Source organism: Mus caroli, unplaced genomic scaffold (assembly GCF_978045245.1).
Source record: "Mus caroli unplaced genomic scaffold, Mus_caroli_1 scaffold_7, whole genome shotgun sequence".
In the NCBI taxonomy this organism is placed as follows: Eukaryota; Metazoa; Chordata; class Mammalia; order Rodentia; family Muridae; genus Mus; species Mus caroli.
In genome coordinates this window covers 112,856,473-113,000,651 of record NW_028227262.1, presented here as the reverse complement: position 1 = coordinate 113,000,651, position 144,179 = coordinate 112,856,473, and the positions used below count along the sequence as shown (strand labels likewise).

Sequence of the window (144,179 nt, the reverse complement as noted above, 5' to 3'; positions counted from 1 at the left end):
AAGCTCTCTTCATTCAAGTTTCAGAGACTTTGCAGACAAGGAGGTGGAAAGGATATTTCTTAGCAGATATGGGGAAGAGCTGTTAAATACCAACTTCTGAACACAGTATGTCTTCTGTGGTTTTCTGAACAACATCAAAGTAGTAAAAATTCCATCATAGATGGAATTAAAGCCCCAGTGCCCCAATTTGGTAGGTCAGTTATTTGCAGTTGATGGTTATTAAAGAAGGAAGAGTCACTCTTCATTCATGAGGGACATGACCACTAGAATATTGCTCATACCCCAGTGGATGTCCACATACCATACCTTGTGGACAGACACTAATTAGACTCAGGAAGTTTTATTATTTATTTATAAATATATAAATATAAATATAATAATTAAAATATAAATACATAAAACTAAATGTAGAGATAGATAGATAGAAAGAGACAAAGTTGTGAATGAGAAAAGGTAGGAGCATTAGGGAGAGCTGGAGGGAAGTAGTAGTAGATGTATATAATCCTTATACATTATATAAATACGTGGAATTTTCAAAACATAAAATACTACTATATAAATTTTTAATCTTTAAGTGCTTCTCAGCCATTGAGATATCTGAGTTGACAATTCTCGATTTAGCTCTGTACCTCATTTTTTAATTGAGTTACTTGGTTTTCTGAAGTCTAACTTCTTGAGTTCTTTGTATATTTTGGATATTAGCTCTCTACCAGATGTAGTTTTAGTGAAGTTCTTTTCCCAATCTGTAGGTTGCTGTCCTTTGCCTAACAGAAGCTTTTCAGTTTTATGAGATCCCATTTGTCAATTGTTAATCTTAGAGCCATTGGTTATTTGTTCAGGAAATTTTCCACTGCGCCAATACGTTCGAGGCTATTTCCCACTATCTCTTCTATTTGATTCAGTATAACAGCATACTTAGTTGTCAGCAAAAAATGCAAATCAAAGTGACTGAGATTCTACCTTACACCAATCAGAATAGCTAAGATCAAAATCTCAGGAAACAGCAGATGCTGGTGAGGATGTGAAGAAAGAGGAAAATTCTTCTATTGATGGTGGGATTGCAACCAGGAACAACCACTTCAGAAATCAATCCTGTGGCTCCTCAAAAAAAACTGGAAATACTTCTACTTGAAGACTCAAGATATACCACTCTTGGGCATATACCCAAAAGATGCTCCACAGTATTGGAAGAACAGGTGCTCCACTATGTTCATAGCAGCCTTATTTGTAATACCCAGAAACTGGAAATAACACAGATGTCCCTCAACTGAAGAATGGATACAGAAAATGTAGTTCACTTACACAATGGGATACTACTCAGCTATTAAAAATGAGGATATCATTAATTTTTCAAGAAAATGAATGGAACTAGAAAATATCATCCTGAGTGAGGTAACTCAGACCCAAAAGGACATACACGGTATGCACTCAATGATAGAGAGTATTAGCCCAAATGCTCAGAACACCCATGATACAACTCACAGACCATTTGAAGTTTAACAAGGGGAGGAGGAGGGCCAAAAGGGGGCAGGATCAGGTATGGTAAGAGAGAAGTTCAGAGAGCCAGTGAAGGATAGGGAATAGGAGGAACCATTAGAAAGTATTGGATACTAGGGATTCCAGGGGCTCCTAGGACCCAAAGTGGATAACTTTAGCCAAAATGCCTAACAGTGGGAAGATAGAACCTGAAGAAACTGCTCCCAGTAGATAGACATGGCCCACCTTGGGATCTATCCCATCTATAGACACCAAACCCCAACACTATTGCTGATACCAAGATGTGCTTGCAGACAGGAGCCTGGTATGGCTCTCCTCTGAGAGACTCTGCCAGCACCAGACTAAGACAGATGCAGATACTCACATCCAACTACTGTACTGAACTTGGAGACCCCAATGGAAGAGTCAGGGGAAGGACGGAAAGAGCCGAAGGGGATTACAAACCTATAGGAAGATCAACAATATCAACTAACTGGAACCCTCAGACCTCCCAAGGTGTAAACCACCAACCAAAGAGTAAGCGTGAACCCGTCCATGGCTTCCACTACATATGTAAGAGAGAATTGCCTTATCTGGCCTTAGTGGGAGGGGAGGCACTTGGTCCTGTGCAGTCTTGATGCCCCAGAGATGGGGAATAATAGAGGAGTGAAGTGGGAGTGGGTGGGTGGGTGAGGGAGTGCCCTCTCAGAGGAAATGGGGAGTAGGGAGCTCATGGAGGGGAGACTGGGAAGGGGTACAATATTTGAAATGTAAATAAATAAAATAATCAATAGAAAGGGGGGAAAGAATACAGGTATCCATCTAAAAGACACAAAGGCTTTAATCCTATTTTCTTCTGTGAGATCTGGTCAATAGTCATCATATTTGATTATTTTATACGTGTTTCTCAATTTTATAAATTTTTATACATCAATATTATTATGACAACGTATTTCTACACTTATTCCATAACTTTTATCCTAATTTCTTCCACCTGATAAATATCCCTGGCTGCTTACATTGGTAATCTCCTGGATAGTTTCACTCCCTCTGTTTTACTCTGACCAGCAAGAATGTTCATTGCTATTACATGATTCTGTTGCCAGGTAAACTAGAAGTCTTACTGAAATTTTCATCCAATTCTAGGTGACATAATGTGGAGATGTTAGTGGAGAGAGCAGATTAGCTGTACCTTTTAATGCAACATAGACTAAAACAGCCAAAAATATCACCACAAAATATGTAAACAAGGTTCTAGCATGTGATACAAAAGCCAGAAGACCACTAAAGTGAGAAGTGGAGAGGATTAGAAACACAAACCAAGAAAGAGGGGGTGGAAACAGGATTAACAAGATTATGACTTTATGATTAATACGTCAGTTACTGAAACCTTCATGATCATGGACAAAAATGGAGAAGTATCCATTTTAAAGGGGTGAATTTTGACAACATTGCTTATATTAAAGAGCAGCATGTGGGTAACTGCCCCTAGTGTACTGTACCTATGTTTGATGGAATATTCTTTCTTTCTTGAGTGAACCTACATAAGTCCTGTTATTTTGAACCTGGAAACCTTTATGTGAATACAAAGTGCTGGAATGGAGGGCAGAGTGTTGGGATATTTGAATTAAACACTTGAATATCTGAATTAGCCAACCATCAATGTTCAAGCCAAATCCTTTTTCCATTTCAGTCTTGGTTTCTACCTTATGCCATAGCTTCTCTTATGACCTTGAATTATTCTTGGTAGTACTTTAAAAGTCCCACTATTTGTTCTTATTTACCTGGTTTTTTCTGACTCAGCTCTGTGCATATTTAAGAAGGTACTTGTAGTGTGCCTGTCTCTGGTCTCTTGCTCTGCCAAGATCCTGTCTTAGCAGCAGCAGCAGCAGCAAATGCTTGCCGGTGAGATAGGTTATTTGGAAGACTTTGAGAATGGGTTTGATAGCGGTATGCCTTGGTTGCTAATATTATTATAAATGAAGCGTGATGTTTACGCCTTTTCCAGGATCCATATGCTTACATCTTAGGGAACAGAGTTGAGAGCCCTTGCTGAATCTAGCTTAGACACTCTTAAAATCAAGAGCTACTCATGGCCACTTCGCTTTTAACAAACATATCACTTGAATGAAATGAAACCTAAAGCAAAGCAGGATCGTTTGAATTAGGACAGAGGAAGAAAATCTGCTTTGTGGGAATGGCATAGAGTCTATAAAAGATGAGGAAATATTTTACTGAGTTTATTGCACAAAGCCCAACCAGACTCTACAGCATAACTGAAAATAGCTTGAAATTCCTTCCCTTACCTTTCTGATAACATTGTAAGTTTTGTGATTTTGCCATTCTGTGGACTGTGTTTATACTTTATCATATTCTAGAATCTATTGGCTATAAGGTTGTACTTTAGGACACTCCTTTGTGGGTGAGTTCTTTGTTGATACTTCAATTCCTAACTGAGTTTCAGCTGTCCTGACCCATGAGGGCATTCCCTTGGTCTTTAAACAGAAACAGATACATCTGATCTGTTTGCTTGATTGGCGCTCCCTCAGTAGTTGCAGCCATTATGACTGAGAAATGTACCTTTTCATTTAAGGAGAGGTATTTGCCTTTGTTACAGTTACTATGGCTGTGATGAAACACTGTGGCCAAAGTAACTTGGGAAGGAAAAGGTTTATTCAGCTGATGCTGAAGTCAGGACAGGAACTCAAGCAGGGCAGGAACCTGGAGGTGGAAGCTGATCCAGAGGCCATGGAGGGGTGCTGCTTACAGGCTTGCTCTTCATGGCTTGCTCTTCATGGCTTGCTCTTCATGGCTTGCTCAACCTGTTTTTGTTTGTTTGTTTGATTGATCCATTGATTGATTGTTTTAGAGAACCAAGGACTACCAGCCCAGGGATAGATAGCACTACCAACAATGGGCTGGGTCCTCCCCTACTAATCACTAAGAAAATGCCCTACAGCTGGATCTTATGCAAGTATTTTCTTAGTTGAAGTTCCCTCCTTTCAAATGACTCTAGCCTGTGTCAAATTGACATAGAACTAGCCAGCACACTATGGTTCTTCTTCTTCTCCTCCTCTACAGCCTTAATTATGCTCAGCATTCCTAACGACACTAGGACAGGCCAAGAATCTGTATCCAGAAAGCACAGATGCATCAGGACACAGGGGTCATGGCTAACATTCAGTGTGATTAATGGAATGTTAGTCATAAGAGGTCTTGCCTCCATTATGGTGAATTTATACACAGTCTTATTGAGTCATATAGATTTGTTTTGATGGGGTGTGTATATGTACGCATGATGAGTATGGAACACTTATGCTCGTGTGGTGGGGAGGTCAGAGGGAAACCTTGTGGAGTCAATTGTCTTCCAGTTCTGCCTGGGTTCTGAAGAAGCAAAAAATCATGTAGTCAGCCTTGTGTGGCAATGACTGTTATCTCAGCAGCCCTTGTTTGAGTCTGAAAATTAATAACTATATACAATGGTATAGTGAAGGAAATATACTTGGAAACAATCAGTTTTTTCTCTATCTCAAAGGGGGAAAAATTTAAAGAAAGGAAGAGAAAACACCTACCCAGGGAGCCATAAAATTGTTCCTCCCTCTTAATTCCCAACATGGAATATGAGGCTGTCCTGGAGTGACTTTATTTAAAGTGAATGTTCTGAAGAAAGAGGGTGGGAAGACACATGCAGAAGGGGGGCATTTTGCCCTTAAGAAAGCAAAAGAAACTACTGCAAAATCTAAAATCATTTTTCCATTTGTATCTAAAACAGACATCAACAGCTCAGTGTGGACAGATAGGCAGAACTGGGACTCCTACAAACCTCCCTGCTGCCCTCTCCATTCTCTTGCTCCTTTGCTAGAAGCCATTGTGTTCCAAAGCCACAGCACTAACAGATGGTCCCAGACTGAGGGCTGTGGAAGATATTTGAATCTAAGGTCTGCTTTCCTTCCATCCCCCTGAGGGTAGCTGCAGAATAGAGCCTGTGATTAGAGGATAGGATTCACTGACCACTATTTTAGCTTATGTTATTAATTAGGAGCACTTTACACACAAATAAGATGTGCAGAGAAGCCTCTTATTAACATAACAAAGACATCTTTTCAGTATCTGCCTTTTTCACACACATCGGGTCCCAGTCATTCCCGGAAACTGTTAGCAAAATCAAATTGTTGAGCACACATGATCAGATCTTTCTCATTTCCCGTCTTCGTTATAGAGCATCCTGGAATGAGTTACTGAAGGGGAGTTTAAGAATAGGAATATTACTGGTTTGTACACTCGGGTGGAGTGCTTAACAGCTTGCAAAACACATGCATCCGTTGCCTCATTAATCTTTGCAGCCATATGAGACATATTACTAATATTATTGCTACTTTGCAAACATGAAGAAAGAAAGCCTAGCAAGCTTGAGCAACTTGCCAAGACTTCATGCTTATTACACAGTGGGGCCATGAGTACACATGGCATTTTTCATTGTTTGAAGGATTATCTACAGCAAACTAAAACACAGCCGGCAAATTCCAAAATAGAAAATACCTATCTATCTATGAATAAGCACAGCCCTTCCTGAACATAACAGTCTATCTTTGCTGGGTGCCATACATTCTTTGCAGGCCTGGAAGCAACAAATGGTGTTCCTTACATTGTTGCTGTTCAGGTCCTGCTCACCTTCATCTGACACGCTCTGTGTGACCTGTTTCCAGTAAGAGGAGAGACCAAATGGAGAATAAGCATTTGGCAGAGTGACTTAGGTTCTGTTGACTATGTTTTAGCAGTGACTTACTATTTTTTTTTTTATTTCATGCTTAAAAGTTAATTGTCTCCTCATTAGGGTCTATAGAATTTTGAATGAAGACGATGACAACAGATCTGGGTGGGAGATGGCCCTGTTCTCAGTTTTGCATGGGAGGCCTGATGTGATGAGAGAGGCTTTCTCTGCTCCTTTCTCCAGGAAAGCTCTTTCAGCAGATTCCGATCCCTACCATGCTGATTTAACATGGAATCACTCAGAAGGAATTTTTTTTTGCATAGTTTTCTGAAGGAAATTTTGGTATGAATAAACATGCCCTTTGAGTCTGTAAAGCCAACTTCTAAAATAAGGCTTCGATTACTTCAAATGGCACCTATTGTTTTTGGTTTGGTTTTTTTTTTCCTCTCTCTTTTTTCTGCCCCCTCCCTGCCCCCTCCAGTGTTCTCAGAGGGCAGAAGGCAGGCAACCACTCCATAATTCCCTGTTTATGGTCTCTCAAGTCTAACAGCCTAAATACCTTTTGTAGATATTCTCCCGTGTTCTTCCTAGTTAGTGGCAGGATCCAGCTTGCTGTGACATAGTACAGAAGTACCTGGATTCTGTCTTGCAGTGGATCCATTCAGTCCCTACAGGCTGCCCTCAGGTGGCAGGCATGCAGCCACCTCCCAAGGGCATTTGCTGCATGCTGTCTTGCTTTCTCCAAAACTGCTAATTGGAGGGTTCTACAGTTTAATCTTCCTTTAAAGAAGTTGTCTGATTAGGTCATTCCTCCTGAAGTGACTCTCCGTTTAGATAGACTCAAATTCAACTGATTTATACCCTTGTCTCTGGATTACGTTTTTTTTTTTGTTTTGTTTTGTTTTTTTGTTTTGTTTTGTTTTGTTTTTTGTTTTTTGTATCCATTACTTCCATCATTTCAAAATGGATAGTATTTAGGCCATACTTTAGAATTCTGACGTGCATCATGGTTAACCCATGGCACAAGGATACATAGAAAAATGCATTGGTCTATGGAGTTGTCTTTGTGTCCCCTTTAAATATTTCCTTAGGAATATTACTAATTAATTCTATAGCATGCTCTTTATGAAAAGCGATGGTCCTGAGCACACTCTGCTCTCATTTCCACAGCAGGAAGAGACAACTATGTTCAGACATCTCTAACGTTAGCCTTTATGTAGCAAGTGCAGAGCCCTAGATGAAGCCTGCTGTGACTCGTCCACACTGCTGGGATTGTATATATTACAGAGAGGAGTTCTGAGTGTGGATTGTATATATGACAGAGAAGACTTCTGAGTGTGGACCAGTGACTGGAACGTGGGATCTGAGAGCAACGTCAAGTCAGTCAGGGACTGCAGACTCCGAGTCCAGTACACAAAAGCAATTCTGAGTGTCTCCTTAGAACAATTTCTAAGATACTTTTGGAGATACTTCCTCCAAAATCAAGACTCAAGAACCAGAATCCATACAAACATAAAACGAGTATTGTTGGCTGAGGGATATCAGTTTTGTCACCAGGCAATGAAACAGGAACAGATGCCTTGAACATTGAAAACAGTGTCGAAGAAGCTGAAAGTCATAGTTATGCACTCTACCTGCTTTGTTAAGCTAATGACCATGAAATCTTAAACCATTGCCTTAAAATAAAAATCAATATTGACTGTGGTTCTATCTAGAGTAGAAAAGTAGATCATTGGAAGTGAATGACTTTTGTCTTAATACCATTCTGTTCCATGCATTAAAAGTCACCAACATTTATAAAGTGCTTTAAAAAAGAATGTTTCAATATTTCATTGATATCCTTTTGCTTTTCAAAACCTAATCTTAGCCAGGCACATGCCTTTAATCCCGGCACTTGGGAGGCAGAGGCAGGTGGATTTTTGAGTAGAGACCAGCTTGGTCTACAAAGTGAGTTCCAGGACAGCCATGGCTACACAGAGAAACCATGTCTTGAAAAAACAAAACAAACAAACAACAACAACAAAACCCTAATCTTAAGAGTCTCAATGTTCTCACTGTGCTTTGTTTCATCAACTGGATTATTCTGTCGAGGAGAAGGGAAGACAGAACAGTGCTTGGTGTAAGCTGCAGAAACTCCTAAGATAAAAGGAGAAGCCATCTTCACAAATGAGGAAAAGGGAAACCATATAAACCCCACTGAGACAGATTAAAATAATGTCAACAACTTGATTAGTTTGTTGACAAATGAGGTGAATCCTGGATGTCAGAACAGCTTCAAATTGATATTGAAAGTGTCACATGTTTGTAGTCCTATGAAGAATGCTGAGGCACATCTTTAAATGAATTTGAAACCAATGAGATGACTTAAAAACTAGTATTCACACACAGCTTGACGCCACTCCACTGCAAACATCAAACTGTTTGTATTTAGTTGTTGCCTTTGCTGTTGTAGTTTTTATTGTTATGTCGGGGGATGGGATGACAAACAAGCCCTCTACTACTGAACCATATCCTATATTCCCAGTTCACATGTATACGAGCAGGAATTATTAATATCACTCTTGATTTTCTACAAACTTACTCATACGTAAACTGTAAACTTAGCTTTAAAAAGATGTAAGACAAAGTTATACATCCTTCCAGGAGCAAGCATCCTTGGGAATATCATTATTCTATTGAAATAATCTGTGGCCTATCTAAGACTCCTGCATGAGTATTCAGAAGCCCTCCTAAACACCAAGTCAGGGGTGCAAAAAGACCGTCCATTTCCATAAGCCTGGAGCAGCATACATTATTAACCTCAGCAGAGCTGTGGTCTGAACCACTCGGGTACACAATCTTGCTAAGAAAGCGCTGAATAGATACTGACTTTCTCAACCTCAAGTCCAAACACCAGTAGGTATTGGTGGTGAGCAACTGACCACTTCTAAATTTAATTATTAAACGTTCAAAAGGCCAGACAGATTAAAGACACGTCTCAGTTTCAAGTTAAAACAATATAATCTACTTCCTGGGGCACAATAACTTTAAAAATTGGATAATTCAGTTTTGAGCTGAGTAATAAAACCTGTATTCCTCTGTGCTCTACTAATAAAAGTGTTACTAGTTAATGAGATGTATCTTTAACATTAATGGTGACCATCACATGATCAAATCAGTCACAGCAGTAGGCTGGGAGTATAAAAATTGATCTATTCCTAGGTTAGTATTTTTATGTACAATGGATTGCAATTGCCTATTTTTAGAATGGACGCCATATCTGTTAGTCTGGTTTAACTTGAATTTATTATATCCTGGCCCAAATTACTGTGACATGTAACTCAACCTTCCTTTCTCAAAGCCAGCTTTCCTATTCCAGGTTTGCTAACAGAAGGGGACACTGTAGGGGAACATCTTGATAATTGAAACATTGTTAGTCTAATTACTTATATCACACCCCTGCTTCACCTTGGCCCTCCCCCACTTCTTGCAGAAGCGTCTGCTAAATGTCAGCCATTAAGATGTGTCAGACGGAATCCAGAGCTGCATAGATGAATTCCTTGGGAGGCAGCCAGGCAAGAGTAGAGGAAGAAAAATATTTCCTACAAATTCCCTTTTCTGTTGTCTTGTTGATTGCCTTACAAAGACAGGAAAGAACCCAACAAAGACAAGATATTTATGAGTAAGAGTGTGTGTGTGTGTGTGTGTGTGTGAGAGAGAGAGAGAGAGAGAGAGAGAGAGAGAGAGAGAGAGAGAGAGAGAGAGAGAGAGATTGGATGGGGGACTGGGTGGGTGTGGGTGAGATTTACCAGCCAAGCCAAGCAAGGGTAAAAGTGTACACATGCGGGAAAAAGCATGACATCATTGACATGATTCATGTGTCTGTTGATAAATTAGTGGCTCCTTGAATAGGGCAGAGAAGGGAGCACATAAAACCCAGTGCAGTGCTTATACTCTGATGGATCAGACCTTAAAATGTGGCTATTGAACTAGATGCCTGTTCCCTATATATCTATTTGGGGATGATATTGATCACTGCCTGGTCATGGTAAAAATTATAAATCGTGTGGATAAATTTGAAGGAGGGAAGTGCAACCATAGATCTTATTTCTAATAAGTCTCTTAACAAGCCCATTACACGTAGGATGGAATCCTCACCAATAGCAACCCAGCTACTCTAGCCTCACTTCCTCATTCAAGGAGCTGCTTAACAGGGGACAATCTATACATCAGGATCCATGAAGTTTTAAGCCACTTGAGGAAAAAAAATGTGTCTGCTCCGACACCACCACCCCACTTTGCAAAGAACTACACCATTTAGAATCTCTCAAATGAGTGTTCCATTTCTTGGAGTGTTCATTCTCCATGTGAAGGGTCCCTGGGTGACATGATTCCACTTTAGATCTACTATGTTAGAATAGTCAAAGAAGACACGTTGTTGTTGTTGCTGTTGTTGTTGTTGTTGTTGAAGCCAATAGCTGATTTTCAAACCTCTATCACTTTAAGAAACACTCAAGATCAGTCTTCCCTAGGGAATTGGCATGTATGCCCAGGAACAAGTAGATAAATTATGGAGGAAATCAGCAACAATGACAATAAAAGCTATGTAATGGCACTTCCTCATTATCATATAGAGAGACCAAGGAAAGACATATAAACAATAAGCCCTCCATTACACTTGCTGAAACATGGGGCATTTAGCTTACCATGTATCTTTCCTCCCAGACTAAGCAGTGAGGGCAGATACTGCTATGGTCTTTCAGTGTCCTTTGAGCCTGTGACCATGTGAGGCACTCGATATGAGCCTCAATATTTGCTACGTGAGGAACTCATAGCCTGTGACCTCTCAGACTTTGACATAACCCTTGGCCTCTTTATCTATGAATGATTTTGTTTTCACTGAGTGCTTCGCTATTCTACTAATGGCTGCAAGAATAAATGCCTCTTAGTTTTCCATCTTTGTCACAAAGGTCTCATGGGTGTTTGCTCTACTCCACATAACCCATCCCATGGTTTCTAAAGCCCCTTTGCCTCTGTGTTCCTTAGTGGGAGAAGCATTCCACAAATTAATAATTCTCTACTCCAAAATTTGAAGTTTGTTTCCAGGAGTCAGTAATTAAACAAACAAAAAAGTGTAAAATAAAATAGAAAAAACACACCTGCTCTCACGTCTCTCCCCTTAGTAGTAGATTTAAAAAAAAAAAAACTGTATATATATATATATATATATATATATATATATATATATATAGCCCTTGGAATAATTCATTCACTCTTCCAACTGTAGCAGACTTTAACCAAAAGAGCAAGTAAAATGGGAGTTATTCTCACTGTTCTGACTCCTGTAATTTACCATTTGGCCTAGGCTTTGGCTGAAACTGCTCTGAATTATTAAAGTGAACACTATGTTTCCCGTTCTATGAACATTTTACAACATTTAATAAAAGAAGCATACTTGTTCTCTTCAAGGTATTTTACTGGGCAACTATCCACAGGGATTGGGGATCTAGGCTGTATAAGACATGGTGTCTGGATGGAGACACCATGCAGAGGAGTGGATGTAAATATAAGGATAACTCATAGAGATTCATTTTTGTGCTAACTGTAATATTATGGAGGCTACAAAGATTTTGAATGTCCACCACTGTGGGACAGATCCAGTATAACCCAGACATTTACTATGGTTTTCCTAGGACAGTCCTAGTTCATGTTTTTTTTTTCTATCATAATTATAGGCAGTCCCTAACTCTTTGCACTGTTGAATTATCTCATCTTGAAAATTAAATTATAATCAGCCTAAGCAATATAGTTTTAACCAATACATTTTTGTAGCCACTGTAATAATGACAGAAATCTATCTTACCTGACATTAGGTATCATATATGATATATTATGCATAAACAGGAAGTGTAAACAGGCTATAGTATGTAACTCATAAATTTATTAAAATATATGCAAACGTATACTCAAATCTATGCCAGCATTTACTAATATAATAATTAAATAACTTTACATGGCAGAAGTTGGGTAAATTTTAGTTTATTATTTACATTTCTATGGCTCAGCTTTCACCATAAGTCTGTCTTATGAAAGCAATGAGGTAGTTTTCATTTGGAAAGGAAATCAGGCCATGAGCATGAAGGTTTGAAGGAAGTCAGATACTGTTTTAAAAGGCTGGTAAAACTTTTTCTCTGCTAGATATTAAAACATATTTGTTTTCAATGTCAAAATTCATATTTTATGAAAAGATCCTAAGGCTTATAGGATACAATAAATTTCAACTTGATTACTGATATTTAGTTAGTAGATGCTGGACGGAAGGAAGGAAGGAAAGAAGGAAGGAAGGAAGGAAGGAAGGAAGGAAGGAAGGAAGGAAGGAAGGAAAGAAGGAAGAATGGATGGATGAACAAACTTAGGTAGAGAGAGATAATAATGTTCCTGAATGAGTGAACCAACTATTTTATCAAGAAACAATGTGATGATTATTTCAGAGTTTTTATTGTGCTATTTCATAGCTCATTATTAAGCCAATCACTAAATGGCAAGTATTACTAGATTAACACTGGGACAAACTACACGTAAGCTTCTATAGTTTAGCCACAGAATAAGAGTGCCCTGGTAGGAAGAGCATGAAACAAGCAACCATTGGTTGTGTCTGAACTGTTTGCTGCTCTGCTCTGTGCTGTCAGCATTTGGAAATGCCAACAAGAAAGGTTCCTTTAACTAGTTTTATGTCATGCACAACTTCTTTGTTTGTCTAATTTTCCCTGGCTCATCTACTAGATTTAATATTTTTATTTTATAGAATACTTATTTTATAAATGTTAAAATAGAATGGGTACAGAAACCAAGCCAAAGCCGGGGTCCTGATTAGCTTGGCTTTGACAATATGTTTTGTTTGTTTTATTTGCTGCTGTCAAGCTTTATTTGGAATAAGCCTCAGTGCTCAAGGACAGCTGCAAAGTCGCGAGGTCGTGTGCAGAATCAAGAAGATTTGGGCTCCTTATTAAGTAGCTGTATGCAACTTGTTTCTGCTTGAAGACCTGATATTCATTTGCGTTAATTATAGCATGAAGCAATAACATGTTCAAGTAACTTGATGGCCACTAGTCAATTTTAAAATTTAAATCAGGAAAATCATAGTTTAAAAAAATTAAAATTATCATGCTCAGTGCATACATATTAAAATTACTTTCAAATTAAATTAAATATAATAACTTAGCTTAGTTGTGATAATATGTGATTTTTTTTTTGCAATTCCAGTTTTTCTATTATTGGTTATTTTATTTATTTATAACATTTCAAATGTTATCCCTCTACCTGGTTTGCCTCTGCAAATCCTCTATCTCAACCCCTCCCCCGCCTCCTGCTGCTTTGAGGGTGCTTCTCCACCCACCCACTCACTCCTGCCTCACTGTCTTAGCATTCACCTATGGTGGGGCATCAAGTCTCCACAGGACCAAGGGCCTCCCACTGATGCCAGATAAGGCAACCCTCTGCTACATATGTAGTTTATGTGGTTCTACATATGTGGTTTAGTCCCTGGGAGCTCTGGGGTGTCTGGTTGGTTGATATTGTTGTTCTTCCTCCAGGGTTACAAACCCCTTCAGCTTCTACAGTCCTTCCCCTAACTCCTCCACTGGGATTCCTGTGCTCAGTTCAACAGTTGGCTCTGAGTATCCACATCTGGCAATGCCAGTTCTTCACCCCATTCTCTCTCCCCTTTGCTTCTGAAAGGGTGCTCCTGCAATGCCAGTTTTTAATGCTCTGTTTTCTCTAATTTTAGAAGAAGAGACATTAGTGAACCAATCCTATTTGCTCTGTTATATCCATTCCTGCCCTAAAACTTTACAATTCTATGGTTCCTTTTAAATCAGTTGCACTTCTGAATATAGTTATTCACTTGGTGAGAGGGAAAAGCAAACTTGCATCAAAATTAATTTTTTGAGATGTATTCATTTTGTTGTTGGACAGAATATATGTATGTGCATAAACTGTCTGCCTGGTGTCCACAGAGGTCAAAAGAGGGCAACAAATTTCCTGGAACTGGAGTCATGGATGATTTAAGCCACCATATTGAACAGTTGTAAACTACCGTGCTTTTGCTGGGAACAAAACCTGAGTCCTTTGCAGGAACAGTAAATGCTCTTAACCACTGAGCCATGTCTCCAGCCTCTTGCTTTAACCCTCTTGAATACCTGGCTAATAAAAACATAGTGGATGTGCATGTGTTTCTAGTTCCAGGATCAATGGAGAGGAAATAGGATGTTCTTAACTCGAGTTACCCAGTGGAAGGCTAACACCCAGCCTCTATAATAAAAGATCATGATCAATTAGTCAATATCTGTCAGCTTTTCAATGTTCACTCTACTTTCTAGTTAAATATTCACATTTGTACTAAACTGGTGCTCAGAATTTAGAGCTTGAGATGATAAACAAAGGTTCTAAAATGATCCTATTGACCACAGAGCTCAGGATCCATAGATTTTACCTGTTCCTGCAAGCATGGATTGCTTCTAATTCTACTATGCACAGGAAATCACAAGAAAAGGCATAGGCCTGAGGAGCACCAGAGTACATAGCATAGTGAATCCAAGAGCACAGATGGCACTCATAATTCCTAAATACAGTGGAAAATACCATTTGTGACTAACTGCCACTGAACTACTGAGAGGAATAAAAGATTATCTGAGTACTTCTGCAGAATCCTTAATACTCTGCCATTGTGTTTATTTCATTGAACCAGTAAACCCAGGAAAGCTGGCCATTCATGCCCTGCTCTTACAAGGGCTTGATGCTTCAAGTATATGAACATTTTGCCATATCTTATCCAAACAAAATCTCTTCATCATCTAGTGATATACAGTGACTGTAAGACAATCATTCAGGATGTATGGGTAAGGTGGATGGCACCATTTACAAAATAAAAACCAGCTTGTATAATATCATAGGCAACCTTGACATTGCAGAGATTCAGACCAAATTACTTGATCTGTTAGAGCAAGGATCAGGGTCCTACAGTGCTCAGAGGCCCATTGGAAAATGATTGTGTTGGGTAATGTGCTAAGGTTTAGCTACATATTATTTACTGAGTGTCATTGTTGTATGTTTGCTTGTTGTATTCTTTTTTTATTTTAATTTATTTACTTATTGATTTATTTTAAAATCCAGATTTTAATCCCCTCTAGCTCTATCCCCCAACTGTTCCACATCCCATACCTCTTTCCCATCTTCCTGTCTCCACAATGATGTATTCACCCCCAAACCTCACCCCACCAGACCTCTAAACTCCCTGGAGCCTCCAGTCTCTTGAGGACTAGGTGCATCTTCTTGGACTAAACCCAAACCCTGCAGTCCTCTGCTGTATATGTGTTGGGGCCTCATATCAGCTTGTGTATGCTGCCTGTTTGGTGGTCCAGTATCAGAGATCTCATGGGTCCAGGTTAATTGAGACTGCTGATCCTCCTATAGGGTCGCCATCCTCCTCAGCTTTTTCCAGCTTTCCCCTAATTCAACCACAGGGGTCAGCTGCTTCTGTCCATTGGTTGGGTGCAAATATCTGCATCTGAATCTTTCAGTTGTTTGTTGAGTCTTTCAGAGGGCAGTCCTGATAGGTGCCTTTTTGTGAGCGCTCCATAGCCTCTGTAATAGTGTCAGGTCTTGGACCCTCCCCTTGAGCTGGATCCCACGTTGGGCCTGTCACTGAACCTTCTTATTCTCATGCTCCTCCTCTCCATCTCCATCCCTGCAGTTCTTTCAGACAGGAACAATTATGGGTCAGAGTTTTGACTGTGGGTTGGCAACCCCATCCCTCACTTGATGTCCTGTCTTTCTGCTAGAGGTGGGCTCTACAAGTTCCCTCTCCTCAATGTAGGGCATTTCATCTAAGGTCCCTCTCTTTGAGTCCTGAGAATCTCTCACCTCCCAGGTCTCTGGTACATTCTAGAAGGTCCCCCCAACCTCCTACCTCCCCAGGTTGCATTCTTTTTGCTGGCCCTCAGGGATTTCAGTCCTTTTTCCCCCACCCAATTTCTCCTACTACTCCTCCCAGCTCCCCAAGACCCCCCCCCAGATCCACTCCTCAGTTTTCCTTCAGTAAAGAGCAAGCCTCCCAGAGACATCAACAGAACACAGTATAACAAGTTACAATAAGTCTAGGCACAAACCCTCATATCAAGGCTGGGCAAGGCAACCCAATAGGAGGAAAAGTGTCCCAAGTACAGGCAAAAGAGTCAAAGACATCCATACTCCCACTGTTAGGAGCCCTACAAGAACATCAAGCTACACAACCACAGCACATGTGCAGAGGACCTAGTTCTTACCCATACATGCTCTGTTTCTTAGTTTTGTTTTCTTGAGACGATTGGGATCCAAGACTCAAGCATCCCAAGTTAGGTCTGGCACTTCCACTATTTACTTATTGATTTATTTTAAAATCCAGATTTTAATCCCCTCTAGCTCTATCCCCCAACTGTTCCACATCCCATACCTCTTTCCCATCTTCCTGTCTCCACAATGATGTATTCACCCCCAAACCTCACCCCACCAGACCTCTAAACTCCCTGGAGCCTCCAGTCTCTTGAGGACTAGGTGCATCTTCTTGGACTAAACCCAAACCCTGCAGTCCTCTGCTGTATATGTGTTGGGGCCTCATATCAGCTTGTGTATGCTGCCTGTTTGGTGGTCCAGTATCAGAGATCTCATGGGTCCAGGTCTCAGAACATTTTTCAACCTCCTTGCTCTTAGATGTTCTGATAAGGGGAGGAAATAGAAGCATATGACTCAAAGGGTTTTGCAGATTAACTAAATGAAAATATAGAAAGTGCTTGGAAAAATGCCTGGGATATAGTAAATGCTGTTCTCATGACAGACAATATTCCTGCAAGACTCCTCAAGGTGCTCAGAACAGAAGGTTTTAACTCTTTGCTCCCAGAATTCTATGAACAAAAATGTGAATTTCTTTTCTTTTTCTTTTTCTTTTTCTTTTCTTTTTTTCAGGTGTGATAGAAATGAAGCAAAACAAATTGTGTTGAGAAAATAATTCCATTTCTATATAAAGTAAAGACAGATTTGAAAAACATTTCCTACTACACACTATAAAAACATTGAATTTTAACCAAGACACATAGGAGAACAACCTCCAACAATTTGTGCAACCTCCTCCCCCCACCCCTAAAAAGGAAAAAAGGCTTGTTTTAATTTTCTGAAATTCAAAAGAAAATTTCTGCTGTTAGATAAGCAAATCAAACAAACAAACCCACAGAAGTTACAGATTCAGTTAGAGACCTAACAAGTACAAGGGCTGAGGGACAAGGGATGAGAAGGATTAGGGACCTCTTCATAGATACTGTCAAAAAAACTAAAGTGGAAAATACAAATGCTCTTTGGTTGTGATAAGGAAAAAGGAATCCACGGCATTCCAGGTAAACCTGAGGAAGTCTCCATAAGGCAAAGAAAAAAACACAGAGTCAAATAAAAAATGAGAAGAAATAAACAGGATGTGGGGTAAGAGCAACAGTCACGTGTTATTAGGCAAAGGATAATATAATGCAAACCAACACTGAGCTAGGAAATGATGCTCCTTAGTTAGGAACTGAGCAGGAGAACTTGAATGAAAGTAGACGTAGACTAACATATGTCAGTGATAATCCTAGGAAAATAAATCACCACGTAAAGCTGTAAAGATTTCCTTATAGTTACGACCATAAAAGAGAAATGCTTATATACACTCAAAGAAGCCCAATCCACCAAAAATAAAAGGTAAAAGTGAAAAATCTGGCTGTGTCCAAAAGAGCAAACTGTCTATGATCACTGTAGTCTCCTCCTGAAACAGAGCTGTAAAAACAATCAAGAAAACAAAGTCAGTGGTTATTTGGTAATGTAAAGTTGGTCAAGTAGAAAGATGGGGCTAAATATGAAAAAAAGAAAAGAGATCCTCTTCCGGTCAGAAAAGCACCGGGGTAGCTAGGGCGCAGGGTCGGCTGACACTCGCCAGCTACCCACAACACCCACCACAGGATCTTAAGACTTCTGGTGAGTGGAACACAGCTTCTGCTCCAATCCAATTGCGCGTGGGACCTGAGACTGCATTAGTTAGGGAAACAGAAAACCGGCCTGAGTAGGACCACAGGCCTCTTCCGGCTGGACCAGCTCCGGGGTACCACCAGCTACCCACGACCCCCGCCACAGGATTTTGAGACTGCTGGTGAGTGGAACACAGCTTCTGCTCCAATCTTTAAACAGTGACAACGACAACAACTAACCCCAGAGATTACCAGATGGCGAAAGGTAAACGTAATAATCTTACTAACAGAAACCAAGACCACTCACCATCATCAGAACCCAGCACTCCCACTTCGCCCAGTCTAGGGCACCCCAACACACCGGAAAAGCTAGACACGGATCTAAAGGCATATCTCCTGATGATGGTAGAGGACTTCAAGAAGGACTTTAATAACACACTTAAAGAAATACAAAGGAACACTGATAAACAGGTAGAAGACAGTAAAGAGGAAGCACAAAAATCCCTTAAAGAATTGCAGGAGAACACTGCTAAAGAGTTACAAATCCTTAAAGAAAAACAGGATAACATAATCAAACAGGTAGAAGTCCTTAATGAAAAACAGGAAAACACATCCAAACAGGTGATGGAAATGAACAAAACCATACTAGACCTAAAAAGGGAAGTAGACACAATAAAGAAAACCCAAAATGAGGCAACACTGGAGATAGAAACCCTAGGAAAGAAATCTGGAACCATAGATACCAGCATCAGCAACAGAATACAAGAGATGGAAGAGAGAATCTCAGGTGCAGAAGATTCCATAGAGAACATCGGCACAACAATCAAGGAAAATGTAAAATGCAAAAAGATCCTAACTCAAAACATCCAAGAAATACAGGACACAATGAGAAGACCAAACCTACAGATAATAGGAGTGGATGAGAATGAAGATTTTCAACTCAAAGGACCAGGAAACATCTTCAACAAAATTATAGAAGAAAACTTCCCAAATCTAAAGAAAGAGATGCCCATGAACATACAAGAAGCCTACAGAACTCCAAATAGACTGGACCAGAAAAGAAATGCCTCCCGACACATAATAATCAGAACAACAAATGCTCTAAATAAAGATAGAATACTAAAAGCAGTAAGAGAAAAAGGCCAAGTAACATATAAAGGCAAGCCTATCAGAATTACACCAGATTTTTCACCAGAGACTATGAAAGCCAGAAGATCCTGGACAGATGTTATACAGACACTAAAAGAACACAAATTCCAGCCCAGGCTACTATACCCAGCCAAACTCTCAATTAACATAGATGGAGAAACCAAAGTATTCCATGACAAAACCAAATTCACACATTATCTCTCCACGAATCCAGCCCTTCACAGGATAATAACAGAAAAAAACCAATACAAGGACAGGAACCACGCCCTAGAAACAACAAGAAGGTAATCCCTCAACAAACCTAAAAGAAGACAGCCACAAGAACAGAATGCCAACTTTAACAACAAAAATAACAGGAAACAACAATTACTTTTCCTTAATATCTCTTAATATCAATGGACTCAACTCCCCGATAAAATGACATAGACTAACAAACTGGGTACACAAACAAGACCCAACATTTTGCTGCTTACAGGAAACTCATCTCAGAGAAAAAGATAGACACTACCTCAGAATGAAAGGCTGGAAAACAATTTTCCAAGCAAATGGTATAAAGAAACAAGCTGGAGTAGCCATTCTAATATCTGATAAGATTGACTTCCAACCCAAAGTCATTAAAAAGACAGGGAGGGACACTTCATACTCATCAAAGGTAAAATCCTCCAAGAGGAACTATCAATCCTGAATATCTATGCTCCAAATACAAAGGCAGCCACATTCATTAAAGAAACTTTAGTAAATCTCAAAGCACACATTGCACCTCATACAATAATAGTGGGAGACTTCAACACACCACTTTCACCAATGGACAGATCATGGAAACAGAAACTAAACAGGGACACAGAGAAACTAAGAGAAATTATGAATCAAATGGATCTGGCAGATATCTACAGAACATTCTATCCTAAAACAAAAGGATATACCTTCTTCTCAGCACCTCATGGTACCTTCTCCAAAATTGACCACATAATTGGTCACAAAACAGGCCTCAACAGATACAAAAATATTGAAATTGTCCCATGCATCCTATCAGATCACCATGGACTAAGGCTGATCTTCAATAACAAAATGAATAATAGAAAGCCAACCTTCACGTGGAAACTGAACAACACTCTTCTCAATGATACCTTGGTCAAGGAAGGAATAAAGAAAGAAATTAAGGACTTTTTAGAGTTCAATGAAAATGAAGCCACAACATACCCAAACTTATGGGATGCAATGAAAGCATTTCTAAGAGGAAAACTCATAGCTCTGAGTGCCTCCAAAAGGAAACTAGAGAGAGCACACATTAGCAGCTTGACAACACACCTAAAAGCACTAGAACAAAAGGAAGCAAATTCACCCAAGAGGAGTAGACTGCAGGAAATAATCAAACTCAGGGGCGAAATCAACCAAGTGGAAACAAGAAGAACTATTCAAAGAATCAACCAATCAAGGAGCTGGTTCTTTGAGAAAATCAACAAGATAGATAAACCCTTAGCCAGACTCACTAGAGGGCACAGGGAAAGCATCCTAATTAACAAAATCAGAAATGAAAAAGGAGACATAACAACAGATCCTGAAGACATCCAAAACACCATCAGATCCTTCTACCAAAGGCTATACTCAACAAAACTGGAGAACCTGGATGAACTAGAGAAGTTCCTAGACAGATACCAGGTACCAAAGTTGAATCAAGATCAGGTTAATGATCTAAACAGCCCTATATCCCCCAAAGAAATAGAAGCAGTCATTAATAGTCTCCCAACTAAAAAAAGCCCAGGACCAGATGGGTTTAGTGCAGAGTTCTATCAGACCTTCAAAGAAGATCTAATCCCAGTTCTTCACAAACTATTCCACAAAATAGAAACAGAAGGTACTCTACCCAACTCATTCTATGAAGCCACAATTACTCTGATACCTAAACCACAAAAAGACCCAACAAAGATAGAAAACTTCAGACCAATATCCCTTATGAATATTGATGCAAAAATCCTCCATAAAGTTCTTGCTAACCGAATCCAAGAACACATCAAAACAATCATCCATCCTGACCAAGTAGGTTTCATCCCAGGAATGCAGGGATGGTTCAATATATGGAAATCCATCAACGTAATCCAGTATATAAACAAACTCAAAGACAAAAACCACATGGTCATCTCGTTAGATGCGGAAAAAGCATTTGACAAGATCCAACACCCATTCATGATAAAAGTCTTGGAAAGATCAGGAATTCAAGGCCCATACCTAAACATGATAAAAGCAATCTACAGCAAACCAGTAGCCAACATCAAAGCAAATGGTGAGAAGCTTGAAGCAATCCCTCTAAAATCAGGGACTAGACAAGGCTGTCCACTTTCTCCATACCTATTCAACATTGTACTTGAAGTCCTAGCCAGAGCAATTCGACAACAAAAGGAGATCAAAGGGATACAAATTGGAAAAGATGAAGTCAAAATATCACTTTTTGCAGATGATATGATAGTATATCTAAGTGACCCTAAAAATTCCACCAGAGAACTCCTAAGCCTGATAAACAGCTTCGGCGAAGTAGCTGGATATAAAATTAACTCAAACAAATCAATGGCCTTTCTCTACACAAAGAATAAACAGGCCGAGAAAGAAATTAGGGAAACAACACCCTTCTCAATAGTCACAAATAATATAAAATATCTTGGCGTGACTCTAACTAAGGAAGTGAAAGATCTGTATAATAAAAACTTCAAGTCTCTGAAGAAAGAAATTATAGAAGATCTCAGAAGATGGAAAGATCTCCCATGCTCATGGATTGGCAGGATCAACATTGTAAAAATGGCTATCTTGCCAAAAGCAATCTACAGATTCAATGCAATCCCCATCAAAATTCCAACTCAATTCTTCAACGAATTAGAAATTGCAATCTGCAAATTCATCTGGAATAACAAAAAACTTAGGATAGCAAAAACTCTTCTCAAGGATAAAAGAACCTCTGGTGGAATCACCATGCCGGACCTAAAGCTTTACTACAGAGCAATTGTGATAAAAACTGCATGGTACTGGTATAGTGACAGACAAATAGACCAATGGAATAGAATTGAAGACCCAGAAATGAACCCACACACCTACGGTCACTTGATCTTCGACAAGGGAGCTAAAAACATCCAGTGGAAGAAAGACAGCATTTTCAACAAATGGTGCTGGCACAACTGGTTGTTAACATGTAGAAGAATGCGAATCGATCCATTCCTATCTCCTTGTACTAAGGTCAAGTCTAAGTGGATCAAGGAACTTCACATAAAACCAGAGACACTGAAACTTATAGAGGAGAAAGTGGGGAAAAGCCTTGAAGATATGGGCACAGGGGAAAAATTCCTGAATAGAACATTAATGGCTTGTGCTGTAAGATCGAGAATTGACAAGTGGGACCTCATGAAACTGCAAAGCTTCTGCAAGGCTAAAGACACCATCAATAAGACAAAAAAACCACCAACAGATTGGGAAAGGATCTTCACCTATCCTAAATCAGATAAGGGACTAATATCCAATATATATAAAGAACTCAAGAAGGTGGACTCCAGAAAGTCAAATAACCCCATTAAAAAATGGGGCTCAGAACTGAACAAAGAATTCTCACCTGAGGAATACCGAATGGCAGAGAAGCACCTGAAAAAATGTTCAACATCCTTAATCATCAGGGAAATGCAAATCAAAGCAACCCTGAGATTCCACCTCACACCAGTCAGAAAGGCTAAGATCAAAAATTCAGGTGACAGCAGATGCTGGCGAGGATGTGGAGAAAGAGGAACACTCCTCCATTGTTGGTGGGATTGCAAGCTTGTACAACCACTCTGGAAATCAGTCTGGCGGTTCCTCAGAAAATTGGACATAGTACTACCGGAGGATCCAGCAATACCTCTCACGGGCATATATCCAGAAGATGTCCCAACCGGTAAAAAGGACACATGCTCCACTATGTTCATAGCAGCCCTATTTATAATAGCCAGAAGCTGGAAAGAACCCAGATGTCCCTCAACAGAGGAATGGATACAGAAATTATGGTACATTTACACAATGGAGTACTACTCAGCTATTAAAAAGAATGAATTTATGAAATTCCTAGCCAAATGGATGGACCTGGAGGGCATCATCTTGAGTGAAGTAACACAATCACAAAAGAATTCACACAATATGTATTCACTGATAAGTGGATATTAGCCCAAAACTTAGGATACCCAAGATATAAGATACAATTTGCTAAACGCATGAAACTCAAGAAGAATGAAGACCAAAGTGTGGACACTGTGCCCCTTCTTAGAATTGGGAACAAAACACCCAGGGAAGGAGTTACAGAGACAAAGTTCGTAGCTGTGATGAAAGGATGGACCATTTAGAGACTGCCATATCCAGGGATCCATCCCATAAGCAGCTTCTAAACGCTGACACCATTGCATACACTAGCAAGATTTTGCTGAAAGGACCCAAATATAGCTGTCTCTTGTGAGACGATGCTGGGGCCTAGCAAACACAGGAGTGAATGTTCACAGTCAGCTATTGGATGTATCACAGGGTTCCCAGTGGAGAAGCTAGAGAAAGTACCCAAGGAGCTAAAGGGATCTGCAACCCTATTGTTGGAACAACATGATGTACTAACCAGAACCCCGGAGCTCTTGTCTCTAGCTGCATATGTATCGAAAGATGGCCTAGTGGCCATCAATGGAAAGAGAGGCCCATTGGACTTGCAAACTTTATATGCCCCAATATAGGGGAATGCCAGGGCCATAAGAATGGAAATGGGTGGGTAGGGAAGTGGGGGGCACTATGGGGGTAGCATTGGAAATGTAATTGAGGAAAATATGTAATAAAAATATTAAAAAAAACAAGAAAAAAGAAAAGAAAGGAACATTGAAAATTCAGCCAGAAGATGAGCACTGCAGTTATGGGTACTCTGGCTGTTTCATGTTCTGTAGATAAGTTGAAACTATTCAAGACTGAATGGTTTATAAAGGAGAGAACTTTATTGATGGTTTCCAGTTGTAGACACTGAGAAACATAAGAACATGGTCAACACAATATCAGGGGGATATCTGATGCACCCAGAAAACCAAAATGGAGTGAGACAGCTGAAAGACATTAATACTGTTTACTGGCCTCTATTTAAACTTATAATTGGCATAAAAATTAGCACACGAGGAATTAGGCATAACTGTCACATTTTAAACAAATCATGGTTTAGTAGATTTCCCCCAGCCACCTCCCTTATCTCCAGCTCCCTAGGTCCCCTGTGACCTCTCCCCTGTCTCTTGTTCATGTTCCTTGTGTCCTTTTGCTCTCTCCCTGCCCTTCCTCAGCAACTATTGTCACCCTATCTTGGCCACTTATCTAGTTTTAGGCTTTACTCACATAAAGCCATGTGTGTATTACAGCTTGGAAGCCATGTATGAGAACAAATTGTGGTATTTGATTGACTAGGCTTGGACGATCTTGTTCAATATAATTTTCTACTTCCATCAATATTTTATGATTTTATCATTCAAATTAAATTCCACTGCAAATAGTACAACATTTGTATTGTCCATTCATCTCTCGACAGACATTTATACTGATTCAATTCCCTAGTTACTGCGAATAGAACAGCAATGAACATGGTTATACAAATGTCTTTGTAGTAGGCTGCAGAGTCCGTTGGGTATTTGCCCAGGAGCAGTATAGCCAGATCATCTCGTAGTTCTATTTCTTTGTTTTTGAGAAATTTCCAGACTTTTTTCAATGTGATTATTACTTTCCCCTCCCACCAGTAGTCTGCATAGTCCCCTGCCCCACATTTTCTTTAGTGCATGCTCTCCTTGCTATTCTTGATTATGGCCACTCTGAGAGAGATGAGATTGTAAAGTAGTTTTAATATTCATTTCCTAGCTGTTAAGGATGTTGAAGACTATTTAAAAATATTTACTGGTGAGTTGTGTCTCCTCTTTTGAGAATTATCTGATCATTGATGATTGACAGTTTATCTTCCAATGCCAATACCCGTGTTTCAAAGAAAAATTTCAGTACCAAGATATGCATCCTGGGTTTAACAGATAAGTAGCGGGAGACAAGCAATGTTTCCTTGTTCAGATGTGCTATGGATAGATGGTCTTCAAAACACTCAGAGACCCACAGAGAATATGGCTTTTTCTTTTTTTTTAAACTTAAGGCCTTTTTGACATTAAACTATGTCATTTCCTGACAGCCCCTCATTCCACTTGAAAGATGATGAGCCTCAAGAACCTCCACATGGAGTTGATTCAATTGTGGCAAGCTAGCCATCAGACAAAGGAAATGCCCTAACTTCATCTGCAGACAGAATGCTGTCCAAAAGAGACAAATAGAATCAGGGAAGTCAGCTGCCAAACTCTGCCCAGGAAGGGTAAGCAAGTCCTTAATCCCTGCTTTACAAAGGTCTTTCGGATATTCTGGGCCAAAAGGATGAAGATGCTGCTGCAATATTTTAGAGACTATTGGGGACTGTCCAGGCAGTCAGCTGTCTCTGTCCTTTCTATAATTTTTTGGAATCTGCATCCCTGAGCTTCCTGCATATTCAGGTAATATTCATTTCTTCTCAGGTCTTTGATGGAGTTGAAAAAAAGATAGTCATAATTTTACTATAAGCTTAGGTTGTTCCGGATATAAGAAGATGTTCTAGGTATAAGAAAATATTTTTAGGATGTTAATACAATACAAGTTAGGATTGAAAATTATTTAGATACAGAACTGCGAACTCACCAAGATAGTAGATAATAAAATACCTTCTCCTGAGTTTCCAAATACAGACTAGACTTTTTGAATGTAACTCTTACCTAATAATTGTCATAATTGTTTCATAATTGTTACTGCTATATGTTATTTATTATTATAAGAGCAAGAGTCTTTTTATTTAGACAAAAGTGGGAAATTGTTGAGGTTGTGTCTATTGCTATGTATTGTAATGCTAAATATTGGCCCTGGTTGCCTCAGGGTCAAGGAGATCCTCACAATTCAACAAGTGAAGCTGTGTAACCTTGCACCTTAAAAAACAAACAAAAAACAAAACCAGCCGGGCAGTGGTGGTGCACGCCTTTAATCCCAGCACTCAGGAGGTAAGCGGATTTCTGAGTTCGAGGCCAGCTTGGTCTACAAAGTGAGTTCCAGGACAGCCAGAGCTACACAGAGAAACCCTGTCTCGGAAAAACAAACAAACAAACAACTATGGTTGAATAAAGATGCCTATAGCCTGTAGCTGGCCAGAAGAGAGGTAGGTAATGCTTATGTTCCCAACCTTGAGAGATGAAGACAGAGGAGAAGATTCTGTGGGATACAAGAATCATGACGACATGGCCATGAAGACTGGCCAGTTGGAATAAGAGCAGGCCAGGCAAAATGAGACAAGTTTTATCATGGAATTATTAACAGGGATGTAGACAAAATAACTTAGAGGGTTGATATCTGCCCAGCTTCTAACGCTTAAAAGCTTGTTGTAAGTATAAAGGTGTTGTGTCTTCTGCTTGGGAACCGAATAATCAACGGTGGGGTAGAAACCCCCAAATAATTTTACTACACTCATACACAAGTAGTGAGAATTATATGGGATAGTTTGGAAGGAAGAAAAAGAATGGGGAAATGATATAATTATTTTATAATATTGAAAAATAAAAGTGCAAGAGTCCTTGGTGATATGGGCATAATGGAGGACAACAACCCACTCATTCTATGGTAAGCCTGCTTAGCTGTTCAGAGGGTGTGCATGTTCATGTTTGTGTGTGTGTTGTGTGTGTCTTCTTTCACGCTGAAAAGAAAATGCCCTTAAATGTCAGGAATATTCTTTGCAGAGAGAAATAAGCAACCAAGACACTTTCGTCACTGATATCCTCTACAAATATAAATAGTTTTATAAACATTTAAATATTTTCTCTGTTTCTTGGAAGATTACAAATGAGCAAATGAGAGAGAGAGAGAGAGAGAGAGAGAGAGAGAGAGAGAGAGAGAGAGAGAGAAGCAGAGAGGGAAAGAGGGAGAGAGAGTCAGATCACAGGTCCAGTCAACATGGATGCATAAGCCTCACACCTGAAACAGATTATTTTATTATCACAGAACTAGAAGAGACTGCTGGTTTATAAAATGAAAGGCTTCTGTCCTCCCATCCTCCTCCCTAGCAATATTAACATAGGGAAAGGGAAAGCAAAGAAGTTCAGAATGAGTGGATGGAAAAGAGAGATGTATAGAAAGCCAGAATAAAATCTGGGAGATGGAAATTACCACAGGTCAATAAATGCCTTTGTTGTTCTGGGATGTTCATTTCAAAAAGCAGGAAAATGAAAGATAAACTATAAAAGTCTCATCAGATTGGCAGCCCCTGGCTCATTGAGGCCCTCTTCTCATCTGCTCTATTTTGGTGTCCACATTTCTTTCCCTCAGAGATCATCTGCCACCAAATTTCATTGGGGGATCCAAACTTCTATTTAAGTAAAGTATACCTCTGTGTGGGAGAATTTTCTTTACAGTAAACTAGAGTTCCAGAGTACTTTTATGCAAACTCTTTCAAAGAACAGTCTTCCCAATCCCGTTGTAAATGTCATTATTTTGCCTATATTACAAGAAAGCTTAGCTTCATTAAGTGTCATTATTTTGGATTAGGTTCATCACAATCATTTTAAAACTTCATTCTGAAATTTGTCATGTAAGCTACTCTTCAATTTTTTATCATGTACTAATTCAGTAACCATGTTTTCTAAGTACTTAGTCATGTCATTGATTAGAATATAAAAAGAGCAAGAAGAATAGAATCAACAATATTGTGTTAGAAATACCCCAACATACAGAAAGAGCAACTTAACTCTAGAGTGGTTGTTTGATAACACTCAGAACAATCCAGACTATTTTTCAGTCAATCACTAACCATGAAGTAAGAGGAGCCTTTGTCTAGATGGCATGTAGAAGCCATTACACCCTAACATTTCAGCCCTATCTTTTAAGGGCAATATATTTTTATGTATCATTAATCGATAAATCTATATTGCCCACAACCAATAACCACATTAGCTTGGCTACAGGATCTAAAACCTGGTTAATAACTCATCTTTGATGTCATCCATCTGACACCATAGCAGTGTACTTGGGCAATTATCTCTTTTTTCTAAAATAAAAAAGCCTTGAAGACGTATTTTTGAATATTGTATGTTCTTCTCGGCAGACATATTCTTACCATTTTATTAGCTTCACAATTCCAAGCACCAACATTGTGCATTTCTAATATTTTGGAATGCTGTCATTATGTTGTAAACAACGTAACAGTGTTTGGGTGCCAGAGGGTAGATAAGTGTGGGATTTCCATAGAAACAGGCTGAGATTCTTAATATTGCCAAAACAATTTGGCATTTTGAAGACAATTTGTCACTTCCAAACTTCCTGATAATTGGCCTTACAGGCATGACTACTCAAAAACATTAACTCAGCATCTTACACCACACAGTTTATTTAAAAGCTAAATGTGTGAAAAGGTTTAAAGGTACTTCCTGGTAAAAACCGTGGGTTTGGATATCATACTTGAGACTTCAACCTTAGCTTTAGCAAATCTAGACATGGACAAGTCCTCATCTTACATTTTATGATTTCGTTGATTCTAATCACACACATTTTTGTAGCTTCAGTCTGCCTTTTACTAGGAATCACCCTTCTCGGACCCTTCCCTGGATCTTTTCCAGGTTTGTTGCACACTGCTTAGGTGGGTTGATCACATGTTCCACAGCTTTCTCCCAGGGTGGGTGCATTGAGGACTCTGCCCTCTACATCTTAACCACACAAGGGGAATGCTTCACTGCAGTTCCTTGAGATTCCACAGGATGGTGGCCTTGTCTCCACAAACCAGACTTCAAGTTCTGTGCTAGGACTTTATTAGCCGCAGTTTCAAGCTTGGGTCTCAAAAGCAGCTGTCAATCTGTTAAAGCCCCTAGTAACAGCTGAGCTTCTGAACTCCAACCAGCACCTGTGGCTGTGATACAGACACAACCTGTGAGTTGCCAGGTGCCTGCACTGAGCAGCAGAATACCCCAATTCTCTCTCTCTCTCTCTCTCTCTCTCTCTCTCTCTCTCTCTCTCTCTCTCTCTCTCTCTCTCTCTCTCTCTCTCTCTCTCTCTCTCTCTCTCTCCTCTCTCTCCTCTCTCTCTCTCTCTCTCTCTCTTTCTCTCCCACCCTCTCTCTCTCCTCTCTCTCTCTCTCCTCTCTCTCTCTCTCATAGATAAAAATTTACAGCAAGTACTTAAGTAATAAATAATATCTTATTCTGCTTCTTGTCCTCTAATCTTAATAATGTACCCCCTTAACAGCATCATTTTTCCATATCCAGCGCCAGTTCCAGCATGCTCTCTATGTCAAGTGTACACTACGTGAGATTTCAAAAGTCCAACACCAAAAGATAATGTAAAAAAAAAAACAGATTTATGCTTTGATGTGTATAAAATGTTTCTATTATATTAAGTTAATATATATTATTAAATATGATTTCACTTGTTATTTCTTAACAGTATTTAACAGAAATTTTGAAATTGCATGTAACTTGCTTTTCTGGTTCATATAAGAGTTCTATCGTACTGAGCTTTTGTGGAAGAAAACTAGATGGTGTTTATTAAGCACTGAGGCTTCAGTATTTCAATACAACATTTCCTCAGAAACTCAGTTTTAACAGGCTAGTTGTTAATCAAGCCTTCTTTGGAACTGAATGCTAGGGAAGTGGTTGAGACTTTGGTGTGACTGTGACACGGATGGACCCTGAACAGTGCTAAAGAAGAGCTGAGCTATTTTGGCTGACCATCAGACTAACAGGTGATTAAATGATGTATGATTCCCCTACTTCAGCTGGGTTGATTTTAAAAGAATATGATAGATTGATATTTTGTACTTTTTATTTTTTTTTAGATATTTTCTTTATTTACATTTCAAATGCTATCCCGAAAGTCCCCTATACCCTCCCCCAGCCCTGCTCCCCTACCCACCCACTCCCACTTCTTGGCCCTGGTGTTTCCTCTGTACTGGGGAATATAAAGTTTGCAAGATCAAGGGGTCTCTCTTCTCAATGATGGCCGACTAGGCCATCTTCTGCTACATATGCAGCTAGAGACACGAGCTCTGGGGGTACTGGTTAGTGCATATTGTTGTTCCACCTATAGGGTTGCAGACCCCTTCATGTCCTTGGGTACTTTCTATAGCTCCTCCATTGGGGGTCCTGTGTTCCATCCAATAGATGACTGTGAGCATCAACTTCTGTATTTGCTAGCACTGGGATAGCCTCACACGAGAGAGCTATACCAGGGTCCTTTCAGCAAAATCTTGCTGGCATATGCAATAGTGTCTGTGTTTGGTGGCTGATTATGGGATGGATCCCCGGGTGGGGTAGTCTCGAGATGATCCATCCTTTCGTCTTAGCTCCAAACTTTGTCTCTGTAACTCCTTTCATGGGTATTTTGTTCCCTATTCTAAGAAGGAATGAAGTATCCACACATTGGTCTTCCTTGTTCATTTTCTTGTGTTTTGCAAATTGTATTTTGGGTATTCTAAATTCCTGGGCTAATATCCACTTATCAGTGAGTACATATCATGTGAGTTCTTTTGTGATTGGGTTACCTCACTCAGGATGATACCCTCCAGGTCCATCCATTTGCCTAGGAATTTCATAAACTCATTCTTTTTAATAGCTGAGTAGTACTCCATTGTGTAAATGTACTACATTTTCTGTATCCATTCCTCTGTTGAGAGACATCTGGGTTCTTTCCAGCTTCTGGCTATTATAAATAAGGCTGCTATGAACAGGGTAGAGCATGTGTCCTTATTTCCAGTTGGAACATCTTCTGGGTATATGCCCAGGAGAGGTATTGCTGGATCTTCAAGAAGTACTATGTCCAATTTTCTGAGGAACCGCCAGACTGACTTCCAGAGTGGTTGTACAAGCTTGCAATCCCACCAGCAATGGAGGAGTATTCCTCTTTCTCCACATCTTCACCAGCATCTGCTGTCAAATGACTTTTTGATCTTAGCCATTCTGACTGGTGTGAGGTGGAATCTCAGGGTTGTTTTGATTTGCATTTCCCTGATGATTAAGGATGTTGAACATTTCTTTCAGGTGCTTCTCAGCCATTGGATATTCTTCAGTTGAGAATTCTTTGTTTAGCTCTGTGCCCCATTTTTTAATGGGGTTATTTGATTTTCTGGAATCCAGCTTCTTGAGCTCTTTGTATATATTGGATATTAGTCCCCTATCTGATTTAGGATTGGTAAAGATCCTTTCCCAGTCTGTTGCTGGTCTTTTTGTCTTATTGACAGTGTCTTTTGCCTTACAGAAGCTTTGCAGTTTTATGAGGCCCCACTTGTCAATTCTCAATCTTATAGCACAAGCCATTGCTGTTCTATTCAGGAATTTCCCCCCCTGTGCCCATATCTTTGAGGCTTTTCCCCACTTTCTCCTCTATAAATTTAAGTGTCTCTAGTTTTATGTAGAGGTCTTTGATCCACTTAGACTTGAGCTTTATACAATGAGATAAGAATGGAATAATTCACATTTTTCTACATGATAACCGCCAGTTGTGCCAGCACCATTTGTTGAAAATGCTGTCTTTTTTCCACTAGATGGTTTTAGATCCCTTGTCAAAGATCAAGTGACCATAGGTATGTGGATTCATTTCTGGATCTTCAATTCTATTCCATTGATCTACCTGTCTGTCGCTATTTTTTCTTTCTATTTCTCTTCCTACCCAATTTCATTATGTTTGAGAAGCAAATAGCGTGTGGATGGAAAAGAGATGTTGCCATTAGAAGGGGGATGAACAGGAGTGGACTGAGGACCACCACCCTCAGTCACTGAACTGTTCTGATGAACCAGAGTGCGGCACACACACAGTGCTACAACTAGCACATGAAAGCCAGCCAACCTAATGTAAGGTATAAGGCAGGGATACACAATTCTCTAAAGGATATAGAATTTCTATGCATTATTTGACTCTTCTGGAGGCATTTGTTGTGCAAGCAATTACAAAATCACAAATATGCGAGGCACTTCAGACTGAGCGCGGGCAGGTTCTTCCTTTCATTGCTTAAATGCATTTTATTATCTTTTTGTAGTAATGAGTCTTTGTTCGAATTCAACATACTGATTTAGAGGTGAAAACAGGCTGTCAGAATGCAGGAATTTGAAGTAACCAACAGACTTTGGTGAGATGGTTGAAGTACATGTGGTAGATACCTAGAGAAGATTGGTTCTGCAATTCATGAAAAAATAACAGCTTAACAGAGTTGTTATCCAGTCATCACCTCACTTAAATACTCACAGATAAAGACACCCACCTCGTATGTGCTTAACCTTTGTTGTATGGTAGGGATAAAGTAACAGAGAAAAGAGTCCTTTCCTCTGATGTTGAGTTAGACATGCCTAGTGTTCTTTAGCCAATGATTTCCACTTTACTATTGCTAATAAGAAATTAATTTCCATATAAAAGGCTGTGACATGTTTAACTTCTTTTTAAAACAGATTTATTTTGATGTGTGAATATCTTCTATGTATAAGTGTTTGCACGAGCCACAAGATGGCTTTGGATCTCCTGGAGCTGAAAATACAAGAGGTCTCCTTTTGTATCCATCTATCCAGCCACTTCAGTCAAACTTTTGTTCACCTTGCTTTGTGACCAGGCATCCTGCCCTCTTTTGTGAATCTGGCATCACTGTGACTCCACCTGCCTCTGCCTCCCAATTTCTGGAATTAAAGGTGTGCGCCACCACACCCGGACTACAGTATAAATTTCATGTGTCTCTTGAAACATAAGTTCTTCAAGGACACTTTGTCTCCTTTCTTTACTGTTTTTCCCCAAGACTTAGAAGAGTGCCTGTCACATAGCATGTAAACTAAATTAAATAAGTAAATTATAGTTATTCGATTAAATGGGTCTTTAAGACTTGACTCTAAGAATTGGACTTCATAGTTACTATACATGTTTGGACTAGGTCATTACATAGACCTTTAAGGATGCATGGATGTAGTCAGAAGAGAAGCCTGAACTCCTATCCATTTTCTCTATAGACAGGTTATGCATCTGGAATTGCTTCCATTAACATGGATGGCTTGATTTCAGTGGGTGCTGAGGGTCACTCGGTAACACTGAAGTATCGAACATGAGTAAAGCATGAACATCCTTGTGAGAGTCAAAACAAAATCAGTGGTGTGGTGCGAATGTTCTCCTGGCAGAAACTTGGAGTATTGATTATTTCCTTCCTAGACCTCTAAGAGGTGGACTGCCTGACGAAGTCCTACTTCATTTGTATAGGTTAGGAAGATCTCCGTTTGGTGAACACATGGTTGACTTAAATGACTCAGTTACCAAATGGAGTGTTGAGTGAACTGAGCTAGGATTGCTAGTGGCACAGTGCCCAGCTGTGTGAGGTTAAGGGGTTAAGTCTCATAATAACAGGGTCATGGAGTGCAACCAGTCAGCAATAGGAATTAAAGAACAGTTGCAGGAAAGAATAACAGCATAGCAGGACTCCCTGGAACCTTGATGGCAGACTACTCAACTTCCCAAACTGCCAGGAATGAAGATCTGTTGTTTAAGCCAGCAAGACTATGGTAATTTATTGCAGCTGCCCGAGCAACATAGGTTACCATTTGTTCTTTGAGACAGCTAAAAGTGGGTGGGGTAGAGGGGGCACAGCACTTGGCAATATATCAGAATGCTCTTCAAACAGAAAGTAAGTACAGCTCAATTTTATTTCTTGCATAGGAACACATGTCAGGAGTTTGCCTAGAAAATCCAGAGGATAAATTCACTTTATGTGAGTTCTATCCAACTCGTCAAAATATTGAGAGAGTGTCATTGTGTCTACATTGCTCAGATATTTCCTCCCTTAGTAATAGTAACTGCAGCTAATATGTATCAGAGGATCATATAAAATGTTTCTACTCTATGATAAGATGAAAGAAAAAATAAATCTTTCCTTTTACATGTTCCCTATCTCTGTCCTCTTACATTTATCTTCTCAAGTATGGCCTTGTAGTCAGCAAGAACACAGTCAGGTATTTCAAAATGACACTTGCTTCATGTACATGTATCTGTGGACTCTGTCACTCCCAGCAGTACTGAGAGACCTGCCATTCCAGGCTTGAAGGTATGTCTCCCTTCCTTACTTATCACCTTGATGTCATTCTTTTCTCACCAAGCTCATAAAATAGAAGTTGCTACATTCGGGAGATTATTAGACTTCCTTGTGCAGTCCACTGGCTGCAAATGTGCTTTCCCAGTGATTTAATTTTGCTGAACTTCCTAGCTCAGGTTTAATTCTATTCATCCCAATGGGTATCAGGGTGAAGAACTACAGATTACTATGAAAATGAGCAGTGTTACTATAAAGTGGATCATACTTTAAATAATTCAATTCAGAACATTTCCTACTCTGAGAGTTTTTAATGACTCAAGATCAACTGTAGGAATTTTTGAAAACTGTTGCAAAATAGAAAAGTATCACTTGGGAAGATCAGCCTGCACACTAAAAACTATCTAACCAGGCAGCATGACACGGCTCACAGACCCCTGGTTGGCACAAAAAATGAACTATCAGCATAATAGTTTCAGTCAACTATGACAAAGTGGACTCACATTAAGTAAGCATGCTATAGTGCTGAAATATAAAAATCACAATACCCATGAATTGATTTGTGGAGAAGAAAGTAACTGTATTTTGGTCTCATTTGATGCATACCCCTGATTTTCTTCCTATACAGAAACCTAACCCTGACACTAGTAGCCTTGAGGCCAGTCAGGTTAAGCAAGATGGTGTGAATATGCTTTTCTGAATATACTCACACTTGAACTGCCATGTGGGTGGCTGTAGTCTTCTTCCCCTGTTCCAGCCACCCTTTCTCATGTCTTAGCTCCTAGCTCTGATGTTAGCTCTCTGTGACTGCAACCAAATGCCTGGAATTTTTGGAAGAAAGGGATAGTTCTGGTTTACAGTTTAATAAGGGGTAGAGTCTCACCAGAGTGGAAGACTAAGGCAGCTCGTCACATTAGCTCTACGATTGGGGAGCAGATGGTTCTCGGTTCTCAGATCTTTAATTTTGTTTCCCAGTCTTTTCTGATCTTTTCTTTTGTTTTCAGCCCATTGGGTGGTATTGCCCTTATTCAGGGTGAGTCTTTCCTCTACAGTTAAATTGTTCTAGAAGCCTGAAGAGATAGTCCTTGACATAAGTGTCTTTAATTCTTGTAAAAGGATGATGAAGACTAACCATCACACCATCTTTTTGTCTCCCAACTTGTAGTCTCTACTGGCTCATTCACATTTGAACTTGGTGAAAAGAGTCTTATCCACTCAGTTGTTTTAATCTAAGAGCCATTTTTCTTTTTAAATGGTCCTTCCAGGGGCAGTTATTTTATGATCTTAGGAAGCATTCTCTTCTTAAAATGTGTTTATTAATATATCTTTAAATGTTTATATTTTAATATGATGTATTAATTATATATAAAAATATATGTATCATATATGATATGTGCTATATGTAATTCTGCATTATATATAGTATATATTGTATGTAAATGTATAGTATTGGTATATACATAGTATGTGATTATATTTATGTGTGTATATGTGTATATATGTGTACATATATGATGTATATATGTAATGTGACTAATGAGCTAAAATACAAAAATAACCCATAGATATAAACTGTAGGGTATTTTTCTTATTGAATAAAAAAATACATTGGCCAAGTCAATAGCTGTCTACAATATACCATAGGCATCATTAGCCCTGCATTAATGGTGCTAGGACTGGCACAGCTTCTTCATCTGGATCCTCTTGCAATCTTCTTTAGCTTTACAGTGGTGTTGATGATCTCCATCATCAAGTCAACTCCAAGGAGTGCTTCTCTTTTTAATTAAATATGTAGATTTCACTGGAACATCAGCTTCAGGGGTTCCTTTTACTTTCCACCAACAGCCCAGCCTGGCAGATAATCAAATTGCTAAGCATATCCATTCCAAGTAAACATTCTGGAACTGAGACTATTTGGGGATGACAGGGTCTGCAGATGGAATTGGCCATCTGTGACCTGAATGTTATCTAGGGCACATTTCTTACATGTGCCTGTAGCCCTCCACTTAAACAGATGACCATACAGTGGTTTAGATCTCCAGGTCGTAATGATCAGACAGACATTTGGTTAGGTATTTTCTCCAAGCATTATATGCTTCCCCTTCTCTATGAAAAATAACCATGAAATGTCCAGAGATCACTTGGGGAAGGGCTACAGGAACCACTGTCATATTTCATTGCCATCTTGTGATAAAGACTTCCTTTTAGTGACCTCAACCCGTTTTCAGTTATTTAATTATAAATACAAAAATATAGTTCAGAATTAAAACCTGAGCAGTGAATTATAACTATTTTAGGGAACAAACACCAGGCTCTTCTGTTTCTGCTTTTCCTAATTATAAATATTTAGTGTCATAGTTACTGGCTGCCTTGTCTATAGTTCAGTTTTTATACCTAGCAAGGATATCCAATCTAAGGGCTCCATTACCATCTCCTAAATTCTCTGGCATTCTAGTCTATTTGGCCATTCCTCAAACCTTATGGTTATAAAGGTAATTGAAGTTCCTGGGTGTTGACTTTGAAATATCAATACACACTGAATTCCTTTGTGAGGCTGGTATTCCTTCAAGCAGTGTGTTCCTGGTGGCCTGATGGCTTTAGCCACTAGAGTGCTCCTGGGCTCATAGTACAGCAAAGTTGTCTGAGGAGTTTTTAGTCTCCATATTCTCTGCCCCCTTAACATTGATTCTTTTCCTTCACCCTCTGATTTGAACTCTCCAGCCTTTTTATTTCACTGTTCTACAAATCTTTGCTTTCTCTGGTCTTCTCATACTCTTCCAACAGGGACCTTCCATCCCAGATTGTTTACAAGGTGTTAAATCATGTGTCACATTATCATCATCATCAACAACAACAACAACAAAAGCATAACCTCACCTATCAGGTGTTAACTTTTATGTCCTCTCTAGCAGAAAACCTTATCATTGAATTCTTTCAACCACCATCGAAGCACACCATCATAAAAAGAGTTCCATCCATATAACGTACCCTAAGACTGGCACACAGAATGCAAGATGCAGACAACTTAACTTTCAGCTTCTCTACAAATAATGTGTTTGTATCAGAATGCCCCATACTTCAATTGGGACACACTTATACTAAAATGTTAACTCATTACTTGGAATTGAAATTTACCTGGGAATCCTGTACTTTTTATTGATAATTCTAGTTCCACACATTATAGAATATAGTGCTGACACTATACAACTGTATTCTCCAAGGTCTCATATTTTAGATTTGCTCTTTAAAAAGGCTTTGCCACCTTCAGCTGAACTAACCAGCTCCAGGCAGTATTGCAGATGTTGGGTGGAGTAAGTAAGTTGTCCAATAAAATGCAGTGTGTTTTATTGTTTGTTTGTTTTGCTGTGAAATGTATCCTAATTTTGAGGGAATGGTCTGCAGCTTATTAATAAATCTAACACTGTGAGCCCTTATACAAAAGAGGAGCATAGAAAGTAAATGCATATCTAGAGTGTGAAACTATTTGTATAATAATGGCTTGGCAATATTCACTAGAATATTCCACTCAGTTCCAGTCAAAGACTATACTTCAGCATTGTTCTATCTATGTATTCATGGAGAAGAATACATGGATGAAAGCATAAACTATTATTGCAAATATTTCAAGAAATTTTTAAAGTTTAAAGTTTTTCCTAACATGCTTTTATATTGTTAAATTCATACAAAGAGATATCTCACTATAACACCAAGTCACGTTTGTAGCTCTGGACGTAGCTTATTTTGTCCTTCTGCTAAAATTATCTCACTAACCTAAGAAAACACTAGAAATTGATACTTAATGTAACAAAAAAATCCAAGGCTCTTGTTTCTTCGTTGATATAGGAATCTATGACCTAGCTAGGGGAAAGCCCACTTTCAATTTTCATATTTTTGTGTTTTCTCCAATTGTAAGAAAGAGTGGGTGATAAAACCACAGTAGCATGCACAATATTTGTGGACTTGCCTGTGGCTGAACATACAGTCTCCTACCACATTACAGTGGCTGCAGATGTGCACCAGGGCCATTACCATGCATTGCTACTCCTCACTAGAAAGTCTTATTGAATTGGTTAATAATGAGACTGAGTATTTTGAAACAAAAATCATGCTTTCTCAATATAATAACCATAGAATTTAAATATAATTGGAGCCATTTATAATCAAATAAATTTTGAGTTTAATAGACAGTATTCTGTTAAAGACACAGGTTTCCCGAGATAGAAGGTTTATGGAACACAAAAATGCTAAGACTATTTTTCTGTGTTAGATTTTGTTTTTAGCATCCTCCATTCTTTCATCTATTCCAATAGCCTCTAATTGCTCCATCTAGTATTCTTCTCTAGGATACTCATGACCTTGGTACCTAAAGAAGTTGCTAGTACTGTGAGTGAATAAGATTTTTACACTTTGTATCCTTCCCACCACCCCTGTTCCTTCACTCTCTCTTGTGTCCATTTTGATTCTTTAAAACTGAACTCCCATTTCTTAAGGCCCACTTGAAAATAAAGGATGCTGATTTTAGAAGATTGCAACTAGAAACAAGGATTATACGTGCATGAGAGATGCCTAAAGGAAGGAAGATATTTGAAGAGGAAACAGCTGCAGAGGGTAAGCCAAGCACAGTAGGAAGAACCAGTAACTGCATGGAGAAGACATGAATATGAACCGTGGAGGTCAAGGAAAGCACAGTTCTGAAGCTGAGAAGAATGGGGAATCCCGGCCTGGAGAATGGATTATTTCTGTGCAATTATCATAAGGTATTCAGATCAAGACTGGACTTATGGTGCTGATGGTGTACTGATGAAGGCGGTCAGAAAGAGGAAAACAGACCTTGTCTTAAAGAGGTTATAATTATGAGATGACTACAAACTAATTAGTAGAGAATAGGGGAAATTTTGAGGTAAATTAATACTTAATGTCTGGATCAAAGCCTAGGTCTGGCTCCTGGTCGTGGGTTTAATGTGTACATGAGTGAGACAGCATAAATTTGTTGCCAACGTTATTATTTTACCAGGTCATATTGAATAGCTAAGTGGAGAAAGGTTTACGAAGCCTCTGATGACACTTGATACGTTCAGGGGAATGTGAGGATGCGAAGGCAGAGAACCTAAAATATGATAACCAGTTATCTCAGAACCTCCATTTCCCTGTTTAGGAAGTAGTTACTATATGTGACAGCAGGAACCTGATGCATGTGGTAGTAAGCTATTGTGACGTTAGATCTCTTGGGATCATGAGAAAACAGTATTTCAGTAATAATAGAAAAGTGGGAAAATCAAGAGAGAGAATAATTGGGCAAACAGACATAAATATAAGGCAGGTTCAAATGACCATTTTTTTCTCAGTTGGAAAATTTTCATGATTTGCCAAATTATTTCCCCACCTTAACTACTCCACTGGTCAAGCTGATGGCATTAGCCATTTATAGGTGAAAGACTAAAATTTTCTGTGTGTAAATACTGTCATTGACTTTGGAGTCTACTGAAACTAGAAATGACTCTTCCTTGCTCACCAACCCCCTTTCTTTGCATTCAATTTGTATATAGTTGGAACTTGGGCAAAGATTTCTAGAATTTATTTATTTCAATTTTGATTGTAATTTTGATATTTCAATTAATTAATTAAAATGGGTATTATTTTACTTCGTTATCACATCCCCTTTATGTCTGAGAAGTGAGCCCTTCTTTGAAGAATTCTTCCACTTCATTTCCCTGTGATTCTGGTAGGCTGTCAATCAGAAGACACTGAGCTTTGGCAATAAGAGAACCATCTGACCCTGGCGAGGCCATCAAAAGTCCCTTTCCCAAAGGGAACATTTCACGCTGAGACTTAAATTGATTGGAACTTTATTGTGTGAAGAGCTGTTAAGATGCCCAGAGTCCTGTTTCTTTCAACTCTCTCATTCCTCAATCTTTCTCGGGGCTTTTATAACTCAATTCCCTGAGCTGATAAATGTACTTATGAGAAAAATTTTTACACACACACACACACACACACACACACACACACACACACACACACACACACACATCACTTTAAAACAATAGTTTTCATTGCCTGTGACTAATGAATGCTACTTTCTGCAGAAACTGATGTTTACAAACCTTCAGGGAACCACTGCAGTATGGGAATTTATTATTGCACTAAGGTCTTAAAAAATAATGAGATCAACATTACTATTAGACTAATAATATATATTGGAGAGTCAGGAGGTAAAATTATTGACTAGGTTGCCTGGAATAGTGAGACTGAAATTCATAAGAATATGGGAGAATGATATGTTTAATGCTAATGATTTTTCCTCCAGAGCCTTCCTATGACTGTACCCTAAAGATCTCTTTTGACTAACTGCCATACCACATTGATTAATGAATCAAATTGAGAGTTGTGTTATGGAGCTTATTAAACTAGAATAGGTCAACTGAGGGTCTTGCCACCTATCTTATATGAACATTGAGGGAAAATATAGAGCATGAGACACCAGTTATATAATCAAGCTCTGAAACCCTTGAACAAATTCTAACCACAATGTCCCTTGTCCATGTTCATCTTCTGTCCCCCTTGCTTGAGGAAGTAGTGTCCCTCACAAGAGAAACCTAATGATCCTTCCAGCCCTTGGTCCTCATTGGTACAAGGCTCATTATTACTAGTTCTGCCCATCTCTGAAGCTTTCTCCTCTGGTTTACATTGCTTTATCTACTTGTTCCTCAATGCTTCTGGAATCTTCTAGAAACTGTCATCTAAGAGTTTTTGTAATGACTGCCCTTACTCTGTATTTGTTCAATTCTTTCCCGAGGTTGTGGTGAGATTTTATCACCTCTTCTCATCTCTAGGAGTCATCATAGATCATATGTGTGTGTGTGTGTGTGTGTGTGTGTGTTTCCACTTCCTCCCCAAACATGTCCCCAGTAGAAGATGACTCTTTATTAACTTCCTTGTCTAGTTATGTCATTAAAATATTGGCATCCCTTTTGAGACTTTCTCTCATTCAACCATTAGATTTCAATTTTAAAAGTGGCCAGATCCACTCCTTTGAAGGCTTGGTGGCTTTTGGTTTTGAATTTTGGAGTGCCCCATGAGACCATGTATAAAGACTAGTTATGCTGATGGCTATCCTGAGGGGAATGATGTATGGGAAAATATGAAGTATTGAGAGCAGCTACACAGCCAGTACTTCACTCAGAGTCTTCATCTGTTTCTCTGAGCAATGATGGCATTCAGTCCCTCAAGTTAGCATCCCATGGGACAAAAGTCTCATCAATGGGGACAATCATGACATTATACAATGGCCATTCTTTAATATATCAATGTTACGTTGTGCAGCAATTGCTCAGTGTGTCTTCCCCCACCCCCTTAGGAGTATCGATTTCCTGAACATCTACATGCTTGTCATTTTGTTTCTTGCTGAACTTCCAACATCTGCAAGAGTGCTTAGTATTTAATACACCTGCAGAATAGATGAATGCATGGATTACATAATGAAATTGAGTTAAAATAGCCTACTTATGGTAAGAAATGTATGATTCATGCTTAGAAGAAGAAATACACCCAAGGAGATTTTCAGAAATTAATCTGTATTGTAATTAAAGACCCTTATTTGTTCAAAAAGACTTTGGAATTACACTTCTAAAAAGAAAACAATCTCATTTTGTATATGGTTAGATGTCTTGTTTGGGATATACTTACTTGAAAGTGTGGATTCAACTTTCTATTTTAGGTTAAGTTTCTTTATTAAGTGATTGGTAAACACGTAATATAAACTAGTAAGAAATTCAATTGTAGGCTGTCCTCTCTTTAACTAAAAGACTTGAAATGTAGACTGCAATTGAAGCTTTGGCTGAAGTAATCATCTCCAGCTCAGCAGGAGAAGAACATCCATTTCTCAGGCCAAAGGGCAGGCAAGCTGTTCACTGAGTTATCTGGCCTGCTAACTCTAAAAAGAGACGATTACAAGGAAAGTTTCTTTTTACTTGTTAAATATAGCACTTTATTTCACAGGGCATAGGAAATGTCAACACTGGGACTGTGTCACAGTATCATTCATAAGGTCACCAATGCCCACAACCACTACATTACTATGGTTCTCTAAAACATTTATAAAACCAAGTTGATATGAGTTCACAGTTTGGAAAGAAAACATACTACTGGCATATAGTACATCATGGAAAATAAATGTGCAAATCTAATGCAGTATGTGAGAAAAGACTGTAGCCTGACAATGGTTATTAGAACTTATCTGTCACATGTGCCCAAGAGTTAAGGGATCTAAAGGGTTTTCAAATAGTTTTCTCTTTAAAAAGAGGCACCTCATCTGGTATAAGCAGATTTCATACTTGTCATGACTAGGCAGTAAGACAAATTAGATAATTCTATTTTTGATTCTTCTTATTATTATTAATATTATTATCATTATTTTACTTATTCACTTTACATCCTGCTCATTGACCCCTCCCATCACCCCTTCACCACAATCCCTTCCACCATCTCCTCTCTCCTTCTCCACTGAGTAGGTGGGACCCCCTTTGGAATCCCCCATCTCCAAGCATATCAAGTCTCTGTGAAGCTAGACCTTCTCTTCCACCAAGGCCAGATAAAGCAGCCCAGCTAGACAAGCATCCTACAGATAATTCTTTACTAGATCTTTATTGTTTATTATATATGAACTCTCAATGTTTCACTGATATGTCCTCCTCATATAGAAAATGAGAGTACTTTTTCCAAAGACTGCTTTTGAAGAATACTGATTCATTATCATTAGGTAGAACTTACTTGAGCACCATGATAGATGATAGATAGATGATAGATAGATAGATAGATAGATAGATAGATAGATAGATAGATAGATAGATAGATAGATGTCAGAGACCATCCCGTGAGAAAGCGAGCCCTTCACAATCTCCCTAACAGGCCAAATGGCCTTGTGCTAGGAGCTGGTTATCACTCCCTCCTCCCTATTCCCTTCCTGGAACCTGTGACTGTAAAAGCTGAATTATAGTCCTCTCTTCCCTATCTCTTCCTGAACTCCCATGCCATCCAAGGACATGAGTTATGCCTGAGCCCGGCCTGATACCCAAGGCAGTCAAGGAGGATCTATGTTCCAGAGATAAGATGCAGAGTGCCCGCTGCCTGGCTCCTGACTTCAGCCCTCATGTCAGCAGATGCCCACTTCTTTGTTCTTTGTAAAATTCCCCCTCGACCCCTCCCCTATTCCCCGAGATGTATGCTTTAAACAAGGCACCTCAGCCTAATAAACGAGACCTTGATAGGTACCACCTTCTTGGTCTCCTGCCTCTCCTTCCCTTCCTCCCATTTCCTTCCAGGTTTGTGGTCCCCCTCACACCCACGAATAACTGAATCCTACGGGACGGGATAGACAGACAGACAGACAGACAGACAGACAGACAGACAGACAGATAGATAGATAGATAGATAGATAGATAGATAGATAGATAGATAGATAGATAGATAGAATACATCTCTTTGTCCCCTTTAATTGAGTCCTATGAAGTGCTACCTGACTTCTAGAATGATACCCAGTGCTATGTCCTTAGGCATTATATTCAGTTTGTGTTGCTCATAGTTTTAAAGGACCTGTCCAATAATTTTGAGCCCCTGAAGATAAGAATCCTGTACACTTACCTTCTAGTAATATAGTTCTTATGGGTGAAAATAACAGTATATGAAGAATTGTTCATATATTCTTATGTTCGTTTGTGTTCATTTTTCACTGTTAGTTTTCCTGGGCCTCAATACCTTCCCACTTAAGTAAATACTAAATTAGATATTCTATATTACTCACATTAAAAGGGTAGTTTGATATATAACAAGCTCATTGTGTTTTAATGTCAACATTAGAGATCCCCATCTCTCCTATTACTTGTGTGTGTGTGTGTGTGTGTGTGTGTGGTGTGTGTGTTTAAGGAAGGTTCTAATAGTTTTCTCATTAAAAGGTGGAGCAATATCTGGTATAAGTGGATTTCATACTTGTCATGACTAGGCAGATTCAGTGATGGTTAGAGATGTAGGTGCCAAAAAAGATTATTGTGGGGACTTTGAGGTAAATCCCAAAAGAAGATTCAGTGTTTGAGTCTAAGTGTAGTCTCTTTGTTTCAGCTATAGGTTTATCACTCAAGAGCTGGTATACTCAAAGGAGCAGTGTCTCAAGAGGGCATTTTACAAGGGGGCATGTTGTAACCAAAGATAATCTGCATCTCTATGCCTGAAGACAAAGGGAGGAGGTGATGGAGGGTGGTGAGAAAAATCGCACACACAAACACACACTATCAGAGAGAGGGGGGAGAGGGAGAGAGAGGGAGGGAGAGACGAGAGGGACTGAGAGAACCTGAAAAGTGCCAAGAACTTAATTCTTGGTGCAGCTGAAGCCCATGACCCACCTATTTAGTAATCTTCCCATGGGAAAACCTCAGAGATAAATTCACTGAGATCATTCTGGGACTGTATAGAGCTGGATTAAATGTTCAGGATCACCCAGAGAGTTGGAGGATCAGTACAACCTACTGATTAGGGAACCGTTCTGGTCCATGGGAAGTTGCATTTTTACCAGGGTTCTGGCAAAGGTGCTTTGTGTCTTCCTAATTATAGGATGCAAGTTACTTGTTTAAGTGTTTGAGGACATGAAGATGGCTTCCTTACATTTCTCTTTCCATCTTTCAATAACAATGGATTTGGAAATATCATTGATTAAAAAAAAATGGAGACACTTGGAGAAGGCATTTTCTTGGCACCGTGTGCAGTAAGTGGCCATCTGTTTCCTTCCTATCTGTGAGCACCACTGATTTGGGGAATGGCTTCTAATACCAGTTCAGCACTTGTGTGCAACTTCACAAGATAGGCAAAGTTCTCAAAGTTTAAGGAACGTTGAATGTCATATTCTGTGTGAGGGTAATTACCATTGTATCCCCACTTTGTTTTTCTTTTTGGCAGTGTTCTGGGAGCTGGTATATAGTATCCTGAGAGTCCTGGATTACCATGGCAGAGAACCCTGTCTCCTTGGAATCCCGCCTTGTCCTAGAGCTAAAGGAGCACTCCGCAGTTATTTACAGGGATGCTTTTCCCTTGGGAGATCCTGTTCTAGTTCACCTTAATTCATTATTGATTCATGGTCTGTTGCTTTGGCTTACAAGATGATGAGTGACAGCACTAGTCTGGACTCTAACCAAATTTGTTGCAGACTCTTTCATCATCCTACCGTTCTGCTGTCAAAACCCCACATGAGACACTGCTTTTCTACCCTCTCTCCCATTCATCCCCATGAGTACCTTTTCCTATTAAGGCCAGCACATAAAAGGACTGCATTTACTATTCATGTTTCTGTCAGTTGCACTTTAAAAGGTGCGCTGATTTTATTAAGCACCAATACCTAAGATGCCTACAAGTTTATCGTTTTTAAATTCCCCACTGGCAGCTAGCTTTGACTTGGAGCTGAAATGCACCATTCAGCATTTCTAGCTCAGGTAGAGTCTTGGACAAGATGGCCATCACAGTTTAGCTGTGGATACCTTAGACTGCAGCATCACAGCCATGGTGTGTGTGTGTGTGTGTGTGTGTGTGTGCGCGCGCATGCATGCGTGAGCACAGTGTGGGTGTGTGCACAGTGTGGGTGTGCAATGCTACCATCTCTGAAACTGAGACTGTAACAGTGTAACACTCTTGGTATATAGCAGTTTGCTCATTGAATCTTATTACCTTAGGATCAATGGTGACTCTGTCACAACTTTGCACCACACTCAGGAACTTGCCAAAGACTTAGGTTCTTTGAAACACAGGCCTATGGGTTGTTCACTCAAGACTGAACTTTAAGGTCTGAAGAAGAGGGAGCCCTCAAGTTTGTACTTTGTTCCTGTGATCTTGATTTGTTTTGTATCCTTCCAGCCCAAACGCATCAAAGAGATGATCTCTTTTCTCTGGCGTTAAAAACCAGACTAATTGAAATGTGTTGAACTCCATAATGAAATACTCAATACCGATTCAAGTCTAGCATCTTTATCTAAAATGCTTGAAATGAAGTGCACCAGGATTTGATTTGATTTTACTTTGATTTGTCTGCACACAATGAGATGTCTCATGGATGGGATCTGACACTAAACATTGACTTGATTTGATTCTTATACACCATGTACATACAATTCTAGGCAAGTTTGTGCAACATGATTCTATATGCCTGCATTTTGACTCTGAGTATTCCTAGGATCGAGACTGGAATCTTCCACATGTGAGATCAAGTCTGTGCACAAAACTGCCTGGGCTTTGGAACATGTCAGATTTGGTATTTAGGGGTGCTCAGCCTGCATGAGTTCCTAAAGCATGAAGGAAAATGAAAACGAAGGAAGAACCTTTGAGTAACACTTTATGCCCATAAAGAATTTAACTAGCCTCCATGATGGACTTTCCCAACAGGGTTGGCAAAGGAGAATTACAATATGAAATCACTGTACACAAAGCACATTTAATTCAGCATCACTTTGATTTATTTTCCTAGATTTTTTTCCTCAGATGTAAAAATAATTTCATCAAGAAAACAAATGTTTTTCTGCCAAAGTGAAAGGATTTCATGTTTCAATCTTATCTTAAAAAAAAAACAAAACAAAACAAAGATCAACATTTCACTACATCGTTGCTCTGCCTCTCTCCTCTCAGTCTGCAAACTTTCCAAGAAAATATCCACTGGCAGAAAACAATGCATTTCTCTCCAATAGAATGATTTATATTTTATTGCTGCTTTATTTAGTGTGTATTTTTTTCTGAATTGGGAAAAAAAGTCTAGGTGAAAATCTATCTAACAAGAGAAGTAGTTTACATGGTTGTAACATTTAAATTGATGCACAAGAGAAAAAAATGTAAAAAAGAAAAAAGATTTAAATGTGAAATATCACATAACTTCAAAAAAAAACAAAACAAAACCAAAATGAAACAAAACAAAACAACAACACCAAAAAACTTACCTCAATCCTACCTCATATCATGTACTACAGAGCTCAACTTCCTAAATAGTATTACAGTCCTTTATTAAAGCCCCTACGGGTACTATGGTATACATTAAAAAAAACAAAAACAAAAACAAAAAACACTACTACAAAAACATTTCTTTTCTCTTTGTTTTTGCCTATCATGTACTTAAGCTACAGATAACTGTTGAATAAAAAGCCTACAGTAGGTATAAATGGAATAATTAACTGATCCTGTTTGCTGATGCTCTTTTCCTGGTCCACAGACGGTGGTGTCTTCTAATCCAGCATCTTCTCCTGTTTCTTGCCTTCCTTTTTCTTCTTCTTGGACTCCGCTGCAATTTAAAAGAGAGAGAGAAGAAAATAGTGTCAAGGTACTAATTAATATCATAGGAAAGCCATTTTTCTTAGAATTGACCAAGGTCAACAGACAAGGTATTTGCTCTTGATAAGTTGTCAGTGTGTGTGAACATGTGCCCACAGATGAACTAGAGAAGTATCTATAAGGATAAGCAAGATCACAGTCTACCCATGTACATATCTGAACGTGCTTGCTATCTTACTGGCTGTCTCCATTTGAACTGTCAAACATCATGTGAGAGTCCTCTTAGAAACATATGCAGTAGGTTGGCCTCACTTGGGAGACCAGGCTTCTACATGATGGAAGTCTTCAGGATGCCTGCTTAGTTCCATTTCTTCTCCCAGCCCCTCCACTGAAACAGTCATCAGCATTCACTTGGTTTACTTCCTTCTGAGCAATCAGTTAGAAGTGTCTCCAGCCTGGGTTTCACCCACTGTTAATAGATTCAGGCAGCTCTTTATAGGAGAATTATGGACCATAATTCTAGTTATGTGTCCATACTAGTGTGTAGTCTGATGGAGTTTTGTTTAGAGGGTCATCTAGAGTTGGGTAAAACACAAGGAGGTTATCAACCTGCTCTATAGTAGATCCACTAACCGATGAGGATTTGTGCCAAATGACCCCATCATTTTTTTCTATTCAGTCTTCTTACTGTCTCTCTTTTCCTGATAATGAGAACCTAGTGGGTCACATTTGGAAGGCTAACATTGTTTTCTTAGAGAAAGGCCTGAATAAACTCTGTAGGTAAAGCCCATTTCATTTCAGTAGTCTTGCAAGGTGACCACCATAAAAAGAAGGGTTGATTTGAGCACAAGGGTCCCCACTCATTGCTTCATGATGGCCATACAGTGGCCACTCGGCAGAGCATTAAGAACCAGAAGGATCCAAACACTGATGTGTAACAGTATGGCACCTTAGTTAACATTGAACAGAACCAAGTGGCATGGCATGACAAATGTTAATTCATATGCCAGGCTGGAACTTTTCCCTTCCTGAACTGAAATTGTAAGGCATAGATGTTTGCCAGGAAATGAGCAACTGTGAAAGATGTGAAACAAAGGGCTACCTGCTAGATGTTCTATCTCTTCAGTGATGCCTAAGGGACATCTCTGCTCCATACATTTTAAATGTAATATGGGCTTGTGTAAACAATAAAAAAAAACACACATTAGCTACACCCTGATAGTTTAGCTTGCTAGGATTGCAAATCTCCATCCATCCCTTAGCTGATGATTAAGTTCATAGAGGATAGTGTTCTTAGTTGAGATAGAGATATGAGGTGATAATGGTTCTGAAAAAAAATACCAAAAACTATGTTTGCACATTTGGATTAGAGATGTCATTGTATTTACAATAAGCTGAGAAGTGTTTATAAAATCCTAAGACCTTCCAACAAAATGGTAAGATTTTTAAACACCTCCTATTGTTATGAATCGTAAGTATAAACCCTATCATTATTATGGTCTCTGAACTAATAGAATTACTGCAAAGTATACCAACTACCAATAGGAAAGACAAGCAAAATGAGAAGAATGGGGGAGGGATTAATACAAGCTATATCACAACACATCCTGCGCCATCTTTTTTTTTTTTTTTTCCATGCAGAAACATAGCGACTTTTGTTAAGAGCACACTAAAAGGCAAGTGCTATCTTACAGAACTAGTCCATGTCAATGTCCGATGTGCATCAGCCCTGTGTGGGGGAAATCAGTCCCCTTGCATCTGTTTCCTGCCAATTGGCAAAAATAAAACCTGCCTCCTCACTGAAAACTATTGGGGGTACTGAATGTAATGATGACCTCTAAGATCCCATCTCGCTACAACTGCCTTCCAAACATTCATTGTTTTTTTTTTCAATGAGAAATAAATAGACATGCTATCTCAACTATTGATCAGATGATCAGATGTAGCTTGAGATCTACATATGCAATAGAGGAAGGAACACAACTGTGTTTTCAAAGAACTGGTATTACAAAAGTTTTTTTTTTTTTAATTGTTTTGGGGGTTGCTCTATGTGTATCTTTTACACTTTAATTATTTTATGGTAATATTTATGTTGATAATTATGCCATTGATCATGCCTATGGCCAGTTTTTCTTGCTAATTTACAGCAAATACACATCAGATTCCTATGCTATAGAAGAGAGAGTATCCACAAGGAAAATGAATTACTAAGAAGAAAAATGTTTATGTATACTATGCAGTATGAAAAAAAGATAATTTCTTCTGAGCTATTTCATGATTCTTAGAAATATTAATAACTTTTCTGTTTTGAAACATGAGTGCATGTAAACAATCTAGAAGCATTTACATGTCAACAGGGGTTATCAATCATTTCACAATATGGAAACATGATTATTGGCAAGTTCTATTTATATTTCTTCCTATTGTTCCTATTGTCTTTATTAGGAAGGTACCGAAAGTTGTTGAGTACTAGAAAGATGGTTCAGTGGTTAAAGTATTTGCTGCTCTTGCAGTGGATATAGGTTAAGTTCCCAGCACCCAGACAGCAGTACACAATCATCCATAACTCCATTGCCAGGGATCTGATGTCTCTTCTGACCACGTGAACATCAAACAGATGCATGGTTCACAGAAGACATGTAGACAAACACTCATTCACATAAGATAAAAACAAATAAATCTAAAAATATCCAGTGAATCTACTCTCTTTGCCACTTGTATAAACTCTAAAACATAACCAAGTAGTATTCCCTAATATTAAATAAAGTATCCCATTTTTAAACATTTCTTCGTTTTTAATTCATTTGGATTGCTGTTATCATATCTTGTTATTTTTGCCTTCAAATCAAGGTGCATTTAAATTTTTGTCTGAGTATGGATTATTGGGAGATGATGCACTAGAAAGAACAATAAGGTGTTTTAAAGCTCCACATCTGTATTGGCAACTTAACTGCTTGTAAATTCTAATTTACAATTTTGACTGTGCAATTCCCAAAAATCACATGATGGCTCACAACCATCTGTAATGGGATCCGATGCCATCTTGCGGTGTCTGAAGAGAGCAATAGTCTGTGTGTGTGTGTGTGTGTGTGTGTGTGTGTGTGTGTGTGTGTAATCTTTAAAAAAAAAAAAAAGAAAAGATAAAAAGAAAGAAAGAAAACCCACAGAATCAACTAACCTGGGGCAATAGGGACTCACAGAGACTGAACTGACAACCAGGGAACCTGCATGGGGCTGACCTGGGTCCTCTGTATATGTTACACTTGTGTAATTTGGTCTTCTTGTGGAACACCTAACATTGGGAGTGGATGCTGTCTCTCAGTCTTTTTCCTCCTTTTGGGACCATTTTCCTCCTGCTGAGTTGCCTTGTCCAGCCTTAATATGAGGTCAGGTGGCTAGTTTTACTGCAACTTGATATGCCATGCTCGGTTGATATCCATGGGAGGTCTTCCCTTTTCTGCATAGGAAAAGAGGAGGAGTATATGGGGATAGAAGGTGGAGGGGGACTTGGAGCAGATAACGAGGGGAAACTATGGTCAGGATATAATATATGAGTGAAGAGTAAATATAAATTATTTTTTAAAAAGTTATAGACCTTGATGAAATGAAGTATTATAGGCTAAATGCGTTACACTAAATCTATGCTTAAATCCCAATCTTTGTATCTCTTGTTATCAATATATCTGGAGACAGGGGCTTTGAAAGATTAATTAAATTAAAATGTAACTTGAATCTGGTGACTAGCGTTGATAGAAGAGACAATAAAAGCACAATGAGAACACAGGAGAATAGCATCCATCTACAAGCCAATTGCAGTGGTGTCAGAAGACACCAGTCTATGAAGACCTTGATTTTTTCAGTCTAGTCTCAAGAAACATGAAGTAAATGCATGCATGTTTTTTAAGGTACTGAGTTTGGAATGTTTTATTATAGTACCACTAGGAAACTAATATACCACTGAATTAGTGTCAGGCCAGTTAATGTATGTATAGCCTTAAGATCTCCTATAGAGTGAAAATATATGCTTCTTGCTTATTTCAGAAAAAAATTTATTGTAAACATATCTAATTGTTATTGTGAACAGCAGAGTTTGGTGCTGAAAAGATGGATCAATAGGCAAAGTGCTTGTTGCAAGAGTACAAACACATGAGCTTGGGTGAGCTTTGTATGGCTGGGCTCTGCAGTGTGTGTCTGTAGCCCCAGCATAGGTAATGTTGGAAACACAGGCAAAGCATAGAGGCTCACTGATAAACCAGCCTAGCCTAACTGGTGATCCTGATTCAGTGAGAGTTCCTGTCTAGGCAAGGTAGAGAAGCTAATGAAAAATACACCTAACTACAACCCCCATCTATTACATGCACACATATACATATGCATGTGTACACATAAGCACATTAAAATAAAAAGAAGCATACAGAAAGGGAGAATTGGAACTACTGAATGTTTTCTGCCACATGTAGAATCCAGATCTATATATGTAGGCATATGACTTATGACATGAAAGCAAGAGAGACTATTTGAGGGTGGGATGTGACAAGAAAGAGATAGGAAAGGTGACAATGGAGATAGCAAGTGAAATAAGCAAATCACAGTGCCACGTGTGTATGAAAAACACCACAGTCAAATCTATTACTTTGTATTTAACTCTCAATATTCACACTAGAAAATGTCAGATTTTTGTGTTCAATAATATTCACACAAACACATGGCATTAGTCTTGTATAGCCATCTCCATGCTGGCACTCCTTGTTCCAAGCAGACGAGACTCTAATAACCATCTGTAGCACAGCAAAGACTAGACCTTAATCACTCTCCCTGAATCTTTCACATTCTCTTGACAGCACCCTTCACAGCCACTGAATTAATTATTCTTGTGTGTCTAGATGAAAGGCTGAAAAATAGGAGCTTCTATTTTTCTTTCCAGAATGAAAATAGGTTTAGATAGTCTTACAGAGTGAATATTATGGACACTTTAATATGTGTTCTGTGTGTCTAAGTAGGACCCGCAGGAACACTTTCACCTGCTCCCAGCCTTTGGATTTCTGGTGAGCTTTTCCATGAATAATGCTTACTCTGCTAGAAAAAGCCTTTGTTTATTCTCTTTCCTTTCACTGCCTCTGTGTGCTGAACACCAGCCAGTCTGCTTTGATTTCCCCACAGGCTCCCGCCAGCTTTGCATCAGTGCAGAGCTGAGTGGGCCAGCTGGGAGTATGGAGGAGTCCCTCCTGACAGCACTTGTTACCAGGACAGCTGTGCCTCACATCCTGGACAGGCAACAGCGCCTGCACAGATCTCACAGCAGAGCAGAGATGACCTGGTTCTGCTTGGGAGGCCACTGGTATGGCAAGATGGCATGATCTACTACGCCTCACTGTAGACCCCTCGTTGGATAACTACAGTACTGAAAGTCATCATTTGGTTTTAATGCAATTACTATGCAAGGAGAAACTTTAAGCCAGGAATTGTTTAATAGGACTTAATCATAAATGGCTCCAAATAGATGTGTCTGGCTGTTTTGAATTATCACAAAACAAAACAAACAAACAAACAAACAAACAAAAAGAAAAACAGATTATTGATTTCATTTTTATAAATCTTATATTTTAAAAACTTCTTCTGGGAGTTCTTGGTGTGGAAATCTCAATGTTTGTTTCAAGCTTTGCCATTCACTGACAGAGTAAACTTAAACAAATTGTAACTCCTAGACTGTAAAATATGGTAAAAACATCCTTGAGCTGCTGTAAGGATTAAGAGAGACAAGCCATGTTGATGAATTAGCAAAAGGCTTGTCATATATCAAATATCCAATGAATTAAACTGCTTTTATGATATTCTGGAAATGCCAATAAGCTACAAAGAACACAAGAATTAATTCTTGATTCAGAAATTATAAGGAAGAAATAAAAATCTTTCAGGAGAGGAAAACCCCAGGATCCTCAGCACAATAAGTTTTTACTATGAACATTGTACTATTTTGCTGTCATCCTTAATACTAATTATTATATAGTGCTCTGTGTGCACGGCTAATGAACCTCCCAAGTGTGAAATTTATCCAAGGAGATGAAAGCATACATCGAGTGGAGTAAACACCACAAATTTTTACAGTTCCTTGTCCTTAGGTCTCCCTTTGCAAATATAGGACCAAAATTTCTTGAGTAAGGACAAGATCTAAACACTCAAGAGACAATTCTTCCTGGTGAGCTATGAGCAGTGGTGTCTCAGCAGAGACTGGAAATCAGGGCATGAACAGCCTACGTGAGCCAGACCAAGACAGTATAGCTATATATCTTCTCCATTCTTTCATTCATTCATTCATTCTGGACAACCCCATTCACCTACCTCCTGAGGTCTGGAAGATTGGCTTGACCAGTGCAGAGCACATGGACAATGTGTGGAGCAAACATCAGAAAAATTCCAGGCAGGAAGATTCTTGTGAAGGCTGGTAAAGATTTAGGTTATATCTGGAATGCATTACCACTTTTGTATAGGAATCATGAAATCTGTGTTGGAATATACATAGAGAAAGACCACTTGGAATACAAGAGATCCAGACTCAAACTACCATGTGTGTGTAAGTCCCCAGCTCTGCTTGTGATGATGGGATCCTGTCCTAAGTACCTAACATCTCTAAAGCTTTGGCTTCCCCATCTGTGCAACTGGATGTTGCAGGATATACTTTAGGACTTTATGCTTCTTCAGGGGTATCATGTATACACACTTCACTAAACTATGAACTGCAAGAGTAAGTAACTCATGGCTACAGTTACTTCTGCAGTCACCACAAGTCTTCTGACAGAAGAGATTTTGAGCCATCTTAAAGTTGGCCATGGTGGTACTCTACCATGCAATACTACCATTAAGGAGAGTAAGGCAAGAGGATTGTGAACACAGGGCCAAACTGAGCTACACAGTGAGTTCTAGGCCACTATGACCCACACAGTCATATGGCTTTTAAACAAACAAACAAACAAACAAACAAAAGTCCTGTATCAACAGAAAGCAGGAAAATCATCTCAAACATACTGCACATTTATCAAGCATATTACCTAGGGTCTGCATTTTCATTTTGTCTTTTAAAATAATATGTTCACTTATGTTTTGAGAATTTCACGTATATGTACAACATATCATTTCATCTTAACAGCAAGGCTATGTGGTATTTACTGTCAGCATTTGAAGGACAAAACATATCACTTTGACATGAAGGAACAGAAGCAGCCCTTGCATTGGGTATAATACTATAAGTAGGAAATGAAACCATAGGTGCTGTCAAAGATTTCAATAAGAAGAATGGCAATAAAATGACAATCTGAGCCAGAACTGAACTGAGAAAGGGGGCTTCTCTCTGATCACGAAGAACTCAAGTCCTACAATACCCCATACTGCCTCTTCTGCTGCCCAAGTGGAAGGACTGTGGTCCTCATCATCTTGCTCTCCAATCAGAGTGGAGGTAGTGGGGACAGGTCATGAGTCGTTCTGCATGGAAACTCTATGTTATACACACTCTCTATAGTGTTAAAATTCCCAGAGCCTAGGGAAGTCTGTATGCTCAGGGAAGCTATTCATCTTCCTGATGGATGTCAGCATCCCCTTCCAAAAATAAATAAATAAATAAATAAATAAATAAATAAATAAATAAAGTGGGAAAAGATGTTGAGGAACTTCTTTCATCTTCAAAAGAACATACTAAAGAAATCTATTTAGAGCAGAGAGCATGGAGGATGCTGGGAATTTCACTTTACTGACCCATTTCCCCATTCAATAGTCTGCTGCCAAAAGCTGCACACTGTGCAAAACAGAGCTTGGCTTTTAGACAGTGGCTATTCTTTTGATCTGAAAAGATGAATCATCAAACCTAAGAGATAGTTGGCAGCTGGCCCAGACAGAACAAGGTGATGGAAAACTTTTAGAAAGAGCTGGAAGCTGAGGAAGGGGATGGGGTGGGATGGGTGGGAGGGGGAATAGGCATTATCATGAGTAGAGAAATTCAGAAAGAACCTGGCAGCATATTGTGGATCATAGCAGAGCTGGCAAACCAACTTCCATTCATCTCCTCAACCACCTGCAGGATAGACATCTAACTTTATACTTCCACCATGGAGCATCCTGGGAACATTTTGGACAAGTATATAATGTCAAACAAACTCAAAAGCCAATGACCACCTTGCCAACTAAGCAAGCCCTAAATGAACTTCAAGATACTACTGATGCATCTAATTTAAAAAGCAATGAGAAGAAATTGCCACATATGGCATAACTCAAAGTATGAGAATAGTTTAGAACAATAATCAATGTCATTTGCAAACTACAGAAACCCCACAGCTTCTTGGATCTCCCAAACAAGCGCAGTTCCCAGCCTCATCTGGCTAAAGGATCAGGTCTGTTTCCTGGCTGCACCATTCACAACAATGAGGCAAACTGTAGGACCATCATCCCTCCTAGAACCTTTGCTTGTCCAGGTCATTTTCTTTTTTTTATTATTGGTTATTTAATTTATTTACATTTCAAATGTTATTCCCCTTCCTGATTTCCCCTCTTCAAGCCCCCTATCCTATCACGATTCCCCTGCTTCTATCAGGGTGCTCACCTACCTACTCCCACCTCATTCCCCTATGCTGGGGCAACGAGCCCTCACAGGACCAAGGACCTCTTCCATTGATTCCAGATAAGGCAGTCCTCTGCTATATATGCAGCTGGATCTATGGAACCCTCCATGTGTACTCTTTGTTTAGTGACTAAGTCATTTAAGGAGATCTTTGAGAAACAAGACTCAGAAAATCCCGAGTTCTTTGCTGTGATTCTTTCTAAAGAGTCATTTGTAAGGGGAAACTTTGATTTCCTTTTTTTTTCACTGTTAATACAGCTCAATTAGTCCCATGAGAGAAAATTGATAATTGTTTTCAGAAAGAGGCTTAACTCTATTGTAAATATATCCATTGTCTTGCACAAAACCTCTCTAGGCACTGCTGTCTCCATGAAATGGCAACAACACCTCCTCTACTGCAAGAGAAGGATGCTAGACTCCAACACATTGTGCCACTCCTGCCCACTCTGAAAGATCAGCCCACTAAATGCTAATCCAGGACTCTTTCAGGATCATCTTCTATTTATAGGTCTAATCTGAACAACCAAGTATATTTCCCAGACTCACTTGCAGCAAGATTCTGATTTAGGCTTAATATTTTCAGTTCTGGGATTGTGGGTTCAAGTCCCGCCTGGGTTCCTAGTTCTGCTATCTTGTATTCTGGCAGCTGCCACTGTGGACCGTAAGGACCTAGTGGCTGTGGGAGAGAGATGACCTAAGGCCCCACAGGCTGCAACCCTGGAAGATGTTCCAAGGGTGACCCTGGAGGAAGTATCCAGGGTGAGGGACAGTTAGGAAGGTCTGACTGTCATCTGGCAGAGTGAGGAAGATAAGGTGCTTTTTCTACCAGAAAGGGAGTGGAAGCAGAGTCCCACCCTGTCAGAGGTAGCATTTGGCTGGTTGTACAAGTCCAGGAGCAGACGAGTGTGCTTGGATATACTGGTGTCTTCTGTCTCTGTTGCTGTTTTGTTTCTCTTTGTGGTTTGTGGTTTTCGTTATGGGACAGACTGTGTCCACCCCTTTGTCTTTGACTAAGGACCATTGGATGGATGTTAGGGCAAGAGGATGAAATCTGTCCGTGATAGTTAAAAAGAAACCTTGATTGACTTTCTGTTCCTCGGAATGGCCCGCCTTTGGGGTAGGCTGGCTGCCCGAGGGGACGTTTGATCTTCCCACCATTAGGGCCGTAAAGGCCGTTGTCTTTCAGGAAGGACCAGGATTGCACCCAGACCAGCAACCATACATCACAGTGTGGGAAGATTTGGCGCAGTATCTGCCTCCATGGGTTCGGCCGTTTCTTCCACCCTTACGCCCAGGCACTAGGATCCTGGCTGTCCGAGAGAGTGCTGTGAACGGGACGCAGAAGTCACAGCCTAAAGAAGATGGTGAGTGCCACACTCCACCAGCACTCACCCCTAAGATCTACCCAAAGTTAGAGGAACCCCCTGAGTGGCCCGATTCCCAGCCTCCACCCTACCTTCAAGTTTCCCAACCCCCAGGCCCCTTGGCCCCACTCCCGGCCCAGCCTCAGCGACCAGGGAAGGAGGTCCCTCAGCAGGAACAAGGAGCCAGCAGGGAGCCACCCCTGAGGGGCCAGCCGATTCAACCATGGCGTTTCCCCTTAGGGCTGTTGGGACTCCTCAGGCCGACCAGAACAGCCTACAACTTCTGCAGTATTGGCCCTTTTCCTCCTCTGATCTCTATAACTGGAAAGTTAATCACCCTCCTTTTTCAGAAAACCCTGCAGGGCTCACTGGGCTGATAGAGTCTCCGATGTACTCCCATCAGCCTACCTGGAACGACTGCCAACAGCTTCTACAGACCCTGTGTACTACTGAGGAGAGAGAGAGAATTCTCCTCGAAGCTCGTTAGAACGTCCAAGATGAGCCCAGGAGGCCTGTTCAGACTCCAGTCGAGATAGATGAAGGATTCCCTCTGACCCACCCTCAATGGGATTATAATATGGCACAAGGTAGGGAATGGCTGTCCAATTATCATCAGGCTCTAGTGGCAGGCCTCAGAGGGGCCACACGTAAGCCCACAAATTTGGCTAAGGTAAAAGGGGTCATGCAAGGAACAACTGAGCCCCCCTCAGTCTTTTTGGAGAGGCTCATGGAGGCTTACAGGAGATACCACGTTTGATCCTATGTCTGAGGGGCAGCGGGCCTCAGTGATTATGGCCTTCATAGGGCAATCAGCTCCTGATATTAGGAAAAAGTTACAGCGGATTGAGGGGTTACAGGATTACACTATAAGGGATGTAGTTAGAGACTCGGCTGAGAAAATATATCACAAGAGAGAGAGACAGAAGATTAAAAGCAAGAAAGGGAGAAAGAGAGGAGAGAAGATGAGGATAGGAGAGACAAGAGGCAAGAGAAAGTTTTGACTCAGATTCTGGCTGCCACAGTAGACAAAGGAAGAGGTAGGCCTAGGCAGCCAGGGAACCTGAGAGGCAAAAAAACGGCAGGGACCAAGGAGACCCAGAAGAGATAAACCACACCTAGGAAATGACCAGTATGTGTACTGCAAGGATACAGGCCATTTGGGCTCATGAATGCCCTAAGAGGAAGTAGAGAACACAGTTACTGTCCCTTGGAGAAGATGAAGACTAGGGGATACAGGGCTAGGCCCCCCTCCCCGCACCTAGGGTAACATTAGAAGTGGAGAGGACCCCTGTCAATTTCCTGGTTGACACGGGCATGGAATTTTCAGTGCTTAAGACACCACTAGGCCAAGTTAAAAAAAATGAAAAAACATTAGTCATTGGGGCCATAGAGCAGAAATCGTACCCGGGGACCATGTTCCGGACAGTGGACCTAGTACGGAAGCAAGTGACTCATTCATTCCTGGTCATTCCAGAGTGTCCCATGCCCCTATTGGGAAGAGACTTATTAACCAAATTGAAAGTGCAAATAACCTTCGCCTCTCCCAGACCAAAGGTATCTTGGGGAGTAGAGACACCTCAAACCTTAGCAATGTCTTTACAATTAGGAGAGGAATATTGAATCTATCAGGACAAATTAACACCCCCTCCCGAGGGGCTATAGGACTGGCTTACTCGATTTCCTCAAGCATGGGCCAAAAGAGGGGTTATGGGAATGGTGAGGCAGGTCCCCCCGGTGGTGATTGAGCTCAAGTCCAGGGCTACACCCATTAGGGTCTGACAATACCCCATGGGAAGAGAAGATCAGGAGGGTATATGCCCCCACATCACCAGACTTCTCCAACAAGGGATCCTAGTCCCCTGCAAGTAGTGGGGTATTCTCTTCTTCCAAGGAGAATACCCTACTACTCCCAGTAAAGAAACCGGGGACGAACGACTACCGTCCTGTACAGGACCTCAGAGAGGTAAACAAACGAGTTCAGGACATCCACCCCACAGTGCGCAATCCTTATAGCCTGCTCAGCACACTACCACCTGAGCAAACCTGGTACACGGTTCTAGATCTTAAAGATGCCTTCTTCTGTCTGAGATTACACCCCAATAGTCAACCCCTATTCGCCTTTGAATGGTGAGATCCAGAAAGTGGAAAGACTGGACAGCTCACATGGACAAGGCTACCCCAGGGATTCAAAAATTCACCCACTTTGTTTGATGAGGCCTTGCACCGAGACCTTGCCTCTTTTCGAGCCAACAATCCCCAGGTGATCCTTGTATAGTACGTTGATGACCTTCTGATAGCTGCAGGAACTCGTGAAGAGTGCAAACTTGGGACCCAGAACATCCTGGTCTAATTGGGTGAGTTGGGATATCAAGTCTCAGCTAAAAAGGCGCAATTATGCTGAACAGAGGTGACCTACTTGGGATACATCCTGAGGAATGGACAACGATGGTTCACCGACACCAGAAAACAGACAGTGATGTGAATCCCGACCGTGACCACCCCTCACCAGGTAAGAGAGTTCCTGGGGACAGTAGGATTCTGTAGACTATGGTTCCCAGGGTTTGCCACCCTGGCGGCCCCACTGTACCCCCTAACAAAGGAAAGAGGGGAATTCATTTGGTCCCAAAAACATCAGTCAGCTTTTGAGATTCTGAAAAAGGCCTTGCTACAAGCCTCCCAGATATACATAAGCCATTCACCTTATATATTGACAAGAGAAACAGGGTAGCCCACGGAGTCCTTACTCAAACCCTAGGGCCCTGGAAGCACCTAGTAGCTTATCTATCAAAGAAACTGGACTCTGGCTAGCGAATGGCCTTTATGCCTATGAGCGATAGCAGCCACCGCAGTGCTGGTAAAAGATGCTGATAAGCTGACTATGGGCCAGAATGTTACTGTGGTGGCTCCACACTCTCTTGAGAGCATTATCAGGCAACCGCCAGACCGCTGGATGACCAACGCCCAAATGACTCACTATCAAAGCTTGCTGCTGACTGAGTGAGTGACTTCTGTTCCCCCTGCTGTCCTCAATCCTGCTACCTTACTACCCAAAACTATAAAAAACAACCCCCCCCCATGCACAACTGCGGGGAGATATTGGCAGAAGAAAACTGGAACTTGACCAGACCTCACTGACCAGCTGTGGCCAGGAGAAGCAACCTGGTTCATTGACGGAAGCAGCTTTGTGGTAGAAGGTAAGCGAAGGGCTGGGGCAGCGGTAGTAGATGGAAAATCTGTCATATGGTCCAGCAGTCTACCTGAGGGAACCTCAGCTCAAAAAGTGAAGCTCGTCGCTCTAACCCAGGCTTTGAGGCTGGCAGAGGGTAAGGCTATCAATATTTACACTGACAGCCAATATGCTTTTGCTATGGCTCATGTCCATGGAGCAGTCTATAGGCAGCATGGCTTATTGACCTCCACTGGAAAAGACATTAAGAACAAAGAAGAGATCCTTGGTTTGTTGGAGGCTGTTCATCTGCCTCTCAAGGTAGCGATCATCCACTGCCCAGGACATCAAAAAGGAACCGGATCAGTAAAAAGGGGAAATCAAATGGCAGACCAAGCGGCTAAAGAAGCAGCTTAGGGGCCAATGACTCTGGTAATTAAAACTGGGCCCCAACTAGCTGAAGGAGAGACAGAGAGAAAGGTTCTCACAGAAGAAGAGGGGCTAAAGTACTTAGCTGACATACACTGTCTCACTCATTTAGGATCTAAAAAGATGATAAAATTAGTCAGTAGGTTCCCCTATCACATTCCTGGACTACAAAGGGCGGCAGAAGACCTGGTGAGAAACTGCCGAGCCTGTGCGCTCACCAATGCTGGATCCAGCAGGCTCCATGGCAGAAGGCGTCTGCGGGGAGACAGACCTGGGACCTACTGGGAAACTGATTTTACTGAGGTAAAACCAGCCCGGTACAGAAATAAATATCTGTTAGTCTTTATAGATACCTTTTCTGGGTGGGTTGAAGTGTTTCCCATCAAGAAAGAGACAGCCACAGTGGTAGCCAAGAAGATACTCAAAGAAATCTTTCCCCGTTTCAGGGTACCAAATGTACTTGGGTCAGACAATGGGCCTGCCTTCGTCTCCCAGGTAAGCCAGGGATTGGCTAGACAGCTGGGGATGAATTGGAAGTTACATTGTGCTTACAGACCCCAGTGTTCAGAACAGGTAGAAAGAATGAATAGAACTCTAAAAGAAGCCTTGACTAAATTGACCTTAGAGACTGGCAGGAATTATTGGACAGCCCTTCTCCCTTATGCTTTATTCAAGGCCCGTAACACCACTGGAGCCTCTGGCCTAACACCCTTTGAATTAATGTATGGGGCGCCTCTGCCCATCTATGTGACAGTAGAGAGTAAAACTTGCCCAGATATATCGTTCATCCCCTCCTCTCACCTTTTAGCCCAGCTCAAGGCTCTTGAAATTGTGAGAAAGGGGGTCTGGGAACAGTTAAAAGAAACCTATGTTGCTGCTGACATACAGGTGCCGCATCAGTTTGAAGTAGGAGACACTGTCCTGGTGAGGAGACATGGAGTGGGGAACCTTGAGCCATGGTGGAAAGGACCCTACTTGGTGCTGCTAACGACACCCACTGCCGTTAAAGTGGAAGGAATCCCAACCTGGGTTCATGCATCTCATGTCAAGAAGGCACCCCCTGAGGCTGACCAAAATGAGTGGAACCTGGAAAAGACTGCTAATCCTCTTAAGTTGCGCCTATGTCGTTGGCGCCATCCTGAAGAAGAGTGACAACCCACACCAGCCTATGAATCTCACTTGTCAAGTGTTATCCCAATCGGGGGGAATACTATTTACCACCGCAAAATTAGAACCTCTGGGGCATGGTGGCCAACCCTGTATTTTTGCATTCACCAAATCATTCCTGCAGCCAAGAGTACTCCCTGTAATGAGGTCCGAAGCTATGGGTTTTAAAGCTGCCCCAAGCATATTAAGAGTTCCTGGTGTGGGGGGCCTAAGTGGTACTATTGCAGTCAATGGAGTTGTGTTACCTCAAATGATGGAGATTGGAAATGGGCCGTTAAGCCCTCTGGGGATAGATTAGTTTTCTTTTCAAAATAAGGGGCCAGACAAACATGCAGTAATGGGGCTATACAAAAATCAGGAATGCAAATCTACAGACTCAGATGATGTGAAACTGCAGTTCACAGAAATGGGAAAAAATTATGCCCTTGCCCAGTGTATTGGAGGCATGACCTGGGGAATCGTGTTCTACAATTATGGTAGTAGACCTGGATCATTGTTCCATGTCCGTCTAAACATTGAAAGCCCTCCAGCCCTACCAGTAGGCCCTAATAAGGTGCTCCCTGAGCCGAACTGACCCCTTCTCCCAAAGCCGGCCCCGACCTTACCCACCACCCAAAAGACTCCCCAAGAGCCCTTGACCATCGCCCCCACATACCCCCCCCCATGGGACAGAGACTGTTTAATTTGGTCCGAGGGGCTTACTTTGACCTCAATGAAACAGATCCCGATGCAACTACTGACTGTTGGTTATGCATATCCTCAAGCCCTCCATACTATGAGGGAATCACCTTTGATGGAAACTTTAACAAAACCAGTAACCATGCTTCCTGCTCATGGGGAACAGGGCAAGAATTAACTTTGACTGAGGTGTCCGGAAGGAGCCCTGGTCTCTGTATAGGGACACTCCCTCCTTCCCACCAACACCTATGTGGTTGAACTCATTCCGTGTCCAGGACAGATACCAATTATTACCTTGTGCCATCTCCAGTTGGCTGGTGGGCTCGTAGTACAGGACTCACCCCATGCATATCAACTAGTGTTTTTGACCCCTCTCATGATTTTTGTGTCATGGTTCAGTTATTGCCTCACGTGTATTATCATCCTGCTTCCTGCCTAGAGGATGAATATACCCAGGGGAGATTTAAAAGAGAGCCAGTCTCCCTTACCCTAGCTATGTTAATGGGGGTAGGACTTACAGCAGGAGTAGGAACAGGGGCAGCAGCCTTAAATTGAGGGAAGACAAGGAATCCAGTCTTTAAGAGATGTTGTCAATGAAGACCTAAGGATGTTAGAAAAAGCTATAGATGCCTTAGAAAAATCTTTAATCTCTCTGTCAGAAGTAGTTTTACAAAACAGAAGAGGTCTAGATGTACTGTTTTTAAAAGAAGGAGGACTTTGTGCAGCCCTAAAAGAAGAATGCTGTTTTTACGCAGACCACACAGAAATAGTCAGAGATTCTATGCAGAAACTGAGAGAAAGATTAGATCAGAGAAGGCAAGATAGAGAAGCTCAACAGGGATGGTTCTAGTCGTGGTATTCTTGGTCTCCATGGATGACCACTCTATTTTCTGCCCTCACTGGATTGATTCTTATTATATGCTTAGTTTTAATTTTTGGCCCCTGCATAATAAATAAGGGAATCGCTTTTATTCAGAGTAGAGTAGATGCAGTCAAGCTCATGGTTTTACAACGACAGTACCAGCCTATAATTCAAATAGAAGAAGAATTAGGAGATATGGGCTTTTGAAATTCTAAGATTAGAATTAGTTAGTAGAAGAAGAGGGGAATGAAAGAAAATGAAATTTAAGACCTGTGTTTCATGTAACTCATGTCAATTAGTCCAAAGAGTTGTTTGTGAGCTTAGAAGCCTGGGGCTGAGAACACTGTGGAGCAGGCCAGGACATGCCAGGGCAGGCCCGTCATTAGGACATTCCTGAGGCTGCTTGGTCATAAAGATAAAGAGAATGACAGGTCCTGAGTGGCCCAGTGCCTCCCTATTTCCCGCCCTTCTGACATGGGTTAAATGTTAACCAGATGCTCTGCTGTTACCTCGATCTGCATGTACAGTCTGCTGATGTTTAAATGAACCAATCATGTGAAACCGCACCAATTCCTCCCCCAGCCCCAGACCCTTTTCTATAAAAACCCCTAGCTTTCAAGCCACATGGCCGACAGCTGTTGTCTCCTGTGTGAGATACGTGTTGGTCGGGAGCTCTGTCATAATCTACCTCATGGTCTCTCCTGATTCTTTGGGTGCATGCAGAATCAGGAATTGAGTGGGGGTTTCTCCACTAGGTTATTTCACTATCAAGCTGGTGGGATTAAATGCATATAGGGATATACATGATATATCTCACAATATATCTCACAATAGGGACCAAATTTGGAGATACTGAATATTCCCACAAAAAGGAGTTGAAGGGTCTGGTGGTGAGAAAGCTAAGAAGGATCTTTCAGGCTTTGAGTTATTGCATTACATGTGCTGAGCAAGAGTTAATATTAGCAGAAGGTTTTTGCTAAAAACAACCCCATGTGGGGTGGTTAGATACTTTTCCTGGGTCTGTTGCCTTTGGCTGCATTGTTACTGGCCTTGCATTATCCAAGCCAGATCCTCTGGTCTCCTGGAGAGTCTTTGAACTATATAATACACTTGAAAAATCCCCCTTATGTTTAGCCAACTGGTGTGGATCTTGAAGCACCTAAAATCACTGGCAGATACAAGGTTTTTCTGATTAAATTAACCTTCATTAATTAAAATGGTTTTGTTTCCTAAACAAATAAAAGCTGTAGTCTCCAATACATTCATTCTCTGGGTCTTTACTGAAAGGCTGGTAATAATTAGCTAAGTTTTGATTATCTCTGTAGGTTCTCAAAGCCACACTACCTGGATGGACCTCTAGGAAAATGATACCCATCTTATGCACCATTTATATCCCCTTATTCCACCTCTTTCCCTCTGGATATGTCTTATGAAGTTCTGTTGGGTTAAGTGAGTTCTTCATATGCAAATGTGGGAATTGTTAAATAATGAGATTCAAGAAGATACCCTGTGTCATTGAGATTGTGGGCTGAGCCTGAAGGATGGGATTTACATAACGTTGACAGAGCAGCAGCTAGTATCCTTTCTACATTTTAAAAGGCTGGCTTGCCAGAATGAGCTGGAATGAATTTTAATGCAATTCTTGCCTGAATGTGATAATTAGCAGTTTTGCAATTGTTCAGATGGAAATGGAAACTCAAGACTTTCTAGGTCCATTTGTTTTCTAATCAACAATTCTAAATTTTTACCTAATTAGCAATAGTCAGGTCTCAAAGATAGTGTCCAGTTTTTCCTTTACTTAATAGTGAGTGTTCAAAGATCTAACAACAACCATGCTCCAATTTGAAACTAAATTACATAGTCGTCATATTAACACAAGAGCGGAACTAAACTGTAAGAGAGTAATAAAAGAGATCTCTAAACAAAGAAATGGAAACAAGACCAAACAGGCCTCAACTGTGTGTTTGAGGACGTAGCTGATGACAGAGGAGATGGGACTGAGGTTATAAGCTCAGAGGTTCAAATATTTGAAATAATTAAATGTGTTTTAATGATCACCAGCTCTCCACAAAACCACAATATCTTTTGCCATTTGTTTAGAAAAGTCTGAAAGTTATTTTAAAAAAAGACCCTTTCAGGTGGGTCTCGTATATGAAAAAAGTAAATATGTCCAGAAGACAAACAAGAATAAAACTTGGAACTCCAGCCCCTGCTGTTAGATTCCAGACAGGACGGAAGTGGCTGAGCTCTCAAATATTGGCTATATTCATTTGTTACATAGAGGCTAGATCAGATAAGAGGCGACTTCCCAGAAACTCCTCAGCCATTTGATGAGTGTAGACAAAAAAATAGAGTGCCTCACATGATAAACGTTTCATGAGTTAACAAGATGGGAACTGGCATGGTGCAACTGAGAGGCAAGGACAAGGATGGCATCTCCCATACCATCTGAAGATGACCTCAGTGCCCGGTCTGTGGTTTACCCAAGCTATGAAGCCTCTGGCACGGTCAGTGAACCTCTCAGATCATGTGCTTTCTCAGAGCACTTGGGATAAATAAATGCTGTTGCTCAGAATTGCTTTGCAATTCAAATTAAATGAGGAAGGGGCTCCTATTAGACTTCCCAGTTAAAACTAGTGAGTTCTTACAGCTCTCTGCCCTCTTGCCAGACTGAATTAAAATAAGAGAAGGGACTGATAACTTAGGCTTTGTTGAGTGAAGGAAGACAGTCATTTATATTATGCTATTTTAGAATATGCTTTGGTAAAGAAATATTTTTATTTCCACAACACTCTAGAGGGCTTCATAGCAGAGTCTTCTCCACTTTAGCATCTATTTACCATGTGAATCTTTATTAATCATCTACTATGTACATTTCTTGCTCAGGGCAAAATGAACACACTGAAAAGCAAAACAGGCTAGGCCCTGATTTTCCTGACACTCATACCTGATGTCTTCTGAACTCTTACAGTTAATGTCTGAGTATGGAAGGGGCAGATATTTTCTCTCATTCAGACCACTGGCATGGGGCTTTACAGAGCTTGCTCTCTCTTAGATCAAAGAAAAATTAAACTTCAGAGCTTCTTTCAAAGAAAAATTAAACTTCAAAAAATCATTACTATGATTTCTGTAATGTATGATCAGGTTTAAAAAGGGAGTACAAACGAAGAGCTTGCCAAATCTTGGTTCTGTTATGTCTGAGAGAAGTCACTGGGAAAGGATATTAACTAGTGTCCGTCTGTCTCCTCTCTATACTGCTACATGGGACCTTATGAGATGGCACCTGTATGGTACCTAAAGAAATGTGCAGGAGGGAGAACAACCATAATAATGACCATGGATGGCCTTAGTAGAATCTGCTTTTCAACACATGAAGAAAATGAGCTCTCTCAAGGCTGAAGTTACAGAAAAGAGGAGGCTGCAGTATTGATGTACTGTTATTTGGGAAACAGTATGAAAATATGTAACTCCCAAGTATCACTGGTTGCATTTTATTTAAACCAAAAAAAACCCAAAACCCACATCAAAGAATGTGTTTGTGTAACCCATTTTTGAAAAATCTCTAGTCTGACACATCTCCCTGGCTCATCTTTTACAGTACATATATTATTTGTGCAGACTGTATAGTGCAAAAATGACATTTATTAAAATTTTCAGTGTTTTAGATGGAAAAGATTGATTATTTTTAACAAGGGCCTATTAGGGTAAGAAGAAGATTATATTTGGATGGCCTATGATCTATAAAATGCCTAAAACAGAATTTTGGAACATGAGGTAAACTCAGGCTAATCCATTGTAAATTAGTTACTAGCCTTCATTATATAATATGAATAAACCTATCTACTTGAGGTATTTTCACCACCATATTTAAAACTGAATGTAATAAAACCATTAAGTCATCGACTATCACTAGGTTATAAAAAGGAAAATAACGGAAATATCCAACAGTCCAATTAAAATTGAGACTCCATTTTTACTGAATATCCATAAGGATTCTTTTCAGTTGTGGTCTACTAAGGTTTTTTGGTTTTTGGTTTTGTTTTGTTTTGTTTTGTTTTGTTTGAAAGTTTTTATATTAATCAACCTCACCATCATTCTGGGCTCCTTCTGACTTTTCCTCCTCTTTTATCAATCTGCATTTCCTCTCCTACACTGCCACAGGGATGGTGTGTATATGGGCATCATCTCTGTCAGAGGATTTCATAATGAAATATGTGAGCTTTTCAATTTTAGCTGTGTATCAACATTTTCTAAGAATCATTCATCCTTATAGAACCAATGGTCATCTGGTTGGGAGGGTCTGATTAAAGTCTGGGCAGTGGGAATTTTCTATGTTCCCATGGAAAATTCTAGAACAGAGTCCGGGCAGAGAATCACTGTGTGGGAGCAAAGAGAACTCCTTACATTCTCTCCCTTTCAATTCTCTCCACATTGGTGCCACATTGGTTCAATTGATGCTTTGAATGAGTCAATCTAAAGACTGAATATCTGAACTCTTCCATTTCTGAAAGTGGCTCCTGCTTTTTAACTGGTTGTGGCTAGACATGTAACACTTAGAAAGTTGGTAAAGCTCCCTGGGAAGGTAGCCAAAACCTGAGATCCGGCATCTGATGTCTCACGGTACCCAGCCATCCTGAGATTAGAGGTGGCCCTTTCCATTGCCAACTCCATCAAAAGATGAAAAGCTTGGCATCTAGAAAGAAGCCTCTCTTGTCATCAGTACAAACCACCAGCCACCCTCAGCTTCTGGGGCAAGTTCTTTTTCTTATTTTGGCTAACCACCAGCATATATCTGAATTTCTCCTTACAATGAATCTGACAGGATGAATTTTCGAGTTTATTTTAAGAGTCAAGTACAAGGAGAGGTCAAGGGGGTATTTTAATGTGGATTTCATTGAAGCTTATGCCATGAATTGTCAAGGGGAGCTACACAAAGAGACACAACATGAGCAGCGAAGATAATAGGTATGCATTCTCCCACAATTCTAGAGACTGTAAGTCTGAGATCAAAGTGTTGGACTGGCCTGATTTCTTGTGAGACTTCTCTCTGTGGCTGGCACTTCTCCTCCTGTGTCCTCAGATGACACTCCCTCTGAGGGTGTCTGTTTCCTAATCACCTCTTATAAGAAAATAAACTACATTGGATTTGGACCCACTCCTATGACTTCACTTGTATTTAGTTATACTTTGAAAGTCCATACTTATAAATATAGTCACATTCTGAGATACGGGTCAGGTTAGAGTTGAAAAGAGAGACTTGGAAGACACGGAATTCAGTCCTTCATACTCATGAAATGAAAGAATTTACCACCTCTTGACATGAAACCACAGCTATGTTTGTCTTGCTTTACCATCTCCAGCATGAATGCAGAGTCCAGCATGAATGCAGAGTCCAGCATGAATGCAGAGTCTGGCATTCTGGGAACAAGTACTCTCTCTCTCTCTCTCTCTCTCTCTCTCTCTCTCTCCATATATATATATATATATATAATAAAGATAAAAAATATAAACTGTATTATTCCTGATTCTGTAAAAATTATTCTATAAATAGCCTGAGAGAGGTTTGATTTAAAGTTTTCTGTATTACAAACAACATAAGTTCATTTATCTTGTCCCAATTTAAAATTTAGGATAACAGACGTTAGTTACCCAAGCAGCAGCCACCTTAACTGCCATGTTTTGTGGAGGTTTTTCCTTGTATTCTTGTTCATGTATGCAGAGAACGTCCACTTGAGCTCAGAGACAGCCTCCTGACAGTATGCTCAGCCAAGGGGCATTGTTCAATTGCTGTCCTAATGTAACTCACTTAACTTTCTCTTCGAGAATCTTTGGGTTATTCCTGAGCTTGTCAGTCTACTGAAACTGTCAGAAGGACAGCTTCTTACCTTGAGGCTTGGGCTTGGTGAGCTTGCCACAGGGCTTGGAGATGGTGACAGTTTTCTGACAGTCAGCATTGTGCAGGGCTCGCTTCAGGCTGCCAGTTCTGGTCTTCAAGGCGGTATTGAGGTCACATTCTCCCCAAGCCTGGAACTGGTACTTGCACTCAGCTAAACAACACAATACAATGAAAGGAAAATCCTTAAGAGAGCTCATTGTGGCAATAATAGGGACACAGTTTTGATGTTAAGAGGTTGTATCTAAGCCACAGTACATGAAGTTATAAGAAACAACACAAAGAGACTCCGTACAATCTTCAACCAATTTCCCCTAATTTCAGTATCTTGAATAACTGTAGGTCTACCATGTGAAAAGGACATTCCACGAGTGTAGTGAGACCTTTTAAGTTTTATATGCATGAGCGTGTATAGTTCTATCAGCGTGAATGCATATGAACACCATTAATATACATGATCCCAGTGTAAGGGGCCCGGATGTCGCCTTATACAGTCATAGCCTTTTTATCACCTAAATTCCTTACAACCACAAATATCTTCCCCAGCACTTTTCATTTCATGAAGGGAAATGTAAAACGATGTGAATGTTTGTGACTGGCTACTCTGTTACCCAGGAGTCTAGGAGATGGTAAGTGATCCTCTTGAACTGGAGTATTGATAGTTGTGAGTGCTGAAAACCAAACTTGGATCCACTGCAAGATGAACAGATGCTCCTCACAACTGAGGCCTCTCTCAAGCTCTGAGACATAGCTAGTGCTTTGCTTAGCATAAATTTCTGACAACCGATTTAAGTTGTGTAAATCAATAGTATGTGCTTTTATACATATAAATAACATTCTACACTATAGATATATCAAAGTTTATTTATCCCTTTACCAGATGAAAGATGCCTAGATTGCTTCTAAGTTCTTGGCTAGAATATATATGCAGATGCAAATGCTATGGATTCATACACAGGGCTTTGTAAAAGCATGTTTTTATTTTATCTTAGGATAAAAAGCCAAAGAAACTAATGAGTAACATTAAAAAGCTGAAGTCAACAAATATTTAGTTTCGTACAAACGTACAACAAGCAACCCTTCCCAAAAGTAATGTTCTTTCTTAATATGACTTGCTAGTTTCTGTTTCCACTGACAGTAAACCCGTGAATTTTCATACAGTTCCTTATGTTGTGAGGACCCCCTCCCAACCATAAAATTATTTTTGTTGCTACTTCACAACTGTAATTTTTCTACTGTTGTGTTTTCTGATGGGTTTAGGCAACCTCTGTGAAAGGGATGTTCAACCCCCAAAGGGGTATAGACTAACAGGCTGAGAACCACTGATGTAGATTATTGCATATAGTTAAAGATGGAAAGTGATGAATAATAGGCTAAAGATGAAAATTTTGATTATTGAATTAAAGTTGGCAGTGTTGAGAGAACTTGTCTCAAGTAGACAGAGATCAGAACAGCATGAAAGTGACTAGAATTAATGGGACAGAAGTCTATTAATGTTGGCTGTGACAAGGCCTGTTGGAGTCACTGAGAGAATCTATAAACGTATGTGGAGGAGGGGAAGGGATCAAAAGAAAGAGTAATCGCAAGGGATCTGAGGAGGGAGAATGAGCACAAAAAGGGAAAGTAGAGAGTGAAGTGGGGATTGGATGAGTGAGGATCAGTTCATATTTTATGCCTATATAAGCAATGATTCTTAACAACTAACATTTTTGACTCCAAAGGACATCAGGACAGTCTTTCTGGCTAGTAAAGTGAGTTGTATTATGATTTAAAAAAAAAAGTAGATGCCAAAGATGTTGCTAAGAATCCTACAATGTCTAAGACAAAACCAAACAAATACAACAACAACAATAACAACAAATCCAGTCCTTGATATCATTAGTGCTGAATTGGAGAAGCAAGCTGCCTCATCACCTGGCATCTAAATTTATTTAATTTAATATAAACATTAGTTGGCTTTGGAAAATTTTTTGATAGAAAATTTCCAAACTATTTTATAGTAGTGATTGAGGCAATAGGAGCATGGGGTGAGACTGACCTCCAAACTGCTTCTTCCAGTTGCAAGGGATCTTACATCTCTGAGTCTTCATGGTCTGTTTGCACTCGGCGCCAGTGCGAGTGCCCTCCCGGGTGCCCAATCCACAGTCCCCACTGGTGGGCACGCACACACTCCACTGCCATTCTCCACAGTCAGACTTTTTCACCTTTTTTTCTGCAAAGAAGGAAACAAAAAGCAATCATTATCCATAACTGTTCAGGACTCCTAGACATGATTAAGTTTGTTCCTCACCACCTTGATTATGGAATCTATGATTTTTTACCTCTACCTACATTCTCCCATAAGACAGTGGGTATGTGATAGATGTCTCTGCAATGATCAAGTCAATGCATGAGTGAGAATGAGAAAGAAAATACAGGGGTTGGGGGCTAAGGCTACTAAATCATGTGTGAGATAGAGACTGTTCAAAGTGACTCGCTGACAATGGCTTTTAGAAACAAATATTTCTGAGTGAAGGCTTCGTCTCTCTACATGCTTTCTAGACACCATGACATGAGAGGGTCTGCTCATGCTATCCCAGTTGTGATGGACTGACATCTCTGAAACCCTAAGGGAAATAAAACCTTCCTCTTAAGTTCACTCCTCGGGTATTTGAATGCAGAAACAAACGGTTGAGTAACACCCTTCAGAAGGAGTCTGAAGATTTGTGTGTCTCCAATGAAAACTGTGAGAGTATTAAATATTATAAAAACAAATATATCTGTAAAACTAAAAAGTTCTAAGTAGTTTATGAAAAGGAGGAGTAATGTGTAGGTAATAGTTGTCAGACTAGCAATTTTATCATAAATGGATGGTCTGGTTTTGTCTGGTTGAGAAAAAGATATGATATAAATGTGGTCTAGATCACAAACTAAGACAGATCCCCCAGCTACAAAGCCAACTCATAACTATGCTGTGGCATATTCATTCATTAGTATAATGGGGTAATACAAGACAACTATCACTTAGCATTTCTCTAAATAACTAAAAGGAAGTTAGAAATGGTAGGAGGGACTAGGCAGGGAGCTGGTCTGCAAAGGTACCATCTAGCCATGGGTGCATGAGTACCACCCAGTGAAGCATCTCTCTGTGAATCCACTGCTTACCAGGTTTCTCTTTCTTCCCGGCCTCAGCAGTGTCCACAGCTGCCAAGATGAAAATCAATGCCAGGAAGGCAGCTGCAAATTTTCGACGTTGCTGCTGGTATTGCTGGGACGACATTTCTGGGAGTAAAGAGAAAGGGGAAAAGGTGATTTCTACCTAACTCAGGATAAAGATCCCACTCCTTGATGAAGCACTCTAGGTGAGGCTTCTGGAACACTAGATATATAAAAAAAAACTGTATTAATTATTACAAGCATAATTCTATTGTTGCTCACCAACAGCTGTAAATAAGTTACATAGTCTCTCACAATATTGAAGCATTCTTCATAACAGACGTCATAGCCATTTATTATATATGACACTGGAGTTGTGAAAGCAAGAGAATTTAAAGCATAATCTTAAGCAGAACCCAAACCCAATCTTGTTGTTTGCATCACTTGGTGATCACAGCTACAACCATCTTCAGGTTGTCTGGAAGTTCCTAGAAATACTTCTGGCATTACAGTCATGGGGTTCATCAGAATGCTCATGGCAAATGATGGCCTGCAAGAGTGTGGGCTGCTTTTTTATCTTTAGGTACATTTGGCAATGAGCAGTATCTCTGATCCTTTTCTCTCCATGATCACTTCTAGCATAGTATGATTATCCCATTATTCATTATAGTGAAACACAGAAATAGAGCTATCATGCTATGATACTATCAGCTTATAAACTGAGTTTTAATCAAGACCCGTTAATTCCTCAGATCTAGGGAACACACTTGCTCAAAATACAAACTACTCCTCATCTCACATAAATCAAAATCCCTAGATAACACTAGGAAGATCTCTGTTAAACTTAAAGACATGTGTGATAACCATCTGTCAAGATGATCACGTTGCCTAAACATTCCCAAAGAAGCAATTGACCATAGAAACTTGTTTGATAGTCATTTACCTCTGTCTATGGTGTTAATGGCATTTTATAGGTCACATGAAAGTGCAGAACTAATCTTTGGTTATATGTTATTATGAGACTTATTTTTCCAAGACTGGCAATCGACTAGTTTTATTTTATAATCTATTTAGTGAACAATAAGACACTGTGTGTGTGTGTGTGTGTGTGTGTGTGTGTGTGTGTGTGTGTGTGTGTATGACCATGGTTGCTAAGCTCATATCAATTTCCATGATGTCAGAATTGTCACTTATATAATCATATTCTGTTTTGCTGTCAATGACTGGATTCAATAGTATGAACAAGCATATTAAGCATATTTCACCTGAAACTAAAATTAACTAACATAAATCCTCAGCTCCATTTCTATCCCCATCTGCAATCTGGTACTGGCAGCTTTGCTCTTCCTAATGCTGGATTTTTTTTTTTTTATGATATGGAAAGCTTTATTTTTTTTCAACTTTTTTTTTTTTATTAATCATTCCATTTGTTTACATCTCAAATGATATCCCACTTCCTGGTTAGCCCTCCACCACCATCCCATTCAACATCTGCCTTCTCCCCTCCTCTTTGTCTGTATGAAGGTACACACACACACATGCACACACACACACACACACACACACTCTCTCTCTCTCTCTCTCCTGCCCCACTGCTCTTGTATCCCCTACACTGGGGCATCAAATCTCCCCAGGACCAAAGGCCTCCCTTCCCATTGCTGTCAGGTAAGACCGTCCTCTGCTACATATACATCTGGAGCCATGGATCCTTCCAGGTACACTCCATGGTTGGTGGTCTAGACTCTGGGAGAACTGGGTGGTCAGGCCAACCTATGTCGTTCTTCTAGTGGGGTTGACAGTCTAGATGAAGTGCTCCTAGAAAGTCTGAATTGAGTCCTCATCTCATGACCAGACATAACAAAGCCAGCCTAGACTCACTGATGTGCAAGCTTGTCAGAGTGCTCATAAATGAGTGCCCTGTGCACCTATGTGATGCTCTTTTTCCTATGATATTCAGAAACCTTTAAAATGATTAGGTGTAACACCAACCAGAAACTATGTTTTCCCCCATAGGCACATTCTTGTAGTGCCTAAGCACTGTGGTGAAACTTCTGAGAAGTCTCAAAAGGCAAATTAACTGTTTCATTAATGGCTTTTCAATTTTATTTCAAAATAGATTTCACTTTCCTGGATTAAAAACTCCCTTAAATATAGCATTATGATGTAGGTTATGTGAGAATCTGAAAATTCTCACTGAGAAAGCACAACTCTGGAGAAAACTTTCTGAGCAAGCCATGAGTGATGATCCTCCCTAATATTAATAAAGTGGGGTGATGAAGAGGTCAGAGGTCGTTCTGACTAAGCCAATATCTTACTATCTTAGCTTTTATGGGAGTGTAAAAAGAATAAAGGTTTAAAAGACGAGTAAAAGAAATGGAATGATTAAAATTACCCAAGTGCATTGAACAGTACTTAATAGTAATACCATTTGAGTGCTTCAAACAACACTCAATTAACTTTTGGCACATTTCTGGTACATAGATACATGAGTAATTATGCAGATAGCAGCTTGCATGTGGTATATGTAGAGTTGACTGTTTATCATCAGCATCGAATAAAACCAAAAGCTTTCCTTACGTATAGTTTAACTCTGCTTGTTCTCCAACATGCTGGGTACCAGATGACTGCAGAAGGAAAAACAAGTCCCCCTTAGACACACAATGTAATTAGGGAAGTGGGTAATTGCTTTTCACACTGAGAAATGGAAACAATGGAAGGATAAAACTTAGTAAATTGGCCAAGTTCTCTTGAGAAATTTCTGTCTTTCTTACCACCTTCAGTCATCTTTATTATATTTGACCTGACAGATATAATTCACTGTGATTAACAAATTGAAGGCTACCATAAATGGATGCTGGGGTGTAACATACTGTTGAGTTATCTCAATGAACCCTGAAACTCAAAGACAAATAAAGGAACTAATTGGTGGGAAAGCATCCACTTTTTACCTCTTCTTCTGAGACAGGGTTGATTAGAATGTGTAGGAGATCCTCCTCCCTAAAGCATTATAATGAAATACAGGATTTTGAAGATGGCAATATCTGGTGTAAATATAGACAAGGATAACAGAAACTGTCCCTGGTGACTTGTTTATTAAAGGTAGTATAGCATCTGGAGGCACAACTTTTTATTCAAAACTTAATCACAAGAGTATTTTTTTTTTCAGATTGTGTTTGAAAAAAATCAGAATATCACAACCAATTGAACTGGTTTTGATATCAAAATATTGAGAGTAAGTGGTAGGGCTGCTAATAAAACAACTGCTGGAGGCAGTTCCCACAAAATCTGCAGGATAGACATAGAAATCTAGAATATTAGGAATCACATTATCAGCATGGCTTACCTCTACAGCTCTATGGTTTGCATATAAAGTATCCTTTATGAATTAGAGGTTTGGTCCCCAACTCTAGCAAGTAAGGCATTGAGGAAGTAAGAGTACTGTTAGAATAATTCTGCCTTTATCAGTAATTTAATCCATGGATAAATTAAAAGATTGGATAGTGTATTGAGCGACAGTAGAGCTGTAGAAGGTGGAATCCTGTTGAGGCGGCAGGAAACATGCCTTTGAATGGTTACCTGGTCCCTTTGTGCTACTTCTCTTTGCTTGCCCACATCTATGAGATGAGCAGACATACCTCTGCATCACCTTGGTCCCAAAATAACGGGGTCTTCTAAAGTAGACTAAACCATTGAAGCTGTGAGCCAATAGAAATACTTCCTTCTTTAAACTATTTTAACTGTCTTTCACAATGTTGAAAATTTTAATACAAAATGCTCTTTTTATTGAAAAAAATAATAATCAAACTTGGCATTTTGGGTATTATATCAAAGCAAAAGCAGATAAAATGTCACAAAACAGAGAAATGATTTGATTAAAGTCAACTAATGGCTACTTCAGCCTTCACTGGACCCAAATTCATCCTGTTACTTTTTAGAAGCATAATAAAAATTCACGGAGCTTAGCTCATGGTTTCTATCCTTTGAGTACATAGCCCAGTGCTGAAAATTAGCAACTAAATCAATGCAATTGAACGTGTGTGAAGTGAAGAAAATGCCTGTTTACAATTTTATCCTATGCCTTTCTACATGGAAAAAACATTCCTCTTCCATCCTTTTACATAAAGCATCTAAACCAGAAAAAGCCCCCAGTGCTGAGAAGTTTTTCCTAAAGCTTTGATCTTGAAAAAGTTATAGAAACATAGCTTAAAACATAAGAGGGAATTCTTAAACTAAAATAATATCTTAGCCCCTTGAATCATAGGATAATGTAATATGTTGACACTGTGTTAGAAACAATCATTGGCCTCTCCAGACACGTATTATAAATAAAAGTGATCATCAAGTGGCTAAAAATGCACCTGTATGCCTGTAGATTATACTAGATATTTTGTGGACAATTTGCCTTAACTCCTAAGAAATAGGAAATCTTATAAATTATAAATTAAAATATAAGACATTGAAAATCATGCAAAACCACCTAACATCTGAGTGAAACTTTATAAAAATAGAACACTATTCCAGGAACATCAAGGTACTTTGCATGTTTCTTGTCCCAGATACAGCTCATCTCTCAGGAAGTAACTAACAGAGAAATTATTTCCATTTATTGTTCGAGGGCTTTGTTCAAATGTATTTTAAGCTTACCTAATTTTAAAAATCTGAATGCCTTTTAACATGTTTTTAACGTACATGATTGCCAGCCATTGACTTCTAGTTCTTGCTTCTTACATTCTTAGAAAATATAAAACATCTAGGCAATGTATCCCAGATTCTGAATTTTGTTAATTATAGATTTAGGTCCAATTCAATATTATTCAGTCCAGGTGAAAATTAAAACCTGGATATAGAAGTCTTCCCAGAATGATTTCTAGGATTCAACAATTTGCCATTTCTAATATAACTCTAATCCTAACCCATTCCTCATTTTTGACCTGGTTCTCCTCATTCTAATGAAATTTCTGAATCACTCAATTTCCCTAAGTTTGACATCCACTAATTAGTTCACTAGTAGTTAACTAGTCAAATATAAAAAACTTAACAGTTTGAAATTAAAACAAACTAAACCTATTTTAGATTTAAGCAGTGAGGAAAAAAATTAGGACAACTATGTACTTATTTAAATAAAATACCACAGAAATTTCTTTCATGTGTTCTGATTTGGTAATATACTGAGAAATTCATTTAGACTAAAACCATGTAGGCTTTCAGCTCTAACTACTGTCTTTAACTGTCTTGAATTTCTTTCAAATTTCTTGAAAATTGCTGTCTCTGTCAAAATTAGCTCTAAGTACACAGAAGCATGCAAAAACAAGGAGGGAAAATAAGTCAACAATAACAATAACTGAAAATAAATGAGTGCACTTGATAAATAATATTTGGTATTTATTTTATAATATGACTGATATCTAGATGTATTTGTTAATTATCTGGTGAATCAAATGAATCAAATAGCTAGAATTGTCTGTGCTATTCCTTTACTACTTCTAACTTATGTGACCCCAAAGGTAGAGATTTAGTTTTAATTTTTTAGAATTTTCTAGTTTCTTCATGAGCATTTTAATATCTATCTACTATAATTGGGTAGAAGAATAATTAAAAGTTTAGAGCAATGGTTCTCAGCCTCCTTAATGGTATGACCATTAAGGAACATTTAATATAGTTCCTCATGTTGTAGTAACCCACCAACCACAAAGTTATTTCATTGCTACTTCATAACTATAATTTTGCTACTGTTATGAATCATAATGCACATATCTAATATATGGGATATCTGATATGTGAATCTCCCAAAGGGATCACAACTTATAGATTGAGAATCACTATTCTAAAGGAAGATGAAACAGTTCATTCTGCAGAGAACACTTTTTAGCTTAGACAGTAAACACTTCAAAAGTTTTGGGAAGTCCCTGAAACCTAGCAGACACACTAGGCTCCACGCTCACCAAGTCACTATAAGCAGTAAGGACTGCTGAGACATACTTTGAGATCATTCAAGCCACCTGAAAAAGGCAGAGACCAACAGAGCTGTCTAGAAGACAAGGTAAATCAGCCAAGCTTCTTAGAAGAGGCTCAGATCAACCTAAATACCTGGAAAGGACTCTCTCAAGCCCATTGAGCTGCCTGGAAGATGTGCAGTGCAATCCAGTTTTCATAGAGACCTTTTCAGTTATGCAGATATCTTTGAGTATGGTTTTTGCTCCTGATAGTGATGGCTCTTCTATATTCTTGTAAGTAACCCCAGTCAGACTCATTGGTTCACCAAATTGAGCTTTTCTTGTTTTCTTATTTAGATCTGTTGTTGGTTCTCTATCTGGGGTTAAGTAGATGGTTGTTCTTGTCTTCCCAAGGACAGAGTCACACAGCATCTAGCACAATATATCCACTTTCTTCTCTGTATTCTTCTGCATCCCTTTTATCAGTTTGTCTTTAACCAGTGTTGCCAGTGGTATGCTCCTATAATGACCAGTTAATGTTATCCTGTCTCCTGATCCACCATCTTCTTTCTCTGATTTATTTATTTACAATGTCCTCCTCTGAAGCCAAGCTTCCCAGACAAAATCAAAAATTTCTTCTCACAAGAGTGTCCCTCCCATATTGTTATCTCTCCTATTACCATCACTCTATGTTTAGACAGAAATAAATATTATACTTCTTTACCCCTACAATATTTTAATCTACCTACGTCTGTTTGTGCTGTTCCATGAAATAAATTTTCCCCAAATCTGTCTACCTTGTTGAACTTGATCAACCAGCATGGTTGAGTCCAGCAATTTTACCCTCTGTGAAGCCTTTGCCTAAGTCATCTTATGTTCTTTTGTTTTGGAACTCACTGTTCCATGCCCAGTCTAGATACTCTGATCACATACAACCCCTTTAATGCCATAGTCACATGTTACAAATTCTGTAAAATGAAACAGATGGAACAAGTATGAGCTCCCATGACTGTTCAATCTAGGAAGAAATACATTTAAATAAACAGAATACAGCTTATAGTTAAAGTAAATAAGGTGAAAAAGAACCTGCTAGCCACTGTGACTACTAGTTGTGTATCTAAAGCACACATATATACTCATACATGCACATACACACACACATACACACTTACACACACGCACACACACCTGTTTGCTCACCTGTTTTTTTTTTCCTGTAGTACAGAAACAAACTTGTTAAAGCTTTGTTCTTGTTTGCTAATTATATGTCTATGCTCAGAGAGCAAGCTTTATAGAATCATGACACATGCTGATTATGGAAGTCACGCTGAATTCTGAAGGTAGAATGCAGACACACAAGAACATATCCCAGCAGGTGAGCAGAACCCAGCATTTTTCTGCAAGAGGAGCTAAAATATATTTTATTTCTTATTTTTAAAGCCTATTAAATCTATTGCCCCCATGGTGCTTGGGAAGTACAGACCTTGTTAAGACTGGTTTATTTTAAGTCAAAGGTCTGTTAGACAAATATAATACCCTTTTTTATCTTTATGCTTTGCAATTTTACTGAACAGTCATTTTCTTGCTTCCTGTATTATACTTGAGAATTTGTTCCTAAAGGAGATTTTTATTGTTTTGATGGTAGTTTTTCTTATTCTTTGTTCCACTTCCTTTTTTTTATTGTTATTAACTTTACATTGGTCTACTGTAAAGAGATCAGGACATTTCCCTGGAGTCGTACCGTCTTATAAACTGGCTTATGATATTGCTAAGTCATCACTTACACTAGCCCTCGAACTTGCTTATTTAAAACTGAGTCTTGCAAGGAATTGTCCCATGTATGACTACAGAACACACAGCATAAAGATGAGTTCAGCAGCAAACCCCTGAAACTATGTGCATATTGATTGGACTGATAACATGATACAGTAATTTAATTTGATATGGCCAATATCCTAAAAGCATAAAGCTCTTGGTCTCAACTATTTCATTGCCAGAGATGGACCTGCATCAATGCAGAGTGTGATATTTTATGACACTTTCATTAGTCCACCAGTTTTTAGAGCCTCTATATGAAGTAGGTATGTGCTACATGAGAATACGAACTGCAGATATGAAATAGATTCCTCAAAAAATAGAACTTGCAAGGGGTGGAGAAAAAAAGAAATGGCTGAATCTGATGGTTCACTGTGATAAATGAGTGAACAGTCCTGTGAACAGAGTACACAGGACCAAATAGTCATGTTTCTCAGTAGGAGTAAAGGCGATAGAGAGTTGGAAAATGTTTTATTTATTGGTTTACATACTTACACATTTATTTTTTACAAAAGATAAAAGTTGCAACTTTTTACGTGAAGAAGAAAGGACATGAAGGGAACTTGGGGCAGAAGCACCATATAAGCAATGTGTCCGTGTGGCCTTTGCAAAATATTCAGCCATGAAATATGGTCACCAAAGAGAGTAGCCAGCAGCACACGATAGAGATTAAACCACCCCAGGGAGACTGGCAATGACTAAAATTGATATGGTTTGTGAAATATCAAAGTGCTTTTAAAAATCATGTGTTTATGACTTACAAAATATAGTTTAATGCTCTTGGCAATGCCACCTTGTGAGAAATTTGAACGACCTTTCTTAATTTGGGGCATTGAAAGGCAAAGGAAAGTATTAACAAGCTGAATCATTATTTGGACACAAGTACTGCTTTTATTAACAAGTCATGAATAAGTGCTTCATGTTCATGGAAAACCCAGCTCAGGAAGAAAGCAGATTCTGAATTATGTAACCTCAACTACAAATGGAAAAGACTACTGCCAGGAGTGCTACTGTGCTTTTGTGTTATTCCAAAACAATTCACTACAGCTTTACGAACCTCTGTGTTCAGGCGACATTTCTAATTGCTGGTGACTTTGCTCACTCGGGTGAAGTGACTCAATTAAAAACATAATTAACAAAACAGCATGCAGATTTTCAAGTTCACTGGCATGCCACCGAGCAAAGGAATAGCGCTACACACTATCTCGAATTTGGGGAAAGATTAAGAATACATATTGTGGATCTTATCTCAGTGATGTGTGTGAGGCAGGGAGTTCTTGGGGCAGCAGCATGCTCCAACACACAGGGAAAGCTCCTATGCGTCTGCTGCAAGATCAATAACTACTAAAAGTGATCCATGTGGGGAGAATTTTACAAAGGAATTTAATTGTGTTGATTGGCTGATACAAAGTATTCAGTTAATTTAGAAAGATAAGGACTCTTGACCTCAAGCCCCTTGATGGCTTTGGGGGCATTGATGCATTGCTTAATCTTTTTCATTCATAGTTCTAGGAGAGCTGTACAGTGAGCTGGTAACACAACATCTTCAGACAAGGAAGGACTGACCAAAAAGAGGCAGCTCTGCTCCCATCCTTCCTAGAACAGAAGGCCCTGCAGTATATTAGCCTCAACAGTCCAGTTGTCAATGAGACCCCAGTTAGAGTGGGCTTTAGGGGACTCCCAGATGCAGTGTAGTATGAAATGCACATAGACAAAACTGTGTCTGTCCTAGACAAATGTCACAAGCTTTGTGGGACTGGCTTGCCATGAATTTTAAGCTTTCACTATCCTTTGGTGCCCATCTGTGAATAAGAAAGTTATTATTTATAACTCATGTAGATGTTTTATCTGGAGCAGGCTGGTTGATACTGTAGTATACAGGTAATATCTTTTGTCTTCTAGAATTTATACACATGCACGATAAACTTGATTTATAGTCATTATCCAAGCTAGCAAAGAAAATGTTCCTTAGAATGTACAAACATCTACAATATAAACAGTAAATCACTTAGTCTAATAACTTGGTATTTCCTTATAAAAAACACAGAGTTCTACACAAAGACTTGGACAGAAATGTTCCTCTTAATTTGTTTCATTTGACCAAAAACTATGAGCAAAACTTCCTTTAAATATTTATTTATTTATTTATTTATTTATTTATTTATTTATTTATTTATTATGTGTTTGCATGTGTGTGCAGTAGCATAAATGCAAGCCCATAAATGCCAAGGTAAGTATGTAGAGGTCAGAGGACAGCCCTCAGGAAAGGGTTGTCTCCTGCCATTTTATAAGATCCATCTCTACCCACTGAGCAACCTTCATGGACCTATAAAACATTCTTTAAAGCTCTATATAGACATATATAGCTAATGCCTAGACTGCTTTGAATCATTGGAAGAAACAGTGACATTCTCATCCCATTCATTTGTAATAAAATCCCTATGTCTTTCATCAATGCTTCCTAGAAGACTGGCTTGGAGTTTTCTTTTAGTTTTAGTAACATGAGCTCCCTTACTTGGCCCTTGGTCCTCTTGACTCATGGGTATTCTTTTCTCTTACACCTTTTCAGTTCTCAAGGACTTTCTAAATGCCACCTTGATTATGCTTTAGTCTCTTCTACCACCAAAACTCTGCTATGTCAAAAATAGCACTCAACAGCCAAGAAGCACCTGTCTAAACGGATGCTATCTTAAAATAATAGTGGTTCATTAAACCAATATTTACTCTTCAAACTGGACAAGTTAACTAAATCTTTCTTACATAAGACCAATGAAGTAGTAAAAACCACAAATAATTCTATAAACCCCAAGTATGTGTCTCTGTATGTAAAGATGTGACCAAGTGGGAGAGATGACTTTATATATGCACTGTCTGTGAACAGTCTTAGCATTGGTGCCACACTAGATGCTTCCTGTCAAGACCACCTAAAATCACTTCTATGTTCCTATAAATTGCTAAAAACGCCTTCCTAGAGAGTTCCCACAGTACTAAGAAGGTTCCAGAAGGGTACCGAGGCATCACAAGGTAAGAATAAGATGTGTACTTCCTTGGTTTAGCTGGCAAATCCTGGGTTATGAATGCCTGCTTCCATACCAGGAACAAAACCTTAGAATAAGTGAACAGTTGCCCAGGGAGTCCTTTGGACTGAAGCTAGCCTCCACTTGAGGAACGGAAGAGCTGGATCTTGCCATTCTGGATTTGCACGCCTTTCCGAGGCTATTTCCAGCTGATTCACTTCATACAACTCGAGCTTTCATTTAGAGCTGAGCTCATTGACTACACAAATAAAGGACTAGGAGAAGAAGAACAGGATTCAAGGAAAGGCTTCATTGAGTATGCAGTGTTGCTTTGGGAAAGAGGAAAATCTTGTTAGAAACCTGGCAAACTTTCTTAATTAGGGACCTACTGACATCTGTAGTCAGAGAGCACAATGGATCAGTTTAAAAAATGGGTCGTCTCAGTAGTGAGGTAGGGGTACTGGATCCCCACCCACCCTTTCTACCACATTCCCGGCATTCTTCCCCACCCTTTCAGCAATGACAGAGAAAAGTAGCTACTAAAAAAGGAATGCTGAATAGAAATGAGATTCATTAAAAATCAGACAGGACAATTAAAGGATGGTGAGTCTAATTACACTGTTCTTTAGAAACCCAGTTGTCGCGTTCTGCATACATGGTCACATGGATCTCATTTCCACCATCCTCCTCTCTCCCATGTATAACTGAACTCAGTATCCTTTCACCAAAGAATCCTCTGTGTGCAGAGCTGGTAAACCAATTTGAGCACTAACATTAGACCTTATGTGGTATGGAAGAGTCAGCCTCTCCCTGGTCCTGTTGGAGACTCTGAAGAAGGGCAGTTTCCACATTAAAGAAAGGGATTGAGTCTTTTTCATTCTTACTTTGGGAGATTCAAATGTTCCCATTCACCGAACTTCCTTTCTCCTTAGAAATAATCAGGCTCAGGTCTAAAATGACCATTGGAAATTAGTAGAGACTAAAAAAGAGATCAAAAGGGTTCACTCATATCAAAGAAAGCTTAGTTAATGAGAAAATGTCAAAATAACAATGGCATCATTGCTTCTGGGTACCTTGGTTTGAGGAAAAATACTTGACAGGTCTTCTTAACATATGCACCTGAGGGTGATAGTAAATTCTGCATTTTATAATTATAATATAAAACAATTGAACTTAGGTGACTACATCCTAGAAAAAATGTAAACTTGAGGAGATTAATAGAAATAAATTGTACTATAAAATGCTATTAATAATTGGAATGACAACATTAAAAGAGTTCTGGTTCAATGGGCAGGAAATTGAAATTGGGATAAATCTGGAATCATATTGGCATAGATTCAATAATAATAATAATAATATTCTGAAGGGTATACAACATTGACCTGAAATAAATCAATCAGAAGCTAACAAGATAACTATAAAATGTCACAACTAACTTATTTACAGTGACTCATAAGGATCAGGGAAGGGTTTCTTGAACATACACTTAATATATGCAAACGAAAACATGAGTGGGAAAACAAAACAGACTGACAATTCAGCCCCTGACATTTTGAGGTGCATGCAGTGTTGGAAAGTTCTTTATGTCAAACTGAAATCTAAAATTCTCATTAACTGTTTTTTATTGGAATAAGACTGACTTCTTTGTAAGTCACGGAAAGACAGAGAATTAACTCTGATTATAATGTGTCTGCTATGTCTGGGATAGCTAATGGATTAGAAATTATCACTCTGCAGGTACTAATTCTAACTCAGCTCTAAACTGTAACAGTTGCTAACCTGGATCTTAGCATCTTCTTGCTACCATAAGATGATGGTTTTAAATAGTAGCTAATAAACCTTGAAACTGCATGTAGGTAAGAAGCAACTGTACAATCTTTCTACTCCTATAGTCAGGAAAGCACCTAATCAACTGGCAAACACTGAGGACTCTGACATTTGAAAGACTGACTAGCCAAACCCAATGCAACAATAGCCCATTGCTAATACTCTTGGGTTCTTATTCATTGTCTTTTAAATCACACATGTAAATTCTGTAGTTTGGCTATCCAATTTTCAAGTGTGGAATACATTTAAAGAAAAATAGATGTTATACCCAAGGATGTTGATATCTACATAAAATCAAAGGAAAATTATTCTTGAAAGTAATAGACACATAATACCTGATACCACGGTTTGTCCTGAAGGAAGGAAGCACTTACAGCCTTCAAATACTGGCATCTCTATGCCATCTGACATCTGTAAGAAACTCACATATAAGCTATTATATAACTGGAAAGACAAGAAAGAATGTAGACTATATATTTATAAAAACCATGCCTATGAGAAACTTATTGAAAATGTTAGTACTCAAAGACTTAACCCTCTGCTTACTACATTAACCCCAATATTTATGGTTACCAAAGCATCAGCTCCTGTAGTTTTGTGATATCTGGCAGCAGCCTATATGGAGATCTTTAGAAGAGATTCTTAGTCTCATGTCAATGATCATGACAACTTAGCATGGTATCATGATATCATGCTCAATTTGTAGGTAAATAAGTGAAATTACCACAGAGGAAGCAAAAGGGAGCCATCTAACCTTCAAAAGTAAAAGTCTTTTTTTTTTCCCACAAAGCCATTTATCATCAGAAATTCCCTGGTATACATGCTTATTAAATTAGTGCACTACGTAATGAATATATAGATCTGTTGTGACTCTCTTGAGAAAATAGACAGACAAGTGTCTATCGTTTGTTAATGTGGTAAAAATCAGAATAACTGATATATTTTGAATCCCATAGATATGATTTTCTGTTTCTTTTTAAAATTGTTTTTCCATTTTTCACAGAAACAAATGATCAATAGCTATATCTATTTATTAAATGGTCTTATTTTACCCTGCTCATCCAAACACTGAGATAAACATGGCAGGTGCTCCTAATATTTAGTCAACGAACTATAAGATTGAAGATGTAATAAACTGAAAAACTCAAACCACATAGCTAATTAATCATGAAGATGGGGAGTTAATTTACTAGAGTTCTCATTAATAATTGTTATTTATTATGTATTGATACCCAGGCTTCATGACAAGAAAATATCAGCTATCTCACTTTACATATTATAATCCTAATCTGGTGATGTGTTTACAAAGCAATATATTGAATAAGGTTATTTCCCTTCCCCCCCCCCACGAATGATGGGTAAAATTTGTTGCTTTACTAGTAAAATTTTTCTACCTATACTCTTAGAATTCCACATTTAGAATTCCTCTACTTACCGTGTTTCTTTGAAATGACTCTTCCCAGAGGACTTTTAAAATGTGACTTTTACATAGGCTGTGGTCAATATAGCTCACAGTCCAAGCTTAATTACTAATGTAAACCTTACCAATGATTATCTGGATGGCATAAATATGACCCTAATATAAACCTTACCAATGGTTACCTGGGTGGCATAGATATGACCCTTCTTCTCCCTAGTGTCATTTGAGAATTAATCTAAGAACAAGCAGAATGTATATGCTTTCCCCCCGCCCCAAGAGTATAGAAAGAAAAGTGGCCCTAAATTGATCCTTAAGCTTCTAACCCATCAATTAGAAGTTGTTTAATGATGTCATCAAAAAGCCTTTATGTATTTATTAAATATTTATGTATCACAAATATATTTTATACAACTTATAAAGGCAGTAATGGTTAAGTGGGACAAAATAATGCATAGAATTAAAAGCTTTATATGATTTGTGTCTAAAAAGGTTTACAGTGCACTACATTTTAAAGACAGGGTCTAGCAGATTGCTTCTCTTTTTAAATAATTTCCACATTATTAAAGGTGCTGATAACAATTATTGTCAATTGTTGGTCCTTTCTAGAGGGTCAGGCAGAAAAATCTATTTGTTTTGTAAAGCCATGTCTTCTCAATATAATTGTAGCAAGAGTCTGAATGCCTTGGCAGTTGTGTCAGGAACGCATTAGAGGCTATTTACATAGTTGGGGACTCTCATCTCAATATGTAAATTGGATCTTTTAAGGTCAGACAGAGATTAGAGCTTAGTAAAATTCAGAATCTGGTGATTGATTCAGAAGAAGGCTTTAAAATGTGTCCGGAGATATCATTTAATAACGGAGATGTCATGTAACTGAAAGTGATTATTGTATTGAGAAAGCAATCTATCTACTTAGATATATTGGCTTTGAGAAATTTTGTGAAATAACGAAGTTTAATGTTTATCTTCCCAGCTGACTATTTCCTAGAAGAAACTGAGAATCCCTGATGGACATCAAATTCATGTGTTTCAGGTAACATGGAACACAGTATCACCAGGATTTTTGGTATTGTTAAACATGATGTATAATTAATGTTACTGCTTTCAAAGATATGCGACCATGTTCTAGCAGCATAGAATCTGCAAAGCATACCTTCCTTATCCTATATATTCTTTTAATTTCATCTAAAGACAGAGTCATTTAATAGTTTAGTGCTGGGACTAAATAATAATCAAAGACACATGTCTGTGCTGGACGGAAGGTGCTGCTTGTTTGGGGAAAGCAATGCCTTCCTGTAGAGTTTACAATCTTTAGACCCACCAATCCTGAAGAAAACTAAAACAATATGTAATGTATTCTTTAATGACATTTTTTTCAGCTAAGAACTAAAAGCAAAACTTGCCTGTCACCTAAGACGTGAGTTTAATTTAAAAGGCCAACAGAAAAAAATAAGGAACAACTGATAATGCTATGAGTCTCCCCATGGCAACAATACGAAGATCACTACTTACTTTTGCAGTATAGGCAGGTGTTTTACTAGGGCTAAGTGTATATAAGTTTTAAAAGAACTACAAATAGCTTACAGGAACAGGCCATATCATTGCCTTTTCATAGAAAGAAAAGATTCAGGCAAGTTATACTTATTGCTCAGCTCACACATGCAGAGGATATAAAATCAAGATCTAAAGTTGGTTTAGCTTGTCCCCAAGCCTGTACTGCAAAGACTAGGTAGAGAGGTAACAGAGTGATTGTAACAGAACGGGAATTTTTGAACTAAAATGTTTTCTCCAAGCTCCTTAGACCTTGAACAGCTGAATGCCATTTATACAAGATGCTCTCTTTTCTTCAGAGGGCTACGAATCCCCAACTTCCAGGCACATAATATGTAGAATTACAAAATGATGTTCAAAACATTTAACCTTCTCCTCATCATTTAGTAAACCACTAACAAAATAATTTCGAAGACAGTCACAGTCAAGGACCTAATCTGTTAAGTTTAAAATAGGTAGAAGAGTGTGTGTGTGTGTGTGTGTGTGTGTGTGTATGTTGACATCCTTTAGATGAGAGCTAGCAAAGAAGGAAAGTGTTCAACATCAACCTCAAGTAACTCAATAACTGACAATCTGAGATGTTGGGGCTATTGCTTGAACATGACACGTCTCCACAGGTAATGCTACAGCCTGGTCCCCAACAGCTAGCACTAGTGACAGGTGACTGGGGCCAAATGGCACTAACTTTATCAGATCCAACTAATTCATAGCTGAATGGCCTATTGGGAGGTAAGGCCTAATTTAAGGAAGTAGGTCTTGAGATTAATCTTCTAGAGGTGTATCTTGTCTGTTATCTTTATCTCTCTCTTGGTTCTTTCATTGCTCCTGAGGTGGGTGGCCTCCTCTTTCACATACTCCTACACTGCCATGGTGTTCAACCTCATGACAGACCCATGACTTAAGACCTCAATGGCTATGGATAAAAACTCTGAAAGACGGAGTCAAAATCAACCCTTTGTTCCTTAATTTATTTTTCTCAGGTGTTTGTTGTGGTGATGAAAGCTTAATCCAGTTAGGGAAAGATAATTCTCTACAATCTCTAGAAGCCAATCCCCAAACCAAGAACCCATCCACTTCTTGCCCAAACATCTAATCTATAAACATGAAAGCTAATAAAGGGGTATTGTTTAAGTAATCAACTTTATAACAAATGATTATCCAGTAATAGAAGAAAGGGAGGGTTTCAAAATACATTCACTGAACAACAATGTTAAGACATAATTAGGATTTAATCAAGTTTCTGCAAATGGACTAGTAGATAATATTAATGAGGTATCAATCGATGACAGGTCTATTGCTCTGGTCATATGATAATGGGAATGTCTATGAAAATGATGATACTCTGGTTAATAATGATGTAAGAAATGAGCAGGGCTAGTGCATGAACAGCTAAGTCAAGGCCAGCTGCAGGATTCGCCGTGAAACAGGGTGACCAGTAAATGACAGTCAAGATCTTTTAATTTCTCTTAAAATCCACATTTTACTTTCAAGCCTGACAATACTTTAACAATGCATGGAATTATATCCCCTTTCTTTCTCTCTTCCAATTTCAAGAAGTAAAAGTAATAATTACATTATATATATATATATATATACATATATATATATATAATGTTAGAAAACATAATTAAAACACTTGGAATAATTATTTCCCTCCTATGTCAAACATTACTACCTCTTACATAATGTAGAGCATTTTAAAGATGCCTTTTAAAAAATTTAATCTGATGTTGTTAAAGTTTGAAACAAGCTTCAAAATTGACTGAAGGTTTATCATGGAGAACTTCCTACTGCCAATAAGTAATTGGTTTAAACATCTTTAAAGTGGAATTCCACATAGCTATTAAAATGCAATATGCAGTTGCTTGTGCTATACTTATGATTCGTGTTTATTAAGATGATAATGTGTGAATTCCATGAGTAGAGAACAACACATGTTGGAAAGTTGCATACATGTACACTCCTTCATGCACATGTATGTAGAGTCATCCATAAAACGTGGGACATTTTTTTTCCTTTGAATACTTTTACAAATTCTTTGCATTTTAATGAACAATTTAAAAAATTATCTTTTATTTTTATTATTTTATTTAACTTTTTAAAAATTGTATGTGTATGGATGCTTTTTGTCTGTGTGCAATATGACGCATGCCAAGTGTCCACCAAGACCTGAAAAAGGTATAGCATCTTCTAGAAAGAGTTACAGGTACCTGTGAGGTACCATGTGGGTGCTGAGACTCAAACTCAGGTCGTCTAGAAGAGCTGCATGTGCATTAAATCGGTCTCTCCAGCCCAAATTTTACTCTTTATTATAAAATGTGGGTTATCAAGTAAATGGCACTGGACTTGTTTTTTTGTTTTTTGTTTTTAAGAATAGCAGGGTTGAAACTGTTCCGAGGTCCTGTCTCAGACAAAAAACCAGGGCTACTCTTAAATATCTAAGAGTCTCTGTGGTGGTTGAGGATTGGATTCACTGTAAGAATCTTATTAGCAAATCACTCTGTGTTCTCAATTGCACAGCTGGGAGGAAACCTGGGCATGTTATGCCAAGCAGCCACAGCTGTAGCCTCAGGAAAGCTACAGCTACTCTCTCAGTGTTCCTGACCACCTGCTTGACCTTCAGTAGCAAGTGCTAATTAATGTGCTTAACAGCACCCCAGACTCAATCAGGTATACTGTGTGCTGAAGAAAGACCAAAGAAACTCTTGTCTTCTCTATGGTAAGTGTAGATGTCATTTTCCCCCCAAACTCGAACTGAAGAAAGCAAAGCTAGATTGCCCTTCATTTTCTCTTGAGGGCTATAAAACTGCCAGTGTCCAGTCAGTTACTGACACCTTTACATTTCTAGTCAAAGGCAAGGTGGCAAAAATGCTTCAGGTTCCTATGACAGACTTACAAAGGTGTCCACCATACTAGGACCATGTGCTTAAGCACCCATCTCTATGACCTTCACTCTCTACAAACCTTGAGGTCTACAGTCCAAAACTAGGATTCCCCACAAGCCTGAGAAACCTTGGTCTTCCCTAAACAGTTACAGTAAGTAAACATGAATGCTATTACTTCTGTATGTTGTCATGGATAGATACTGTTCTATTTAGAGTCTATGGGTGGGTAATTTTGATACAGTGCAATCATCTTCCAAAACAACAAAACATGATCATTCAAATGTGAAGTAAACCAATCTTCTTAAAGTTTGAAAAATTAAGAAAGTAGTCTTTGGTCTGTCCCTGTCAAAATGATTCAGTTACTTCAATATTTAATTTACATGCACACTTATGCATTTTGACAAAGCTGTCATCTATAATTCCATTTTCCATTCCTCTTCTCAAAGCATAACAAACCATGAAATATCTTCCCACACTTCCTTTTGTGGCTTAATTTGTGTTTTTATAGCCAAGTGAAGTTTATTTCAATAGTGCAAACATTTAATAAGTACATTTATTTTGTTACACTGATAGAAAATGGAGAGAATAAAAATTATATGAAAATGTTAATAGGCCTTAGTGACAAGCATCTTTTGTGATACTAAGCTTTAAACAGGATTTGTGTCTACTAAGATACATGGGAGAAGGTATATGGACTAGGAAATCCTGGGCTATTTTGGAATTCTATTTACCTGAGGTATCTATAAAATAATACTAGAAGGGAAAAGATAGATGTTTACTTCCACAGACTTAATTTAATACACTAATTTATACTGAATTCAGTGATGTTAAAAATGATAGACAAGTAAAGTTACATAGATTTAATTTAAAAAACTGGTTTACACTGAATCCAATAATATTAAAAATAAAATGATAAGCAAGAATAAAAATATGAATAAAGTAACAGCTTTTGAAGACCTATGATATACTATATAAAAATATCAAAATCTTGTCTAAGTCCTGTTAGAAACAATAACTTAGCTTCTGAAGTGTGTTAAATAAGATATTAACATATGAATTATAAAAGTAACCTAATGTTCTATTAACAAATAGTTAAATTGAAATTAACACCTAAACCATTCATCACAAATTCAATACTTTGGAATGAAATTAATGAACATTATTCAAATATTCTGTAAAGAAATAAATGAAACATTTTTGAAAAAACAAGAAAATACAAATGCTATCCCTACCCCTCCTCATATCCATAGTTTAACATGTTCAATACTGTGAATGACGGTCCTCTCAAAACTATTTAGTAATTTTACGTCATCTGTAGTTCGTTTGTTTGTTTATTGGAATAGAATAAGGTGATTCTGACATGTACATGGAATTTCAAAAAGCTAGAGAACACTACGACGCTGAAGCTTGAGTCATTGCAGCGAGTTGAGGAGAGCGTTCAACAACAAAAAATACCTTCAAATATCCTCGAGACAGAGAATAAATATGCAAAAATACATATGGAAATGGACTTGAGAAAGAAAAGGGAGGAGCAAGGAAGAAATTCACATAAAATACACCAGCACAAATACCCACTATTAGGTGGACTAGCAAACAGTACCCTACAGGAACGTTATGAAATTCGGTCCTGCTAAGCTCAACCAGGATATTAATTCTAGGACACTCCTACCAAGTAGGTACATTGGCAACGCCAAGCATCCTCTAAGCACTGTTTGACAAAATTCTAGTGCTCGGATGACCTGGACTGACCCATCACTGCCCTTGATGGATATTTGCTACAAAATTTTTGCTTGTTTCGGACATGCTTCTTATTTGAATTCCTTACTGTTAAGAGCCCCTCACTGAAGGCAAGGGCGGAGATAATGTAACAATTCTTCAGCAAAGCTGATGTTAATGAGAATAAACTAATGGTAGTTCCCCGGTAGAACCAGCTATGCAAGAAATTGAGTCTTCCATAGAACTTATTACTTAAATAGTATTGATAAGCATGAGAAACAAGATTTGAGAAAAGAAAATTTTAAAGAGGAAAAATTCCAGAAAATTCCAGAAGCTGACAAACCATAACTGAATCATTAGGATTTTGTGTCACGGTTTCTATGTGTGTCCAGCCTTAGAAGCTTGAAACTAGTATGGACAGGAGCTCTTGCATCCACCTGCCTCAGTCAGTGGCCCCTACCTGGAGATGGACTCCTGCATCTTGACACCCAAACAGGGACCTAAAGATAAGGTAAGTATCCCCCTCAGTGTCTTGGTGCAAGAAGGACCTCACTAAAGGGTACTGCAGACCCCCTGATGGAAGCTGTACTTTGGCAATAGATCCCATTTATATAGGTCAGTTTTGTCTCCCCATTGCTCCAACTTTCTGAAATGAAATGAATATTCCAGCCTCGTATTAAATTGTCAGAGGCATTGTCATTATCAGCAGCCTGCTGTCTCTATCAGTATGTCCAGAGCTCTTTCCACTTTGTGTAAGGCTGCTTTCTTTTATGACAGCTATACATGGGCTTGTGAATAGTTAAACAAAATACAGGCATTGTAATGGACCCAGCAGAGGAGTAGAACTGAAGGACAAGTGAGAAAGGAAAGCACCTATAAATAGATGGAATGGAAAGAGCGAACTTGTGTGAGTTTGTGCTTATGTGAGCATCTTCCCCTCACTACCAGTGTAACCACTGAAGAGGAATCAGAGAGTAAGTGTCCCTAAGTTCACATAGAAGCCAACACCATGAAACTGCCTAAGTTTCCCAACTGGAATATTTAACATGCTAATATTTGGGGGTTGAAATGTTTATGGAGGGGTGTTGAAAAGGACAGATGTGTGCTACTGGGTGGTAAAGTTTTGGATGATTCTCCCAAATCCAGGTCAGGCATATGGTGGAGTGATAGTCTGTCCTTGATTATTCATTTAATGATTTCTTTAGGACAAGTTCAGGTCTACAGTAAAACTGACAAGGAAGTACATGAATTCCACACTTGTCCCTTCCCGCTACCCATAGCATATCTGCATCCCTCACTAGAGAGGTTCATTTGTTGTAAACAATGAGCCTACCTCCACATGACATTGTCACCCAGAGCCCACAGTTTACAGTGGGATTCACTCTTAGTGTTGTATCTGGACAAATTCATGGTAGCATCTATCCATCATTATATTAAAATATGGTGGGGTTTCATCACTCTGAAGATCTTTTTGCTCTGTCTGATCTGACTTCTTAATGAAATAATTTATCATAGATATAAGATGATGGTGAGGACAGGCAAAACACTGAATCTTGTTGAACTACTTCTAACAATAGCACTTAGGCTATAATTGTTCAAAAGCTTTCAGCACTGTCAAATGAAATAATAAAATAATAAAATGCCTAGAATTTGCTCTAAGATACTAAAGGAAAAGTTTCGGCATATAATGTAAGGTATATTGACCAACTTGCACATACACCAAAATCCTGTTCCTGTATTTATGCACATGCAGGTGCTACTTCCGTCCTTTTTTTGGCTGGTTTTATTTTTGGTTTGTTCATTTTTTACTTCCTAAAAAGAAGCCAAACTTGGGCAGGCATTTAATGGAGGTACAAAAAGGTTTCTTGGATTAGCGGCACATCTGTCTTTTCATTGCTGTTGCTTTGCATCCCATAGCTCAGTGAAGGGAGTTCCTGTTCACTTTAGCTGAGGAGTTGCACTCAATCTACTTAGGTTCTAAGGAGAACTGTTGAGTCCCATGAAGATGTCCTGTACAGAATTTAAGGTGGTATCTCTTCCTCCAATCCAGTGGTTCTCAACCTGTGGGTTGTGACCCCTTTGGAGTCAAATGACCCTTTCACAAGGGTCTCCTAACACCATTAGAAAACACAGATATTTATATTATGATTCATAATTGTCTCAAAATATATTTATAAAGTAGCAATGAAAATAATTTTGTGGTTGGGAGACTCCACAACATGAGAACCTGTAATAAAGGCTAGCAGCATCAGGAAGTTTGAGAACCACTCCCTGGGGAATCTAAACTTACTTCCAGGTCCACTGGCTTTAAAGTTCTTTGCCTTCTCCCCCTTGTTTGGATAAAGTGCCTTTGAATCAATGTCCAGCAGGGTTGTTCCTTTGCTTTGTAAACTTAATAGCTGGCTCCTTCACTTGGCAGTCAAGTACTTCATCAAATGCCAACTAAGAATAACTTTTTACCCACTGGGACATCTCATGCTCTACCAAAAGAGTTTGGCCTATTTGTGAGTTTCTCTGTCACCTACCCCAGCCATCAGAAAGCTAGCCAAGTTGTCATTGCTGAGAAGTCCATTATTGATCGTGTCTTGACTCGTTCTTCTAGGTGCTTCGAGGTATAGGAGTGTTCATTTGCATATGTGGCAAATACAACATCTTGTCAAGAATTTGGCAACCAATGGAAAAAAAATCTCCCTGGGGCATCCACCTGTTGGTTTATGTTGATTTTTATGATAGTCTTGCCTCATGTGGTAGTCACTGGCCACTCGTTGCTATATAGTGAAAAATGAGCAGTAAATCTATAACAAAGATCAAATCGAATGTAACAACTGTGAGAGCAAAGGAGAATGTAGAAAATACTTCAAATGTAGTTACTAATTCAATAAATGAAATCATGTATTCAAGGGTCAGCTGTGGTGAAGAGTTGAGTACATTCAGTTTTTACTTTAACACAAATAGATAATATGCAAATTTTCTTTTCTTCCTCTGTAAACCTTGACCTTTCACATGAGTACTAAATATATGTATATGTATATATGTGTATATATGTATATGTGTATATGTGCATATGTATATATGTGTATATGTGTACATGTATAGTATTCCAAGCACTGTGACATGAGCTAGTCATACACTTTCCAGTACACTACCTAGCTCATTGCTTAGAGCCTCACTGTGTAGTAAAACTGCCACTAATCCTGTGTGACTGTCAACACTAGCAATTTGTCAAGTCTGAACTGAGACATGTGGTAATCAACCTGCATTCCAATGAGGCTGTAATATTAATGGTTACATGATATCTCAGTTGTATTCTTTTGAGTTTAAGAAGTTTAAAATTGGAAAAGATCATGAAATGAACCAGTCAGCATAATTCTGAATGCCTGGAATTGAATCAAAGATTAAACAGTTACATGGTATCACTGGATTATGAGAACTTGTGATTTCTGTAAAAATTTTTAACTCTAAAGTAATATTTTAAATACTTTATTTTTATATTGAATCCATGGTGAAATATTACAACATATTACTAAAGTTAATTTTGCCTGTTTGCAGGGCGTGTTGGGTATGATTATAGAAAAAAACAAGGTCACATATGGGAATTACATTGTTTGTGTAAATTATTTTCCTCATTCAACTGGTGTAGTACCCACACTGACTGGGGCAGTAGCACAGGTGCACACACACACACACACACACACAAACACACACACACATATCTGTGAAACAAATGGATGAAGGGACCTAGGAATTATAAGCTACCTCAGCCCCACTCATCCCTCCTTTTTCTGAGTCAGAGAGGCCAGTTGTATTTGTTCTACAAGCATAGGTAGCATGATGCTATGGAAAGATGGTCAAGGTTAAATGGAAAGCCAGATCCCTCTGGTTGCAGAGTTTCCACTTACTGAAACATAAAGAGAGAGAGAGAGAGAAAGAGAGAGAGAGAGAGAGAGAGAGAGAGAGAGAGAGAGAACTCTGCAGAATTACTAACTCCTTAGATGTAAATGTAGAAAGATTCTGTGCCCTATGTGCAGCCGGATATACTGTGAGCCTTGTTGCCATTACCATTTATAATAACCATCATAACAGCTACTTCTATAAGCAATCAAAAAGTTGCAAACATTATCAAAATTCCATAATTCTGGAGAAATTTCAAAACCAACAACAGCGCAAATAGAGATTGAATATTAATAAAAGCAACTGTAAAGCTGACCAAAAAACAAGAGTTAAGAAAGTTCTAGATAGTTTGACAAGTAGTAGAAATGTAAAAAGAGTGGGGGTTGGGGCTAGAGAGATGGCTCAGAGGTTAAGAGCACTGACTGCTCTTCCAGAGGTCCTGAGTAAACAAATGGTGGCTCACAACCATCTGTAATGGGATCTGATGCCCTCTTCTGGTGTGTCTGAAGACAGCTATACATATATACTCATAAACATAAAAAGTAAGTAAATAAATTATTTTTTTTAATGTTTTAAAAATAGTGAGGGTAATTTGTCTTAGCACTTCACATCTGTCTCAGTTGTATGGTAATGGCCATTATTTTGAGACCAGCTGCTTGTCCAGTAAAACAATCTGATATAAGAGTCGTTAAAACACTACTGTTAAAAATAAAGCCCACACCATGATTGTGCTGTAGCTGATTGTTTAATGTTTCTATGGTAGCAGAGGGTGGGAGGGATGTTGGAGATTTTGAACAGAGGGTATCTATACAGCCTCTGGCTGAGCAATACCAGGCACCACACCACTTAGTCCATAATGACAAACCATGGAAACATAGAGACCCAATTATTCTCTTGAGCATCTAAACTGATCCCGACATTCCTGGTCTCCATCACACACTGAAAATCAAGGCAGAGCAGAGTCCCCTTGCTGTGCTACTTTGGTTCTGCTTGTCCTCCTACAGGACGTTTGCTCTAATCTAGAAAGCTGAGCTGTTTCTTTGCCGTCTAAACTGCACCGAAGAAACAGAAAGTGTCCCAAAGCAGCACCTATGTCTATCAACACAGATATTTCCCAATGGACAAAGAGGTTTGTACCTCAGGAAAGTACACAGAAGGGAGAGAAATTCATTGACTTCAAGAAGTTTCCATAAGATAAAGCCATACAGAAAAATGTCAAACAGGAGAAATACTTGTTCAAATGAAGTATGTTACAAGACAGGGAACTTCCAGTGTCCCCACACCCCAATAATCCAGCATCATATCCCTCAGTTGTCATGGTCAGGCCTGGCTTTAATATGGAATCGGGGGACACAAAGTGGAAGCAAGTAAAGCTAAGAATTACCTATTTCCAACCTTTGTTATCTCCTGGCAGTGCCTCCACTGGCCAAAGCCAACCAGAAACTAGATGGCAAAGGAACCTGTTCACATTTTCTGTAAATACCAACCTCTTGGCTTTCAGAGCAGAACAGGGACATGCAGAGCCTGGGATGCATCAGAATACACTGAGCAGAACTAAGCTGTATGGGAAGGTGGTCTGTGGATGAGAAGGACCAGGGATGGGAAACACCATCCGAGCCCACAGCCAGCATGCTCTGACACTCTACCTCCCATTGCCTCAGTATGGAAAGCTCACACCTTGGAGGTCAAAGAACTGTCTCAAGCATCTGGGCTGGTGAATTGCAAATAAACACCTAAAGCCAAGACTGGGAGCAGAGATAAAGAAGACACAAGTTCACAAGCAGCTTTGAGGACATAAAAATTTCTCAGTAGAGCCAAGAGGTAGTGGCACACACCTTTAATCCCAACAGAGACTGGTGGATCTCCAAGAGGCCAGCCTGGTTTACACAGTGAGTTCCAGGAAAGCCAGGACTACACAGCAAAACTATGCCTCAAAAAGCAAACAAACCACAAAAAGAAAAAGGAGAGGCAGGGGAGGGGGAGGAAAAGAAAAAGAAGAAAAAGAAAAAGAAAAGAAGGGGAAAAAAAAGGAAAGGAAAAGGGAGGGAGAGGGAGAGGGAGAGGGAGAGGGAGAGGGAGAGGGAGAGGGAGAGGGAGAGGGAGAGGGAGAGGGAGAGGGAGAGGGAGAGGGAGAGGGAGAGGGAGAGGGAGAGGGAGAGGGAGAGGGAGAGGGAGAGGGAGAGGGAGAGGGAGAGGGAGAGGGAGAGGGAGAGGGAGAGGAAAGGAAAGGATAGGAAAGGATAGGAAAGGAAAGGAAATCCCCATTGTCTGTAAATTTGAATTTCCAAAATCCTGCAACTTGGGCTAATCTAAATTTTTGTTAAATTATGATCGAACTAATCCTCAGTTCTATCTATATTCACTTGCTGGTCAAAATAGGCTTTAGAGTTTCTTTTTCTGCCTTAGCCATACACTAACCTGAGCTGTTCAAAAGCTTGAGTCTGGGATTATCCACTAACCTGAAGAATATGTCCGAACCATTTACTGTTAAAGTGTCTTAAATGTGAGATTTTTTTCCTCAACTTTTCTGATGCTTCCAAAGGTCTTGTTATGGAAATGTTAGCAATTAAACAGTGATACACTTTGTACTATAACTTCAGTTTCGAAATTCACAGCTGGACCTTAAGACACACAGAGCCCCTAGATGGGATTAGGAGCAAGCCTCTGGGTGGCTCAGCACATTATGTTGAGCACGGATTGTTACAGGATGACCCTATCTCTTTGCTGCCCCTGTGGCCCACAGCTGTGAAGGAACTATTCCTGGCCTTCCTGCCTGGCTTAACAGGATGCACCCAACTCCTTCCCTCCTTCCAACTCCTTCAACTTGCTCTGCCTTTTCCAACACCTCCCTACAGGGGCTTGAGTTCCCTTGCAGGATTTGCAAAGGGACAAAACAAAACAACCTTTGGTTTTGGTTGTTGCCCAGAACTCAGCTTGGGAGCAAAGAAAGAAGGCAAGGTTAGTAATATATCCAGGAATTCAGGGAAATGACATGGCTCCAAGCCTAGCTAGGAGCACCTAAGCTGAGCGATATAGATAGATAGATAGATAGATAGATAGATAGATAGATAGATAGATAGATAGATAGCAGTATAACAGTCCTTTCCCTTCTCCTAGGTTCAAATTCTTGGGAAGGCTTGTGCTTCAGACGCCTTGGAAGAAATTTGGGAAGTTTAAACAGTGTCTCATTAAATTCTGAGAACAAAAAGGGAGTTCCCTGTCCCTGGGGTTAATGAAAAGTTCTTGAGATCTTTTCTACATGTTTCAAATGGGTGTCTGTCACCTTCCTGTGAGGGCTCTCAGGCAGAACATTGATCATATGGTCTATGTACAGCCAGTCTCTATTCTTTAGGACCATTCTGTGCAGGCAGTCAATACCCACCCTACATGCCTTTAAACTATAACAAACCCTCTAACAACATTCTTAATACTAGCTGCCATTCGCTGAATTTTTGCTGTGATTGTTTGGGTTTTCTTTTTTTCTCTTGGATGCATTTGTACTACTAAATGTTTTGTTTGCATGCCTGTATTTCACCTAGTCTTTATCAGAAGCCCATTACAAGGTAAATTCTAAAGCTTACTCGTAAACAGCGGAGCTGAGTATTTAAGAGATACTGTTCTCATGGAAGGACTGTTAGAGACAGCACCAGAATTGTCCACAGGAAGGTACACTGTGGTCCACCACACATAGGGTGCTGACAGGCAGTGTGCTGGACAAAGGGGAGCATTCCTGAATGGGAGAGATGCACAATAACATGTCTGACGTGATAGTCTCAAGACTTGAGTCATGTCAGTAGCAGGGCTGAGAGGGAGCAGAGGCAAACTGTACGCTGTTTCAAAATGAATTTACCAGTTCTCTCAGAAGACTACAGCAGTGTGTCCCTGAGACTAAGGTTTAAGCCTTAGTGTGAGATAGAAAAAAAAGAGAAGATGATCTAGTACCAGGCCTCAAGAAGGCTTTCCTGAGAGATGAAACTGAGAAATAAGTTGGTAGTAAAAGAGAAGTCACTGCACTGAGGCATAGAAGAAAGGGCCTATCTCTTCTTGGAAATCAAGGTGGGGCAGGGAAGGCTTTTCAGAAACAATGAAGCCTGTTGGGACCTGGAAATGAAGAGCGGGCATTGGCTGGTGTTATGGCAATGTATGGGCATGTTCAGCACAGGAGCCTCCTCATCAGGGAAGCAGAGCCCTGATGCATCCCAAATGAGGCCCACAAAACCATGTCTCCAATCCCTAAATGTTACCTTGACCAGGTAAGAATCTTCCTCTAAAAACATCACTCTGGATATGATACAGATTTGAACTTCTTGCACCGTCTTTGAGGAGTTCAGACTTTGATGTTTAATTTCTTCCATCTATACCTTCAGCTGAATTCTTATCCATTCCTCCACCTTTAATGTTATGCAAACAGACTCATAAAAGACAATTTGGTTAATTAGAAAAAAGTCAGGCTTGAGTTCCAGACAGAAAACGTTCAAAGGGCAAGGCCCAATAATTGCCAAAATGAGGCTCTTGGAATGCACATCTTCATACATCAGAGTCTTCTGTAGAGGACCTTGAAGGTTTGAAGTATTTATCAGAGACAGACAAAAACTAGGGTAATTTGGGGGAAAGCAGATATATCTTCAAGAAGAGACTGGCAGGGAAGACCTAAGTTCCTCAGAGAAAGCCCCCCACTCACACAGAAACACACAGTGGCAGCTACAAGAGAGTGGTCCAAGGCTTTCTGTAAGCACCACAAACTTACCAGTACGCAGGCAGGTTTAGTAAGCATTGTCACACTGTAGAGAATGAACCAACTTGTAAAGGCTGGAGCAGATACTTAAAAGAAGATAAGTGATGTACATATTTGCTAATTCAGATAAAGAATTAACAATGAAAGAGGGTCATATTTCCCTCAAGGCTGTCAAGGCAGGCTGAGAATTGTATGTATAAAGACAATAGGATATACAGACAGCCTATGCAATGTGAAGCCCCACATGTAATGGAAACACTGATGTTAAATGTCTACAAGAAAGTACCAGTGAGGTCCTTTACAGGGTGAGCTGGACTCTAGAGGTTCCATTTAGGCAAACAGGAAGGATGCTAAGAGATTTTCTTGTCCTTTAAACTCAACAGAGGTAAGCTTTGTTTGGCTTTGTTTTAAACTTCATGTCATATGTCATAATAAACAGATACATGCTGGTATCTGAGAACTAAGATCTACCAATGTGGTGATAACCTCAAGCCTCCTCACTCCTATATGCATATTAGAGGGAATTCAGGAAAATAATTGTAAAAACTCTCTAAGTGTGTGTTGTGCATGTGTGTGTGTGTGTGTGTGTGTGCGTTCTAGTAGCTTGTTGTGTTATGGTTTGCATTTTTAATTAATCTTTAAACCATTCATTGAAAGAAATGAATTTCACTGTTTCATCTGTTTTGGTTTTTTGAGATAATGTCTTATATAAACCAACATGGCCTGGCATTCACTACAGATCTGAGACTGGCCATAAACCATTGATCCTTTTGTGCTGGGATCACATGTATGTATCTCTACACCTAGCTTAAAAGCCAGCTATGTTGTTTGTAAAATAAAAATGTTATGGATTCAAAAGAGTTTATATATAAAGAATTATACATTGTGGTTCACATAGATAGCCATAAATTATGCATACTTTCATTTTTGACCCTAATGATTCTGTGACACAAACAGGCTGATTTTCATTATTCCTGTTTTTGAGAGGTAAACTCCAATCCTCAAAGAACCTGAATGTCATCACGAAGTAGACACAGATAATGAGAACCCATGTCCTCTGATTCTTAATTAGCAGACTGCTTGAATGTTGTACATAGAAACATGGTATTTAACTGCTAAAAGGAGGGAAACATCTGTTGCTTTTCAAGTCAAAATGAACAGGTTGAACAGTCAGGTGCAATTCAGTGTAGAAAAATACAGAACGATCGAGCAGATGGGGAAAAGCAAGGCAATCGGAAGTGGGGGCAGACAAACTAAACTTGCCTCTCTCTATCCTACCCTGAACACTGGCTGAGGGCTTCCTGGACCATCGGCACCATCCTGCCCAGCCTAGGTTAACACTTCTTAAAGGGAATGTTCAACAATGTTGTCACTGCCACTCTAAGGGCTCTTGATTAAGTAGAATATAATATCATTCTCCAATTTGTACTTAAGCTAACTGGTGCCTTTGTAATTCTAAGAGACTCCCAGCACTATGATCTCACTAGACTGTTTGGCCGAGTTTAGGATAAGTAAGTTGTTATTTAATGGTAGCCTACACTTTTAGAAATAGCCCAGAATAGCTCAAAAGTGTATCCACTCTGCTCTGCTTTCCCTGTTCCTCAAATAAACTAAGCAGTTTAGATCCTTCATGAAACAGTAACTATTGCTTGTATGGTGTCAGTGAAGAAATGCTTGATGCCCGTGCCTGTTCACAGCATTGTATTTATTTTAGTAATGTCAATAAGGCAGTGTTTCTATGGGCCAGCTGCACAGGGCATGGAAATGCCTATTGTTTCGTAACGCCCGTGCTGTATGTTATTGTTCTGCTACAGTGGAATTTTGCTGCTTGTGGCTATGATTCTCCTAGATGCTTTTGACTTAGAGAGTTTATTTGCAAGATTTATTCCCTCTTTGATTTATCTGTCCTGCCTCTATAGTTTTTCTGTTTGTTTGTTTTTTAAGTAACTCATATTCTGGTTAGCTATTGTAGAGTCCACGAAGGGGAAATTCTGTTTTCTGGGTAATTCTAATGAGCTACTTGACTTTAAAACAGCTGTTGGTGTATCATCCTTTATTTCATCATAGACTCAGGTGGGCCATTGAATTTTCAGGAAGGAGTTAGATTGTTGTTCTATTGTTAATATAAAAATCTTCGTCCAAATAAAGTAAGATGTCATATGACAATGTCTTGCACCATCATTGTGGGCTGCTCAAGCATTTACTTGGGGTTACCCTTAACTGTTACTTGAGTAACAATTTGTAGTGAGGTTATTTATATGGAATCAAATAGTTCCCTACAGTAGAGAAAGTATCAAGATGCCTAGAAAAAAAGTTTTAAATATATTCTGCTCATTATTCAACCTTTCTACATGTACAATGCAGACCATTGTGCTAAGGATAGAAAGAAATGAAGCGGAGGCCAAGCAGTTAAAGAGTCTTTAGAAAAACTGTATTTTGATCTTAGTACTAATTCATTCCTTGCCAAAATCGTATTAAAACAGCACACACAAGTCAAAAGCAAGTATGTTTCACTCTCTGGTTGTTGTGATAGAATTTCTTGCATTTTAACCAGGAGACATAAAACCAGTAAGCTTAAATGCAAATATATTGTACCCAGGGGACACATGACACGGAGTCCTGCAAAATCACTAAGAAGGGAAGAAGAATCTCACACAGCATAAACACACAGGCAGCTTTAAAACTGAAGAATAGTTGTCCGTGGGCGATGTTTTAAATGAAGTTGTCTGTAATGTGGGAAAGCTTTGCTTGTGTATATGGGATGCACAACATATGCCAAGCCCGGCCCTTGAGAAGATCCATAGTGTTTCACGCACCATGCTTCCCATATAAAGTCACCAGAGACCATCTGAAAACCACTACAGAGAGTGAGACCTGACCCCGGCGTTTGCGTTCCTCCCCTTTTCTCTGATCTTTTTCTCTTTTTCCCCTCCCTTCCTTTGTATTTTGCCTTCGGAGGGACAAGTATTTGCCCAGTTTCTTTGGGTTACAATATGTTATCCCTAGTGGAAATCAGAGGCTTGAATTCAAAAGGTGATCACTCTTGACCTTTGACCCCGGTGCCTCCCACCCCACAGTTCTGTTTCCATGGAAGTGAATAGCCAAGTGGAAAAATGGGAGCAGGCAGAGTCTATAGCTATTCACAGACCACCTCACCCCACCCCCCCAAAGAGAGAGAGAAAGATGAATGAATCTCATTCATCAATAAGCAGGAGATGAAGAAGAATGGTCTATTGGCTGAAAAGCAAGCACAGGGAGGGTGAAGAGAGAAGTCAGGGGAAGAGAGGCTGGGGAGTAAGGAGGTTAGTGAGCAGTGAAAGTTGCAAATTCTCAAAAGCAAAATCTCCCCAAGCCATGTCTCTGTCAGGAGAAGGCAGTTTCAAACAGGAAGGCTTGTGACTTGGTGCACCCTTTCTTTAAAAAATAAAATAAAAATAAAATAAAAGCAAGAAAGAAAAAGCAATACATTTCAAGAACAGTCTGAAGGCAAAGCCAGGGAACAGGCAGACACTGGTAGAAGTAGCAGAGAGTCAGGAGAGAAACCTGGGAAAGCCTAATATTAGACTTCTATATATCTAAAAGCAAGGTACAGTAGCTAAAGCAATCTGACTGCCACCTAGCATGGATGAACACTTCAGTATGCCTTGAAGCAAACAACGAAAGGACAAAAGTCACCTGAATCTGACTGTCCAGATTAATGACCAGCAGACAGCATAAGAACTCACAAACACACAAAGTAGGTCGTTTCAGTTTAAGAGTGTCTGTTATGGGGTAGAGACTCCAGCATGAAATCAGTTCAAACTCAAATTTAGGGGAAGTCTAATAATTGTACATTTACAGCTATAGTTCCTCTTCCTCCACATGATATAACTATTCCCCAATGTATTATTCATTATGTATCTAAAAAAAAAAAGCCTAGGTTTTGTCTGTTTGCCTTGTTTATCATATGAACACCAGCTTTAAAGTCTTAAATAGTCTAAGGAGCTTTTCTTCTATGGGCGTCAGTTTAACCACCACAGGCTTCAGATAAAATACACTGCAGCAAGAAGGTTTTTTTTTTTTTTTTTTTTTTTTTTACCACTTTTCAGTCTATTTCTCTTACACCAAAAAGACATCACTTACATCATGATGTGTGGAGAGGAACTGTGCTTGCAAAAGACATGTCCTCCTGCCTCCTCACTGACGTCTTCCAGCCATATTCAAATAGAATTCTAAAATTATTTCACAAGAAATTTGGCAGTAGTCCTAAATGTCTGCTTGCACTTCCCTTTCCCCCCTTCATCTCTCTTGACACTTTTCTGACTACATTTTCTAGAACTGTCAGATTCCAAGCATAAGAATATACATGCAGGAGGTGATAGATTATGGTTGGAGAAAAAAAATAGAGAGCTGACAGTCAACTTTGCAAATTCACAAAAGCTGGACTCAAGTAGAGACCTCACTGAATGCCAGGGTACACATATACTTATCTCTGTCAGAGCCAGGGAAATTGAATACCCCAAACATTGCAAAATGGGACAGAGCCATGAGTATAGGAAAATCCATGATAGAAGAAGCCATCAGAGACTGTCCATTGTCTTCCACTCAGGAAATTGAGATGAACATATAGCCAAGACTTGTAATTACTCCCTCCCCGCACTGCTTCCTCTGCTCTCTCCTTCTGCTCTACAGATTCCCATGAAAAACATCAAAATGGGGACTCAAATGCACAGCCAAGTAGACTCAATTCTTTTTGGGCCTCCGCCAGATTCTCATTAGGTCCTGGACGTGTGAGCCAGTGCTGATTTCCATAGTTGATCTAGCCTAAATCTGCCCTTCCCGAAGCACTGGGCTTTGTCCTGCCCTTGCAGTCTTTAAATGGGGCTTTAGATGAGAGCAGTACAGAGGCACCCTCACTGTTCATTATTATGAAATTGATGGGCTCTAAGTCTTCTTCCCTGAAAGCTCTGCCAGGATGAGATCCCGCTGGATTTCAGAATCATTGCTCCCCATGCTAAGTCTGCTTAAGAATGGGAGCTGGGGTTGGGAGGGAGGGTGGGATGCAAAATAAAGGCAGTGTTTTTCCTCAAATTCACCTCACTTCATGTGGGAGTTAGAGGCCATCCGTACTCAGGAAAGGCTAATTACATAAATCAGATGCCCTGGCTGAGTTTCCAGTCCTCTGGGAGCAGGGAGAGCTAGGGATAAATGAGGTCTTCTAGGAAATGAAAGGGCCCCTTTGAAAACAATGCCAATGCCAATACAGCGTAGCTTCTCTTTTTGTATTTTTTTAACAGAAGCAGAAAAATCTGGACCAAGGATAACAAAAGTAGCTGACTTTTTATCTTTCAGAAGATTTGGAAATCCATACACCACTTATTTACCTCCTCCTTGGTGTATGCTTAAGCTGTTATTGCTCCACAACTCCTAGATTGTTCAGACATCTTAATACATCCTCAAAATGAAATCTGGCTTATGGTTTTCCAGAAACTGTATTGGTGATCAGAATGTCTTAACAGTAAGAGCAGTTATTGGGTAGCCAGAGCTGGACATGGTGGGAAAATCACAAAACAGAGAAATGGGAAGATGTACTTCTCAGTTTGGCCAGTCGCAAGCATGATGGCTTGAATGGGCGTCTTGTTTCCTGGAGCCTTAAAGTCCTCATACAAAAACATAGGTTTGACAAACACTAGTCATGAAAACCCACAATACCTGATTCTAGTTTTCCATACATGTCATGAGCAGTCAGCCCACAGATGACAACCTGAAATTCAGTCTAAGAATCAATGGCACAGAAGCAAGCAATTTTGAATGTCAGACTTCAATGTTGAACTTTGATGGAGTTTCATGTTTTAAGTATCTTCCTTGTGGGGAGGCTCAGTCCCTGTGAGAGTTCATTCCTTATCTTATCTCTCTGCATTGGCCTGCCTCAAACAGATTGCTTTGGGGTAAAGCAGTAAGCCATCTAATTCCTCAAACTAAAGCTTCTTTGGGGAACTGGAAAGGCCTTTATTCATAATGTAGTAGTAAATATATCATTAGCTGGATTCTCAACTCGGTACCTGGGTCATTGAGCACTTTTACGTTCATGTACATCACAAAATAAACAGGGAAAACCTTTCGGAGAAAGTCAGGACAGAAAGTTGACTTAATTATACTGATCATATATTTTTATCAAAAGGTTTTTTTTTCTTTCCCTCATGTTTCTGACTAGAAGCTACAAATTAAAATTTCATTCTTGCCTGATTTAGAACCCATATTAAATAAACGTAATGTCGGTAGCCCAGTTTGACGTTTTCTGTGTGTAACATAACTTGGTAATTCTTCAGATAGTCCTCATAGTATACACAGATACATGCCCCATGTACAGCAACATTTCCCAATAAAAAGAGGCCAAAGCCACTGATGAACAGGGGAGTCAGGAACAGAACACAATCATGAGCCCCTCTCCCCAATCCTCTGCATAGCTCCTTCTAACCTGGCTGCTCTATGCAGATTACTATGTACTGGAGTGGATGGCTGTTGCTGTGTGCTTGGCGGAGGGAGCAGCTTCACCTGACTATAAAGTCTCTAGAATTATACAGTCTTTCCCCAGTAATCCCAGGGAGGAATATTCAGGGTCCTTACTCTAGGACCCAGCCATGCCTTTGTAATTTTTCTCTCTCTGTCCTGCTTTTCTTACAGCCTATAAAAGCTTTATCTCTCATCCACTGGGAGGAAGCGCTACCTCTCACTGAGCCAATTCATTGTTTATTGTCATGAATTTTATGCCCCAAGTCCTCATAGCCTTGGAAGCTCCAAAATGTATTACTATTTAAAAGTCATGAATTTCATTCTCATTTGGCGATAACCACTTTCTTCTCAAGGTTATATTATCTTTTCCCCTAGCTGCTCAAGAGAAGTGAAAGAAACTGCTGACAAAATAGAAAGAAGAAAACTCAGCCCAGAACCAACCCTGCTATTTCACATTAGTGGATCATAGAGTCACCGAATGTGTAAAACACCTCTGCATCATGCACACATCCTACCAATCGTGGGAACTTTCTCAAATCACCTGACCTAGACCCACCAAAACCTCACGATCATCTGCTTTATCTGTTTTTCATGGTGACTTGTGCCAGAAGCTGGGATTTGAAGATCAATAAGGAACAAGGAAAAAGAAAAAAAGAAAAAAGAAAAAAGGAAAAGGAAACGAAATTATAGACAGAGCATGATATGTACCACATTGGGTTGACCTGGTCAGAATTAAGGTCTGCCACACTAAGGAAAGGTAAATATGAGGCCTTCTGTGGTAAGCATGTGGTACCCAAACATAGGGTGGCTCAGGTTCATCTCTAATGCGTGAGAGTTGCCACAATGAATCTCAGTAAGTGTCCTGATACAGAAACAATGTCCTAAAGACAGTGGGACTTAAAACACAAGAAGACTTGATCCATTGAAGGGCTCTAAATGTAATGCCTCATCCTGACATGGATATTTAACACCTGACTGTCTCGAATGAAGAGCATGTTAACACTGTTAGGCCAGGAAGCTTCCTTACCATGTCCATTAAAAACCCACATGAAGCTGGGACTGGCTGAGAGAGGAAAAAAGAAGGATGGAGTCAAAAATAGACACTGAAATGGAGCCAGGAGCAGAGAACAAAATGAAGATGCTCTACAGATTCTCAAATTCTAGAGGTCTGGGATGCCTGGGCATAGGGCTTTATGTCATTATCACAGAAAGGGGACGATTTTTTGTTTTAAAATAGCAATTCTGCTGAGGGAGAAAAGCTTCGATGGTCTTATCCAGTGCAAGATCCAAGATGCTACAGAATGGACCTTTCAGGCAAGAGCAGGCAAGATACATCCACTGGAGGAAGAGCAGTACAGTGGTTATGCAGGTAAACAACAGTCTTATGATTAGATAAGAGGCTTACTCCATGGAAGGGATTCATTCATGTGTGGTCCTGTAAATCTGGTCAAAATCCCATGACTCAAGAGGCCATAGGCCCCAGGGGATAGCTGCTATTGTTGTTTACTAACCTATACTGTCAAACTAACTTCTAAATATTTACATTTATAACCATCCTCCAACACCCACCCATACAAAGGAAGCACATAGGAGGAGGAAGGGCTAAGAGATCTACAAACCCTTCCAGAAATCAAAAATAGGAAATACTAACTTTATAGAATAAGATATTGTGTCTTTGGTGGTCAACAGCTTGAATCATTCTCCAATAAAAATATATGTAAATTACAGTGTGTAGCCAAATAACTCCATGTCCCCATGTTCTGGGAATCTCTGGTGGCTTAGAGTTTTGTTTGAAGGTGTCTGGCTTGCTTTTCTTTCTAGGATAAAAAGTAAGGGTAAAAGAAAAGGATAAGCAAGTGGGAATCTTACCACCATGAAAAGAGGAAGATGCTCAAAGGAGTTTAACTGTGTTGATATTTTTCCTGGGTGGTTTATGCATCCCTCTGCCTCCTTGGCCTGATGCTGGGGTGGGGTTAAGTTGCTGAACCAAGCAAGTTTCCTTATCTCAAATTCAGTTTAAATACCGACCTTTTGAAAATTTGTTACTGTTTATTTTTATCATTTCTCCCACCATTCCCACCCACATATTTAATAAAAAATAGAAGCTATGAATCATTGGATACATTTTTAGCATACAGTCTAAGTGAACACCAAAAATTCAAGCAGAAGGCTAGAAACTTCCACTTCGTTTATTAAAAAAAAAAAAAACAAATCAATCTTGATTTTGCAATAGTTATTTTCTAGTTTATAACAACTTTCTATAAGACAAGTATACGAAATAGATGAATTGGTTAGAGAAAATCCATTGGTCCTAACACTAAAGCTAATGAATTACATTTTAACTGCTTACATGAGGTTGCTGTGGAAAATAAATTCACAGTGATATTTAATATACGGTATATATACCATAGGAATACCTTGAGATGTTTCAGTGCTGAACTTGAAAATAACCTTTTTTTCTTTTACTCCATTTGACTCCTACTACATTATCCATCTTGTAGACACCAAGCCATCTTGGCACCTGGCAGTCCCCACATGTCTCCAAAAAGGCATTTTTTTTTCTGGAAACTCTTGGACTGCCACCTCCCTAAGTCAACCTGGTGTGTTGGTTACTATTGACCACCAATTTGTCAGGATCGAAAATCACCCAAAAATCAAGTTGCTGGACATAACTTTGATAAGTTATCTCATTAACTGAACTGTAAAGACCCAGAATAAATGTGGCCACAAAATTCCATAAAAAGGAAAAAGTGAGCTAAGCAATAATACTTATCACTTCCTGAACAGTGCGGATGGATTGTGACCAGGGACCTCACGCTCCTGCAGCCATGACTGACCTCCCCACCATGGTGGAATGTACCCTGAATCTGTGAGCTACAATACCTTTGGTTAGGGATTATGCTACCACAGAGCCTGGCAGTGGCCTCTCAGCCATTCCAACTCTCTTCCAGACAGAAGCAAATATAAAGAGCAGCAGGGAAAAAAAAAAGCAATAAATTGTAATGACTGTATTTCCCAGACTATCTAGGAGGTGATCATGGGGGCAAGCATACATCAGTTGTCCTTATAACTTGGAGAATCCAGTAATGAGGGAACAAAGGCAGTTGATAGGAGCTGGGGCAGGGCCAACTGGTCTGTAGATAGCAGTTCCGTCCATGGCCTTGTAATTCACTCTGAGATGCCTTCCTTCCTGTGCCTGACAAAATGCCAACCTATTGGAACCAGAAGCTTTGCGTATATCTTCCTGAAGGGAGGCTTTCTGACTGTGGTACACATAGCCATTTCTGTATGACCCAGCTCTTTATTGCGTTCTCTTTGAGCTGCCCCAGATATCCAGGCTAGAATACATTTCTTCAGCTCTGCCAATAATTCTAGGAACTAGTCCACCTCCCTACTCAATCACTCAAGGATGAGAGACTGTCTATAGGGGACTTCTCTGTGTGTAGCTTTTAAAGGCTGCTCTGTACTCACTCTTTCCCTTATAAAACTCTGTTCTCAAGCAAATTCCTCATAATCCTCAAAGGGTGAAATACATTTCGGCTTCTTATCCACATTAAAAGTGTTGATCATTGCTGAGACAAGGTCTTCTCCATCTCCAATAAAGTTGTAAGAGCTGATTGCTACAGATGGCGTGTTTGTTGGGGTGAAAGCTTTGTTTAGCCTCCCTGGGACCCTCCTGAGACATAACCTGTCCTCAGTGTGGTCACTTTGGACTGAGCCCAAGCTACTCCTTGTCACTCAGCCTCTTTCAGTTGGCTGCTGGATTGTGAACAGAAGCCGAGGAATCACGTTTAGGTAGCAGAAGGGAAATTATCTCTTATTTTAAGCTGTAACTTTATTTTTATCTGCTGTCGTGTTGTTCCACAGTCTATTGGCGAGTTGCTGAGTGATGAACAGGATGGAGGAATCTCATTAGAAAAGAAGAAAGACCCCAATGGAGGAGCTAGAGAAAGTACCCAAGAAGCTAAAGGGAACTGCAACTCCATAGGTGGAACATTATTATGAACTAACCAGTACCCCAGAGCTCTTGACTCTAGCTGCATTTGTATCAAAAGATGGCCTAGTCGGCCATCACTGAAAAGAGAGGCCCATTGGACTTGCCAACTTTATATGCCCCAGTACAGGGGAATGCCAGGGCCAAGGGGTGGGGGTGGGTGGGTGGGGGACTGGGGGGGGGAGTGTATTGGGGACTTTTTGGATAGCATTGGAAATGTAATTGAGGAAAATAACTAATAAAAAATAAATAAATAAATAAAAAAGAAAAGAAGAAAGACAATATCTATGAAGCTCAGCTTTAAGCCATGAATCAGAACCAAAATGTTTAGGAGGCCACATAATACCCTAAACGACACAAGCCCAAGATCAGCTTTCCTAGAGCAGACTGTGTGTTAAGTATTCTGTTAACTAAGGCAGATTCAGCAATATCATGGCTCATTACTGATTTCTGTGTGTGTTATGGTATTGTTCATAGGCCCTGGGGCACCGAGCAGAGGTGAACAAGAATCTCCAGTGCCATGTCTACATTCAATAGAATGAACACTTGTATAAAACATTTATAGCACAATTCAAGGTATATATTGTGAAGTAAAAAGAGCTGTTCGAATTCACTCTGTCTTGGGATACTGAATAGACTTTAAAACCAAAGCAAAATACCTGTAGAATATAGAGTTTTTATTTCCTATTTTAAAGTTACTATCTCAAGTCCAAACCCATCCTATATATTATGCTCCTTTGCTATTTTTCGGTGGTGGTGGAGGATATGTTTACTGTGTATGAAAACTTTGCACACCACTATTTATAATGTATGTTTATCCTCTGTTAGAATGGTAAGATTTGTTTCTTGGCTGGTACTAATAGAAAAGTTCGTAGCACGGATCAGGAATTAGACCCCCAGAGAGGGGAGTTAGTGAAAGGTTCCACTGTTCTTTTGACTTGAAAACCAAGTGAAGGACCATTTGCCAATGGAAAAAAGGAAGCTAACAATTATGCAAGGAAATGACATCACTGTCAAACAGATTCACACCTGTGGGTAACTGTGTTCCAGGCCTAAGGAAGGACATGTTTTAATGGCAGCTGCCCTTGGCCACTCGTTATGAGGGAATCATAGGTATCAGAATGAATGATGGAGCTCTGACAGGAGAACATGGCAAGCCCAAGCTTAATTTCTCAAGCCTCAGAAGAAAAGCAAGATAGTCATCATAGAGAACTCTTCATCATTTGTAACTTCAGGCTAAGAATTCGGAAACTCAAATGCAATGTTTAGGGGTGTGTGTGTGCGCACACACACATGCGCGCGTGCGTGTGTCTGTGTGTTGTGTCCATATCTGCATGTACAGATGAACTTGCCCATAAATATATGGCTAGAGGCCATAGGTAGATGTCAGGTGTCTTCTTCCACATTATCATTTTTTTGAGTCACTGTCATTAGGTCTGAAGCTTTGTCATTTCAGCTAGACTGCCATGGCAGGCCAGCAAGTTCCAGAGATCTCCTGTCTCCACATCACATGCTGGGATCACAGCAATGACTTTTATCCTTAGGATCTCGTATTTCCAACTCAGGTCCCCATGCTTGCAGAGCAAGCACTTAACACACACAGCCAACCCCCCCCCCCCAGCTTCAGAAAGCATTTTCACTGCAGCCAAACTGTCCAAGCTTTGAATGGAACTAAGAAGGGGACCGAGCCCTCCTGGGGAGCCCTGCCTTACAGACTGGGCCCCTTAAAGAATTACCTTTCCTGCAGATTAGCCAGCTGCCAGATCTGGTAAATGTCATAAATCTCCAAGAACAGGGCTGCACTCATGAGAAACTCCAGGTGTTTGAGCATCTAGGGTGCTGAAATATGCAAGGCCAGCCCTGCTAGTGCCAAATGGGTCACAGCCACCCCTCTGTGCTTGAGTTTCCCAGGCCCCTTAGTGAAATTGCTCACAATTAGCCGCTTTGTCTGTCCCCAAGCCAAGCCTCTCTGTTGGATGTGGGGCTCCTCTCAGGTTGATGGTCACTCTTTCTCTCTCTTTCTCTCTACCCCCATTTCCACACATGCACAGCTATCTTAATCAGAAGCACATCCATCACCTATAGCTGATCTAAGGGTGTAGATGAATACTCCAGGGCTGAGAGTCCCAGTGAACGGACCTGGGGCAGCAGGAGAGCTTGGTCACTAGGTGTGCAGGCTCTGGCTCTGTTTGCCTCCTCTTCCAGCCTCCAGCCATTTGCTATTCTGTCTTTGTCTTTTGCTTTTCCCAGTAAAGGAAGCAAAATACTATTTGATGGGATTTTTTTCTCCCCTATGTGTTCTCTGATTTCAATTTGGACAACAAGAATTCTTAAATATTCAGGTACTTTTAAATCCAAACTTCTTTAAAGTGTCCTAGCTGGGCAGTGGATGTGAGCATGTGGGTAGTATAGTAATCCCCCAAGACTTCAGATCATTGTCTGCCCACATACCTAAGAGTCCCGACTGGGGAAATCCTGGAGACCTCAAAACTTTACTCTCTTGCTTTTCATCTTAGAAACCACAAAATATTCCAGTCCCACATCATCATGTCCCACAGGCATTAACACATAGCTAGCTCTTTCATTTTTTTCTCTTTGTAGATTTCATGGAGTCTTCTTGAAACAAAATATCAATTAAATAGAGTAAAGATAATTACATGTAGCACATTCAATACATCAACAAGGCAATCTCAAAGGATGCTATGGGGCAAAGGAAATAACATTCTGAAAGGGTAAAATCCACTGTGAAACTCTACAGTCTCAGAATGGCTAGCCAAACTGCACAGAAGTTCACTGAGATGTATATAGACTTTGGATCTGATTAATTTGTGTGTGGTGTTTATTTTATTTGCAAGGGTTTTAAAGTGAAGTTTTCAATATAATTTTTAAGAAATGAAATCTTTGCATTAAATAAATTACAACCTTTGAAGGAAGAAAATGAATGAGGTGAGACTCTGGTTACCACAGGATACATGCACAAAAGTTGATACGAATCAGTCAGTGTCCTAGGATCTCAGATAGCTACAGGGGAAGGAGCATGTAAAATTATCCCTGAGGAGATGGACAGAAAGTCTGTAGTGGCAGAGCGTGACTGAGAAGTAAGAAAATGGCTATGTGGATAAGCAACACACCTTTCCTTTCCTCCCCATGGTAAAGCAGCAATTCCAGAAAGTTCCAAAAATAGGCAAGTCACTTAAAATATTCCATTGTCTTCTGTGTAGTATTTCATCTCTGTGTCTATAGGGGTTGACATTTGTAAATACGTTGAGCTCACCTTATATAATTTTAAAGCAACAAATGGTGGGCTTTGAATCTCCTCTTAACTCGGAATCCCTAGGCTTTTCACAGCTGCCAATCACACGTACTGAGTTATCAAGGACAAATGGTCACGGGCTTTTCTGGGTGGTGGGAACTTGCTCCTCCCCAGAGCTGTTGACTTTCATTTGTTATAAAGTTATTAGTAGCATGGATTTTAGAGACAAACAACTTGAATTCAACTCTAGTCTTTGCTAACTACTGGCTGAAGATTTTGAGAAGCAAACAACAACCACAGCAACAAAACCCTTGAATTCCTTGTAAAATAAAACATTTATGTTTAGAGTAAAATAAAGTACAAAGGAGCCATCAATATGATAACAGAGAGAATTAAGCCCTCCCCTGTCAACACCCACATTTCCTAGTTTGCTTTCTGGGTTTTGATGCCCTGATGCCATCCTTTTGATGTTCCTATGTACTTGCTCTTTCAGCCCTAACCACTAATTTTTTCACTCACCAGTTTAACCCAATAATGGCTACGCTCTCTTTTTCTTGACTTGATATCACAGGCAAGTACTTGAGTTCTGGAGCAGGGTAAATATTCCCTCTCAGGGTGTAGGTTGTGTATTTTTAAGACCTACAGTTTCCTTAATAGCCTTATATGCCAGTGTCCTCACCTCTGGCACGCTGCTCAGTAATCTCCATGCCTTTCTAAGTTCCTGTAAGGATTAACTGAATCCGTTAATATATGAATAATATCGTATACATGAAACATTTATCACTTTCTGACCCTAGATGTTCAATGTTGCAAATAGTCGGCCTTGACTCCCTTCCCTTGGTTCTTAAGAATTTTAAGACTCCAAAGACAGCATAGCATGACTTAGATCTGTGGGGAGAAGCACTTAAAATCTGTCACTAAATCAAGATGTTTTGAAGAGCTAGAAGCAAACAATTCCGTCACTTTTCCAAGGCTTCTGTGCTCTCCTCTTCCTGTTTAGCTCGCTCTCTCTCTCTCTCTGTGTGTGTGTGTGTGTGTGTGTGTGTGTGTGTGTGTGTGTGTAGTCTTTTATCCTCTGGATGTAACAAATGAATTTTAAAAAAAAATCCAGGATTTCTCCCCGGTAGGGTCTTGATTTTTTGTCATTTTATCAGAATCCGACTGGTTCTCAGACTCTCTCTCTCTCTCAGTGTCTACAAAGAGCTTTGAAACCTGTACAGACACAAATAACATGTTCCCAAGAGCTGATGAACGGGGCTAAGGGGAGGGGAAGACTACAGAAAAGACCTGAGCCCAGTTGCTGCAATAAGCCAGGGGTGTGGCCTGCTGCCCAGCTGTGCATGCACCTGCTCTGCCAGCATTCTCAGCAGCATTTAAACAGCTAGTCCTGTGACATCTAAGGGTCACATACAAAGTTAAATGGCTTAGGCACTGTTCAGTCCACCTTCAGAACTACTGACCTTCCTGAACTACCTAATCTAAACACATCCCATTACCTAAAAGACCTCATGTCTGTGTCCCATGACTTCAAAAACAAATCAAAGCAAAACAAAGCAAAACAAAGCCAGTGCCCTCTATTTTATTAGCTAAATGATCCATCATGCGCTCATGATGCTCCTGCTCCTTTGGAAAACATCATGGAATACATTCATATTTAAACAAACACTCAGTAGCTTCCATTTGATTACAAGGATTTACACCATTAGGAGATAAAACATTCTTACCTCTTGTTTTTCTCTCATCTTTTCCTGAAATTCGCCCAGCCACTCCCATGAACTCTTTCCCCTAAAAAAATACTCGTCTCACATTTCGTTTAGAAATAGTAAAACACACGGGGAGACAGAGCGTGGCTACACTGTAAAATGAAACCGCACATCTCAGTGTCACGTCCTGCATGAGCAGTAAGCGCTCTAACTACCCAAGCCGCCATATTACAGCTGCAACAGTACCTTTCCCCATTCCTAGGGAGCTGAGCACTGCGGGCTTCTCCTGCAGATTCTCACCTGCCCTCATACAGCCAATACGCTGTGCATTCTAGATTACAGATTAGAAATGCCTGGTCAGAATCAAGTGTAAATGAATTGCAAAGAGATGTTCTAAAAGGTAAGAAGCGTCTTCCAAGGTGTTCAGATAGGAGAAGAGCACTAACATGGAGAAATAAAACTCCCGACACTGCATAGGGATAAATAAATTTTTCTGTAAGGCTTTCTTTTATTTTCAAATTCGCATTATAAACTTTCTGTTGGTTTTCTGACATCCGTTTGTCGGTTGAATTGCAATCCTAACAGCACTTGCCCTTCACAAACAAGCACTCTGCTTTCTATGGTCATGCAGCTGACTGTGGAGCCGGCCCACGGGGTACCTTGTTATCCTTCCCACACACCCTGATACGGTCATTCTTCTTACAGAGCGAGCTGGGCTTGGGGAACGATGGATGTTAGGAGGTCTGCCTCTCTTTTTCACAGGCTCAAAGTGAGCTTTGAGGTGGACTGCATGTGCTCAGGCTCTAACGAGTTTCCCACAATACATTGCGTGCCCACAGGTGTCCCATTCAGAGCACCCAGGCTAATGGACAGTTAAGGGGACGACTTGACAGCTGGTAGGGCTCACTTGCTTTGTTGTCAGCTACGCTCTCCTGCTCTCCGCGGTAGTGAATTATATAACCCAGGCACAGCTAAGCACAGCTAAACAAGCAAAGAAGCTTCGAGGTCACCTCCTGCTGTCAGCTCCAAACTTGGAGGTTAATAGCATTTATCAAGGTCTCCTAAGGCCAGGCTTTCAACCTGCTCACAGCTTGGCTAAGAGTCAAAGAGATGTTGGCTTTATTAGAATAAAATCTTTGTGATTAAATATGGATTTGATTCCTCTGTGGCTTTAAAATTGTTTTTGTCGCTGTTATTGCTTTTCTTTCTCTGCATTTTGCAGAGAAATGTCTATGTCTTATTTCCTTGGAGGTCCTATTCCATATATGATCATCCGAAATGTTAGCTTCATTTTCTTCCCTGACATCCAGCTGCTAACCATAAAATAAATTAGTGGTGTTGAAATTTCTGCTGACATTGCTAGTGTTCAGGAATGGATGCCAACTTCTCAGACGGCTGGGGCTAGAAGATAGCCTGCACTATACAAATTCATAGTTTATCTGTACCAATGCTGTTTTCTTACACATTGACTGTTTTTATGAGTGACCTTTGTTCTATTTGAACTTTGTTTATTTGACCGTTGTCTATTTTATCAACATCAAAGCATAGTTCTCTTCTCCTCCAAGTTGTATTTAATATTCACATCTTAGTGGAACTACAACAATGGCATCAGCTAAAGAACACAGGGATCCAGATTTAAATATATGGAAACAGCAAAATAAAATGTTGTTTTGTGCTTAAATTATGAAAAAGACATCATAGTCTTAACAGGATTGACCTGAACTGCTAACTCCCTTACTATTGTAGAAAAATTATAGCATGTAACAGTTGCCTTTTCCTTCCTTGGAAAATGTCAGACACCTTTCTAGGTTTGGACTAGCTTCCAGTGTTCCACTCTTTTAACGCTCCGTGTTGCAAAATAGAATCTAAAATCCCATTAAAGTGATTTTGTTGCTAGCTTCGATTGCATTGGGAACAGCCTATTCTCTTTTGTCAGGCCTGCGTTGCCCATTTACATGGCTTAGTTTGACTTCTGTCTTGATGGAGTGTGTTTGCTGCACACAGAGGATCTCTCAAACAGGCACAGTGTCTGTGTTTCTCACACTTGTCTCACACCATTTATGTTTGAGTTTCACCTCCCATTACATACCTTCTTCTTGTCTGCACTTGGATTTCTGTTATCCAATTTCTTTGGATTACCCATTTCTGAAAACTCATAGGACAATGAGTTTACTCTTGGGAGACAAGGAGACACGAGTACCATATCCTTCATGTTTTGTGTCTAATGTGAATAACAAATCTGCAGTGATCCACTATAAATGGATAATGAAAGGATGTCACTGGCCAGTGACCGTAAAGCATATTTGTCTTAGGAAAATGTACATGCTACTTTTGGTTCATACACTAACGTATGGTCTGTGTTGTTAGACACCTAGTGTCCATTAATTCCGCTGTGAAATGGATCCAAGCAAAGGGAAGATTGACAGTAACTAAAAATTTCACTTCTCTGTCAAAATTTCCAAGTGAACTTTGTATTTGTATATGTGGACCAAGCTAGTTTAGAAACAAGGAAACTCAGTTCTTAGACTTGAAAGTAACTTTTAGAGAGGTAAAATTTCTTAGTGCACCTCCATAAGATACACAACAATAGACCTTCACTCACAGATTTGGGAAGACAAACGGGGCAGTTGTGGATAGTATCCTGACATAGGCTAGGCAGGATCAAATGTTCAAATCATTACTTCTCTAACTTTCTCACAAATTAAAGTCACCAGGACTACCAAAGCATAGTGTTCTGACCCCACCTTCAGAGATTGGGGTGTTATCTGAGAGTGTGACTTTCTAATGAACTCCTAGGTGAACTAACATCATACCAGGGACCATATCTGAGACTATCTGTTTTAGACACAGGCAGAAAGCAATTCCTAGGATAAGAAGGAAGAACCAGAGGGCCGGCCTAAAGTAAGAGCTTGAGCTAGGAACCAAAGCTCCAAGGGACCTATGGAGTGCTTCACCTGGGCCCAGAATTTCATGAAAGAAGACAGAGAGGTTTGAAAACTTCAAGCAGTTTGATTCAAAGACAAAATTTGTACCTGCTAAAGTCTAATCTAGACCTGAAGACCAACTTCAAGTTATTCTGGAACAATGATCATGTTGTCAGAAACCCTATTTTTAAGATATGTAGATACGAGCAGTGGTGGCACATGTCTTTAATCCCAGCACTTGGGAGACAAAGGCAGGCAGATTTCTGAGTTCTAGGCCAGCCTGGTCTACAGAGTGAGTTCCAGGACAGCCAGGGCTACACAGAGAAACCCTGTCTCAAAAAAACAAAAACCAAAACCGAAAGAAAGAAAGAAAGAAAGAAAGAAAGAAAGAAAGAAAGAAAGAAAGAAGAAAGGAAGAAAGAAAGAAAGAAAGAAAGAAAGAAAGAAAGAAAGAGAAAGAAAAAAAAGAAAAAACCAAAACTGTGTATATATATATATATATATATATATATATACATATACATTCATACATAAACATAATATATAAATATATATTCATTATTGTAGATGGTTCATCTTTTAGCATTTAAAATTAGTGTTTGAATGTAGTAATAATTAATGAAAAAAGAGGCCATGAATTTGAAAGAGGGCAGAGAGGGGTATAGGAGGTTTGGAGGGAGGAAAGGGAAGAGAGAAATGATAAAATTGTAATCTCAAAAATAAGATAAATGATTTTAAATGAATATTCTTAAGCCCTCACCTTTAGAAAATTTAATTTCATAATAATATACCCCAGGAAATCTTAATGTAGGCAAACTGTTATCTATCTATCTATCTATCTATCTATCTATCTATCTATCTATCTATGTGGGGTTTTGTGTTGTTTGCTTGCTTGTTTGCTTTGTTCTTGTTTTTATTTGTTTGTGATTTTGATACAAGGTCTCTCCACATAGCTCTGGTTGTTCTGGGACTTACTATGTGGCCTGGACTGGCCTATAGCTCACAGAAATCTGCCTGCCTTTGCCTCTGTCTCCTGAGTGCTGGGATCAAAGGTGTGCACCACCATTCCCAGCTAACCTGCTCTTTTAAAAGAAGTGTTTTGGGGTCAGAAGATGGCCATGTGGGTAAAGGTGCTTGCTATTAGCTAATGCAAACCTGACCGAGGTCAGTCCCTGGAACCCAAGTAAGGGCAGACAGAAACGTAACTCGTCAAAGTTGTCTTCCAACCTACACATGCACATATATACAAACCTAATAAATTTAAAAATAAAATAAAATGACTATTAATGAATTGTGTCAGCCACATAATCTGTTGCATTCTCTCTATGGACCATAAAAAATATCTCTGGAAGAGCCTAGAAGGTAGGTGAGGTAACTTCCACTCTCCCTTTTTATAGGAACTCTGTGTAGACTTCTTCCACTAGCAGAATCTCACTACTCTAATGTGTAGAGAAGATGATGATAATCTAACTGGTTTTATAGAATCTTTTAAGGGTGATAATGAGATAAGATGGAGGAAACAGTTTTTTCAATAGAAACATGGTGTACTATTATTAGTTAGGAATATCATTAAAGAAAAGTTTAAACAAAATGTAAGATTCTTTTTAACATATCAAGTGGGTCACTACAGTGGACTCACCCTGCACTGCCGGAAGCTGTCTTATTCAAAGGAATCAAGGATAAAACCTTCAATGAAATCTATTATTTGGCCCATGCATGCCCCCGGATCTGAAATTGTGGACTAAAGGCTTTCATCTGTAATCACACTAAATATAACAGAATCCAAGTAAGTGGCTTTCTTTTTAAAAAATGCCTTTTCTAATCTGGTTCCCCAGGACACTTCCTGCCCCTCCTGAATCACGAGTAAATTGAGGCTTCGAACCCAGACAATTTTTACTTCCTGGGCTTTCTTTCCATTTTATCAAGCTGGACAAATAAATTTTAAGGAAGAAAAAATAAAATTGATCTGTGTCCCCATCTTCCTGCTCTCACTGAGAGGGAAGAACCTGGAATGGGATGAAGAAGACGGGAGAAAGGAAGGGAACATCTTAGACTCCCTGCAGGGCACATGGAAGGGCAAAAGTCTACCACAAAACTCCAACTGTGTTGCTGGAGATTGTCCAAGGACAGGAGCCCTTCAGCCAAGAGCACTGGGGCTGCATCTGCCTTTGACTACAGACCTACACAGTGTCTATTCTGAGGATTGTACTCAGTGTATATTGAGCCCTATAGTCTGGCTTTCACGCCATTCCAGGGCTGAATTTCACACGTGATTTTATGTCTCCCACTCTCTGTGGGAGTAATGACTCTCAACATGACCGGCAGAAGAATGTTCCTCTGACACAGGAAAATGAACAACGTCAGGAATGATGGGCATCTCTATGAATGAATCAGTGAGCATAAGAAGTGTGGACTCTCGGATGATAGCTAACTCTCCTTTGTCAACTGGTCTCTTCTGGAAGATTCCATATTTATCTGAAATACCTAGGCCTGACTTTGGTCTTTTCCTAAAAGTCCATGGATCCAAGGAACCCCTTCATAAGGAGCAACATCACACAACACATCTTCCAGACAGTAAAATCATTCATATGGTCTTACCACATTTCAGAGACACTGTGTTTTAAAAGCTCCTACAGAAGATGCAGTTATGACCCTAGGAAATTAGAGTCTAGGTGGCAGCCAGATTACCAACAACCAGAGATTGCAAGTCTGAGGCTGGTACCTCCCATAATTCCCAGGCATCAAGGATGTCAGTGAAACTCAGAAACACCTGGAAAAATGGTGCCCAGCTCCCACTCAGTTCCAGTGATAATCCTGCATTTCGTGAATCCTTTAGATCAGGAACACTGACTTCTCCAAATAAACTTTCCCTACATGTTCCCCCTTTCTAATGTCAGCACTAGAATTCCCAAGTGGTTGATTTCAGCATCACATCTTTGACTCATCTTCAGTTCACTAATATTCCATCAGGGTACTTATATCCCAGATTTTTTTTTCTTTTGTTTTACAGTGCCTGGTGAAAGAATCCTTCCTAACTCCCCACTTATACCTAAGTATTGGAAATTCATTCCATTATCCATTTACTTATTCATCCATTTTGACCACGAAAGACATTAACCTTAAAGGCAAGCTAAGTAGGGAGAATTGATTAATGTAATTATTTCCAGGCCAGAATGAATTAAGCATTCACACCATCACTTCTACCTTTAATATGCTCCCTCTCAATATTCGTTAATCACAAATCAAAAGACACTCTCCTCTGAAAGCCTCCTTGGATCTACGTTGCTGATTTATATATTTTTCCAATATGCTTTCAATATGCATATCTAGACCACAGCTATTGATATTCCAACCTGCTGCCCTGTGACTAGATTGTATGATTGTATAATCTGGGGACTGGAAATATACATATTTATGCCAGTACTCCTTATACTAAACATAGAGGCTGGTGTGTGTGTGTGTGTGTGTGTGTGTGTGTGTGTGTGTGTGTGTGTGTGTGTTTTCAATAGACAACATAAAACAAAAGAATGTTTTAGAACAAAATAGGAAGTAATTCTTTTCCCAAGGGCAATAAAGGCAGGTTTCATGAAAAAGATTGCACAATTAGGCAAATGATTGAAGTGTAAAAAAATATTTATAAAATTGTAAAGATCAAAGATTTGGAGGGAGGGTGGTCCACAAAACATCCCCCTTAATAGCCCAACTCACCTTCTCTACCTCAGCTGTAACTGCTTCAGGAACAATCTTTCCTATACAAGAATTTACCGAGTTTCTTCTCCCCTTTAAAGGATATTCAGTGATTCCTTGCTAACCAACCAAGGCACCCTAGGCTGCACGTAAAAGGCCATACTATTATTTTCAACACTTTCCCCAAATCTAATGTCCATTCCTGGCTATGCTATCCAGCCCAGGTACATTCCTCCTCACCCATACCCTCGCTGCTTTGTTCTGTTAGTTACTGACCTTGCTGCTGTGACAAAACACCCGACAGAAGCAACCTGAGGAAGAGGATGTTTGGTTTGGCTCAGGGTTTTAGCCTATCACAATGGGAAGATACAAAGCAGCTCAAGGAGAGAGGACCACGTGTCTGAGGCCCACTCCACTCCAGATCAGGGAGGACAGGGCTAGACTAGAAGTGGGGCAAGATTATAACTCCCGAAAGCTTACTTCTAATGTCCTAGGCCCTCCAGAGATGCCCTAAGCCAAAGGTTCCACAACCCCACAAAACAGTATAAGCAGCTAGGACCAAATGTTCAAATACACAAGTATGGGGGACATTTCACATCCAAATCATAACACTTGGTGATATTTCCATCTTCTCCCCCTGCCTTTCTATTCTGTGCAATCCAACTCTGGCTTTGGTTTAAATCTTAACTCTTCCCCAGCTTTCTCAGAGAAAGTAGGTCTTCCTTCTCTGAAAACCTTAATTGAATGACTATCTGATTTTTATTTTCTAACCACAAATATTCTTTTTCTCTTAGGAGGTCTCCACTAGGAATCTGAAGCCTACAATAACAGATGAGGTCTTGCTGTAACAAAGACAATAGCTTGGACAAGTAGTCTGTACATTGCAAATCTTATCTACGATCTCAGAATAACTCCAGAGTTCTTCCCTTCAAGCAGGTACTTTGTTATATACATTCTAAAGGAAAGGGGTGCTTATGGTAGATTTAAGATATAATTCCATGCAGGAGAGGAAATACAGTTGTTATTTGGAACTAGAAACCACTGACTTTGTCTATGATGTAAAATGAAAATTCTCACTTTCCATTCTGGTGTGCTCCTGCTCAATGGTGTGTGGATCTAGTACAATAATACGCTATATATTTTAAAAATTGAGGATAAAAGAACATGAATGTTTCCACTATAAAGAAAGGATATTTGAAAAGCTAGGTATGTTTAACCTGACTTCAAAACCCATGCACCAAAATATCACACAGAGCAATACACACAAACACACACACACACATACACATACATACATACATGCATACATATGTGTGTGTGCAATCTTTATGTATTATGTTTCAGTCAAAAAGTACATTTCAATTTACCTATACTTCCTACTTCCTTGTTCTATTGATTGAACTAAGGCTCTGGCTATTTTCAGCTCTTCCATGCAGTCAAACTAATGATGCCATTAAATGCTTTGTGGAGGGTATATCATTTTCAATGCCTTTACTCTCTTTCCTGTCATCCTGGGGTTTCCTCACAGTTGCCAGCCTTCCACCCTTTGCCCCTCTTCAAAGCTCATTAATAATAGTCTCTAAGCCAAACCATAAAAGACATTATGAGGGGCAGAGGCTCAATGCTTCCTGTAACAGAATGACCTTGTTGCACAGAACAGGCTGTAGGGCGTGGAGAATCCATCACCTAACCTTTCCCAGCCTCTGTTCCTCTGTGCCCCACTGTTGGATGTCCAAGCTCGACAGTGAATGCTTTCCAATGAGAAACTGTAGCAGGATTTTTTTTTTGTCCCCATCCTTTGGTCCCTATTGTGTGTTCAGCTGCACTGTAGCTTGCTGCTAATCAAAGCCAGGGACTCTCATACACAAACAAACACAGCATTGTGGCCTCCCCTGGGGCTGGAATACAGCAGTCTAACAATTGAGTCAGGTGATGGCAGGCCTAAGGATCAGACAGTAGCTCCTAGACATGCTCCTGCCTTCAGTCCCAGAGGAGCCCTCTGCTCAGCACAATCATGTTGAAACCACCAGGCCAGGTAAATGGATGCTTGTGAAAACAACTAGAAATGAATCAGGATCTGATAACATGCAATTGGGTGGCTGGTGTCTCTCCTAACAGCAACATTCATTACCCAAAACTGTATTCTGTAATTATCAATGAGTTAGAAATAGATTAACAGTGTGAGAATCTGTTACTGGATCTGGCCATGTTGAAGGGAATGTTGAACCAAAATACTTCAAACATTTGTCATTGAACGAGAGAGGGAAGTAGAAGACTGTGCTATTCAATGTCTTTGTGTTAGATAAACTTATACTACAACGTCAGTTTCACATTCTACCACCTTCTATGATGTGACCAACCTGAGATTCACCTCCTTTATCTGGAAGGGAATGGTCTTTACCCTATAGAGTTATTGGAAGAATTTAACACAGCACTTAATGCAAAGATCTAATAACATGCCAGCCACTCTAGAGAAAGCACTCAGTGAATACTAACCGTTATCACTGTTGCTAAACAGGGCTCCATAATAAATAAATAAATAAATAAAGCAATAAGAAAGAAAATTATCTAGTGTTAAGGGATAAAGTCCATTCCTGCTGTCGCAGTGCTAAGGATCAGTGCCTCAAAGGCAGTGGTAGACCTTTCATGTTTACTTGCTACCGTTCATCTCTGAGTAGAGCAAGAAAAGCAGGAGAGGCAATGGCCAGAGTGAAGGCCAGATATAAAATGTGTCTTTATTCAATAGCAGGAGGCTTCTCTGGATGAGTGTGGCATAGATCCTAGAACTGTCTTTTAAGCGCAAAGGAAAAAATAAAGCAGGAAAGAAAACTTGTAGACGCCAAAGAAAAGGAATATGCTTGTCACAATCTTCAGCGTGAGCACCCAGTGAATATTTTAACTTGTTAGGGTGGATAGAAACCTAGAATGAGTGAATGGGAAAGACAGAAGCTACAAAAAAGGCTAACATAAACCTTTTAATAACAAGCCTGGATTGAGTGTCTAGTTCAGGCAGGGATATACTAAGAGTAGTCCACACATGTTACTAATCATGTGGTGGGCATAAAGAAATGTAGCTTTAAAATACACAGCTGTTGTGACTCGTGTTCAGTAAATACAAATACCCAGTATCCCAGATGATCTAACGCTTGAAGCTGTTTCACATAGAAACCTCCAAGAGGACATTGCTCCAGTTAGTTGCTGTGTTGTGAGATACATTTCAAGATCAGGGAATTTTCTTTGGCAAACACTAACTCACATTTTCATGCTCTGTTTTTATAGTGTGTAATTTGAATGACTTTCCGTTACGTGTGACCCTCCTTTCTGGGTCTTCTTCATTTCAGTAAAACTCGGGTGTCCCTGATAAATCATTCTCATCCTTCCTCGGGTTCCACCCTGAGAGAACTTTGCTGCTGGTCTTTATAACCTTCTCTAAGACATCTACGCTTCTTTAAGTTTCCAGCACCAAGGATTTGGAGCTTGTTTCAGATCTGAAAGATTCTCCAGCACAACTACCATGTTATGATGCAGACTAGATACAAATATTCTAATATTCTCAACAAAATGGGGTTTTGTTTAAATCCTACCAAGAGGCAATAGAAGCCATCCCACATCAACTTTCAAGACCAACAATCCACTCTTGTTTGAGAAGAACTGTCTCTAACTCTTCAGGTGACACTCTTTGATTTAAAACAAAACCAAAACTAAAACAAAACAAAAACCAAAAACAAAACAACCCTCACACCTCTGTCAAGGACCTCTCTCCAGATGCCTGGTGCTCAAGGTCCAGTGGATGGCAATCATGAGAATGGTTATGCCTTGGTATAGATTTGAATATCAAATGAGGAAGGAGGCAGTTTAGATGAAAAGGTAGGAGAGCCATGCTTGCTTTTTATAATTATATGTGAAGTTTTGATTAAAATAAATATCCAAGCATAAGAAGGAAGTAGTTAGCATTTTGTACTACACTTGGTACATACAAGTCAAGGCATAAAACAAAGTTGGGAAGATGACAGATCAATGTACCGCACAGCTGGGAGCTGAAGGGGACTCTGCTGTGCCCCCTTCATAGGAAGGAGACCCCACACTTTTCTCAATTATCCTTTACTGAGTGCCAGGTTACATAGGCGGATTAAAAGGATGCAAAGAGGAACAGCTTTAAGGACCTTGGATATTAGGCTCTGGGTCCTGCTGGATGTTCTGGTTGAGACAAGAATCTTCACGGACGTAAATGACACAACTTTGTCTTCAGAGACTCCCTCTGGGAATATCAAGGAATGGACAGGGCTGCTCCCCAGTGTGAGTCTAGCTTTGTGGAACTATAATGGCAAGAGGTATCTGGAGCCAGGGCATTGAAAAAGTGAAATTTCCAGAAAAAAATTCCCAACAAACACCACCCAAAGGATATAGTGGCATGCACCTGACCATTTGTCTGAAGAGGAAGAACCTTCAGAGTTGTTTATATGAAATTTTTCTGAGGTCTAAAGTTCCTATGGAGACAGGCTTAAAGCTGAGCTCTGTCCCATTTTTTTATATTTCCCTAAGACCTCTGCTCAAATTCACTTTTCTTTCATTCTTTTTTCGCTTTCTTTTGTGAAGCAGCTGAAGTCAATGGCTCCTGTTTAACCTCTTGCAAGAGAACTCACTGGATGAATCATTAGAAGCCCACAGAGCCAGACCGCACTTGGGAAATGTCTGTTTCAAAAGAAATCGGTAGAAATCCACATCTATCCATTTATTCTGCTGGACTGTTTTTGATCTACATCTCCAAACCAAATTCGTTCATGACAGCCTTGATGTACATCTCCAAATCCCCAGATGTCACGTATCAGAAGTCTTCTCACGATCAGAACAACAGTCTACTTAAAAAGGGTGAAAAATACTTGGGGCTAAAGTTGGTGGGAATCCTGATACTGGCATAGACAAGAAAGACATTTGACTTTCTCCCCTCCTCTGTGATCAACAATGTGGTTGTCAAAACCCAATTTGATCCAAGTCACTTTCAACTAGAGCCAATTGGACATTAGTCACTCCAAATAATAACAGAGCAAATAAATAACTCCCCTGAAGGCTGCCAAGCCCTGGAGCGACAGGCATCAAAGAGGTCTGCTGGCCTTGGAGAGCACCCACCTGCAGTGAGCTAGACCCACCCTGGAACCCTGGAACAGCTCAGAAGTTTCCCAGGCCCCAGGGACCAGTTGAGGAATTAGATGAGTCCTGGGAGGGACCACACAGCTGTGTGTTCCCCAGGGACACTCTTTCTCTTGACTACATGGAAAGGGTCCTTTGGGTAAAAACGGAACACACTGTTTGTGCAGCTTGTCCTTGACCGGGTACATGCAAATTCTTCAAGATAACTTTTTCCCATCTAAACAAGTTATTCTTTGCTGAGACAGAGACTCTTCTTGTTTACTGCATAGGATGTTGTCTTGCGTTTTTCTATTTTCATCATTTTAATAAGAATCCATAACTTACTAAGCATTTTTGTGATACCAAATTACCCATATCAGGCTAAATAAATTGAATTTCCATCATAATTAGCTCATTTGGTGAAAACAAATGTACATGCTAATGTGTGTATACCTATTAAAATATTGCATAGAACAATTATAGTGTTATAGGAATGAAGGGCACACAATTATGGATATAACACAATTATGCATATAACTAGTTTAAGTCATACTAGAAAAACTGTAAAAGCTTATGAGTGATAATATACAATGTGTATTCAAAGAATATAAGTTTCTCTCATAAAAGTCCATTAACCTGCACCATGAATATGTTTTTCTAGAACAGGAAAAACATATTTTTTCCAAGTATATCTGTTTTTCTGATAAGAAATATAGCAAAAAAATTTATTTCAGATGATTTAAGTTAATCAACTTACAAGTTTGACCTACATTGAGCTCCATGCGCTACTCACATATTCTCAGGCCGTGTTCAATAATTAAGCATCTAGGGTAAACAAAGAGGATGGGAAGGAAGACTGGGATAGCCTCACAAGATTTAGCCATGCATTTTGGTTTAAACTTAACGAATTACTTACCCTGTTTCCTGCAGAACCATAAGGCTTCCTCATCTGAAGCACTTCTAAAGAAATAAATAGGACGCCCATGGGAAACAAGTTTGGGGTGTTTGTTTTATGGTAGGCTTCTGTTTCTTTTTCTCTTTTCTTCCTTCCTTCCTTCATTCCTTCCTTTCCTCCTTTTTAAAGAACATTACTATTTAAATCAGATTCTCCAGAGCTTTAGGATGTTTTTATTTTTAAGCCAAAGATTCTAATCATGGCTTATAGGGCATAGTTGGTCAACTATGTTCACATCTACAGACACTATATGTTAAACCCAAAGAATGTTCTTGCCATCGAAAGTAAAATCCTGTGACGAGAATGCAGCAAAGTCCAAATTCTCAGCATATGAGGCAGGCTATTTTTAAAACATTGTTCAAAATCTTTGCATAATTTCCATTTGTTTTATCTGAAAAGATTTTATCTGTTTCCTGGGATTATCACCAAATTATATTCACTATTGATTTAAACCTGGATTGCCTTTTTCTGGACGTCTAAAGTGTTTTAGGATGCCACACAGAAAGACAATCTATGCCTTTCTTTTATTCTCTGCCTTTATTTTATACACAGAAGAGAGCAGGAGAATGGTGTAGTCGATGTCATAATACAGATAAGAATAACACTAAGAAAATCTGCTATTATATATACTTTCAATACCAAGGGCAAAATCTACCAAGCATCTTTAGTAAATTTTAAAGGAAAATTTAGGAGACAACATTTGGAATCCCTTTCTTTCTCAAGTGAATCCTTGTTCATGGAACCAGGCTACTTGGACTATAACAGGCCAAGTCAATAGTAGATATGTAAGTGTTTGAGATGCAATCAAATGCTAGGAATATTTGGAGATGGAAATAGAGGTCTGAGTACATTTTGCATGTGGCAAGAAGGTTTCCACCTAAGATCCTCATGATTTGTATTAAGCTATTGTCATGTGTAGAAAGTTATAACAAAAGAAGAGCTTATCACATAAGTCTAGATGTCTTGGTACTCAAAGTGACTTCTCCAGCCCTAAACAATGCCATCACCCTGGAATCTTTGGACATGTATGTACAGTCCATAGGGAGACCTGGGGGATCCAAACCTTCATTCAGTGGAAATTCGGTGGTCTAAACCTGAAAGCCACAGTGGTACATGTGTGGTGCCAAGAACTCCAAAGTCCTAAATGTGGTAATAATTACCAATTGAAAACTGCAGCGCACAGCCTTTAAGAATCTCAAAGGCTAAACTAGAACACTGGTATTTAATAAAAGAAGCCATGCTGGTTTCAGTTTTGCCTTTTTTTAGGATTGTCTTCTCACTTTTTTAAAAACTGTGATTCAGATTTCCTTTCCTTGTTTCCTGCCACACATCCTTCCTCCTCCTCACTTCACTGGGTCAAACGTACCTCCTGGTATCTTTAGCAATCTCTAGGTATTCCGTGACAGTGACAAAGATAGCAGCAGACATGGGAAATGAGAAAAATAGGATCTGCTTAGGTGGGATTTAATAATATGAGCCTGTGTTTAGCAGGATGGCTTATGGTTTGTGAGCATTGCACCCACTGAGGAAGTGCGTCAACACTTTCCCAACCTGAGCTTAAAAAACACAAATCCCCAATTTTCAAAAAAAAAAAAAACCCGGTAATACTCTCATTATCTCATTATCACATCCTGACCTGCTGGTCTCTGACTCCACTCCTCTAGTCTCTCATCTGTATTGGAGCCTCCATCAGAAGGTCCCCAGGGTTGGATTAATTATGCGTATAGCTAATGCCAGCCATGGGGGATCTACTTTTGATTGGGAGTTTCCTATGTGAAAAATGTTCTCCAAAGATTGATGGGAAAAGTCAAGACCTTTGGAGAGCTCGCCTGCCAAATATCCCAGGCCTTGGGCATACTCAATTTTGAACTGTATTTAGTGAGGAAAGGCAGAATGATCAAGGAAAATAAAAGGTGTCATTCCTTGAAGAGGCAGCAAGTGTTGTGTAGGGAGGGTTGGAGAGCAGAGCGTGAAAGATGAGAAGACAGAAGGAGTCAGTAGAAGGAGGCACCTGTATCTCATGCTGTCCATTTCCTGACTTCCTGTCATATACTCTGGGCTTGTGAGTCCTCCCTGTTAAGGCAAACCCTGAAGATATGCCCCATTGAGTTAATCCAACGAAAACTGAAGAGTAGGTCTGTTTTAGGTTATTTGCCATCTCGTTATATATATATTGGATTTTTGCTTTGATTTGAGAGCCTAATGGGAGAAATATTCAATTAATTGAACAAAAATGGAAATGGTAATATTTGATACAGGAAAAGAAAACATTCAAACTCGGGAGTTGAAGATATTTGTTCTGTTGCAGATACACTCTTGAAAGGCGTCACATTGCTTTCTTTAAGCATTCTCTGTTCAGCATACAACAATAAATGGTTACAGATATACAGTGTAGAAATAATTTTTTTGAAATTTCTAGACTACAGCTGTGAAGGAAATAATATGTTGAATTGGTTATAGAAGAACATGAACTCTCTCTTTACTCTCAAAGTTATCAAGTCAGAAAGCATGTATAGAAGACTAAACCCTGCAGACCAACAGGATCCCTCAAATGAAAGCAGGAAAGTGAGACTTGGAGACATTTGCTCTGGAAGCCTGAGGAGATCGGTAATAATACACGATGTTTATTGGAAGGTAGGAGGAATGGGTAAAGGACATTGTGGGATTGGATCATGATTAGCAAAGAAAATAGATAGTCTTCAGGGTTGTCTATCTTTTATTTGCTTCTCAGCCTTCTGTGAAGCATCTCTGATGGGCTTTTGCCCATCAGATAATGTAAGGTTCTAGAGTGGAGGAAGACTGGCCTTTCCTTTTAGAGGGTCTAGTGCTGTGGCTGAGTGGAGCTACTACAGATTGGGAATCATTAGCTGAATCCATTCTGATGGGAAAGGAGCTATTCTCTGACAAAGGTGATGGAGACACAGAAAGAAAGGGAAGGAGAATTGGGCATCACATGGAGGGAAGTTTGGCTTGGACCAGTGTTTGTGGCTTTAATTAGTGGCAGCTAGAGTAAGATTGCTTTCTTTTCCTCCACATATACATTTCATTAGAGTGCCATCATCTCGGGTTTGAATAAATCTTTCTGAGGACACCCAATGTGAGGCATCATGTTTTAAAATCATATTTATTCTAAATAAACTTAGACTGAAATTCACAAGCTATCAGATACATCTTTAAAATGAAAACATGAGGAAATGGTGAGTTTAATTTATCCTCCATCCTCAATCACAGATGCTTTGGACATACGTGTTTAATGTGATAAACCCCACCATGGGCTCTGTTTTTTATTTCTCACTGGAACCACTTAGGATAAAAGTCATAACTGCTATATCGCCTGCTGGGGCTAACTGCCTCATGTATATATCAAATAGGTAATAAACTTCATGAAGTTGCATTCATTTGTCTTCGTAACCACAGCATATTATATGATGACAGTGGGGAACTTAGAAGCTGTAAAAGTCTGTTAGAAATGAAACTACACCAAGTCTATATAAAAATAGAATTGGTCCACAACGACTCCCTTCAGCTCTTAGTCATAGATGAAAGGAAGAAAGAAAAGAAGAAATGGATGGAGGGAAGGAGGGAGGAAGGGAGGGAAGAAGGGAAAGAGGGAAGGAAGGGAGGGAAGAGGGAGAAAAGAAGGAAGGAAGAGTTTAATAAGAATCTAAATTTATATACACCTATAATTCCAGTACGAAAGGAAGGTAAGAAGACTGTGTAAGGGTCAGGCCAGCCTGGGTTACACAGGGAACTCTTGTCTTAGAACAAGACAAAATCAAAACCACAACCACAAAAATGGCATTCTAGAACTCCACTTAGAAGAAAAAAAAGAGACTGTAGTTTTTTTCCCATGGAGTCTATCACAAAGGGCTATGACAGCATTGGGACTTTAGAAGCTAGGATAAAGGGGGAGAAGAGAGAGAAGAGAAATGTTTAAAGCAAATGCTCATGTTTGGAAGCTCTGGGGAGAAATGAACAAATAGGTGAGAAGGTGAGTGTGCATAGAGGTTGGGGGGAAAGGTCAGACACTGATGCATCACAGGGATCATAAGAGATGATGGTCACGAGGAGGCAGGGTTAGCAGATAATGCTGTTAGATGGTAATCAAAGAAGAAGGGCAAATGACTGCCAGATGGAGTCACCTCTGGCTCTTAAAGGGTGTTTTTCCCCAGACACAGGTGGGAGTGCACTGTCCTGTAGCTTCCTAGAATTCGTTTTAGATGAATTTCTAGTAAGGAATCCCACAAGTTAACATATCTTTCCAAACAAGTGTGTGAACAAAGGGGTAGAGGCATGTCTATTTGTGATTTGGTATTTACTAAGAGAACTTCTCAAGATCAGAACCCAACAGTCAGTTACCAGGACTTACGTTGTTCAAGATTAATACCAAGCAGCCAATTTTTGTTGTTGTTATTATTATATTCGTGGAGTTAAGCGTCTAAGAATTCTACTCTTAGGAATTCTGTATTTTCTCTTTCTATTTGAGATGGGACTTTATCTAAACTCAGTATAATAAAATTACTAAATGCAAACATAACTAGGAAAAATTAAACTTCTCTCAGGTATGAACTATTGATTATGTTATCCCTGCCTATCCTTAAGCCATAGGGAATTATGGTAAAGGTGAGCTGCCTGGTCAAATTTTCAAGTGTCACCATAGTTGCAAGCCCTCAATGGTATTTGTTCTCAGCTACCCTTTTAAACATAGATCCCTTACATTATCATAAAAGGCATCTTATAGTTATTGATCTAGAAAGATTGTAATAGCAACATGCAAACTGCTATCTACAATTCTGGCTTATAGTGCCAAGTAAAATATTGCAACAAATGGTATCTTGGACAGGTCATAAACACCAAGAATGGAAAGACTTCCCAAAGAAAGGCCAAGGTCCAAATTCTCCTCAAGCCAATTGATGGATAGAAAAAGCAGGACCAGGTTCCCAAAGAAGAAGTCCATATCCACATGTTCCTTTCCCCTCACTCCCAGGGAGAAGGTGTGGCTTGTACCACAGGACACTAAAGCACTTCCATTTGTTCATGACACTAGCATCCAGAGGAGAAAACACTTCCCACCCACCCGGCTCAGCTTTCCTTTCAAAGCATGGGTCAGCAACAGTATATGGCTCTACCCTGTTGGTAGATCCAGTATAAACTAGCCTTCTGAGTAAGTCAGGGGCACTCACTCAGTGTGGAGCTCCCTTGCTATTCCACTGTCCCGAGTAATCTCAGTTGGGCCTTATCATCAGTACAAGAGTTAAGGATGTTTGACTTGTCACCATGCTGGCATATTTACAACACAAGTGTCTGGGGAACTGCCATTTGTAACCTTACTTCTGACTGTAGCCTGTTGCTAGCATCACAGCATTTCATATAGCTCAGGCAAGCTCAGAGTGTTCCAGGGAATCACACGGAGGAATGACAGCATGGACGCCACGTGGGGTTGCTACTGAAATGAGAAATCAGAAATATCTCTAGGAGAAAATAAAAACTTAAAACTTAAAATGTTTGATAGAAACAAACTATTTGGGGACCTTGTATTATTTTCAGTGACCAGGTTTTAATGAAATTGCAAACCAGGTCATTGAATTGCAAGAAAAAAAATTACCCAATTAAAAAAAAAAGTATGATCTTGCTTCAGACTGCTGTTTGTAAAGACTAAATAAGAAACATGAAATCCAACTGGAGGTGGTGGCACAGACCTTTATTCCTGGCACCGGAGATGCAGAGGCAGGCAGATCTCTGTGAGTTGGAGACCAGCTTGGTCTACATCGTGAGTTCCGGTACAGCCAAGACTACATAGAGAAACTCTGTCTTGAACAATAATAATAAAATAAAAAAGAAAGAAAAAAAGGAAACAATGAAAGAAACAAAAACATAAAACTTTTACTAAACAGGTAAGATCAGGTCCCCAGTGTCCTAGAAAGGGGTTCTGAAATACAGACAATTAAATATTGTATAATACATATAATACAGTATGCAGTCAAATATATCCTATTCTCATCCCCTATGGGATATAATTTAGGGATCAGATGACTAAAACATCATGTTAACAGTAGGTCTGTCTTGCCCAAAGCTCTACCCCTGAGAATATAAGTGTTTGTGCCACAGACAAACGCTTGAATCCATACTCTAAAGGGGCTACAGTTTACACACAGCTGGTGTGGGGTGTGGGAAAAGCATTGCACATACAAGCAGTCCACTCAGTGAGGAAGACCTGGGTCTATGAGCAGCAGGAGAAAGATAACCTTCTTCAAAAGACTTTAATTCTGATAAGAGAATTTTTAAAAGTTCCTTACAGTTCAAAAGCATGGTATTGGGGTTTTAGAATAAAATGATTTCATTTTGATAAGAAACAACCACTATTGGTGGTCTGAAATTACACCGGGCCCAAAGAGGAGTGGGGGGGCACCCGAGTTTCCCTTGAATTTAACTGGACTATAAGTGTTTCTAATGACTTGGCCTTGAAGGCACATAATTTACTTTAAAAGGGACATAATGAGTCTGAAAAACACCAGCCTTCTGTGCTGTGTTGGCCGACTTCTCTTTTGTCTCGCTCTCATTACCTTTTAATATTCTCACAGAACAATTCATTTCCAGATGATCAAAGGGCTCAAATGGGCTGGACCGTTTCATCAGCTCCACGTTTGCCTGGGATCGTGAAATTGCTCCATTATGTTGTTAGTTCAAAAGCTTTTATTTGGTAGTTCCTGAAGTGCCTCCCAGGCCCTTCCTTCCAACACACACACACACACACACACACACACACTTTTTAACTATGCCTGGTGGTTTTCAAGAGGAAAGGTGCTGACCCACTAGAACTCTGTTACTTTGCCGTCCCCTGAAGTGTGCATTCCTTCTGTGAGGCACCCACTCTACTTCCGAGGTCTCGCTCTGCTCCTACAGCTCCAAAGTCCTTATTACTAAGGAGACAAGAACTAGTTAGCAATCTGTATGTGAGTTACATGTGTGCTCTTGTATTTATGTGCCACATCATATCCCATAGAAGTGTGTGTGTGTGTGTGTATGTGTGTGTGTGTGTGCATGCACACACACACATATTTTAGAAGAGAGGAAAGGTTATGTTTTATGCACAAAAGAAGTGATTATTTTTCTCAAAATATATTATGGAAACAACTGGAATATCACCTCAGAAATCCCGGGTGTCTGCCAAACTAGTTTTTACCCCAACCCCGGCTTATTTGGATACAACTGAAAACGTAAGTGCTTCTATGCCAGTTGGCATCCCAACCAAGCAAAGGTAGACTCCAAAGCATGTCTTTGAAACTTTGGACTGAACTGTTTCTAGAAGTGTTTCTGGGCTCGCAGGCAGGCTAGGGAGTGTAGGCTGCTCTTGGCGGAGATGTTTCTCCATCAGCAGACACAGGAGGGGCAGGCTGCCAGGCATGTACCACACCTAGAGTGGGCAGCCGTTGGCAGTTAGCAAGCTCTAGGGCAACCTGAGAAGTGGAGGTAGGAAATGAGACCTGTCTACTGATACACCCTTTCTTCTGTCTCATGCCTACTGGGCCAGACACACCCACCAAAGCTCCAGGTTTTACAAAGAGCACAAATGTGCCCTCTCCCGCGCTTTGCATGCTCCGGCAGGTAGCAGGAATGCGGTCCCCATGCACTCTCCACAGCACAAAAGCTGCTTTCCTTCTTCCCATCCAAGCACATGCTAGGTTACTGAGCTCATTTCCCCAAAATTTCCTTTCGGCTGGTTTGCCTTCTGGAGCAAGTCCGTTTTTAAAAGCAGTCCTATTTAGCGGACTCCAGGCAGCCTCTCTCCTGCTCCAACCCCCTCCACGTACTGCAGGCTGCCAGAAAAGTGGCTTTCGGGGGTAGGCACACTGCACCAGAGACCCTTTGGAGAAATCCACAGGGTGTCTTGCACTTACTTTGGCTTGCAGAGGTCCTCGCTGACTAGCTGGCTGCCTTTGTTGCAAAGTGCGGGGCGAGGTTTCTGCAGACTCCAGGTATCGCTGGCTGCTGCTGCTGCCTGGGCGGCTGCGCTCTGCTCTCCCCCCTTCTGGATGGATGACTCAGTGCTTTCTTTCTTCCCCTCTCTCCACTTTGGGTTTTCTTGTGCTCTGGGGCTTCCTTGGCGGGATATTTGGAAGGGTAGGCGGGGAACCTGATCCTGCCTTCACTCAATTACACCCTGCCGGGGAGGGAAATAGAGAATGGGAGGGACGAGAGAGGGCAGAGAGAAGAAGCAAGCTGTGCGAGGGAGGGGGGAGTGCTTTGCCCCCGAAATCTGATTGGGAAGCTTATGAAAAGCAGGCTTCTCTGGGGGCAGTCTTTCCCCAAACGGATCTGCGTAGAGAGACCATGGGTTATAAGACCGTTTGTTCTTAGCACCCACCCAGCACCTTATTTCTTGTACAAACTCCCAAGAACCATTTTTTCTCCCCCTCCCATGGGTCCATAGCTCGGTTTATCAAGCCGGATATCTTAATTGGAAAATTGACAGCATTTTAAACTACAGTTTTGGTCAGGTGCTTTAAACACACACACACACACACACACACACACACACACACACACACACACGCGCGCGATATTCTATTCGGGATTGGGGGAAGCCATGTGCAAAGGCAGCTGTCCCTTGCTCTCCACCCCTAAAGGCCTCCCTGCAGGGAGTCCCTGCTAACTTCATCTGACAGTTGCAGCTCACCTCCAGTCACAAAGCTGCAAAGCAGTTTTTTCTGGGTTGTCACAAGGAGTGACAGATCTCTGAAATTTCCCAATTAAATGTCACTTTCCTTTAGGGAATTTTTCCATTCTTGGCTTCTTCGGTGCCTTTGGGGTCACATATTTTGTGACACGCTCTTGGCAAAGAACACAGGGGGATAATCAGTGTGGCTCAGGCTCTGGGGTTTGTAAGGATTAGAGAGTGGGCTTCCTGGCTTTCTGAGACCTTCCTCTCTTTTAACCAAGGAGAGCATAAAGTGACAGACCATATTGAGTCACACATAGAAACTGACAAGAAAAGATGGAGTAAAACCCCAATTTGCCCAAACACGTTCAAATTATAAAACTGGATCCAATTTCTCACCAAAGATACATCTCTTCAACTCAACTTACAGATCCTATGGATTCCATAGGGTGTTTTAAGCCCTCACATCTTAAGACCACTCCTTTCCTAAAATTACAGCCATTGGTTATGGCAAGTGGTTTTAAGGACTAGGGGTCTTCTATTGACTGTTACCTGTACCAATGTCCAAGAGTCATCGAGGGACAAAGGTGACCCTGCAGGAGTAGAGCTTTTAGTCCACCAATCTTCGTTTCTGCCCCTCCCCCACCCCATCCTCCAAAGGAAAAAAAAATGGACAGAAATTCACTTTTACACCTGATCTGTATTCTTTACAGTCTCGTCTCCTAAACCACCTTTCCACACACAAATTGCACATGCCTTCCTCAAGACCAACTCCCAGGCTATGCACATCCCTGTTTGAAAGTTCATCTTTGCCATGAACATGAGGGTTCATCTGGCATCACCTGTGTACATCATGAACTACTCATAAGCTTTCTTTACTGTGAGAAAAGTTCACCATTTCCTAAAGTTCTACAGTGAGCTAAGAAGATGACAGAAAGGCTTTCCCTTTCCTTTTTGCCCCTTAATTTTATCTTCATCTTTAGCATAATCCTACTGTAAGTTCAGTAGACCATGCCAGATTAATTATGGTGCTTGTTTCTGGTGTTGGTAAAGCAAGCATGAGAGTCTCATGATGTCAGTTCTATCTCATTTGCTGCTTCAACATATAACATTTTAATTAAAAAGGTATATGTAAAAATTAATTATATCTGTGGTTCTCAAGTGGGAGCAGTTTTATCCTCTAGACAGTTGGTAATGTCTGGAGTCATTTTCAGTTATCACCACTTGAGGAAAGATTGGACATATCCCGTCAGTCCTCCGGTGAGTAGAATGATACTTAAACATCCGATAGACACCTCTCTATGGCTCAGTGAATACAGTGCTTTCTATGCAAGTATAAGGCCGGAGTTTGAATCCCTAGGACCCACAAAACAACTTAGGCATGCTTGGTGGTCTATTTGTAAGCCTGTAATCCCAGCACTTGGGAAGCAGGATCAGGGGCTTCTTGGAAAACATTGATTAGCTAGATTACCCAAATCAGTAAGCTCAAGTGATATCATCTTCTAACCTCATGCACACATATACATACACACATGCATGGGTGTGGGTATACACACATGTGAGCCTGCCTTAACATATGGACAATACTCACTCACACACAAATTAGTTCTCCCAAAATATGAATAGGGTCAAGACTGAGAAGCACTGGTGACATTATTTTCCATGGTATTTTGAAAATGTGGAAAACACAAAAAGAGTATTTCTTTTCATAAGTAGAAATCTATAACAAGTCAATACGTTGCACTTTAAGTCAACAGAGTATTTTCGCTAAAGCTTAAATAAAACACTATTAGCGCCTCCTGAGATGCCCTACTTCAAGTTCACAAGTCATAGGAATATTGATTCCAGATTTCTATTCATTTCTCTCACTTGTCTATTGTTGGTAAGCACTTAAGTATTTGACTGGATAGAACCCTGAAGAAAAATGTTAAAATATTGATGTGCAGAAAATGTACGTATTTTCTCGGTTAACAAATTAAAATCAGGGACAAAATAATGTGATTAGCAGCTTGAAAACATATGCTGTTGGGAGACATAAACTTGAGAGATTAAATTTTGAGTGGTGGCCTAAAAATATGGAGGAAAATGGCCATGTAAAAACCAAGAAGAGCTTCCAAGCAAAAAGGGTGCCAACTGGCCCAGCTGGAGAGCTAGCAGAAGGCTCAGCTCAAGGGAGGCTACTTCCACTGTAAGCTACTACACTTACTCCAAATTGCACAGGTGCCACTGAGACCGACAAACTCTGACTGTTTTCACAGGGTCCCTCAGCTGGGGTGCAGACACAGGACAGGAGAGCAAGAATATACCCAGAGTCCCCAGTAAGAGGTTCTGTGATTCTTCCATGACTAAATGTTTCCTCCTGGCCTCCTGCTGGGAGAAACTAACACAAAAGCTCTTGCTCTCCAAAGCTCCCATCATTACTGGCTTCTCTGCCTTGCTCAGCTTCTGCAGGTGAAATGAATGACCCCTGGTACGCACATTACCAGGTTAACATGCAATTAATGGGAGGTGATTTGAAACCAGAGAAACTGTCATGGCTTACAGTTGTTTGGAGAACTAGGCCACCGATCCCACAGTGACAGATACCAGGAGGCAGCAGATTTCCTGGACATTCCGCTTGACCACGGTGTTTGGATTCTCAGTTACCACATCTCCGCTTAACCCATCTCCCTGGAATGCAAAGGAAATTCATCAAGCTACCAGAACTCGAAGGCAGTCCCAGGAACACATCTAAAGAAATATATTGTAGATGTGTGGTTAGTTGCTTTTGAATCCTGCCTCTTCTCTTTGCCAGCATTGTCTATCAGGCTAAGTGACCAGATAAGCAGATTGTATTCCTTAGACTTTCACCCTGTGAAAAATATCTGGAATTAACTACTTAAGAAAAATTTAGTCTATATGCTTCCCATATTAAAATCATACCAGTCAGTCGCTGATGAATCTAGTAGCTTGAGATAGCGCCCCTCAAGCCTTTCGGTCCTTCTTTACAGAAAACTGTAGACAATAGCTTCCAGATTGTCAAAGCAACACAGAAGAACAAGTATCATCAGGGGTATCACACAAACAGACAGAAAACATCAGGCCCAAAATACCCAGTGTGTGTGTGTGTGTGTGTGTGTGTGTGTGTGTGTGTGTGTGAATGTGTGTTGTCCTTATTGTGTGTGGTACATGTTCTTGTCAGTGTGGACATATGAACATGTGATGTGCAGCTATGCTTTCCTGTGAATGTCCACGGGCACTGCTGGGACTTTGTCCTTGATCATGTTCCACCTTTAGTTTTAGAAACAAGTTCTCTCTCAACAAACCTGAAGCTTATCAGTTCACCCAGGCTCTCTGGCCAATGAGCTTCACAGATTCACCTTTCTTGGCTCACCCCGTGCTGGGCTTACAGGACTGCACCACCACCACCACCACCACCCCCCAGCCTCAGTGTGGGCTCTAGAGGTTCAAGCTTGCGTCCTTGTGCTCTCGAGGAAGGCACTTTCCCAGCCGAGTCATCTCTCCAAGCCCCAGATCCCACATCATAAAACAACAAAATCCACAGGGGAACAATCCCATGAACGTGGCTGTGACAGCTAAAGTCCACATCATCATGTCAATGAAGGCAATTTATAAACCGTATAAAACTGTATAGCAAAGCTTGATTTCATATCAAATTCAAATGTTTATCTCATCAGCATGGCCAAATACCTGGCAAGAGCAACTTAAGTGAGGAGTTTATTTGGCCTATGGTTTGGGGGATTTTAGTCCATCATGATGGTGAAGGAAGGACCAAACAGTTCAGTGTGTGTCACCAGGAATGTGAGGTCACTGTCACTACATTTCATGGTCTGCAGAAAGCAGAAAACATTCTGGGTGCACCTCTTTGGACTTAGGCACTTCATTCAAGGCCTGAGCGTTATAGTCAGGAAGGCCCCAGAACTCTCCAAAACAGCAAATGCTACTGCCGTCGCCTTGGGTTGGTTACCTGTCATGACGACACAGTAAAATCCAAGTTACAGAGGAAAACACAGATCGGTGGTGTTACATAGTGCAGGATTATGTGTATGCTATATAATGGCTCACCACCATTTGTAACTCCAATGTCAGAGCAGCAGATGCCTTCTTACATCTGTAGGTGTCACCAGTGCATCTGGTACATGGACATACATACAGGCAAAACACCCTTACATACTAAATGCAAATAAATAAATCTTTTTTAAAAGTGACCACGAAAAACAACAAAGTAATTCTAGAAGTATAAATAAACGTTCCCAGAATATATGTGTAACAAAAATTATAACCTGGGATTTTCTTAAATATCTCATAAAACTCTCAATATCTCATAATCAGAAGCCAGTTGCCAGGCAGTGGTGGCACACGCCTTTAATCCCAGCACTTGGGAGGCAGAGGCAGGAGGATTTCTGAGTTCGAGGCCAGACTGTTCTACAGAGTGAGTTCCAGGACAGCCAGGGCTATACAGACAAACCCTGTCTTGAAAAACCAAAAGAAGAAGAAGGGGAGAGGAAAAGGGGGAGGAGGGGGAGGAGGGGGAGGAGGAGGAGGAGGGGGAGGAGGAGGGGGAGGAGGAGGAGGAGGAGGAAGGAGAAGACAGTCAATGCTCTGAAAACTGGGCAAATGATTTGGACACTCTTAAGGGAGAATAGATGAATGTCCATAAGTACCTGAAAAATATCTAATTTTATTTGATCCATCTCAGAAATGCAAACTAAAACTCTAATGAGCTTTTAACTGCACTTACCAGCAAAGAACTACCATTTAAAGACTGCCAACCCTAAAAGAACAACACAACCACGCTGAGAGACAGTATGGCAGCTTCTTATAAATTAAGTATGAATCTAGCATATAGTCAGGCTTTAACATTAGACTTTTCATTGTTAGGTAGCCACTCAAGAGAAAAATATGTCATACAGAAAGATTTGTGTATAAATGTCCAGAGCATCTTTATTCATCATAGCTCAAAACAAGAGGCAGATGATGTATCATTAAAATGTCGTACAGCTATTGAATATTATTCCACAATAAACAACATCTAGCAATGCAACAAAGTGAATTAATTTTAAAAGCATAATGAATGAAAAGAATTTCAACACTTAGCACATGCACCGTGACTCTAATATCTGATATTCTACAAAAAGAAATTTCAATTTATGTGGTTAAAAGAGACATCAGTGTTTGCTTGGCCTTGACAGTTGGAAGTCAGGAGAAACAATCAGAATAGCAAAGAGTCCGTCAATGTGGTGGCTATGTAGGACATTTTTCAAAATGTCATCAAGCTGTAAAGTTAAAATAGGTTCATTTGATTGTACATAGTTAACTACAATAGAGAGTTGTGGGTTTGTTTGTTTGGTTGGTTGTTTTAAATATCACATTAAATTCTGGGCCAAACACTTCATTAAGTAGAGACTGTGTGTAAAGAAAAAATATACATTATGAAGTAACATGTCCTTTAAGATTCAAATGAATCTATTTTAACTTCACAGCTTAATGACTTTTGAAAAATGTCCTATGTAGCCACCTCTTCCACGGACCAGTTGCTAATTCTGAATCATTTCTCCTCGGTTCCAG

General features: G+C 39.8%; 1 protein-coding gene across 1 annotated transcript; it reads right to left on the bottom strand.

The window, feature by feature from the left end:
• Positions 1-46,788: 46,788 nt before the first annotated feature.
• On the bottom strand, positions 46,789-138,138 carry Ptn (pleiotrophin). Its single transcript, XM_021165378.3, has 5 exons — positions 137,851-138,138; positions 73,037-73,153; positions 71,931-72,104; positions 69,885-70,046; positions 46,789-47,738 (listed from the first exon to the last, which is right to left on the bottom strand). The coding sequence occupies exons 2-5, from the start codon at positions 73,149-73,151 to the stop codon at positions 47,683-47,685; spliced, it is 507 nt and encodes a 168-aa protein (XP_021021037.1). The 5' UTR covers positions 73,152-73,153; positions 137,851-138,138; the 3' UTR covers positions 46,789-47,682.
• Positions 138,139-144,179: the final 6,041 nt, after the last annotated feature.

Excerpts from the sequence above, each read along its gene's own strand:
- Ptn (XM_021165378.3), bottom strand. The coding sequence starts at position 73,151 with ATGTCGTCCCAGCAATACCAGCAGCAACGTCGAAAATTTGCAGCTGCC. Across the intron at positions 72,105-73,036 it reads CGGGAAGAAAGAGAAACCTG|AAAAAAAGGTGAAAAAGTCT; the intron begins GTAAGCAGTGGA and ends CCTTCTTTGCAG. Across the intron at positions 47,739-69,884 it reads CACCAAGCCCAAGCCTCAAG|CGGAGTCCAAGAAGAAGAAA; the intron begins GTAAGAAGCTGT and ends TTTAAATTGCAG.